The 143,156-nt window shown below is 44.6% G+C and overlaps 4 protein-coding genes and 1 pseudogene across 11 annotated transcripts; 3 read left to right on the top strand and 2 right to left on the bottom strand.

The window, feature by feature from the left end:
• The first annotated feature begins 9,895 nt into the window (after positions 1-9,895).
• PLA2G3 (phospholipase A2 group III) lies at positions 9,896-16,764 on the top strand. The gene is made up of 8 exons (XM_081287290.1): positions 9,896-9,994; positions 10,977-11,879; positions 12,787-12,919; positions 13,147-13,281; positions 13,579-13,868; positions 14,676-14,805; positions 14,900-15,016; positions 15,674-16,764. Exons 2-8 carry the CDS (start codon positions 11,366-11,368, stop codon positions 15,882-15,884), a joined length of 1,530 nt encoding a protein of 509 aa, XP_081143416.1. The 5' UTR covers positions 9,896-9,994; positions 10,977-11,365; the 3' UTR covers positions 15,885-16,764.
• Positions 16,765-16,941: 177 nt separating this feature from the next.
• Positions 16,942-26,892, bottom strand: INPP5J (inositol polyphosphate-5-phosphatase J). Its single transcript, XM_081288288.1, has 13 exons — positions 26,748-26,892; positions 23,887-24,035; positions 23,447-23,560; positions 23,228-23,336; positions 22,944-23,060; positions 22,443-22,618; positions 21,909-22,020; positions 21,641-21,750; positions 21,327-21,510; positions 18,323-18,460; positions 18,094-18,171; positions 17,893-17,997; positions 16,942-17,695 (listed from the first exon to the last, which is right to left on the bottom strand). Exons 1-13 carry the CDS (start codon positions 26,850-26,852, stop codon positions 17,189-17,191), a joined length of 2,004 nt encoding a protein of 667 aa, XP_081144414.1. The 5' UTR covers positions 26,853-26,892; the 3' UTR covers positions 16,942-17,188.
• An 8,689-nt stretch (positions 26,893-35,581) lies between these two features.
• Positions 35,582-38,175, top strand: SELENOM (selenoprotein M). Its single transcript, XM_081285827.1, has 5 exons — positions 35,582-35,877; positions 37,113-37,148; positions 37,296-37,330; positions 37,666-37,744; positions 37,823-38,175. Exons 1-5 carry the CDS (start codon positions 35,749-35,751, stop codon positions 37,979-37,981), a joined length of 438 nt encoding a protein of 145 aa, XP_081141953.1. The 5' UTR covers positions 35,582-35,748; the 3' UTR covers positions 37,982-38,175.
• Positions 38,176-38,342: 167 nt separating this feature from the next.
• On the bottom strand, positions 38,343-61,360 carry SMTN (smoothelin). Of its 7 annotated transcripts, none has more exons than XM_081285826.1 (21): positions 61,216-61,360; positions 59,341-59,471; positions 54,502-54,650; positions 54,053-54,146; positions 53,875-53,953; positions 53,683-53,780; positions 52,402-52,719; positions 52,248-52,320; positions 51,565-51,636; positions 50,969-51,484; positions 50,603-50,775; positions 47,333-47,485; positions 47,181-47,256; positions 45,822-45,986; positions 45,662-45,724; positions 45,378-45,450; positions 43,876-44,049; positions 43,542-43,659; positions 42,847-42,998; positions 41,851-41,919; positions 38,343-38,635 (listed from the first exon to the last, which is right to left on the bottom strand). In XM_081285826.1, exons 2-21 carry the CDS (start codon positions 59,389-59,391, stop codon positions 38,485-38,487), a joined length of 2,817 nt encoding a protein of 938 aa, XP_081141952.1. In that variant the 5' UTR covers positions 59,392-59,471; positions 61,216-61,360; the 3' UTR covers positions 38,343-38,484. The 7 variants fall into 7 exon arrangements, with proteins under 7 accessions (XP_081141952.1, XP_081141946.1, XP_081141951.1 ...); XM_081285821.1 differs by having other exon boundaries at positions 38,497-38,635; positions 41,755-41,919; XM_081285820.1 differs by lacking the exon at positions 41,851-41,919.
• A 368-nt stretch (positions 61,361-61,728) lies between these two features.
• On the top strand, positions 61,729-119,430 carry LOC308643399 (SUMO-conjugating enzyme UBC9-B-like; annotated as a pseudogene). Its single transcript has 2 exons — positions 61,729-61,774; positions 118,580-119,430. The product of its transcript is annotated as an SUMO-conjugating enzyme UBC9-B-like (transcript).
• The last annotated feature ends 23,726 nt before the right edge of the window (positions 119,431-143,156 follow it).

The following is a 143,156-nucleotide window of genomic DNA, read 5'->3' on the forward strand; positions in this document are numbered from 1 at the left end:
GTGGTCAGGGGGACAGATTTAGTCAGAGGAAGCAGCAGGACAGGTTTGTTTTTTGGAAGATCAGGCTTACTGCCTCTTGGGGAATCCCTTTTTAAGAGAGAAACAGAAAGCCAGAGGATCAAAGGGCTTGTTCAGCATCATAACAAATCACAGGTTAGAGCTGGGACAAGGAAGACACAAGCAACCAGAAAGGAGCAGCCAGCTTTGTTCAGTAGTTTCTTAAGGAAATGCTGATATTGGATGTCCACCAGGTGGCAGAAGAGGCTGTACCCAAATCCATGGCCTCCTGCACTTTTTCACAAATTTCTTCCGTGTTCTGGGCCAAGCTCTCTTGTCCTGACCCCAGAGCAGCAAGTAGAACTTTTGGATGTCAGGAGTCTCAGAAACTGACCCCAGCTCCCAGTCTTCTGTCCTTGATCTGGGCAAATTCACAGATACAACTGCTTAAGAACTTGAGTCCTTGGCTATAGAAATGGTAGAGTTATTATTTAGTCAACAGGAGCCAAAATTTGTAGTCAAAACTCCCTCTGAACCTCTCTCTGTTTTGTTTTAAATATTTATTTTTAAGTTGTATTTGGACACAATACTTTTATTTTATTTATGTACTTTTATATATATGTGTGTGTGTGTGTGTGTGTGTGTGTGTGTGTGTGTGTGTGTGTGTTATACATGGACACAATATCTTTATTTTGTTTATTTATTTTATGTGGTGCTGAGGATCAAACCCAGGGTCTCACACATGAGAGGCGAGCGCTCTACTGCTGAGCCACAACCCCAGCCCTATTTATTGCTTTTATGTGGTTCTGAGGATGGAACCCAGGGCCTTGAATGTGCTAGGTGAATGCTCCACCGCAGAGCCACTACCCCCAGCCCTCTTTCTGTTTTCATTTCCAGTGTCATATTGAACCCCAAGCCTAGAGCATCCTAGGAAAATATCCTATCATTGAGCTTTCTCCCCAGTCTCCCCCTGAGATTTGTGATAATACTTTTCTGTTCCCCACTCTCCCACCTCTTTCATTCTGTTGGAGGAGTTAGTCTCTCAGAGCCTCTCAAAGGCCCCAGGCAGAGGACAGCCCAACAGGGAAGGAGGGGATATCACCTCAGGTCTCTGAGTTACATCAATACAAAACAGTCCAGATTTAAGCCTTAGCAAGGGATTCTGTGTAGAATGAAAAGGATGGATAAGTAGTAGAGCTTTGGGCAAATTTGTTCTCCCTGTGCCTCCACTAGGAAGTAGGGGTGAAAAGTCCCTGCCCTCAATATCTCCCCCTACTGGGTAGGGTTGCCAGATGTAGCAAATAAAAACAAAGGACACCCAGTTTGGTTAAAGTTCAAAGAATATTTTTTTAAAATGCAATGTTTGGTGCATACACTTACATTGAAATTATTGATTTTTTGTGATTCAAATTTTTTTTTTTTTTGTGGTGCTGGAGATTAGAACCCAGAGCCTTGTGTATACGAGGCAAGGACTCTACCAACTGAGCTATATCCCCAGCCCTGTGATTCAAATTTAACTAAGCATCTCTATGTCATCTGGTACTCCTACTACTAAGGTATGGTGGCACTGTAAATGTCAAGTGCCACCTAAACAAAAGGGGTTTGAGTCTTGTACTCAGCATCATTTTGTCCCATATCCCAAGGCCCTTTGTGGCTTCATTGCCCAGATAGACAGAGCTCTCAGGGTTCACACTGCCTCCATGTTCCCTACTGGGTTTCCCTATAGCTCCTGCTTTACTCTGAGGTTTTTCCCTCCAGTGAGCTCCTTTCCTCATCTTTGACCCTCACCATACTCTTGAGAAGTAATAAAGTTTATGGTTTGGATCCTAAATGTTTTCCAAAGGCTCATATGCTAGAGCCTTGGTTGCTAGTCTATGGACTACTGTGAGGTGGTGGAAATGTTTTAAGAGATAGGAAGGAATGAAGTTTGGGGCATGCCCTTGAAGGGGATATTGGGACCCTGGCCCCATCCTCTCTTTTTGCTTTCTGCTTGCTGCCATGAGATAAACAGACCTCTTCCTCCATGTGCTCCTACCATACATAATGTATTGTGCTGCTGCAAGTCCAAAGTAATGGGACAAAATGACTATGGACTGAAACCTCTGAAACTATGGGCCAAAATAAATATTTTCTCCTTTTAAGTTGTTTATCTTGGGTATTTTGTTACAGCAATGGAAAGGTGACTAGTGTAAAAAGGTAGGCATGACCAGCCTAATTAGTAGAACACATCATGGGGATCCAGCAAAAGTAAGTCACTTAGCCAAGGCTGCCCAATGAAGTGGGCATTAAACCCAGCATATGAGTAAGGATCTCCTGGGCTTCTTAGGGCCCCATTACAGCTTGGAATCATCTGGGGAAATGAAAGGAGCCCACATTCTGCAGCCTGGGGAACTAGACAACAAGTCAGTCACACTGTTGTCTGCCTGGCTGCTGCCCTAAATTCCCCAACTGAAATGAAATTCCTATTTGTTAAAAGCTACTGTATGTCAGTCATTGAAGAACCTTATTTACGCTCACATTAATCCTCATGACATGGGTTCTATAATTTCCATTTTACCAATAAAGCCCCAAAAGGCAAGAGGATGTGCCCAAGATTATAAAGTAAGGGAAAAGACATCTGTCCCGGGCTTATTTCTTTCTATCATACTGCTCTACCTACACCCTAGATGTTGAATATACTTGGAGTTTCTAGGTCAAAAATCTACAGTAACAACTTGGTTTATTCCTTTTCAAACTTGACAATGTGTATTTCATTTTGTTATATTGTTTATTGTCATTATAACGTCTAGGATTTTCAGTAGAATTAATTGTAGCAGCTATGAAATCTTCCTATTTTAGTGGAATGTTTCTGTGTTAGTCATCAATTGCTGTATGAAAAAAAAATTCCAAAATTTTGTGCCTTAAAACAACAAATATGGAGCGGGGGACATAGCTTAATAGTGGAGGGCTTCCTGGCATATATGAAGCCCTAAGTTCATTCCCCAGCCAACACACACACACACACACACTATCTTATACACTTTCTGAAGGTTAAGAACCAAAGAGTAGCTTAGTTGAATGGTCTTGGCTCAAGGTTCATAGATTACAGCAATTATATCAGTAATGTTTCTTCAAAGAAATTATACATATGGCCAGTGTGCACATGAAAAGATGCTCAACATCATTAACCATCAGGGAAATACAAGTAAAAACCACAATGAAATACCACTTCACAATAGGATGATTATAAAGACAGACAATAACTATTATTGGCAAGGATATGGAGAAATCAGAACTCTTATACACTGATGGTAAGGACATGAAATGGTGCAGCCACTTTGGAAATAGTTCTGGCAGTTCCTAAGAATGTTAAATAGAGAGTGACCATATGACTCAGCAATTTCATTTCTAGGTATAAAAACAAATAAAATATATCCATACAAAAACTTGTGCATGATGGGCTGGAGTTGTGGCTCAGTGGTAGAGTGCTTGCCTAACACATGTGAGGCACTGGGTTGGATCCTCAGCACCACATAAAAATAAGTAAATAAAAAACTTGTGCATGAATATCCAGAATAGCATTATTTATGATAGCCAAAAAGTAGAAACAACCCAAATGTCTATCAGGTAGTTAGACAAAATTTGATGTTCATACAATAGAATATTATCTATTCATAAAAAAGAACAAAGTATTGTTACATGCTACAACATGCACAAACCTCAAAAACATTGTGCAAAATAAAGGAAGCCAATCACAAAAGATCATATATTGTATGCTTCTATATGTATTCTTATACCACATAATGATTAACAATGAACTACCTATACAGTGGTGGTCCCATTCTCTCTGCTTCCTGATCACCATGTCCTGAACTGCTTTCCTCCACCCTAGATGTTCTGCCATGATATTCTGCCTTATACCTTGGGCCCAGAGCTATGGAGTCAACAGGCATGGACTGAACCTCTGAAACTGTGAGCCAAAATAAACTTTTCCTGCTATGTGATGTTCTTATTGGGTATTTTTGTCACAGAGACAAAAAAGGTGACTAGAATAGCAACTCAGTGAAATGATCTCAAAATAAAAAAAGAAGGTTGGGGTGTAGTTCAGTTTGGGGTGCCCCTGTGTTCAATCCCTAATACTGAAGAAAAAGAAAAAGAAAATGAAAGAAAAACAGTAGAGAAAATCCGAGACAAAAGGCTAGTTTCATTTAAAAGGTTCACAAAACAATCAGTTTCTAACAGGAAAGGGGAAAAAAAGACATGCATTAACAATTCCAGGTATGAGAGAATAGACAACACTATGAATACTACCAAACTTAAAAGAAAATAAGATATTAGTACAATAAATGTTTTGCTTATATTCAACAACTACCTTAAATGAAAAAATTCCCTAAAAGATAAAAATTACTAAAGCCCATTCAAGAAAAAGAACTTTACTAAAATAGTTCTGTATTTACCAAAGAAATTGAATTTAGTTAATCATCTTCCAACAAGAAAACTCCAGACCCAGATCGTGTCACTGATGATTTCTACCATTTAAGGATGAAATGATACCAATTATATGCACTCTTTTACAGAAAATAAAATTGGTGTCAACACTTTCTAACTTGTTTTTTGAGGATAGTGTTACTTTAATACAAAAACCTGGCCTGGGGGTATAGCTCACTGGTAAAGCACTTTCCTGATATGCTGGAAGCCCTGGGTTCCATACCCAGCACTACAGAAAAATTGTGTGTGTGTGTGTGTGTGTGTGTGTGTAAGTAACAAGAAAATGAAAGATGTCTGAGTATGTATATATATATTCTTCAAATAGGGCTGAAGGTGTAGCTCAGTGGTAGAGTGCTTGTCTGATATGTGTGAGACTCTGGATTTGATTCCAGCACTGAAAAAAAAAAGTTGACAATGGTGGTCTCATAAGATTATTAATGGAGCTGGAAAATTCCTATCACCTACTGATGCCATACTCATCATAATGTTGTAGCACAATGCATTACTCACATGTTTGTGGTGATGCTGGTGTTAAGAAACCTCTTGCACTGCTAATCACATAAAGTACAGCACATACAATTATGTCGAGTACATGATACTTGATAATGATAATAAATGACTATGTTTCTGGTTTATATATTTACTATACTTTTTGCCATTATTTTAGAATGTATCCCTTTTAATTATATATTTAAAAAATTACTGTAAAACAGTATGCCATGTTACATTGGCAGCCAGCCCATACATTTCATGCTTAACCCTTCTCTTGATTGTATTGAAAACCCACGTTAAATGATTGACTGATACCATTTAGGTTTGTGTAAGTACACGCTGATGTTTGCACAACAATGAAATCATCTAATGACACATATATCAGAAGGTATACCACGTGTTAAGTAGTGTGTGACTATATATGAAATGTATGGAATAGGTAACTCTATAGAGACATAAAATAGATTCATGGTTACTAGGGGCTACAGGGATTTAGAATGACTGTTACTAGATTTCTTTGGGGGACAATGAAAATATTCTGGAATTAGTGGTGATAGTCACACAACTATAGATGTTATATACTTTAAATGGATGAATTGCATGGTACTTGAATTACAGCTCTAAAAATCTTGCACATGTGCACAAAAAGTCAAATGGTACTGTATTCATCTGAAAGCTTGTCTGAGGTTTAATGCTGTGCTTCCAAGTAGCTCACTCACAATGTCATTGACAGGAAAACTTAGTTCTTCCCTCATGACATTGGCCCCTTCATAGTGCTGCTTGAGTAACATGGTCCAGCTTCCCCAGGATGAGGAGTGATCCAAGAGATGGAGGAAGAAGAAAATCACAATGCCGTTTAGGATTTAGTCTCAGATATAACGTCACTTCTACCACATTTTATTTATCTATTTTTTTTTAATATTAGGAATCAAACCCAGGAGTTTGAGCTCTGAGCTACATCCTCAGCCTCTTTTCATTTTTATTTTTGAAACAGGGTCTTGATAAGTTGCTAGGGCTAGCCTTGAACCTGTGATCGTCCTGTCTTAGTCTTCCAAATTGCTGGGGTCATAGTGTGTGCCACCACATTTTATTTGTTAGAAGCAAGTCACTAAGTATAGCTCATACTCAATGGAGGGGTTTTAGGCTCCTCCAATTGAAGGGAGGAGTATCAAAGAATTTGTGCACATATTTTTAAACCACCACAGCTTCTAATGAGGTAGAATGGTTTCTGTAATCTCTCTGACCTTCCTCTCCCTTCTGTTTTAGTTTAAAAAGCTGTTGAACTGAATATAATGCGTTTCTTTCCATCTACTGAGATGTTCAGTTGGGCCTCATTCTTTATTCCCTCAGACCTAGGACTGGGCTTAGTTGGGATCAGGAGTTTGGGGAACTAAATCCTACCTGGGAATCTTACAGGCATGATCCTGTACCCACAGATTCCTATTCCATAACCTGGGATCCTCTGGAGGAAGGTTGATTTTTCAGCTTCCACTGTTTATCTCACTGAGTTTCCCCTCCTGGTCTGTAGTGGTGACTGCCCCAGTCAAATGGATGTCTAAAGTCCTGGATGTAGCAGCCATCAGCTTTAAGAGAGCAGTTGGCTGGCAGCACATTCAGGATCTGCAGCAGCATTGGAGCAGAGACCACTGTCTTCTTGGGAAGCCTCCAGTCAAAGACAGGCACAACTGGGTCACTAGGTCCTGGCTGTTTCTACCCAGCTGGGACTCCTCTATTGGAAATTTCTGCACCAGAGCTCCTCTGTTGGCTGGCCAAGACTCTCAGAGCCCAGTGAAATGTGAGACCCTTCTTACCCAACCTCCTTCTGTCCTCTCTCTTCCCATAGATGTCAGAGCTGAAACATGGTCTCCCTGCACAGTCTTGCTTCCTCTCCTTTTATCTCTCACAGGCATTTCCTCCAATAAATCTCTTATACTTCTAACTCTGTCTTGGCAGTGGCTTCCTGGAAGACCGAATTGACAGTGGGCCCTATCCCCTCTCTGGCGCTGCCAGACCCCATTCTCCCAAGAGATGTTTCCCCTCCTCCCTGCTCTTGGGCATGCTGTGTTCCCCCTCCTTGCCTTTCTCATGTTCATGCTCTCTCCAGGGTCTCCCCCTGTGCCTGGCACATAGTAAACTCAGTAACTATTTGTTTTTGAATGAATACTGCATGCTCTGGAGCTAGGCACTGTCTGCCCCATTATCCCTGCACAGAGAGCACAGAGAACCTTCCGGGTAAGACTGGGAGTGCCAGCTCCAAAGGCCAGAGGGAGGACACACTTCAGGCCTGTGGGGAGCAAGGCCCCTGAAGTTGAGACCTTAGGCATGGGGGCCTGCGGGAGATGGGGGAGGGGGGAGGGGACCGAGCATTTCCTAGGCCCTGGGAGGTCTTCCTGCATGCTGGGGGAAGTCAGACCTGGATTCTCTCTTGATTTGCTGGGCGACTGACTTCAGCAAGTCACCCCTCTTCTTAGGTCTCTATTCTCAATTCAGGGTGAGAAGCCCCACCCTACCTGTCTCCCTAGGGAGGGGCAGGGGTTGTGAGACGAGGTCGAATCAGGAAAAATGTAAATGGAAGGGTGGAGCATACTCAAGGCTCTCTGTCCAGTACCTGGGGCCATGGTGTAGAGGGGGAGGGTGGAGAAAAAAGGAGGAAGAGAAAAAAATAAGGAGAAAGGGTAAAGTGGAAACACAAAAGGAGAGAGGAAGAGAAATACAAACACACACACACACACACACACACACACACACACACACACACAAGATGGGGAGGGAGGAGAGAAAGAGAGGAATAAAAAATAAACGGGGGGGGGGATGGAAAAAGCGAAGTAAAGAGGGAAAAAGAGCAGGAGAGAACCCAAAGACAGCGAAACAGGCAGGAAAACTAAGAGAAAGAGAAAAAGGGAGTGCTCACGGGTTTATAAGAGAGAGAGGGGGAGGGAGAGAGAGAGAGAGAAATTAAGAAAGAAATGGGAAGACATGCATGGTGGTGAACACCTGTAATCTCAGCTACTCAGGAGGCTGAGGCTGGAGGATCTCAAGTTTGAGGTTAGCTTGGCCAAGTTTCAAAAGACTGGGAGTGGGGTGGATGTATGGGGATGTAACTCTGTGGTAAAATGCTTGCCTAGGAGGTGTGAAGCCCTGAGTTTGAACCCTGACAATACAAAACAGCAGGGAAATAGAGGAAAAGAGAAAGTGGGGGAGAAGCACAGAGAGGTACCCTTAGAGATGGAAGAACTGGAAAAATAAGAAAGAAATATGAAAGGAGGGAGGGAAAGAAGGAGGAAGAGAGAGAGAGAGAGAGAGAGAGAGAGAGAGAGAGAAAGCAGTTGGTAGTGGAAAACTAAAGAGAGGTAGAGGAAATAAAAAGAAAGAAATGGAGCCAGGCATGGTGGCGCACATCTATGACTCCAGCAACTCAGAGGCTGAGGCAGGAGGATCATTAAGTTCAAGGCCAGCCTCAGCAATTTAGTGGGACTCAAAAGAAAAAAATAAAAAAGCCTGGGGGTGTAATTCAGTGGTAGAACACCCCTTGGTTTATTCCCTAGTTAACCCTTACTCCCACCCACCCACAGGAAATGAAGAGGGAAATGGAAAAGGCGGAGAGGTAGAATCAGAAACAGAAAGATGGGGAAAGGAAGGGATGGAGGAGACAGAATTATGAAAATCTCAGCCAGATACAGAAAGAGAACAAGAGTTGGAGGAGGATGAGAGAGAAGACAAAAGATGACAAAGAGTGATAGGGATTGGTGGAGAGAGGGAGGAAGGAGAGAACACCTCCCATGTTCCATTCTCTCACTCCCCATTGGCACCTGCCATGGAGCCAGCCCAACCCAGATGCATGGGAACTCAGGGGAAAGCTTAGCCCCCTTTCTGTTGAGCAAATCCTGTCCCACTGGTTTGACCTTCCCATCCTGTGAGAGGGCACCCTGGGTGGGAGGCAAGGCACCAAGCCTGTCCTGTAGGCTGACATGGCCACCAAGGTGGAGTATGAACCCAGTGAATCCCTCCTTCCTGGAGGCCTAAGCAGGTTCCAGCCTGCCTCTCTTTGGGGCCCAGATAGAGACTTCAAAGGTCAATTCCATTGTACCTCTTACTGCACAGAGGAGAAAACTGAGGCCCAGACAGGGACAGGGACAAGCCTGAAGTTCCATAGCCAAGTAGTGGCTTCACCATTAGTTGCACAGTTCCCATCTAAACAGAGCTGGTAGACATCACAGACGCTGTGGCCTGAAAACCTTGAGACTTGGTTTATTCTGGGTAAACCACTTCCTGAGGCTTTAGTGATAGTGTTTTAAATGTCAGGCATGGTGCTAAGAGTCTTACCAACATCCTGTGAGGTGACTACTATGATTACATTCATCATACAGAAGAGGAAACTTAGAGAAGTCAACTTCTAAGCCCATGGTCACACTGTGCTAATACCTCCCATCCTCTCTGAGTGATGAGCAGGGAAGGGGTCTATAATGTGGAAAAGCAAGTATAGGTGGGTGGCAGGTCCTATGATAGGAGAAAATACCAGAATGATGTTATTTTTTTTCAAGTGTCAAATTCTTCTTAGAGGGATTCAACTTGGTTCAGTTCTGTCTCTGCCCTTGTAAGTCCTTGCTCTCTTTCCCATCCTGCCACTTGCTCTACTCTACATCTCCTTTCCCAAACCTCTGGAAAGAAAGAGTTTGGCTCCTTGCTGGGCATGGTAGCACATGCCTGTAATCCTAACAGCTCAGGAGGCTGAGGTAGGAGGAATGAAGGTTCAAAGCTAGCCTCTGCAACTTGCAAGGCCCTAAGTAACCTAGCAAGACCCGGTCTCAAAAAAATTAAAAGGGCTGGGGTTGTGGCTCAGTGGTTAAGTGACCTTCAGTTCAATCCCTGGTGGTGGTGGTGGTGGTGGTGGTGGTGGTGGAAGAGGAGGAAGAGGAGGAGGAGGAGGAGGAGGAGGAGGAGGAGGAGAAAGAGCTTGGCTGCTTGGCTCTTGGACTCTTCCCATCCATCTCCCTTCTCTTCATTGTCTCTAGCTATGACCTTTGGACCACAAACCGAGGTTGGTTCTGAAGCATAGAGATGGGCTTTTCTACCCTACAACCTCTTTCCCCTTTAGCTGCACACTGAGTTCTCCAGCTCTGCCTGGCTCTGCCTTGCTGGGGCTGGTCTATGTGGAGAGACTTAGACGGAGATTGACCAGATGTTGGGGAAGCAGTAAGCTGACAGGCAAATGGACAGACAGACAAGTCACTGTCCTGGCTATCCTTCATTCCCAGTCAATCCCCGTAAAAGCTTCACTCCTAATCTCTAACCTCTCTTTAGCTATGGCCTGATTGTTACCTAAGGTTTCCCCACCTGTACAGAGCCTCAGTTTTTTCATCTGTACTATGGATATAAACACTCACCTTCACCAGATGGTTGGAAACTGAATGATATGACAACCTGGGGACACAGGACCAAGTGCTAGGTATCGCCCATCCCTTGAAGAGACCCCTGTCTCTTGGAGCACCATATGATGCCTGCTGAGTCTCTCAGGTAGCTATAGCTCAGGGATAGAGGTGGCACAGACCTAGCCCCCTGGGCCACTCTGTTCCTCTGGGGATCATAATTCCTTCGAATCCAGTGTGTTGGCCATGCTCTATGCTGTTTTCAAGGCCTGTTCCAGCTATGTCTCTCTCATTCATCAGACCAGGAGAATTGCTGCTAGGCCAGGTCTGTGCTTGGAGTCCTAGAAAGTGGGGAACCCTGTAGCACTGTCCCCTTGTTATGTCAAGAGTCTTTTAACAATCAGAATTAGGGAGTGAGCATCAGGGCCTGTGCCTGGGAATAGTCACTTCCTTTCCCAGAAGACTAGGGAACTCCCAGGGTGGTAGCCCCAGAATCCTCAGCCCTGCCCTCACGTCTTTTACCCAGCTCTGGCTGAGGTCCATGGCCTATTGCCAATCTGATGGCAGTGGGTGTGTCAGCCACCACTGGAATAGGGATACAAGGATAGGTTTTAGAGGTCTCCTCCAAGCCCCTTAACTTTCTTCCTTCCCCAGGGAACAACAGAATGTGCCCCCCCACCCCCCACCACATTCCCTCAACACCCCGCCTTGGCCCAGGGCTTTGGTTCCCACAGTCCTCATCCAGGCGGGGCTGGCAGCAGGTGACTGGATGGCGCTGAGAAGGGCAGGGTGAGTGGAGGCGTGGGCCCCACAAGTGCACTCCTCAGCCAATCAGCAGCCTGCCCAGCCGGTGGATTCGGTTACAAGCCCAAGATCACCCCATACTCCAGCCTCCTTTCTCCTCCTCCTGCTGCTCCATTCATTGGCCCTGCCTCACAGGGCCTGCTGGACATAGCTTCCGCTGCCCCCCACCCCCACCCCCGCTTAGCTGCTGCCTCGTGGGCCGCCGGGGGCTTTGTCTGACCAGGCTGGGCTAGGGCAGAATGGGGGTTCTGGCAGTGCTGCTAGGGGTGCTTGGCTTTCTGGGGTTGACTCCAGGGGGCTCCCATGCCCTCCACTGGGATAGCACTTCTTGCCACTTGGCCAGATCCATCCCTGGCAGCCCTTTTGGGTCCTTGAGCTTCCTGGGCAAGGATACCCAGGGACTGGCACTGTTCCACGCCCGCTGGGATGCACACAGAAGGCTGCAGGTATGTAGCAGGCTGGATGAACCAGAGCTCACGGCAACCTTCGGTACTCTCTGTGTTCATGAGATCACCCAGGGCTTCTTCATTCACACCCCCGGACCTGAGCTTCAGAGAACACTGGCCATGCTTCAGAGTCAGTGGGAAACCTGCCGAGGACCTGAGGAAGGTCCAGCAAGGGCCAGGGAGAAGAGAATGGCAGGGCAGAGTGAAGCACCTGGCAGAGGGCATCTGCGAAAAAAGAGAGGCTGGACCATGCCTGGCACACTGTGGTGTGGAGTTGGAGACTCTGCTGGGAACTCCTCGGAGTTGGGTGAGCCCCAGGGGTGTGAGCTGGGTATCTGATGGGGGAGGCACAGGCTTCAGCACTGGATCTCACTTTCCCAGTCTGAGTGTCCTTTGAGGAGTGACTTAACCATTCTGAGTCTCAATTTCCTTATCTATAAAGTGGGGGTGACCATGAGTCTTATCATGGGACGCTTAAGTGATATAATAGATGCAGAAGGTCTTATTCAAACCTGGGAGTCCTCATTAATCACCATCTGAGGGAGGGAATAGACTGGGGAGGATTCACGTTCTGCTGAGCCAAAAAACCTGTACCCATAAGTCTAGGTTCGAATCTCAAATAAGCACATTCATACTTAGCAAGTCACTTCCCCATTGAACCCCAGTTTCCTCACCTGTAAAACGAAGGTGTGAGTTTGGGCGTGGGATGTGCTGGGCACTCAGGGTGTGTTCAGTAAAGGGAGCTACTGCTTGGACTGTGATGGGTTACTATCTGTGTGGAGGGTTAGGGGATGATTTGGCACCTGAGTCTGGTAGGTCAGCAGTACCTCATTTTGCCAGTAAGAAAGGCTGTACTCTATCTGTATACCACTCCATTACACACACATTCCTAACTTCAGAGTTTTATTTGGAGCATGAGCTTGGGAACCCTAGGGGAAGACTCCAATTCCCCTAAGGAAGATCTTTCCATATGCTCATGGGTGGGCTGTCTGGCACTGGGATTTGCCCAAAAAGGGCTGCAGACTGGCTGTTCTCTTGAAACTTTGAAACAGAGGCTCTCATAGAGGGAGAATGACTGGCTTGAGTTTTATGTCAGGGTTTTATGTCAGGGCTGGAGTGAGAACCAGAACTCTGTCCTCTTGATATCAGGTGAGCATAGCTGGTGGGTGTTACCCAGGACCCTGATGAGCTGGTGTTCTTTCCCCTCCATGCAGGGATCTTCCAGGGCCCTGATCTCTGCTGCCGGGAACATGACCGCTGCCCACAGAACATCTCGCCCTTGCAGTATAACTATGGCATCCGAAACTTCAGATTCCATACCATCTCCCACTGTGACTGTGATACCAGGTTGGCAGAGGGTCTAAGGCTCAGGGACAGGGCAGAGTAATTCTTAGGATTCCAGAGAATCCTAAAGATCAGCCAGCATGGACCTCATAGTGCTGATGGAAAAACAGAACTGAGAGAGGGAAGGAACTTTTGAACCACAAACTTTTGGCTGATAGTGGCAGGGTGGGTTGCTGGAAGAGCCAGGAGCTCTCTCTACTACGAGGATCTGAATGCTGACTCTGGGGCAGGTTCCAGCAATGCCTGAGGAACCAGCATGACTCCATCTCGGACATTGTGGGTGTAGCCTTCTTCAACGTACTGGAGATCCCCTGCTTTGTGCTGAAGGAGAAGGAGGCGTGTGTGGCGTGGTACTGGTGGGGAGGGTATGTGGCTGCACCCCTTGAGTCCTTTCCCAATCAGCAGGGAAACCTGGGTTTCAAGTCTGGTGAGGGAGGGCTGTCTATCCTTCAGGGAATGATTTCTTGTCAGGCTTGTCCTTTCCTTAGGGCAGGGTTCAGGCACCTTCTTCAGTGCCTCCCACAACCCAGTAAGATGGGGAAGGGGACTGGCAGATATATTTGGTCTCTTGGGGACAACTCCAGGGGTTTCTAGAAGCACCCTGGGGACTTCTGGAGGCAGGGAATCTTGGTCATCAATTGCCACCAACTGCCATCTTCCAGGTGTAGAATGTATGGCTCGGTGCTCCTCGCCCATCTCCAGCCCACTACCTACTACAATGCCTCCTGGAGATCCCCCATCACCTCCCTGACTCCAAGTCCCCAAAGCCTAGCCCCCACCAAATTGCAACAAAAGCAGCACCCTCAGAAGAGGCAGCCACAGCTAAAAAACTCCAGGTACCCCAGTCTGGCCAACACCACAGTCTTCCAGGCCACATCCTCCAGGACTGATGTAGCCCCCACAGCTGAGACATGGGCTCCCCATCCAGTTCTCCAGCACCTAAAACCTCAGGGTAAGCTCAGAATCTAGCCTTAGGAGTTCCTGATATGAGGGGGGTGTCCTCTGTGTGCATTTTGGTGGGTGAAGTATATGTTGTTTATTTTCCTGCTCCAAGTGCTCATAGGGTATCCCAACCTTTACCATCAAATCACACCGAAGTAAGGGATTTTCATAATATGCAAATTTTATCTCATCACTTCACATCTACTGAGCTCTTCTCCTGTGATGTCATGGCTACTTTTTATCACAGTTGACAAAAGTCCCAATGACCAGTGGTCCTGAGGCCCTATAAACCCCATCCCCCAGTCAAAATTCCAGTTTAACAAATTTAATTTGGCTCCTCAAATGCAGTCTTCAAAGACTGGAGATGTAGTTCAGTGGTAGAGCATTTGCCTACAGTGTGCAAGGCCCTACGTTTGACCTCCATCACTGCAAAAATAGAATAAAACCATGCAGCCTGCTCTTTTTCCTCTGAGCTTTTGCTCATACTGTTCCTTCTTTCTGAAGTACTCTCCTCCCTCTTCCTCTCTCAGCCTCAGCTTAGCAGTCTCTTCCTCCAGGAAGCCTTTCCTGTCCTCCCTCAGCAGCAGTCTGGGTTTCCCCATGGGACACTTTGTATATGTGTGTGTGTGTGTGTGTGTGTGTGTATGTGTAGGGGCACATCCCACATGGGCAACACTCTAAGAGCATGAAGGGCAGGAGACAGAGACTGTGTTTGTGTGACTGAGCATATATTCTAGTATTTCTCCTGAATGGTGGCAAACATTGGTGAGGCCACTCTGGTATACTAGGCAACCCTCATGACCATATATCCCCCCAGGTGCCCACAGGGCCTGCCGTAGCTTCCGCCGCCTGGACCAGTGTGAGCACCAAATTAAGCCCCAGGAAACCAAGTTCCAGCTGCTCAACAGTGCCCGTGGGCCCCTCTTCCACTGCAACTGCACACAACGGTGAGGCCTGCAGGGCTCCCTGGTGGTGGGCTGTTTGGAAGGGGCACCTTGCTGGTGAGGTTCAAACCTAGCCTGAGCCTAACTCTGCCCCCAGTCTGGCACGCTTCCTGAGGCTCCATAGCCCACCTGCAGGTGCCAACATGCTCTGGGAGTTGCTGGGCACCACCTGCTTCAAACTGGTCCCTTCACTGGACTGTGCTGAGGACAAAGGGTAAGTGATGGCAAAGCCAGGAAATATGTTGTTGTTTTTTTTTTTTCCCCAAGGGATGGGTTACCTATACCCCAATTGTGTGCCTGGGCCAAGCGGGTGGGGAAAGGGTCAGGAGGTTTCTCAGTTTCTTTGTCATCTGTCCCCTATCCCCTATTGCCTCAGATCCAGTTTTGCAGTTGGCCTGTTGGGGTTGCATCTTGGCTCTGTCATGTAATTCTTGTATGTCCTTGACAAGTTGATTCACCTTTCCAAGCCTCCATTTCCTTATCTGTAAAGTGGTTATACAAGCCAAGGAAACGTCTTGTGTGATATACCAAGACTTGCCTGAAACACAGTAAAATGCTTAATGTTCATTCCTAATCCACAATCTCATTTGGATTCTGATTCTCAAAGCCAGCCCCTTATTATTCCCACTTTACAGATGAAGAGGAAACTGAGGCCTGCACTGGCTCAGGTTCCCATAGCCAGGTAGTAACAGAACCCAGGCCTCTGGGGACCAGATCAGGTTTATTCTGCCTACCTTCTAGGTATAACTGTGCCCTTTCTGCCTTGTTGTGACCTTAGCTTTGCTCCTGATCCTCTCTGGGCATTGATCCCATTGTCTGCAGAGTAGGCTGGAATTCTGCTAGTGCTGACCATCTGGTTCTCTTCCAACAGCTGTTCCAAAGACCCAAGGGCCATCAAGGTGTCAGCACGGCACTTGCGGCGACTTCAGAAGATACAATTCCAACTCAGGGATAAAGACACAGAGGAAGGGCAGGCATGGCCATTGGAGCCCGCAGGGACTCCTGTGTCATTCTACAACCAGTGCCTGCAGCTAACCCAGGCAACCTGGAGACTTAATGGGCAGCAGAAATTCTGGAGCTAGTGACCTCAGTTCCAGTTCTCTTGAGCATCAGCTTGGACCTTATCCCTAGCTTGACCAAGCACTGGGAATCTTGGCCTCTTCTCCGTGGGTTAGACTGCAGCATGGCAGAAGCTCTTATGGAAAGCCGGGAGGCTAGAAGTGGGGGACCTTAAGGCTCAAATACCAGAGCATGTCTCCTGCAGTGCTGGGTGACCTTAAGCTGGTGACAAAAACCCTCTGTGAAGTTTTGTGAACATGGTATTCAGGAGGCTCACTCTAATGCCCTGGGCTTAGGGTCTTATACAGGAAACTTCACATTTGAATGGAAATGGGGAGAGTAACTTATTGCAGCAGCCCCAGGAGGTCCCAGAAGGAGGTACATGCGTATTCATGTTGCAAAATTAATACATGTCTCAATAACCTGCCTAGGAAAGCCCTAGCACCTTGTCATGAAGCCCAGGGCAGCTGGTAGGAAACTAGGAATGTACCTGCATCTGAATCCAGGGTGGGGGCACTGGAGAGGGCTTCCAAACTCCTCTCTTTCTAGGGGGCTCCTTCTTTTAATAGCTGATACAACCTTCCTAGCCTAGGCCTGGACCATTCTTTCTGCCCTAAACCTAATTCAAATCTGTTCTGTGCACTGGGGCAAAGGACCTCCCTCCCCTGTTCTAAGCCTTGACTTCCTCCTCTGAAAAGGGTGTGTGTGTATACCAGAGCTACCTCATAGTCTTTTGGGGATCAAGTGAACTAATATATACATACTTATAGCACTTAGCACCTAGTAAATATTCCTTCTCTAACACAGCCAAACTGCTTTGGTGTAAAATCCTGAGAAACTGATGTAACCTCTTGGAGACCTCAATTTGCTCTCCCATGCCTGAGTCTAAGAATGGCACTGAACCCATTTGGTTGTGGTACAGATTAAAGGAGATGGCATGAATCCCATATATAGTACCTGGTAAATGTCAATTCTGTCATTCTCTTACCTCTTTTTCTCTGCTTCTGACTAACTACCCCCATCCCCAGACTGCTAAGAAGTTAGGAAACAGCCAGGAGTGAAGCTGGAGAATTTAATTCCTAATGGATGTACTCCAAGATTAGGATTTCTGCCAGTGCTCCCCCACCAATCCAGATGGGGGTCCAGGCGGGGCTTTGCTGATTATCACAGTTAAAGTGCCAGGACTGAGTTTGGGGGGACCCTAGTTGGCCACCCCTGGCCAGGACAGAGTGGTAGGTACAGATACAGCTGGAGCAGCAGCAGAAGAGAGGCAGGCAGGTCTGTGGAAGATTGAGGCAGAGTGGTGGCCCATCTGCCCACCCCATCCTCATGGCCCTAGGCCCCCTTCCTCTAGTCCTTGACGTCCCTGGGGACTGGGAGATAGGCTGTCAGGGTCAGAGGTCTCCCGATCAGGTCCCCAGGAGCCACCACCACCAGGATCTACAGCCTCCAGACGCAAAGCTGGCAGCAGGCCCAGGCTTCGAGGCACAGCTGGTTGAAAGGCCCAGGGGCCAGGAAGCCCAGAAGGCCCCTCCTCACTACTTCCCCAGCTGCCACTACTATTGCTCTTATCAGGGGCCACCCAGGGCAGCCGGCGGCTCTGGGGTGATGGGCTACGGCTGGTACCACGGCGTTCACGGGATGAAGGCCGAAGGGCAAGACCAGGGAAACGGGCCAGGCCTGGACTGCGGCTACGGTGTCTCTTGGACTTGCCAGGACTGGGGCTGCGGGACTTGGGTGCAAGCAGCTCCAGAGTGCTGTCATCCTCACCCTCTGAGCTGGTGCCCGAGGTGTCTGTGCTGCTGCTGGCTGACTCCGAGGTAGGCAGCGAGATCTGAGGGGAATGCTGGTTACTGAAGCACCCCACTCCCCAACCTGGCCACAGAGGCCTCTTGAAACCACTCCAATCCTCCCATTGGCAGACCTAGGGAATTGGGCTACTGGTCTGAGGTCTCGGGGTAGAATGTGGAGGCTTTGGCATTTGAACAGGGCCTTTTGGCATTCCATGACCCTGCAGTCTGGCCTACTTACCTGGAAGGGTTCAGTGACACCAATGAGGATGCTGTGGTTGTGGCTATAATAGCCCAGGATGAAGTCTCCGTGGCCTTTTGGCAGCGATTCTTCACTGAATGTCACCTGGTGGGCCCAGGGGTATAAGCCCAAATTGGGATTAAGGAGGCTACCTCAAGATGAGTCTTGAGGTCTCCCTACATTCCCTTTCCTTCTAAGTACCTGGTAGATATTCCCATCCACGTCTTCATGTTTGGCCCAGACATAAGCCACATAGTCCTTGCAGTGGCGGAAACCCACCTGGGACAAGAAGAATGAGGACTGTGACCTCTAATACCGCATCCCAGTAGTCTCTGGGAATAACACCAAACACTGGACACAGCAGTGACCCTCAGCTGTTCCTCCAGGGCACTTCCTCCCCTAATACACCAACCATCCTTGCCCTTCTCACCCTGTACAAGCCGATCCAGTCCCAAGAGCTGCGGGCGAACACTGTTTCCATGTGATACTTTACTACAGCTTGCTCCGGCCGCACCCACTCATCTGCTACCTCCAGACGCACCAGTGGTAGGTCGTCCCTGAAGGCAAACTGTCCAGGCAAGGCAGGGTTAGGGGGCAATCTCAGGGGAAACCCTCTAGCATTCCACACACCCGGGGTTCTTGGGTTGGAGTCAGCACAAATCAGCTGAGACAAAGGAATATGAGGCCATCTCATAGACTGGGAAACTGAGGTACAACAGGTCTAGGATAAACATCAAGCTTTCTGCTTTCTAGCCCAGGATTCCTTCTACCCATTGCCTCCTCGGGGAGTGAGTGGAACACAGATTTGAGGCCAGTAGACTCTCGCAGTTTGATCCTGGTTCTGCGTTGCACTTTATGCAGTGAACAAGCTCTTCAGCCTCTATGAATGCCAGGGCCCCTGTCTATAAACTAGAGGCTCTTATTTAACACTTGGGGGTGGTTCTACAAACTTTACAGTATAAAAGTAAGTAAGTAATAAGAATTTGCCTACATGTTAGCAAGGGGGACAGGCAAAATACTATGATATATTTGGTATTCTGGGATAAGCTGAATACTCCTGAGCTGGCAAGAACAGCACACTAACAACTGCCTTGTCATCAGTCCACAAAGACAAATTATAATCATGAGTATCCTTCCCCCAGGATCAACCGTACTGATGGAGATTAGGGGAGTCACCTAAATGGGTGGGACTGCAGGGGTGGCAGATAACCAGGGTACTGGCTCTACTGGTGTCCCTAGGAGAAGTGCTCAGGTGGTGCCAGCTTCAGGCCTTTGTCTGCTCCCCTGTTGATCTGGTTTCAGGTTTCCTTCCCTCAGTTTCTAAGCCAAGTTATTCCAGAAGAAACTGGCACATTCCCTTCCTGTCCCTGGGTTTCTAACAGATAGTCTGGTGGAAATGGCCTCCATCTCCTCCCAAGGTCAAAACCCCTGCTAAGCCCTATTCTGATGGCATTGCTTTGGATAATACTTAAGGTTCTCTGAGCCTCAGTTTCTCTCATCAGTAAAACAGGGAGAAGAAATTGGACATTTAAAAGGACGACACACGTAAAGTGCCCTACACAGGGCCTGACACATTGTAGGTACTCAACAGGTAACATTTTTTGAGGGAGATAGTCTTAGAAAGAGCAGGAAGGACAGGGTAAAAGGAGCAATTTTATGTGTGTGTGTATGTGTGTGTGTGTGTGTGTGTGTGTGTGTGTTTTGCTAGGAATAAAACCCAGGACCTTGTACATGCAAAGCAAGCATTCTACCAGTCAGGTTCCTGACTGAGGGTTAAACCTCAAGTCCAAGTCCTTTACCATAGGTCATGGGAGGGGGAGGCCAGGCATGGGCACATTTCCACTTCCTGGAGACATTGGCCCTTGTCCCACTTACTGACGACAGGACAAAGTTACCAGGAAAAACATTTTCTGACCTGCAGGATTTCTTCTTATCAGATTGACAGAACTCAGTGTAGAGTTTCAGGGTTGGAAAAACTGGATCTAGCCTGCTCCACTTCTGCCAATGAGCCTTTCTTTGTATAACTTGGGGTCCATTAGGAACCTCAGATTCTCCCACAGAAAAAAAGGGAGTTTTACTACATGATTTTTTAGATCTGGTTCTGACATTCTAGAATTCTTCCCTCCCTCCCCATCTTTTGTTTGTTTATTTTGTTTTGCAGTTTTGAAGACTGAACCTAGGGGCTCTCTATGACTGAGCTACATCTCCAGTCCCTACCTCATTTTTAAAAATTCTGACAGAGTCTCACTAAATTTCTGAGACTGATTTTAAACTTGATGTTTACCTCAAACCTGCCTCAGTCTCCCAAGTAGATTACAGATATATGCCATCATGCCCAGCTGGATTTTCACTTTAACAACCAGGAACCTCAACTCTAAAAACAATATAGTCATCCCTCAGTATTTGTAAGAAATTGGTTCCAGATGCCTGGTGGATACCAATATCCAAGAATGTTTAAATCCCTTATATAAAATGGTATAGTAATGTGCATATAACCTTGCACATGCTCCTATATATTTTAAATCATCCCTGATTACTTATAATACCTACCAATGCAAATGTTGTGTAAATAAAGTCTATACATGTTCAGTACAGATGAAATTTTTAAAATCTTTGTGTGTGTGTGTGTGTGTGTGTGTGTGTGAGAGAGAGAGAGAGAGAGAGAGAAAGAGAGAAAGAGAGACTAGGGATTGAACCTGGGACTTCACAGATGCTAGGCAAGCACTTGACCACTGAGATATTCCCCTTCCCCTTCCCCTAGTCTAAGTTGCCTAGGCTAGCCTCAAACTTGTGATCCTCCCGCCTCAGTACCCCAAGTAACTGGGATAACAGGAATGTACCACTGTGCTGACAGGACACAATTTTTTTTTCTGAATATTTTTAATTTGCAGTTGGTTGAATCTGTGGATGTGAACCCATGATACAGAAGATGGTACTAAACTCTAGTAACTATTTTGAGTTTGGCTCTTTATTTTTTATATCTCTATTCCCCTTCTCCATTACTACCTTACTGTCATAAGGCCGGGCATACAATCAGATGGTAAGTAATAAATAATGAATGGTATATGGGGGTTTTGAGTAACATTTTGATTTTGCTGATCTTATTATACATGTGAATTTTAACATGTTACCCTAAACCTTTCTTGGAAGAAGGGAATCAGTCCAAGTTTAGTAGGAAAGGCATGTACTCTCCAATCAACTGACTTGGGTTCAAATCCTAACTCTTCTTACTTAGCTGTGTAACCCTGGACAAATGATGCTATCCTATCTCTGAGTCTCAGCCTCCTTGTCTGAAAATAGAGATTATAACCCATTCCCATTCTGTTAGAATAAATAGATGCTACTAAAGGCAGATGCAAGGGGTTACAGGTGGGCAATGGGAAGCTGAGCTGGGCCAGAGGATGTCATGAGGGGAAGATGAGGTCCAAACTCACCTGCAGGACAAACTGGGCAGCTACAGGCTTGTGGTCACTGACTGTGTATTCCATGTGGCTGCGGTAGCTGTGCTGGGTCACTTGAAGCCGGTGGCTCTCCCTTCCTGAAGGACTGGGACCTCCACCTGGAGCTTTGACCTTCCACAGGATACGATCTGTCCAGGCTGGTTTCCGCTTCTTAGCACTGCAGTGGGCAGAGATAGCCTGAGTTACAGGGGGCTGTGCCTTAACCTCCAGCCTTGCCTCCTGCCCCTCTTCCCACAGTCTTCCACAGGAGACCTCAGCCCACATCTTCATCCCATTTCAGAGCTTACCTGGTATCATATTTGTTGGTACCCACATCAAACTTGAAGGTGGGAGCGAAGTTAAGGGGCCCCTCCTGGAAGCCCTTCAAGATGGGCCAGGTGTTCTTGGCCATGTTGAGCTGTGGAGGTCCAGAAGGGCAGAACTGGACAACAGCTTGGAACCTTCCAGCACCCGGGAGTAGGGATGAGGGCAAGGACCATAACCTAAGGTACAGGTGTGTCCCAGGAATATGCTCTGTGTACTTGGGGGTTTGGAGTGGGGGCTAGGATTCCCCACCTGATCCTTCTCCCAAAGCTGATGGAGCTGGTCACTGTCAATGGCAAACTTGACAAAGTGCAGGTCGAAGCTCTCAATGCGGAAGTTCAGGTCCCCAAACCAGAATACAAGGCTGTTTGAGGGTGGGGGTTCAGTGGGTCAATGGGGTGGAAGGATCCAATCCAGATCCTTCTGGACCCCCATCCAACCCAACAGCACTGGAGCCTCTAAAGATGCCAGTGGGTGAGTGGGTGGCACCAGAGCCTTCAGACATCAAGGAGCAAAAGGAAGTAGAGGGGTGAGTCTGGAGGAAATTAGGTTCCAACCTTCAGTCCCTCGAGGCCCTCGAGGCCCTCAGCAAAGCTACACCCTTAAAGCTCAGCCCCCTCGATCAAATTGCTGTCTTTGTATTCCCACAAGTACTTTGGATGGTCACTCACCCCAATAGGCCTCTCTCCACAAGCATCACCCAGAGGGTGCTCCACACACTGTCACTAGCCTTCACACCTCCACCCACACCTTGCCGCCTTGAAGTGGCAGCCACTTGGCTCATACTCGTGATCCAGGATGCCGTGGGCACCAGGTCCCTGGAATTGCTGGAGGCTAAGGATGGTTTGAAAGTTATCCTTCCGCTGCTCGGCCTTGTCCATGTGTGCTGGCAAGTGGCAATTCAGGAAGCAGAGCATGTGCCCGAAGGCTGCCAGTCGTATGCTCACTCCACCTTTGTTACCCTAGGGAGGCCGGGTTGGGCAGGTCATGGGCGGAGCCTAGGCGAGGAAGTGAGTCGCTGGGAGGGCATAGGAGAGGATGAGGGTGGATGAGGATTGAACAAGGGTGGGTCCTAGGAAAAGACGCAGAACTTTGGGACAGGGTGGGTAAAGAATAGGGGCGGGGTCTAGAGAAATGGGGTGTGATGTTGTTGGTGCTTGGGGAGAGGCAGGCGGCTGGATAAGGGGGTGCAGCGTAAGGAGGAAACCTTGCAGATGCATGGGGGCCAGGGGACTAATTAAGGGCCACCTTTGGGGCTATTCCCTCCTGGACCTCTCCCATGCTCACCCAGTAGCCACCCAGGCCAGTGCGAGTGCAATCGGTCTGCACATCCCTCAGGAAGGGCAGGTGATAGTACTTGGCGAACAGCAGAAGGATAACGCCTTGCATCCTCACAGTACTCACCTGCAGGGAGAAGCCGGAGGCAGACACTGCTTTTGAGGATTAAGACACAATACCTTGTCCCTATCTTGCCCACGGGACTACATAGGCCCAGCAGTTCCCACAAGAGTCAGAAAAAAAGATGGGGCCAGGAATCCAGAAGCTCTTCCAAAGGGTGAGGGAGGTATTACCAGCACAAAGTTGAAGGGCCCCAGGGCATCCATGAAGAGCTCGCTCCACTGGTCAGTGAAGAGAGCGTCCTTGAGTCTCTTGTTGATCATGGAATTCACTTCCTGCAACCTGGGGAGGTACCAGGGTGGGGGCAGCCATGGATTGGAAACCCCTATCATAGTTGAGGGCCTATGAGGCCTGAGGGGCTGAGAAAGGGGTATATGAACTTTGCCCCTCACCCTATGGCGATCATGTCTGCACCGTCACTGTCATTGCCACCGCCCAGGTGGAGGAGGGATGTGACATCGTCTGGGGGCATAGCGGTGCCCACATTCCACGTGACCACAGTGATCCTGGGGGTAGGGGTATGGAGAGGTTACTTCTGGGCACCACTTACCCACCTTCCCCTGCCCTCCCACAGGGCTGTCTCTGGAGAGGCAGATGTGGGTAAAATCCTTTAGAAGAACCCACACTGGACCCAGAATCCCTCCTACCAGATTCTCCCTGGTGATATACACTGAGGTCGGAGCAAGTCCCTTAGGAAAGGATGATGTCTTTTAAGTGTCCCAAAGTGGGCCCAGCACCCCTCCTAGGGACAAATCCTCAGGGAGGCACTCTGAGTCAGAGTAAACCATCACCCTGGAAGAATGGCTAGTCTCCAAGCTCAAGGTCCACTCACCGGAATCCAGGGTCGCTCTTGCATGTAGGCTGAGCTGACCAAGAGGAGGAGGATGAGGAGGATGACGTGGATGTAGATGAGATGGTGACTGGGGCTGGAGCTTCTTGGGTCTGAAGATTAGGGCTTGGGCACCTGCCAGGTCCTGCACCCTGGGTGACAAGCCCTGCACTAGAAGTGCCAGGTCCTGTACCCTGGGTGCTAGACCTGGGGAGGGCCACCTCAGGGGCTGGGGTGACACAGGAAGAGCAGTTGGGAGATCGGCTGGGGGAACGGCTGGGAGACCGAGGTGGCTTGGGCAAAGGTGGGGGCACAGTCTGACCTGAGGAACTCCCTGGCCGGAAGGTAGGGGACAAAAGTCCAGGGGAGTGAGTGCCAGGCTCTGGAGGGCCCTGGCTCACATCCAAAGGCAGGGTCTTGGGTGGCCGTGGATCCTCAGGGCTGTTGCGGGGGGCCTCAGGCCGGGCTCGGAAGGAGGAAGAAAACCGGGGATCTTGGGAGGTTTGGATGAAGGATGTGGAGCCTGTCGGACCAGATGCCTGAGCTGGAGGCTGGAGATGCCCTTCAGAAGTGGGGAGAGGTCTGGGGGCTGGGGCGTCCCTCTGTCTAGCTGGTGTCCATCCTACAGAAGCTGGAGCTGAGGCCATGGCTGTTGGAGCCAGGGTCTGCTCCTGAGAGGGTGACAGAATTGGACTGAGCACTGGGGAAGGACTGGAGTGGGGCTGGAGGGGCTGCTCCTGAGAAGCCAGGGCCAGGCTTAAGCCTGAGGCTGCTAGTGCTGGCTTGGGTCCCACAGAGGTGGGTGATAACTGCTTCTGGTCCCTGGAAATTGGAGGCAGAGTAGATGGGGGAGGCCTTGGCACTGCTGAGGCAGACATCACCAGTTGCCCCAGGGATGCTGGAGCCAGGACTGAGCGTGAGGTGGCTGGGGGAGGCTTTGGTCCAGCTGAGGCAGACACCACCAGCTGGCCCACAGATGTTGGAGCCAGACTAGAGCTGCGGTGGGAAGGAACTCTTTTCTGTCCTCCAGGAGTAGACATTGGAGCCATGATGGGTCGGGGAGATGCCAAAGCCAGCCTCGGCCCCTCTGAGGAAGGTGACATAGCTGTGTGTGGCCCCACAGGTGCTAGAGCCAACTTTGGTTCCATGGGTACTGGGGCTGCATTCTTCTTTGCTGGGAGCTGAAAATTTGAGTCCACTTTGTAGAGGATCTCTTTTTGGTACCAAGAATTAAACCCGGGGGGAGGGGCACCTAACCACTGAGACACATCCCCAGTCCTTTTTTATTTTTAATTTTGAGACAGGGTCTTGCTAAGTTACTTAGAGCCTCCCTAAGTTTCTGAGGCTGGCTTTGAACTCTTGATCCTTCTGCCTCAGCCTCCGAAGCTTCTGGGATCACAGGCGTGCGTCACTGTGACTGGCTTCAGCTTCTCTGAGCAAAAAGCTCTCTCCCCATCTTTGAAGTCTAAAACCTGTTTCACATATGGGGAAACTGAGACCTGAATTGAATAAAGCAGAGTGAGCCTAAATCTGAGGGTTCTCCTGTTCTTTCTGGCTGGAACCCACTCTGTGCCTACCCTGAACAGTTTCCCTGGGGAAACTCATTGTAGTCTCTTCAACTCCCTGGCCAAGGGCAAATGACCTGACATTCCAGGTTCACCCACACTGGGTCCAGCCTGTTAAGTACTTCTCCTTTTCTCCATGGTGGCCAGAAACCCTCAGATCCTGTGTCGTCATAGTCTGTCACCTCCCGGCCCCGTTCCCCCAACAAAACATCCCCAACTCCTTGGTCAGATTCCTCCCTGTGTCATCCATTATCAAAGCTCCTCACAGGGGCAAAAACTGAGGACTGAGACTAGCCATGTACATTCCTGGCCCAGCTCTGTGTGAATTTAGGCAAGTACCTTTGTGCTCAGAGCCTTGGTTTCCCTGTCTATAAAGCAAAGGGACTGGGTGAAGGGTCCTGGACCACACCAGATTCTGAGGAGTCTTGGTCTCATATTCCCTACATGTTGTGGAATTAAACTATCCTCACCAAGTGTGATTGTACCATTCTGAGGAAGTTGATCCTGATGTCACACCTCTCCATGTCCAGGTCGTACCTTCCTACCCTCTTCACCCTCTCCCCCACCTGTGAGGGCAGACCACCAGGTATCCCCTTTATGTCTGGCAGGTAGGGGACAATAGTAGGGTGCTGCAGGGATCCACTCTCCCTTTCCCATCCATCCTCTGTTTATGATGTCCCGTCCCCAGAAGACAGGATAAAGTGTCCTTTGTCAGGGAGGACAGAAGAAGGTCTACAGTCACCCCAGGGTGGCCCCATCCCTGCTTCTAGAGACGCAGTTCTGTCTATGTCCTATGTCCTTCTCGGTTCAGAGAATCTGAAACTGTGCCTCCACCTCCCTTCCCAAACTCAAGCTCTTTGAGGCTGCGTTTTGGGCATCCTTCTTGGCTCCAAGTGTCCCACTGTGTACCCCCCCACACCGCCTCCAGCACTAACAACTTAGACATCCCAGATGTCACAGTTTTAGTCTTCAGAGACAAGCCTCCTCATTTTGCAATAGCTCAGAGAAGACAAGCAACTTGCCCAAGGTCACACAGCAAAGCTAGAGAATAATTGGGTCCCCTGACACCCAGTCTAGGGCTCTTTGGGGGATTCCTGGAAATGGCTAACTCCATCTCTCTCTCTCTCTCTGGGCATTCTGTCACTGACCCTCAGCCTCCAGGGTGACCTCTTTGCTCAGCTCATGCTTGGTGGGCACAGGAGAGTGCCAGTCCCTTATCCAGGGGTGCCAGGGTGCCTGCAGTGTGGGGGGCGTGAGACCAGGGATCAGGAATGGGGGGCTAGGTTTTGGGGGTCTTACCTTGGAGGGTGTCCCAGTTTGAGAAACCCCATGTGGCCCAGATAAGGGGCCCAATCGAGTCCCAGTCCCTGGTCTCCCGCTACCACTGTTGCTCTGGCCCTCCATGTCTGCAGCCCCCAGCAGCCCGGGCTCCCTCAGGCTCTGGCTCCAGCTCCTCCGCTCCCGGGAACCAGTGATGTCATCAGTCGTTTCAACCTGCTGAGAATTTAAAGGCACAGGCACCCACTTTCCTGCGTAGAGGTGGCCCTCACAAGGAGGCTGCCCCCTGGGAAAACTTCAAGTTGGCTGCTGAAGCTGAAAAGACCATGGGGGTCAGAGAATGCCCATCACCTAGCCCAGGTCCCAACTGGAACCCAGGAGTAGGCATTCTGTTTACCCCCACCCTCCTGACAATAGGCCTGGCCAGACCTTCTCCAGGGAGGGGCATTGACACACCTGCAGGTGAGACAGGGACAGGTGGTTCAGAGGTCAACAACCTCTCCAAGGCCTCAGAGACACCTGAGTCCCTGCCCTACTCTTGTAAACTTCCTACCTCCCTGTTAGCCCAGGCCTTGCCTTGGCCCCCACCCTTGCCCCATTTTCAGGCCTTGGTACCTGCCCCCCTCCACCCTCCCTCCTGCCTGGCTCCATTCTTTCCCATTCCAGAGCTAGACACTCAGGCTCCAGCCACTGGAGTCCTTTCCCATCTCAACCTCAGCACCAGCCCCTCCTCTTCTGCAAACACTTCGCTGCCTGCAGCAGGCCCCACATCCAGGCCTGTCCTAGCCCAGCTTCTCAGCTTTCCCTTCTCCAGTACTCACTGGGTGTGGTTTGGGAGGGAACTTCCTCAAGGTCACCTGGTAAACTAGGAGGGTCTCCTGAGTTTCAGTGAGGATACTCAGTAACCATGGGGGTAGGTAGGGGATGGGTACTGGGGTGGAGAAAGGTCCAGGAGTGGGGGATTGGACTTGGCACCAGGGTCAAACAGGCCTCAGAACTCCAATGGCTAAGACCTTGCACAGGGCCTGGTCGCAAACAGGCCTAGGGGAATGATTGCTGAATGAATGAACAAATGAATGAATGAATTAGAAGAGTGAATAAGTGATGAGGATCAGATTTGGCCAGGGATGACTGTGGTCTATGATTCTGTCTCTTCTTCACACTCTCTTCTATTTGCTTAGCAGTCCCTGAAATACCAGTTTCTTCAGAACTGCTGGATTGCTTGGGGAGAACTGAGCCCACCCAATTCAGGCTTAAAATGTTCAGAGTTCTGTCCCCAGAGCTTCCAGTTGGTTGACAGTCACATCTGTATTTTCATGGGCCTCTGAGGTCCCCTATGTGAAGGTCATGGGGATGCCTCATTCTCCTTTACTCTCCCACCTCCACTTGGCCGCCTCTGGATCTATTCTATATTTCCAGCCCATATCTTTATGAGGCTGGAATTTGAAAAGACAAAGACAGACCATATTAAGGTACTGTAATAGAAAGGTTTTTGGACAGTGATGGCAGAGATAACAGTGCTAATGGTGGAGGTAACTGTGATGATGGGTATGATGATGTACATAACTAACAATGGAAGTGAGGAATTGACAGTGATGGTGGTAAACGAAGAGAAAGTGATAGTGATGGCAAAGGCAAGGTGATGATGATTGGGATAAAGGTGATTGTAGAGATAGTGCAGGTGTTGAGAACAGCAGTGGTGGAGGTGATAACAAAGGTACAGATTATGGTGCTGGTAATGGAATGAAGAGAAAGTGTCATTGGGGATAAACAGAGGACAAATGGGGGGCAAAAGAGATGATGGGGTGGTACTATGATGATGGGAGAGGTGGTGGTGGGGTTGGAGTTGAGGTAAGGTGGCAATGAGGGAGGATGTGAGAGTGGACATGGAGGTGATTATTAGAAAGGGAAGAAAAATTTGAATTCACCTTGCCCAGTCCTCTGACTCCTATTAAACAAGTGGAAAACTGAGGCCCCCAAGAGTACCAGCTTCTGATGCAATTCTGGAGGGGATGGGAGGAAGATACAGGCCTCTGGGACCACTCCTAGGGTTAGGACAGGGTACCAATGCCAGTTGGAAGCTACGCAAATGTCATGCAAATGACTGCACAGAGAGCTCCTCTGTGCCAGGAGGACAACCCAGGATTTCTCATTATCTCCCCTCCCTGAGCTCGGAGCTGGCAGGGGACTTTATTTCTGCCCCTGTTACTGATTTACCTGGTGAGGTCACTGAGATTCTTGACTTGTGTAAGGGAGGTAAAAAAAACACTAGATGCCTCCATAGTTTGCTGTGAAGATAAAACAAAATAATAGATACAAAGTGTTTAGCATAGAGCCTGGCATAAGCAAGCTCTCAGTAAAGGCTCTGTAGTTATCATCATCATTATCATCATTTCTTCATCATCATCATCATCATCATTATCATCATCATCACCATCATTATCTACTCCAGCCCACCCATTTGGTAGATGCTGAAACTGAGGCCTGGAATGGTTGTATTCCTAGGAGGAAGGGGAAAGGAACAGGAAGGGGGTGGTGGAGGGTGGACCCCAGCTGAGAAGGGAGCAAGTAAGAGCTATATTTGAACTCCTGGTATGATGACTCAGGAGGTTGATAACAGGCTCTGGGGCTCAGGGCGGCAGGCCGGGGGCAGCTGCCAGGGAGAACCGCCCCCCTGGAGACGGCTGTCTCTTGAGGCTCCTCCTGGCTCCCTCCTTTCCTTCATTCTGCAGGGAGGAGTGGTGTACCAAGGCAGAAGGTACAGCTTGGCCAGCCCCTTTCTGGAAACTCTTAGTGCTTCCCTTTAGGCTGTTTGAGTGATAGGAAGGGAAGACGGGTGGTTGACAGTTATCCCATTTACTCTCCACAATTACCCTGAAAGATTGGTCATAAGACCCATATTTGACAGAAGAAAAAACTGAGACCCCCACAGAGAATGGAGCACTAGAGAGGGAGAGGATAATTCTGCTTTGTGGAAGAGATGACTATTGAACCCTTGCTTGGAAGGAAAGTACACGAGGCCAAATTGAAGAGGATAAATGCCCTGGGAAGCAGAAAGAATGGCAGGTGCAAAGAGATGGGGTGTAGAAGGTTCTGGCTGTGAGAGGAAACAAAATTTGGACATGTGCCCTTCCAGCCTTTTGGCTCAGACTAAACACACCATGAGCAGGGGAAAGAAAGAAATAAAAATTCCTTTTTCCTCCTCTTTGTTCTCCTTTTACTCCTTCCGTGGGTATTTGAGGATGGCAATGGTACAGAAGGGTTTGTTCTTCCTTCTCTGGTCACCCTGACCCAGGCCCATCCTGAAGGAGGTTCCACTATGGCCACTATGTGGGAAATGTCTAGAAAGACATAGAGGATGAAACAAGGTATTGTGGAAAGGTGACAGAGGTAAGCATTAGGGAGAAAGAGGTGAACAGGGAACAAAGGAGCATTTCTTTTCCCAAGACTTCAAATTTCCTTGCTGGTAACAAGTGCCATATGTTATATGTTATATCACTGCCCCTTTGTTTCTACTCTCTGGGGAAGGTCGTCCTCACCCCCCCCCCCCCCCCCCCGCCATTCTGCCACTCAGGAAATGGGCTTGAGAAGGAGTGACTTTCCCAAGGTCACACAGCTGGGGCTGAGCTCAGGCATCCCTCCTCCCTCTCCTTGGCTCCCCCTCCTCCCAGGCAGCCTGGCACCCGCTGTCAGCTGCTCTGAAGTGAGTGGCTATTTTTATTCTGGTGCGAGGGGATCTTGAGCAGCAGAGCCATGTAGGTTAGAAGGCTCTAGGACACCCGTCCTTAGCAAGCAAGGGAAAGCTTACTGCAGGGACTAGATTGTACTAAGCTTATCTGGGGGCTCTCAATTCTTGCAGACTGACTGCCCTGCTCCCATGTTTCCAGAAGCATCTCTATTGGGGTTCGGAACAGAACATAGAGTCACAGTAAACTCTGGTTATGACCCTGATACCACATCCAACTTGAGCCCTAATCTTGATGTTGACTGAGCCCTGATCTCATGTCAAGACTGAGCCTTTACTCCATCTCTAGACTAAGTTATGACCATTGCCTTAGAATAAGCCCTGACTCTAGTCACATACTGAGCCCTGATCCAAGCTCAGCAAAAGGCCAATCCCAATTTGAGACCTTGATTCTGGACCTAGACTGAGCCCTGATCCTAACCTAAGACTGAACCCTAATCCTAACCTAAGACTGAGCCCTAATCACAGACTGATCACTAACCCTAGTCCAAAGTAAACCTTGTTTTTGACTGAATCCTGACTCTGGTGGAAGCTTAAACCCTGATCTTGTTCACTTCACAAACTGAGCCCCAAATTTAATCATTGACTGAACCCTGATCTCAGACTAAATTCTGACCCTGGGTGGTGCAAACTTTGGATTCCTTGGTTATACACTGAGTCTTGACCTCTGGCTATGTCCTGAATTTGGTAAGAGTTTGAGCTCTGAACTTAATCACGGAGTTTTGTGAAGTCTGAGCCTAATCATTCCAACCCAGACTCAATTCTAAACCTGCCCCTTTCAAGGTGCAGGAGACTCACCCCAAGGTGCTCTGCCATTGAATTATATCCTCATGCCTTTTTATTTTTATTTTGAGATGAGGTCTTGCTAAGTTGCCAAGGCTGGCCTGGAACTTGATATTCCCCTGCCTCAGTCTCTGGAATCTCTGGGATTGCAGGTCTATGCTACCAAAACCTTAAACCTGTTCTTAATCTAAGTGTTCACTTGACACTATTTGAACCTGACCCCATCACAGCCTAAACTCTAGTCCTAGCCCTATTTTGGCCTAGATTGCATGCTTCCACATAAGGGGCATTAATTATGAACAGAGATCTTTCCTGGGAGATTTTAGGCCTCCTGTACTGCTGATTGCCAGAATGTTCCTGGTACTATTGTGGCCACTGTCTCCACTGCTGGTTCCACTGGCTGGCTGGTCAAACCTCAGCAGCCCAAACTATGGCCCCTTCAGGCCACAGAGTCCAGGTTAATGCAATGAGAGTGGTTTGGTGGCATTTGTCCAATGAACAACAAGGGCCCATGGGGGCACTGGGATTTGGCTCTGTCAGCAAAAAAACCACAGGCTCTGTGGGGCCTCTGGCTTCAGTCACTCTGGGGCCCTTGCTGGGGTAGTTTGGGGTTGAAGTAGAAGCAGAGTAGAGGGAACTAGTGGGATATGTTCCATTGTTTTGGAAGAGTTTACCATTTGTGTTTAAGTAGTACACACTTACTATAGAAAATATAGGAAAAAGCATAAAAGAGAAAAAATTTCACCTATAATTTTATCCACCAAGAGATGATCATTTTCACTTTTTGAATTGTTTCCATCTAGATTTTGTCTAGGCATATGTATTCATACATACATTTATAAAATTCGTTGGTGGCTATGTTGTCATCACAACATTCATTGCAGTTTGTCTTCGTAACAGGAACCAGAATATGATTCACTTTAAGAAGGGGTCTTGGGGACTGGGGATTTAGCTCAGTTGGTAGAGTGCTTTCCTCGCATGCACAAGGCCTCTGGGTTCAATTCCCAGCACCACATACACACACACAAAAATTGACAAATCTTACTGTATGTTAATTGTACCTAAATAAAATTGGCACAAAAATTGTTTTAAAAAAAGCAGGGGGTCTTGGGTAGAATGCTTGCCTCACATGCTCAAAACCTTGGGTTCAATTTCTAGCACCACACAAAAAAAAAAGGCGGGGGGGGGGTGTCTCAGGGTTGGAGTTGTAACTCAATGGTAGAGTGTTTGCCTAGCACATGTGAGGCAATGGGTTCAATCTTTGGCACCATAAAATAAATAAATAAATAAATAAAGTTATTATGTCCATCTACAATTAAAAATATTTTTAAGAGAATAGGTTTCAATTGGTTAAGCTGAGTTTTAAAAATCATTGAGCCTTTATTGTTTAAGCCAGTTTAAGTTACAAAGAGCATCACAACTTGCAACTGATATTACTATATTGCAGTTTCGAAGCTTTTTTGCTTTTGTTACTTAATACCATAACTATGAACATTCTCCATGTCATTCAACATTATGATACATCATTTTAAACAACTGCATGGTTTTCCATTGTGTGGAACTACTATCATTTACTAAATTCATCCTCTGCTGTCACAAACTTACAGTATATTTGATAAACAACCTTGACCTAACAATTGGTCCCTTCTCTGATGATTACTTTGGGGCAAATTCTGAGCAGTGGAATTATAGGGTCAAACAACTGTTTGTAGGGTGTTGACATACTGAATCAAATTGCCCTTCAGGAAGTTTGGATGAATTCATACTTCCATGGCCGTGAATAGTGTTAGAGATAGTCAACTCCAATCATATTCTCAATGTACTCATGCATTTATAGAAAACAGATATTAAAAAACATCTCCAAGGCAATTATTTTTATATCTTCAAAATCAAGTCAGTGAAGGGGAAGTTGCAGGGTGCAAGCAAAGGGCTCAATGCAGGTGTGACTTATCCAGAGGCACAGTAGGTTCAGTGTCTAGGGCCCACAATATTTTCATGGGTCTGTGAAAATGTTTTATTTTTTTTTTCTTTCTTTCTTCCTTTTGTTTATTTTGGCACTGGATATTGAACCCAGGGGCTCTTAATCACTAAGCAACATCCCCAGCCCTTTTAAAAAATATATTTTACTTAGAGACAGGGTCTCACTAAGTTGCTTAAGGCCTCACTAAGTTGTTGAGGCTGGCTTTGAACCTGTGATCCTCCTGCCTCAGCCTCCCAGCTGGGATTACAGGAGTGGGCCACTGTTTTAATTTCTTTTAAAATGGAAAAAAAACCACATAACAACAACAACAATAAAATGAATCTAGCCTGGATTTTATCATCTTTTTTATCAAGGCAGTTGTAAAATCCAATTTTTAATATGTATTTTTAATCACTTATTTTTATTATTGTATTTGGGATTGAACCCAGGAGCACTTTATCACTGAGTTATATCCCCAGTCCTGTTTATTTTTTATTTTGAGACAAGGTCTTGCTAAGTTGCTTAGAGCCTCATTAATTGCTGAGACTGGCCTCGAACTTGAAATTATCCTGCCTTAGCCTCTGGGATTAAAGGCATGTGCCATCATGCCTGGCTATTTACTCATTTTTGAGACAGATTTGCTAAATTGCTGAGGGTCTCACTAAGTTGTTGAGGTTGGTCTGGCAACTTGGAATCCTTCTGCTTCAGCCTTCCCAAATGTGCACCACTGCTCCTGCAGTAAGTAATATGTATCTTTTTTTAAATGGAGGAAGAAGCCCAAGAAGTCAAAATTCCTACAATTCATGCAGCTTTGGCTCAGGGTTGAGAAGGATTCTCTAGATTCAGTGGAAAGAGCACAGTGATCCCTCAGTATCTGCAGGGGTTTGATTCTAGACCTCCTCCATAATGAAATATGAGGATATTCAAGTCCCTTATATAAAGTTGGTGTAGCCTTTGCATAAAACCTGTGCACAACCTCCTATGTACTTTATTTGTGCAGAACTGGAGAGTAAACTCAGGGCCTTGCTCATGGTAGACAAGCACATTACTACTGATAGCACTGGGGCTCTATATCCCTAGTTCTGTTTATTTAGACAGGGTCTTCCTAAATTGTTCAGGCTGGCCTTAAAGTTGAGATTGAGTGAGTGAGCCGGCCCCCAGCTCCAGCACCACAAACTGCAATCTACCTGAGGGATTACAGGCATGCACCATGCCTGGCTCCATAAATTATCTGTAGATCACTTACAATGCCTAATACAATGTAAACAGTATGTTTAGTTGTTAATACCATATTGGTTGAAATAACAATGCCTAATACAATGTAAACAGTATGTTTAGTAGTTAATACCATATTGGTTGAAATAGCAATAAAAAAAAGTCTGTATGTGTTCAGTACAGATGCGATTTTTACTTCCAAATATTTTTTTGAAAAATTTTAGTTGTAGATGGACACAGTACACTTATTATACTTGTTTATTTAAAAATTTTTTGTAGTTGTAGATGGACATCATGCCTTTATTGTATTTGTTTATTTTTATGTGGTGCTAAGAATTGAACCCAGTGCCTCACAAGTGCTAGGCAAGCTATCTGCCACTGAGCTACAGCTACATTCCTATTTTATTCATTTTTATGTGGTGCTGAGGATGGAACCCAGTGCCTGACAGTGTCAGTTGAACACTCTACCACTGAGCCACACCACCAGCCCCTCCAAATATTTTTCAACTTGAGGTTGGTTTAATCCACAGTGTGACAAAGGGCTGACTATACTTGCTGTGTTTGCTGAAGGCATGAAGAGGGGAAATGGTACTTTGATCTAGTTATCTTTGGTCTGGTAAGCTGAGCACAGAGATGTTTTGGGTTCAAATCCCAGATCCACAACTTAATCTATTTCACCTTTTTAAGTCTGTTTCCTAAACAGCAAAATAGAGTTTAGGGGGCCTGGTAAAGATGAGGTAAGAAATGAACTGATAATGAAAGCCAGCACTGCCCAGATCCTGTTTTAAAGCTTATTAGAACTATTAATCTATTAATCCTTTTATTATCCCAGCCCCCACGAAGTATTAATATTCTCTTAATATAAAATATGCTCTGGGCAATTGAACATTGATAGAAATTTCGTACAAAGATATTAAATGCACAAATAAGGATTCCCCAGGTTTCAATGTCCCTATATTAAACTCAAGGATCTGACCCAGAAACCCGTGTCTGTCCACGTCCCGTCTGCACCCTCTACTGGCGTGAGGTGGCGCTGTCTGGCCGCAGCATGCAGGAGCGTCCACGCTCTCATTTGACAAAAGAAGCGTCGACATTCTCGTGATTCGGGAAGTGAAGGTTCGGGTGTCAGAGAAGAGTCAAGACAGAGCCAGGAGCTAGTGGGAGGCATCCACGCGAGCCAGGGGTGGAGACCTAGAGCTGGGGGCGTGGTCTCGGGCGGGGCGGGGCCTCTGTTGGAGACCCTGCCAGCTTGCGGGCCCAGACGTGGCGCAGTGAACGGGTGGTTGGCCTCCAGCCTGCAGATCATCAGCTGGGTACCGATGAGCTTCCTGCTGCTGCCGCCGCCAGTGTTGCTGCTTCTTGCGGCGCTTGTGGCCCCAGCCACCACCGCCACCACCTACCGGCCGGATTGGAACCGTCTGCGCGGCCTGGCCCGGGCCCGGGTAGAGGTGAGTGAGCCGGCCCCCAACCCCAGCACCACAACCCGCAAGCCCTACAGGCCCCACAACCTTGAGATTAGTGTTCGCTCTGGCTCCAGGAACACCCCGACCCCCGACCGCCCTCCTTTCCTCCCCAAAAGCGCCAGGACAATCCCTCCCCCTCCCCAGCCCCCGGATGCTTACCTTGCAGCCTGGCATCCCAAACCCTTGCCTTTCTCTCTTTCTGGCCCGACAGCAGGTCCCTGGACAAACAGGCCCAGTGTCTGACTTTTTGCTAGTCTAGGACTCTCCCCAAACCTGCTTCTGGGAGCCCAACTTCCCATCCCCCTTATCACTCCACTTATTCCTGGAATTCCTCCCCCCATCCCAGTTCTAGGGCTTGGCGCTCCAGAGAATCTCTCTTCCTTCTTCTGGGGAGGAATGACTTTCTGGGCACCTCCCTTTACTCTGCAGAAGCCAGGGAAGGGGGCTGGAAACTCCGTTATCAATACTTACTATGCAGCAGTCCCCTTCAACCTCCCCGACCAGGAAATTCCACAGCAAAGTCTGTCTTACAATGTGATTTGAACCATCTCTGCTTCTCTCAGAACCTTAGTTTCCTGTCTGACAAAAGTGGGTAGGATGAAGGAGGCTGGAATGGGCGGTCCTGGGGTCTGAACTCCTGCTGAGATGGCCTTTCCTCAGGGAATGCGTAGAGGGATGCTCCCATCCTACCTTAGGGAATCTGACAGATGGTCTGTGGAGCTGGGCCACAGGTGGCTAGCAGGGCCCCACTCTGCATGGGTGGGGCAGGGACCAGATGGCAGGTGCCTCTAATGGGGGCCCCCAGGGCAGTTCTGAGATGTTTCCTTCTGGTCTGCTTCTTTATTGAGATTTCAGGGGCAAAAGGTCAGACCCAGGTCTCTACTTCCTGAGAAGGGCAAGGCTATCATGTCTGTCTCTAGGGCATTGGGAATTAATGATCAATAGGTTCATTCAAGAGCCCCAGGGCTGGCAAACCCCCTATGGGTGTCTGGCCCTGCACCTATTTCATTAGTTTCTCTAGGCTTGAGTTTCTCTCACCATAGAGTTCCTCCTTCTGCCCACAAGGGACCTTCATTCACCTCCTTCATTCCTTGGGAATTGCTCTTCTAGGGATAACTCAACAGTTCAACCCAATTCAAGGATGAAGATGTAATGGTCTTGGGGGTGAGATTAGGGTAAAATGAGGCACTTCTGACCTATCCCATTTTGTCCCCCTCCAGACCTGTGGAGGATGACAGCTGAACCGCCTAAAGGAGGTGAGTTTGAAAGAAGGGGATCTCTGGTTCTGTATCCCTCGAGCCTCTTGGGGAATGGCCAACTTGATTAAAAAAAAAAAAAAAAAAAGATTGGGAACAGAGGGAAGGGAAGGGGACATGTTCTCTGATGCTCTGGTTCCTCCCCAGGTGAAGGCATTCGTCACTCAGGACATTCCATTCTAGTATCCTTTTATTCTGGAGAAGGGGACATGAGGAGGGCACCTGGGAGAATCTCCTTTTATTGAATTTCACAGTTAAGAGATGGTAAATAGTTTTCGTTGGACAACAGAATTGATTGGTATTGACTGCCCAGAGGATTCTAAAGTGGTCTTCAAATTGGGTAGGCAAGAAAGAAACTGGAGATAAAGGCCCTTTATTTCTTTGAACCCTAATTTCCTTGCGTATAAGTGGGGATCCCATTTGGGCACAGAATAAGCATTCAGCAAAGGCGGTATTGCTGGCTCCAGGAGCCCCAGCTCCCTCTGTCCACCACTACTCCCCTTAACACTCCTTTCAGCCACAACCTGGTGATGAAACACCTCCCTGGGGCCGACCCCGAGTTGGTGCTGCTGGGCCGTCGCTATGAGGAACTAGAGGTGAAAACTTGGGAGGCGGGTGGGGGCGGAGCGAGAGTCGGAGTTCGACATGCTGACCTCACCCCTTCTTGGCCTCAGCGCATCCCACTCAGTGAAATGACCCGCAAGGAAATCAACGAGCTGGTGCTGGAACTCGGCTTTTATCGCAAGGCTGCGCCGGATGCGCAGGTGCCTCAGGAGTACCTGTGGGCGCCGGCTAAACCCCCCGGGGAAGCTTCTGACCGCGCCGACCTGTAGGTCCGGAGGTGCGGCGGGGCTGGAGCCACCCTGCCAGAGTCCCGGAGACCGAATGAAGCGCTCAGCATCCCGGGAGCGCCTCCCTTGCTGAGGGCCGACACCTCGTCTCCGAGCCAGCAGAAGTGGGGTGGGGGAGGTTCTTCCTAGCCCCCTTTTCTTCCCTCCTCAGCTCCACTAAATTTCTTCCACCTTAACCGAGGCTCTTCTCCTTCTTTGCTACAGGCAGATGGTATGATAGGTCGGAATGGGTGTTCCAAATACCACTGGGAGACCTCGCATTCCCAACGCTTGGCTGCGGGAATTGGGCCCTTCCAGGGATAATTCGCAGCTCGGCCCCCTCCCCCAAGAGAGGCAGTCAGGATCGTTGAAAACTAATAATTTATCAAAACGCGTGTGTGTGCGCGGAGGAGGGTGTCGCGACAGACAAGGCAGCGGTGGGCGGGAGCACAGGGAGGAGACAGTGCCAGGAGGGTGGGGGCGGCAACCTGCTGCGGGCGGTGCAGCTAAACATTCTTGCCACGCAGGCGCAGCTCATGGCGCCGCAGGTGGTTGTAGAGCGACTGCACGTAGGTGAAGACGCACTTGGGGTCTGGCTTCTTGCCCATGATCATCATGTCCTCCACCTCCACCAAGGGCACGCAGTCCACCAGCATCCTGCAGGGAGCGGGTACCGGGATTCTTGTCAGCACCAGCCCACATTTTGTGATGCCCCTCTACCCGAGGTCTTTTCATTGCTGCAGCCTATTGGTCCTTCATAAACTCTACTGTTCATCGATTGGGGAAAAAGCCTTCCTGGAGCGCAAGAAGCCCTGGTCCCACCAGCCCAATCCCAGAGATAACACTACCCATATTACACTAGGCAGGTAGAGGAGATTGAGGGGTGGGGATGGGGACAGAGCCTGCCCCACCCCAAACAGGTTGTGGGTCTCTTTTACCAGCCCTTCAGAACTGGGGAGTTACTGACTCCAGACCTTTAAGTCTCCTGCTCACCCTCACTAACACACTCGAGTGGGTAAAAGCCTCTGAGCTGGGCCATTGCACACAGAGGGGTGTCATCGTTGACAAATCATTTCATGGCTAGGATTTTTGGGCCCTGATAATTTTCTGTCAGCTTCCTGATCTGGTACTTACTGTCAAGCAGCCTAAGGATTCTCTTATCCATGCTCCAGGGATAACCCTGCTGCTGGAAAGGGAGGCCAAGAAGTGTGTGTGTATGTACATGCATGTGCACTTGTGTGTGGTGTGTGTCGGTGGGAGTTCTTCCTCCTCCTGCCTCAGTAGTGGAGATTGAGCCCAGGGATGCTTTATCACTGAACTACCATCCCAGGCCTTTATTTATTCATTTATTTTAAATTTTGCTAAGTTGCCCAGGATGGCCTGAAACTACAATCCTTCTGCCTTAGCCTCCCAAGTTGCTGGGATTATAGGCGTGCACCATCACACCCAGCGAGTGTGTGTGTGGGGGGTCTTGCACCCTAATCATCTGCCTTTGGTAGAGAAGGGGGCACAAATGAGGGTTCCAACCAATACCAATGGACTATCTACAACATGCTCAGAGTTGAGCTGGACCATCCTTCAGAGTGCAAGTTGCACTTTACAGATAGGGAAACTGAGTCACAGACCAGAGGAGTTGTTTGCTTAGGGGTCAGGGCTGCCCCTTATTTGTTGCAAGCCTCACAGTAGATGTAGGGCTGGACCTGACAGTTTAGGCACCTAAGTAAAGCCCTATTTTCCCTATTGCAGGAGCCCTTTCTGTGCTCTGGGGTGAATAGGTTGTGACTACAATGCAACTGACAACTCCAGAGCTGTAAAGCTGGAGTCTCTGGCTCTATTTCCCCCTCTCTCCCAAAGCAAGGCCTTTCCTGCCTTATTTCCTCCCATCTGCCATGTATGGCACATAGTAAGCACTTGGTCAACGTTGCTGAATAAGTTTGCTTTGGCAGGGAAGACATGGGAAGGATTGATCCTGTTTCCAAGACACAAGACAGCCCAAGACCACCTCCCGTCTTGTACCTTTGCAGACACACTCAGGCCAATTCTCAGCTCACCTGAGACTCTTTCAAGGAAGAAGCCCGGGAGGCAGAAAACCTGTTTCAGTCCAGATTATACCCTAAATCATCTGTGGATACTAGATAAGGCCTTGACCTGTTCTGTGACTCTGTTTTCTCCTCTTTATGACAGTACAGCCTTTCCCTACCTCATTTCAGATCTTGAAAACACTTAAAGATGAGTGAAAGGTTCCTGGCTCTGCTGCTGATGTGCCATGTGCCCTTAGGGTCATCCCTGTCCCACATGGGGCTTGTTTCCCCAGCTGCACCATGGAACAGAAGCAGTCTCTTCTCTGAAGCTTCTTCCAGCTGGGCTATCTTCCCGGGGATCCTGGCCTCCCTCCCCCAACCTGGAGCCCCCTCCCGCCCCTGGTGCCTTCCCTGGAGACCTTATAAAGCCATTGTTTACACTGGGGTGCACGGCTTAGGGCTCAGGCTGCCCCAGTGACAGGCCAAACACCAGACAACTGGGGCAACAGCATAGCTGAGTCACACTTTCCAACTGGATCAGGCTGCAGTAGGCCCCTCTCCTTCCAGGCTGGCCTGCTGGGCAGCAGTTCCCAAGTCCATATATGACCTGGAGACAGCATCAAGCCCATCTTCCTCTTACCTGCACCTGAGTATGTATGTGCATATGTGGGCTGCCCTCCACAATGACTGCAAACCCGAAAGGGCCTCTCTGAGTGTACCCTATTGGCTTTCTCCCTGACTCATTACTTCAGGCAATCCCCTTGCTCTCTCTGGACCTCTGGTTTTACTTCTGTCTACAAAATGGAGAGGAAAACAGTGGTGGGACACAGAAAAGAGCCACTAAATGGGGAATCTGGAGCCCCACTTTCTGACCTCAGCTCGGATTTAAACCCTCACCCCTGGAAACACTTAAAGCCTACCTCTTCCAGCTCTGAGCTCCTATATATAATGAGGCAGTTAATTAGAATCTGAATTCTCTACTGTGGCCCTGAAATAAAATGACAAGAGAGGATATGCCATAGCTAGCTTGGGGAATCCAGGACATTCAGCCAGAAACACCTTCTTGTAATTGGCCCTATTCCCAAACTTCACACCTTGGAGTACTCCACCAACTCTTCAGGATCCACACTGACCCTCCTGCTTCCTTGCAGATCAGGAAGCCTGTACCCTGTACTTTTTATACTGGTCTCAGCATTTAGTCCATCTCAGGCCTCATTTGAGGATTGTTCTAGAATACTGACTTGCCTACAACTATCCTTCCTCAGTTCAGAAATCTTTTAGGACTCTTCTTGTCCTCAGGAAGAAGTTCAAATTCCTGCCTGTGGCCCTTTCCTCCATCCTTACATTCAGACTCAAGCTCCCTTCCTTCTGGGGTGTGCCATCCTCTCCATCTCTCTCACCCCACCCCCTCTGCCAGAAACTTTCTCCCTTCTTTAGCCTGAAATTGTTGTACAAATCCAAGCTTATTTTGTACTTTGGTCAGATAGTCATTCTGGACCTGCAGCCTGGATCAGGAGCCTCCCTTGGGTTTTCCCCATCATAATTCCACTCACCTGGGTCATTGCTGACTATGAACAATGGTTTCACCTGCTAGGCCCTGAACTATCAAAGATAGGATCCTGTCTGCACCCTCTGCCTTTTATAAGGGCCCTCCAACATTCCCCAATGCCCCATCCACCTCCCGGGCCCCACTCTGAGCCCCGATGAGCAGATTCCAGTTGAAACAGGACAGGTGGGAGAGGCGGCGTTTCTCACCGTGGGGCCCCAAGCAGGGGTTAGGACTTTTTGGTTTTTACCAGCCCCTTCTGGACCAGACAGCGGTAGAACTCCTGGATGTACGTGTACACGCACTTCCAGTCAGGCTCTCGAAGCCGCACCATGTCCTCTGTATCCAGAAGCTGCGGGCAGTCCGCATGGGTCCTGGGGAGGGTAGGGGGCCGGGAAGGGGCAGGGGGCAAGGGCCCAGTTGGGGAAGAGGGGGAAGAGGCCAAGAAGAGAGAAGGGAGAACAGAGACACACACACATACACACACACATAGAGACATGAGTTCAGTTTCATTCTTGGTGCTGCAGTCTGCCAGCCCCCCGCATGCCCCCTCCCAATTGTGGACGTGCCGCTCACTACCCATCACTAATGGTGTGCAATGCAGACAGGGGTGGGGGGGCAAAACCAGTCACAGGTGCAGAGAACTCTTGGGGCAAGCGGGAACGCAGGGTGGGGGGGGCAATGGCTTGGCGCCATGGTCAGAGAGGAGGGCTGTGCCCCAGGGAGTGGGGGTGAGGGAGGCGTGAGAGGAGGTGGAGGGAGGAGGAGGAAGAAATCTGGTGGGAACCAGAAAGAGAAGGGAAGAGACGGAAAGATGGAGGAGGGTGCTGAGAGTGAAGTGAGCAGAAGGGGCAACGATTCCAAAGTGGAGGGCTTGCTGATGTCCTATATAAGTCTTTGGCAGCACCTATATAGGCTGCACGGGCACGGTGCCCGGGCCAGGAGCCTCCTTTTGGAATCTCCAGCCAGGACCCCGTGGGAGCAGGAAGCTCTGGTGATAGTGGGAAGAGAGGAGGACAGAGAAAGGGAGAAAGGAAGGAGAAGGGGTAGAAGGAGGAGGGAGGGAATATGGACAAGGCCACCTGGAGGGCTTTGGCCTGGGCTGGTAGGTGGACCTGTAGCTCCTTCCTTCCGACGGGCACCTGGCACACTCAGGAGCAGGTGGGTAGGGGCAGAGGAGGAAGGGGACTTTCTGGGGAAGGGGATCTCAGCCACAGACCCACAGTGTGGCTGGCCAGCTCAAGAGGGTCTTGAGTCAGCTGAGCCCAGCTGACACCAGCAGGGCTGGGGCCCACACTTACTCAGCAGATGAGAAGGCCACCTCGAAGTTCTGGCGCCTGTTCTGTGGGCTAAGCTGCCCATAGTCGAAAGCCTCAGGGAAGAAGTTGTGCACTAGGGCACAGAAGGCCATTCCATCACTCCAGCTGGAGGAGAAGTTCTGAATGTCCACATGCTATGGGAGGTAGAAGGACTGGTCAGGACCCTGGGGGCAATTCCTCCATGCCCACTATCCTTTAGTGTTTTGGCACTCCAGACCTAGGCTCAATAGCTTGCTCAGGTCTGCACAACAGGTGAGTACTCAGAACACAAGCCTCTTCCAACTCAGTCTGTTTACTCCCATGTCTGTGATTTAGGGGGATGGAGCTATGGAGAGGCCCAGTGCCACCCAGCTAAGGCAGTGGTCATGCCTCCATCACTCCTTTCCTCACTTGGAGAAATTTACCCAACACCCTCCACAGTGCAACAGGGTGAAGGCTTCAAGAGTTGGGTTGGGCCCTGAGCCATGCCCACCCAGCAAGGGGCTCTCATTAGGCCCTGCTACTTAATCCTTATTCTGGGATCTAGGACATGTCATGTGTCCTCTCTCTCAGATTCAGTTTTCTCATTGCAGAAGGCTTTCCATATTCACTGCTAGAAGCTGTGGAAACTCAGAGGAGAGTGAGTTTTCTAAAGAAGGAGGTGATAAGCTGGGGTCTGAGGAGGCTGCTGGGCTCACCTCATAGCCACGGGTCTTGGCTCGGCACCAGTCTAGCAACATCTGCTTGATGCTGTTGGCATTGGGGACACCAAAGCTGGTGGAGCGTTGCACAGCTGCACGAGGTCCACCAGGGCTGCTGTGGGAGCCATGTTGGAGCAAGGTCACAAGGGTATAGGTCACCACCTTGGTGGACCCACCTAACAGACCCCCAGGCCCTGTCTTCTATGATGTTCAGACCCTTCCCATCACAGTTCATTCCTGTTCTACCTGCCCCCTGGACCCACCCATCCCCCCCAACATGTGGTCACCAAGCCCAACTTCCACTTCCCAACCCTGGCCCTCTGCTGCTCACCTCGTGGCACCTTCTTTCTCCAACTTCTCAATCATGGCCTTGCGTGCTTGGGAAGCTGATGTCTTGGGCAGACTCTGTGCTTTCATCAGCTCTTTCTTCTTTTCTGCCTGTCGTTTCTCCAGTGCGGCCAGGCTGCCAGGCCGAGGGCTGGCCTGATCCTCACGGTCAAAGATGCTGGAGGGTTGAATGGGGTGGCAAATTATGGAGCTGGAAGAGGGCCACATTGAGCCTCTGCCACTGCTTGCTGAGGAATGGATCTTATTATGTACCAGGATCTCCCATACTGCCGTTATCTCTACTACCTGCAATTCCAACCAGTGAGGGAGCAGCATTCTTTTTTTTTTAATATAATTTTTTACTGTTGTTTATTTATGTATTTTTTTTATGTGGTGATGGGAATTGAACTCAGGGCCTCATGCATAGTAGGCAGGTGCTTTACCACTGAGCTATCTCCCCAGCCCAGAAGCAGCATTCTTTTTTTTTTTTTTTTTTTTTTGGTGATGCTGGAGATTGAACCCAGGGCCTTGTGCATGCAAGGCAAGCACTCTACCAACTGAGCTCTTCAAATGCCCATTTTACAGAGTAAACGGTGGCTCAAAAATAGGAAGATGGGAGCCAGGGTCTTTTGATCAGACTTGGCTCCCAGGAATTACCTGAGAAGATTCATTATTTTATCAAGTTATAGGCCCATTCAGAATCTGGGCATTATCAAGTAATAAAAATTATCAGCATAATAATAATAATGCCAAAAATAATAGCTCATGTCCCTTGAGCCTTTTCTGTGTGCTACTTTATTTATTCATTCATTCATTCATTCATTCAGTGCTGGGGATAGAACTGAGGGTCTTCTTTATGCTAGACAAGTATTCTGTTTTTAGATTACATACTCAGCCTCCCTATGTACCATTTTAAGTTTAACTAAGGGAGAAAGGGACACATGCTATTACCAATTAAGATGAAGAAACTGAGGACCTTGGCAGCACTTTGCCTAAGATTTCAGAGGAAATTCAGAGCTGGAACTTGAATGCAGAGAGACAGAGATGCAGGTTTGATTCAGAGTCCCTGGACTGGATTCTAATCCACTCCCAGTTTTGCCAACTCTGACCTCTTCTGTAACATGGGAGTTTACCCACCCACTCACAGAACTAAGGTATAAAGGTGCTCTGTGACCTGGGAGGTAGTTTGTAGACAATGGGAAGTGGCAGTGCCAGGAGGCAGCTCAGCATGATAGGCAGGCTTCTCTGAGGGTTCAATGTTATTGCTGCCACTCAGAGGTGTTGGACTCTAAGCAAACCTCTAGTGTCACAGAACATCTATCTTCCCACCATGGTGTGGCTGAGAATTAAGTGAGACCACAATGCAAGTCTAACTCCCACTTTGTCCCTTCTTGGCTATACACCTGTCACCTCACAGCATCTCAGTCTACCCATTTGCAGAATGGGTATGAAGTGAGGTACCCTGTGGTACTGATTCCTCTGTGGTAAGGGACACACCAAGCTCACCTGCCCATTTTCTTGGATGAAGAGGAGGAAGAGGAGAAAGTTTTGGTTTGCACTGTGGTACTACCACTGCCATCTGCAAAAAATGAAGAATACAGTGAGATGAGAGGCTCCGGGTGGAATATCAAGAGACAGGAAGATGGTGATAACCACAGGTAGAAAAGAGAAAGTGAGAGCACAGTTGAAGACGGACAGTGCTTGAGGAAGAGCCTGAGGCGGCGAGGAGACGAGGAGACGAGGAGACAGGAGGCAAGTGGCAGGCACAGAGCCACGTTAGGCAGCCTTACTCTCCGAGCGCCTCACAAAGCTTGACTCCACTGTGGTGGTGCGGGCTGTCCGTGTGCCATCATCTGGAGAGGTAGATGAGAGGAAGGGTATTAGAGGCACAGGAATTCAGTGGGAGGATTTATTCCCACCCTGAGCCCCAAGTCCCACTCGGTCCCTTACTGGAGTGGACTAGCCGCTCAGTCTTGGTAACAGTGCTGACAGTTGAACCATCGGCTGCACGTTGACTGTGCCTTGTGGTGGTCTCTGTGGCTGTGTTGCTTCGGGCCTCCCCTGGTCGGGCCCGTGCCTCCTGCAGCCGCCGTTCCCGCTCCTTTTCCCTCTGGTCTGGGTTGGGGATGCCCCATGCATACCCAGAAAGGCCACCCAGTGCCCACATGGCACATGTGCACAGGCACACAGGGCACACAAAATGGAGTGGAGGGCAGCTTGTTAGAAACAATAATGACACAGTCTAAGTCTATAGGGGCCTCTCTAGGAGTAGCTGGGGTGGGAGGGCAGCTGTAACTTGGCAGGGAGTGGGGTATGAATTGGGGAGAGTGGACTCAGGCAGAAACTAGGGAATACAGAATAACTGATCTCAAAAGCATATTTTGGATCCAAGAAAGAAGTTTCTATAGGAATGCACAGCTGAGTCAGAAGGGAGCATCTAGATTAGAGAGGGAGTAGCTGACTAAACAGTCTGACTGGGCCATCAATTTGTTGTAGGTGGGGAAAAGAGCAGCTGAAGGAAGGATTATCTAGGTCCAGGGAGAGAGTGATTGGAGGCATTTGAGAAGCAATATGATCCAGGGAAAAAGTAACTGGGAAGGAGCTATTGAAGGTGGTTAACTGGGCCTAAAAAAGAACTAGATAAGTGGGGATAGAGGCTGGGTGGCCGTCAGTAGGCCCTGGAGGAAGCAGCTAGATTTAGAAAAGGAGTAATTGAAACTATCTGGAGAAGTAAGGAATCTAGAATCTGAGGTAAAGAATAGCTGTGTTCAGTGAGGAGTAACAGGGAGAGAAAGTAGATTTGTTCAGGAAAGGGGAAGCTGGATGGAGGCAGAGACTAAGGTGGCTGTCACTGGACCTCTGGGAGAGAGAAACAGCTCAGGGAAAGAGTATCTGGATTCAGGGAAATAGTTTTTTTTTATTTTTTTTGGCAGTGCTGGGGATTGAACCCAGGGCCTTGTGCATGCAAGGCAAGCACTCTACCAACTGAGCTATATTCCCAGCCCCTCAGGGAAATATTGACTGTACTTAGAGAAACAACTGGATCCAAGGAAAGTATGGCTGAGGGAGGGAGTTACTGGGTCTAGGAAGGAGAAGGGATGCTGATTGGAATGGCCAGGGGAAAAAAGCAGCTAGGGAAGGGATCAGTCAAATCCAGGGGAAGAAAGCAAGGGAACAGCTGGGTCTAGAAAAGGCGAAGCTGGGTAGGGTAGTTATATAAGCTTGAGCATCCATAAATGGACCCCAGAGTGAGGGAAGCAGCTGGGGAATGGAGTAGCTGGATCTAGGGTAGGAAACCTGACTCTCTACCTCTCTTCCTTTGTCGGAGCTCCCGGAGTGCAGCCCTGATGAGCTTCCGTTCCTCAAAATCTGTGGCCTGATCCAGCTGCAAATAAAGGTGTCATTGTCTACTGGCACGTTCCCACCTACTACCAACCCCTAACCCACCAGATCTATTATACCATCTTGTCAAGGACTCCTTCATCCTCAATGGCCATCAGATCCTCGGCACTCAGAGGACTCCGCCCTTCTGGTGCTTTGTCTACCCGAGTCTGCTCAGCACCATTGGCTGTTTCCACTGCGGCAGAAGGGGGCTCCGCTGGTTCTGGCTCCATCTTTGGGGTGGGGGAAAGCATGGCCTTTAAGTAAGGATGAAACTCACAATGTCCACAGTGGTCAGAGGGCCATATCCTGGGGTTGCTGGCACAGCCTTGGAAATAACCAGTAGTCTGCCAGTCTGCCTGCTCCAGGATGGCCATGGTGGTGTCAGACTCATTGAAGAGAAACTAATAGTTTTGGTGTATGCTTTCCCACATATCCATAATCATATTAAACCCAAGTGGTAGTGGCATAATAATGATTTCTATTCAATAACAAGCATTTGTATAAACACTAGGGATTTTATTGTCCCTATTCAGCAGAAGGGAAAACTGAGGCTCAGGGCAGCTGAATGATTTATAGTCCTTCTATAAATGTGATGCAACCTGGGATCTGAGATAAAGATAGTATAACTTCTGAACTTGAGTTCCTTTTGCTGTTTTATTTCCAGCCCTTTCCCAGGACAGTTCTTTTGCATCCTGTAGCTCCTGAGACCTGGGACACTGGGTCAGTACCCAGGCGGCACACATCCCATCTTCCTTTGCCAAGGGGGTTGGATCAGGGCCTGCAGGCTCCTAACAAGGTATCTGACTGGGGCTGCTCTAAGCCAAGACCTCACTGAAGTTCTCATCTGAATCCCTCTTCCCAATATCCCACCCTTGCTAGAAACCATCCTTTAAGGGCCTCCAGCCCTGACCTAACTCCCACTCTTCCCAAGACATCTCCTTATTATTGAAGTCAAGGCCCCAGCCCAACTAATACAGTTTCTCCCTATCTGGCAGGGCCTCTCTATCTGCCATAATGGTAAGGAGAGCTGAGGTGGCAGCTGTTTCAGGGAGGCTCAGCCTGGCTGGAGTGTGGGGGGTTGGGGTGGGGCTGGGCCATGGCCATGCCAGGGGATGCCAGGGCAGCTGCGGAGAGCATATGCCTCAGGGTGAATCTGGTGCCCTCTTGTCCTGATCTTGGAGCACTATTATCCTGGTCTCCTGTATAGATAGGTAAACTGAGGCTCAGAGGAGGTGATAGCACACCTAAGGTCACTTAGCAGAGGCAGGACCTATCTCAAAACCACCCACTCCCACCAGCTGAGAGGGACTTACAAGACTGCTGCTGTGGGTGGGGCCGGCAGAGGAGCAGCGGCGGGTGCTGAAGGCAGGCGGGTGGGCCACTGGGGTCCCGGCATCCTCAGCTGCCTGGAAGAGGGCCTCGGGGTCGGCAGCAGCCAGGAGCAGTTCACTGGGCTCCAGCTCAGGCTCAAGATCCGGCACAAGTGGGACCCCCAGCCGAAGGCTCAACACTTCCACCTGCCTGCTCAAGGCATCCAACCGCCGGCTCAGTGCCGCTGTCTCAGCCCGCAACTCTTCAGCCGTCTGGGCCACAGGCTCCATGGCGGCTACAGCTGCCTCAGCTGCCTGGGTCACTGCCGCCCGGCCTGCCTCAGCCACCGCCTGCAGCTCCTCCAAAACCTGGCCCAACCGTTCCTCGAGGGCTGCAGACATCTCAGGCCCAGGCCCTGGTACCCCCGGCATAGTGCGGGATAAAACTCTAAGGGGTGTAATGGTGGGACAGTAGCAGGGACTGCTGCCTATGGCTGGCAGAATCAGAGTCTTTGCTGCTGAGGGCGAAGGCAAGGGCAGCAGGCCTGCCCCTCCCCTGCCGGCCTCCCAGCTCACCACCAGCCAGCTGGAGCTGCAGCCCAAATAGAAACCTATTCTGGGCTCCTCTGTAGTGGGGACAATGGGGGAGGGGTGGCCTGTCCAAGTAGGCTGACCGCCAGGCCTGGCCCTGGCTCGGCACAGATCACAGACCACAAGCACAGCAAGGCTGCATGTGTTCTGAAGGATTAATGAGACCAGGATCCCATGCCTCACAGATGAGGAAACTGAGGCAGGGAGCAGGGAATAGGGCTATTCGAACCACCATATACTTTAACTGTAAGGATCTATTTGCTAGACTCTAGAGCCAATATGCCTTTGCCCTCATGCGATTCCATTTTAGAAATCCTTGGACAGATGGGGAAAATGGAGGCACAAGAAGACTGGACTTTGAGCAACCTGCTATAACAACTGTAAAAAGTATTACAGCCCTGAGATAAAAGGACCCTAGCCTGCCCATGGTGCTCAGATCCAATCACAAATTTTAAGCAAGTGCATTACAGATATGCTATCTGTTCCCCTATACGGGGAAACTGAGGTCAGTTGGCAGTGCAAGATCCAACTCTCACTGTAGCATCTTCTATCCACTCAAGGGTCTCAGCTACAACCACTCCCTCCTGACATCCCACCCCAATTTCTTAGCAGACAGCACTGGTCTTGATGTTGGACAAAGATGAATTATTGTCTTGACTCTTTCCCTGTCATTTCTGAGAAGACACAGAGCTGGCTATAGCCATCTCACCTCAACCAAAGCCCCATCCAGTTTCTGGTTAGGCATACAGGGTATTACCTGGGCAGCTGGGTGGCCTGCTGAGGATCCCTTCCCCAAATGAGCTCCTAGCCAGTTGATCCCAGGCTTAGGAATGAATAATGGAAGGATGCAGTGTATTCAGTTCCCGTGGCACCTGCTAGGCTGCTGCCTCGCCGACTGGTGCCCACTCCCCCTCCTGTCTGTCCCCCATCAATGCTTCTGCCCAACCCCCACAGGGAGGTTGACGCAGATGCTAATCACTAATCTCTAATCTTCTAATGGGTCAGGCTGATCTTGGATCAGCTCATGAGCAGCTCTACACCTCAGGATTGATGTCTAGTGTTGGGTGGGAACAGGGTCACTGGGCTGCCACAGAAAGGGGGGCAAAGACCTAACATCCTCTCTGAGCCTCAGTTTTCCTATCTGTTCATTAGGAATGAAATCAACAAATTCTGGACTAAAGACCAGAGTTCGGCAACTAGGAAGCTTAAGATCAGTACTAAATGAGCTTCTGGTATGCCTGGTGGCTGATACACTAGAATTTGGTCTTAGCTTGGTCACCAACTGGCTAATGAATCTGCTGTAACAACTGTAACAACTTTCCTTCTCTGAGCCTCAGTTTCTAGGTATGTATACAGGGGAAGGAGAGAAAACCTGCAATCCCTATGACCTTAAGCAGTTTGACATGATGGATGGATGGTGAGCTGGTGGGATGAAGAAGAGCTCACCTTAATGCTGCAGCCTCCTCGGCTACCAGGGGAAGCGTGGCTGAAGGTGGTGACATGAGTAACACTGCCCAAGCGCGACAGGGTCCCAGGGCTGCTGACATGGGTGATGGTGCTCTTAGCCCCACTGCTGGTGCTGAGGAGCGTGGAGGGCGCACGCAGCCCCAGTGTCAGTTCTGGGTAGGGAGAAGGGCTGCTGTCAGGAACTGGTGGGATGATGGTTGTGCCAACCAAGATTGGTGGCGCTCTTGTTCCCAGTGCACCCTTTGGAGATACCCTGAGCCTTGGCCACAGCACCTGTCCTCTGTGCAGAGCTGGGTAACTTCAGGCACTCACCCCCAGTAGTGGGGAGATGGTGGGGAGGCCTACCTGCCCTCTGGTTGCCTGTGGGCAGCAGCACCCGGCCCGTGGAGGCCTGGCCACGGCCATCCTTGATCTCGATGGTGAATGTAGTCTTCATACTGCTCCCTGGCTCAGCAATACCGACGGCCACGGGCAGCTGGGTACTGGGTTCCTCTGAACAGGCCACAGGCCCCCCTGCTCTGTTTTCAAGGGACCTGGCAGCCAAGCTCCGCCCCCTTGGGCCCTCCTCTTGGGGGCAGCTCCGAAGCTGGGCCAGGGGCTGGGCTGTTCCTCTTTGCTTGAACTGGGAGGAGGTGTCACTGGGGCCCTGAGAGGAGGAGCTGTTAGAGGAGGCAGCAGGGGTGGTGCTGATGAAGGAGGGGCCCAGTAGCTTTGTGGGAGTCTGGGAACCTAAAGCTGCCCGGGGTGGGCCATCCTGGAGCCTGGCAGCTGTAGGAGAATTGGATGTGAGCTTGCGAACGCGGTCCCTCACAGAGCCAGCCCGCTGGAATGGAGAAGGTCCGCTGGCAAGGGGAGTGGACTCTAGAAAGGACAGGAGGGCTGTTAGTGGCTAAGTGGGACAGGGACTTCCCAGATCCTGGGGTGCTGAGAATAGGTAGTACCTTGGTTCTGGGCTGGCTGGTGGGGGCTCAGCACAGATACAGAGCGTTGGCAGGGTCGGGGGCTAGCCAGATCTGGCAGGTTCAGGAGTAGGTGGCAGCCATGCCCGGGAAGAGAAAGAAGAGTGAATTGGAGGGGATCCATTTCTTATATTCCCCTCCTCTACATCTCCCTAGCCTCTCAACCCCTTTGTGTACTCCAAACTTCCCCACCCCCTCCTGTATCATCCAGTGCTAAGGCCTTCCTACTCAGCCACATCTCTCCCATAGACAGTCACTTCCCTTGCCTCCTACCCTGACCCCAGGGTGACTTGGGACACATCTGGGGGCCAGGGCTAAACCTGAGCTGGAGGAATGGTGTCTAGATCCTCCCTACTGATGGGGATAAGGGACAGCCCCCCTGGCCAGCACTGCCCATGGCTCTGGCTGGGAGATGGGCGCACTCCCTTATTGGGAAAAAGAATGTGCCTGAGGCCCGTTGCCTTTCAAGGCTGCAGGGAGGCCTCTGGCCATGGGTGGCAGGGGTGGGCCTGGCCAGGGGCGGGGACACCTCAGGGGCAGTCAGGGATTGCCTAAACCTGAGGAGGCTGCAGCTATCCAGGCATCAGTGCATTCTACAGTCAGGGAAAGGGAGTCTGGGGCAGGGAAAGGCAGATGCCTGTAGCTATCCCTGATGGAACCCTCACCTGCTCTTTTTGTATTGGAAGGACCTCTGGTGGGGCTCTGGGTGGCAGGAGGCTTTGTGGGCCCAGGCAGGAGCTGCAAGAAGACATGATATAAGTAGGGCTGATTCCAGATGGATCTCATTTGCTTGGCATCCCATTCCTGTTCCAGACTCACCTTGGTGACCACCTGCCCCTCAGTGCTGAGGGTGGCTGGCGACTCGGGGGAATCAGATCTAGGGGTTCCCGAAGAGCTAGGAGGTGGCTCAGGGCTGCCTGGAGCCTCGGCAGCAGGGCATTGGGTTCCAGCAGGCTCCAGTGAAGGCTCAGGAGAAGCAGTGGTAGGTGAACTGGGTGAGGCTGATGAGCTAGGTGTGCCCCCAGGTGGGGCTCTCAGCAGGAGTGTCACTGTGGTTATATCCTGGCTGGTCCCCTCGGGAGTTGGAGTTGGCTCTGGGACCTCTGTCTGCTGCTCCTGTTCTTTGACTTCTGATACCTGTGGGGGACCCATAGGATTCAACCAAGACTTTCCTACCTTGAGTGCTATCCCTACCCATGGAGGGCAAGACTGGCAGGTGCCCAAGGCAAGGGCATAAAAGTAGAGGAGCTGAGCATGGCTTCCTGTGGACACCTGCACAAGAATGGGGCTATCTCTGATCCTTACTTTCTAGTCTCTTGGCATTGCCTAGCCAAAGGTGGTTCAGAGAGGACCAGATCCTAATGTTAGTGGTTGGAAATGGCAGAAGACCTGTTGGGGATTCCTGGCCCTAATAGATCCCTGGAGCAAAGGCCCTTGACCCTCACTCAGCCTATTTAATCAGTGAATAGGTAGAGAAACCTGCCCGGACCGGTGACCCAGCGGCCTCTGCTGGTCATTTAGGGAATCTACACGGCCTGACTTTACCAGCACTCCTGGAGAACAGATAGCTCTGACTCTGAACAGTATTCCAACAGTTTGCTGGGATCTGACACGCAGGCCCTGGGTGAATCAAGGTAAGGATGCAGGCTGTCTGGAGGGTAAGGGGCAGCCTGGGATGGGTTTAAGGAGGGGAGGTAACATCACCAGGGTCAGGTTTGCATTTCTGTGAGATCCCTCTGGCTGCTAGGTGCAGGCTGGATGGCAGGAATGGGGTTAGAAAGTAGGAGTGAAGGTAGGAGAGGTACCTATGTATCAATAAAAATGATAATGGGGAAGGGGCAGAAACTTGGGAGCAGTGTAGACAGGTTGGCTTTGAGAGGAAGGCCTGGATAGAAACAAAGTCTGGTGTAGAGGACACATGGCCGGAATTTGCCTGAGAGAATCGGCAGAGGCCTCAGAGCTCCAGTGTCTGCAAACACAGCCTGGGGTCCTCCCTTAACAGTCAAATACCAGTGTAGCAGACAAACAAGAGCTCTGTAATGTTGGCATCTGTGGGCACAAGACACTGAGCCCCCCTTCTACCATGGCCGTGCGCCTTACCTTATGCTGTTCCAGCCTGTATGCTGCCCGCCCCTTGCTGTCTTCTCCGGAGCCACTGTTGGAATGCCTGCTGTACAACCTCCCAGCCACAGTGGCGGCTGGAAGGGCAGAGGCAAGTGTCAGGCGAGTGGCTGGGAGGTGCTGTAGGCAGCACACAGCAGGGCAGCGGTGGAGCCAGGAAAGGGCACATACCCTCAATCTCCTGAGCCCGTACACGGCGGATGGCAGCTCGGATCAGCTTGCGTTCCTCGTACTCACCAGCACCTCGCAGCTGAGAATGAGAGGCAGGTCATGGGTTTTAGGCTGGAGAGTCAAGGTGCTTCACCTGCCCTGTCCCAGTCCTGTCCCCATCCCCTGCCCTGGGCCATACCAGTGTGGTCAACTCCTCCACATCATTCATAGACTCCAGCCGCCCTGCCAGTCGTGTGAGGGCAGCCTGCTGTTCAGCTTCCCGCTGCTGAGAGCTGCAAAGATATTATGACTGTAGCTATCATTGCCAAGGCCAGGTCATGGAGGATGTGGGCTAAAGGGAGGGTCAGGACAGGGTACCCAGAACCTTGACAGTGGGATATGTAGCTGCCTATGCAGACTCTCTGGCTATACAGTGATACACAAATGCCCCTGGATATGGGAACTAATACCACACACTCAGACATGCTGTCCACACCAGTGTGGCTAGGACATCACCATAAATATATAGTCCACGATGACAGACATACCTGTATTCACACCTTCCTATACACAAGTTGAGCCCTGGTGCATTCTTCCCTTCCCACATGCATTTCCAATGTAACCCCCACCCCGAACCCTGCCACTCACTGCAGCCAGTTCTCCTTGTTGTCCTGCCGCTCTGCACGGAAGCGTTTAGATGCCAGAGCCTCCTCTTCACGTTCCAGCTCCTGCCGCTGCAGCTCCCGGATGGCTGAGCGGATCCTTCGCCTCTCTGCCAGATCTGCTGTGACCTCTAGCTGCAAGGGTAGGTGTGGGTGAGGGTCATTTTGGCAATTAGGGATGGAAGGCTGGCACCAACTGCCCACGGCTCTGCCTATGGCACAATGAATGGCCTGTCTCTACTCTATCTGTTCCAAGCCATTCACGTGCCTGACCACCCACCCAGGGCAGAGGTCTCAGGGGGAGCCCCAGCTCACAGCACCAAGGATCCTGGGCAGCCTGCTGTGCATTGTGGTTCACAGAGCACCCACTGTAAATGAGCTGCCCACCTGTGTCAGGTGCCAAGCAGCCAAGCACCCCTCCCTGTTATTTGACTTCTGAGAGCCTTTCATCAAAACCCCAAGACTAGGGAGCAGCTGCAGAAGAGCAGTCATTCCTGTGAGTCATTAACACAGTCCCTAGAGGGAAGGGTGATTTGGGTAGCTGGAGAACCCCTGTGAGCAAGGGAGACTCCCACAGTTCAGTCCCAGAGCAACATAGCCTTGCTGATTGACAGATCTCGGAGAAACAGGGGTACGTGCTCAGGAATCCTAGCTACCTGTCTGACTGGGGGCTATTTTTCCCCCTCATTGTCCTAGTCCTACATTCCATTGAAGGAGCCAGAACCCAGAGAGGGAAGGCAAGCTCCACAGAGAGATAAGGCAACTGGCCCTAGGGGTTACCCAGAATCCTAGAGAGGGTGTCTATGGAAGACAGGTGCTCCCACCAGTTTTTCAGCCCTATAGCTCTTGACCAGGTCCAGAAAAGGACATCTTCTCTGGACTGAGCTAGCTAATTCTTGTGGTTCCCCTGCACCACCTGATAGAGGCCCCATTCCAGGGATCATGTGTAGTTCAAGGGAGGAGGCTGGCCCCAGGAGGAAAGTTGCAAAAAGAAGGCAAAAGGCTTCAGTATGGGGTCTGATAGCCAGATAGGAGCAAGCAAAGGCAGGTGATTCTTTTTTTTTTTTTTTTAAGAGAGAGAGAGAGAGAGAATTTTTAATATTTTTTTTTTTTTTTTTTTTTTTTTTTAGTTTTCGGCAGACACAACATCTTTGTTTGTATGTGGTGCTCAGGATCGAACCTGGGCCGCACGCATGCCAGGCGAGCGGCACTACGGCTTGAGCCACATCCCCAGCCCGCAGGTGATTCTTTTATCCCTATCCCCCAAACCAATTAGGGGATAGAGCCAAGGAAGCCTCTTTCCTTCTCCTTTTTAGCCTCCCCCTTTATCATTTCTTTCTGCTCAGTAGGGGAGCAGGGTGGCTGGGGTGTGGTTGAGCTGGAGATAGATAGGTTTTAGCAGGGAGTGTGGGCTGGCCCAACTCAGCCATGAGCCAATTCATCCTAGACTAAATAATGGGGAGAGCCTTGGGGGATAGAGCCCTCCAGGTTCCACATTCATGAGGAGGTATGGGAGGGTCTAAGCCTCAGTCTAGTCTTGGAGGGGTGGTGAGGGGCACACCCCTTAACCTCTCTGTAGTTTTGTTTCCTTATTTTCTGGATAAAACAATGGCCCTCACCTCAGGGCAGAGGATAGGGATGGAGCAGTGATTCAGTTCTCCCCTGCATGTGCAATAAGCAGATGCAGTAATTATCACCCCCCCCCTTTGTTCTAGCCAATTAGGAGGGAGAGAGAAGAGAGGGTAAATGTGAGAGATAGGACATGTGTATTGACAATCTGTGTGTCAGACATGGTAATAAGCCCTCACTGTCCTCACCTCACAAATATCCTAGATACATTGTTATTCCCATCTGACAAAAGAGGAAACAGGTTGAGAGAGAAGTGATTTGCTTACCGGAGTCAGAATTTGAACCCAGGTCTCTCTGATTCCAGGGCCTGCCCCAGACTGTGACAACTGTGATGTTAGGGTCTGTGGGTCATGTTGGGGAATCTGCAGGACCCTGGAACTGTATTTTGGGGATCCCTTTAACTTGGAGACCCCTTTAGAGATTCGTAAGCCTGAGGGGCCTATTATAGCAAAGGGAGGGAGAATTAGAATAATGGGGGACCTTCGTGATTAGTAGGTTCAGCTCCTGCTACTCAGAAGATAAACAGTCCAAAGTGACTAGCCCTTTGTCTTCTGGGTCCCCATTTCCAATGAGCTGGGCTCTAGAGATGGGATGTTTGTCCCCCAAAAGACTGATGTGGTAACTTGGACACTTCTGCAAGCCCTGGGTGCCTCAGCGTCCCCATCCAGAAACTGGAAACTTCTCTCTAATTCCCCCAAGTGGGTGGGGTAGGGCTGAGGGATGGAACTCATTCCACTGGTCACTCCCTGGCATGACCCTTCCCTTTGGGCCTGTGGGCAAAGGTTGGCCCAGTGTCCACAGTGTCTCTGTTGTATGGCTTGTGTTCCCCACCCTCTCGGGCTCAACCGCTGTGTGTGGAGGGGGCTGAGGGAAGGAGGGAAGGAAGTACAAAGAGCCATTGTCCACCAGGGGTAAGGGGAAGGAGATGGGGCGGGTTTCCGAAACTGCCCAGTGAAATTCTCCAGGGAGGAAAGAGGGTGCTTCCTCCTCTGCAAGGAGGGGCGGGGGGGTGTGCTCCCGGTACTTTCTGCTTTCCTTGCTGGGGTCGTCTGTCAGGCCCAGCGTCTCTCTGTTCCTCATTCTCCCCACCTGCAAAACCCAGGAGATTCTCCAGGTATTTGCTTAATCCCAAGGCCCCAGTTGCCCACCCGGGACCCGCTAGCAGTGGAGCGACGTCTCGCCAGGGGGCGCTGTATGTCCAGAAGCTCCAGAAGCGCCTTTGCGCGTAGGGCCCGCCCCCGCGTCTCCTAACCGCGTCGCGCTAGGCGCCTAGGGGGGAACCAGACAGGAAGCCCCTCGCCGCCGCCGGCTTTAATGTCACCTTCTACAGAGAGGAAATAGAGGTTCACAGAAACTAAGCTGCTTCCTCAGGTCACCCAGCAAGGGTATTAAGAGTGCGAACCCAGGACCGAGGCGGAGGGCGTCCGGCATGTGGCCGAGGGGCACGCAGGACACATGTCCTCAGACGCCCCCATTCCGTGCAGCCCACCGCCAGGTCCTCAGGAATGTGCGAGAGCCGAGGCCGGAAGCAGCTGCCCGGGTCCCCGAGTTGGTTGGGATTCAAGGCGGACGGAGCTAGCCCGACTTTCCCTTATAAGGCCCGGCCCCGCAGGGAGGAGCCCGGCTCGGGACGCCCCGGTTCCTGCCACGAGGCCGGCGAGGGCCGGGCCCTGCCGGAGCACGGGGCGGGACTCTCCCGCAGCCGGTTGCAGAAATGGCGGGCGCCCGGGCGGTGGAGGAACTGGTCTCAGGGTGGGAAAGACCTTTGGCAGCAACACGGTTCTGAGACAAGGGGCGGGGTTTCGTTTGTCCTCTCCCAGGGAGGGTACTGAGTGACCTCCATCACTGCTTCCAGTGCCCAAACCTCACATGAAAGTGGGAGCTGGCGGCTTGAAAACCCTGAGCCTCAATGCAGACCCCTAGAGATGGGGATTCGCGGGAACCAGGCCTGGCTTTCCTCTGTTTGCAGCGCTCTGACTCCGCTACTCCCATTAAGACTCTGACTTCCTGAGGAGAGGAGAGCTGACCAGTAGCCACCTTTAAAAACCAAATCCCTGCCCTTCCAGGCTGCTCATAGTAGTGGCGACTGGTGGCAGCAGACGCTCAGAGAGAGTCTAAGACACTGGTCTGAGGACTCACAGGCATAGTGCCTTGGGGAGGTCGCAGCAGTTGTACTGCGTGCTGGGTAGCTGGCCTAGCTGGGTCCTTCCATCTTCTGCCTTCAGGGTACTCCCTGAAGTACGGGGGTGGAGTGGGTCATTTGTCTTCTCCTAGGAAAAGTAAATCTTTAATTTTCTCCTCTGGACAAGGGTCAGAGACTAGGGGGTGGGACTGCTCTCTGGTGGCCATATCACTTCCTTGCTATGTCCCCCCACAGCCTTTCTGTACATAGGGGTAGGAAGAAACTGGGAAAGGGGATGGTGGGGACCCATTCTGCCTCCATCCCAAGATCTGGGCCCACACCTCATTTCACCCCTATGCCAATCCAAGGACCTAGATTTGTGGTCATATACACTTCCTCTGCCCCCCCCCCCCATTATACAGGTAAAGAAATTGAAACACTGAAAAATGACGGACCAGAAGTCAGACAGAACTCATAGGGGTCCACAAAACTTGTTTCTGTCTCATTTATTCTTCCAGCCTTGACTCTCCCAGGATTCTTTGTCCCCCATAAACCTCTTTGGGGTTTGGATCTTGGTACGGCTTCTAACTGCATGCTTTTGGGCAGGTGACTTCACCTCTCTGAGTGTGCTGGCTCTTGGAATTACTGTGACTATTCTGTGAGATGATATATTGAGCACCTAGCCTGCCTCACACTATGCCTTGACATTATTAATCATTGCTGCTACTTTTGTTATACAGCTTTCAGGGGTAGGCACTGTCCAGGCTGTTGCTTAGCAGAGGCAGATCCAGCCTGCCCACACCTGTGACTGCACATGGGCAAGTCCTCAGTAGTTACTGTTTAAACAGGTGGTGGCAAAGGGGGGGGGGGTGCTGGGAGGGACCAGGTTTTAACACCTGGCACAGATAGCACATGCCACAGGGGCCTTTGCATCAGCCACATGGAACCAGCTTGGCCTTGTTCCCTTGACCCCTCCCCCCCATCTCTTCTTGTTAGTTGAGAGGTAGCTTTGACTGATCCTGCTTCTCTAGCCTAGTGTGCCTACCCCACAGTGGGGGTCATGGGGCCACTTACCAGTTTCCGGAGGGCTCCTTCATCCAGCCCAGCTAAGGCCTCGTCTGCCATCTCACTGGCTCTTGGCTCTGTCTGTCACCTCCTGGTGAGCTCCCCAGTGCCTATGGCACTTGACACCCGCTCAGAGAATTCTGCAGAGGACAGACATGAGTTAGGCCTCTTGGGGCTGCTAGAAAACCATAGGCACTTAAGCCCTGTGCCTCGGTTTCCCTCTAACCTGTGACCATCCATTGCTGTCCTATTCTTGCTATCCCATCCTGTGTTGTGCCTTCTGGCTGGGAGTTGCCCTCTACCCTAGTGTGGTTTTCTGGAAAACCCACCAAACCAAGAATAGGCATCCCTGTCCCAGCCCTGCCAGCTCGTCTGCCAGTGGCGCAGGCTGGGTCCTCATCCCATTTAAGTCTTAAACAGGGAGGGCAGGGACTTGGATTGAGAAGCCTGAGTCCAGCAAGGCCCACCCAAACTGGATGCACCACCAGGGGGTGCACACCAGTCTCCACAGTTTCCTGCCCCACCCTCCCATCCCCACAGCCTGCCCAACCTCCACCCACTGCACAAACTCAGCTTCTGGCTGTGGGTTGGGTCTTGATGCCACCATCATTCTCAATCCCCCAAGTACAGGAGCTACGAAACTGTGTCTTCCAACTCTTGAGAGTCAGCCCTTAGGGCACACAATTCTCCACTCCTCTCATCCCCCTGATGCCAACTGTCCTGACCTTCTGAAGCCAAGGATCCAGGCACCCAGCTCCTTCTGGCAGTCACACACTTAAACAATTCATTTTCCAGCTGAGAGTGCCTTCAGAAGCTGATTCACCCAAACTCTGGACTTCAGGCAAACTGAGAGGATCAGAGAGGGCCAGGGATTTGTTCCAGGGAAAAGGAAGAACCCAAAGATTCAAAGGACAGGAAAGGATACAATAAAAATCTTTGTCACTTACACTTCTGAAGCACCCTTCCAAAGTGCCCCCAGGAGCCCAAGGCACTCCCTCTTGCCCCATCACTACCCATCAAAATGGACCCCTAAATCATGATCCAGGGTCCTAGCCCAATTCTCCTTCATCTTGTAGCCCTAATGTCTGTCTTTCTGGAAATCAGGAGCCCATGGCCTAGCACACCTGGGTGCTTAGTTAATATATGGTGACTGAAAGAGTCCCATGATTTCCACCCCCTCCTCCACTTGTTGATTCATTCCTCAACCATCCCCTTCCCCTCTCCAGAACAGTCACTTAGCTGGTCACCCCATCTGGTGAATGTGTCTCAGGAAGTCCTAAGTGGGGTTTGTCACGCCTGCTTGCTCAGGTCACTGCTTGCTTTTCCCATCCTTGTTCAGACAGGTGTCAACTTTGCAACCCTTGCCTGTGAGGGTCCTTGCCTCTTCTCTACCTACTTTGTCTGAGATACCCTCCCACCCCAAGAGGATCACACAGTGGTCACCAGCCTTAGGTTCCATGAACATTCGGTTTCCTCCTGTTTTTTCTTTTCTGGGGCAGGGGGTCCCTACTGTCTTATTTAGGACACCCAGGTGTCTGTGAGAAGTCTTTTCCTTCTTAGAAATTCCTGCTGCTACCCCTCATTAGTCCCACGGATTCTTATCACACAGTCTGGGGACCCTGGAGACTGAGGGGCCTCAAGTTTGTAGGCGCTTCCTCAAGGTATCTCCCCATCCCCCATAGACTATAGTTCCTGGGGGTCGAGGACCTCTTGGAGGTATGAGGGCGTCTTCCTCCACGGCTCAAAACCTTCTCCTTTACTTGGAGCTCGCGTGATTGGGTGGGTTCCCACATATGGAGTTCCAGAGCCCCAGTCCAGATATCCGGGTTCTACCCTCTAGACCCGTCGGGGGTCCTGGAGCCGCCCCGAGGCCCGCCCACCTACCTTTCAGTCCAGACCGTCTGTGTGGGGCGGCCTCGGGTTAGCTCGCTCCAGACTCAACAGATGGATTATAGACCGTCCGGCGGGAGGCGCCGCAACCCGGGATGCCAGACTCGCCCGGCAACCGTCCTCTGGATTCTGCTGGAGTGGTCCGTCCAGCCGCGCCAGCAGGCTCGCTGGCTCCTCCCCACCCTAACGCAGCAGCCAATTCTCTGTCGGGTCCCGCCCATCCTTGTGCCCCATTGGGGAAATTCAATTTGACAGCCACGCCCTAAAGTCCCGCCCATCGCGGGCCAGTGGTGTTGGGTACTGCAGTCTTGGAGCTAGTGGCCGGTCGGGTGGGCGTCTCTAAGTTAGGTGTAAAGCTCTATGCCAAAGTCGAGAAGGGTGCCACAAGCCGGGGTAAGTGGCCTGGAATCATACAAATCTCAGAGCCGTCAGTGCACCTCTTCTCCGCCCTCCTCTTTGTTCGTGAGATCACGTCCCCTCCCTCGACTCCACCTACTCCTCGCGTCGATGCTCAAGCTCTGCCGCCGCCTCCAGGCCGCTTTTGGGACACCTGGTATGGGCCACCTCAGAGCAGGGATTGAGTGACCAGCAGCACCTTGACCCCGTGTTGGACTGCCTGGGACCATCTCAGATGGAGCAAGATCAATCACACAGCATGTCTTCCCCCGCGCACATACCTTTGCTCAGATACCCTCAACTAGCGTGCTTCTCCCAAGCCCTTATAGGATCTGCCTCTTGGAGCGCCAGAGTCCTAAACAGGGAATATGGACTCTAGACTCTCGTTCAACAAATGGAGGAAATTAAGGCTCAGAGAGAGCCAACATTTCCAAGAGCAAACAAAAAGTCAGCCAGACTCATTCTATTCCACATGCTGGTGTCCCTGGAACCTGCTACCCCAACTATTCTCCTTGGGGACCAAAAAGGGTGGAGACTGGGAACATGGAGTCTGAATTACTTGCCATTAAATAAAAAGTATAAAAATATAACTCATTTGTTCTGTACTTGTCATGCACCAGGTACATAATCCCTGCAACAACCAAATGATACCAGAATCATTGTCCCATTATACAGATGAAGACAACCCATAGGTAGTGGAGCTGTGATTCATACTTAATACCTTCTGAGTCTAACACGTTCTGAGTCTAGTGCTTCTAAGCAGTAGAACGTAGGATTGTGGGAAGTTGGAAGTTGGTTCCAGTTGCCCCAGAAGAACCTGGATTCAGATGCTATGCTACAGCAACTCCCCTCCCCCGCCACACACACACACACATATTTAAGGAGAGATCTAGTATACACTTTCTTTTCCATGTTTTTTCATTTCATCCCCCAAACCCTGTGAAATAGTTTTACACATTGGAAAATCAAGGCACAGAGAAGAAAGCCATCTTCCAATCACCCTGGAGCAGGAGTAAATAGAGAACAATTTGGCAGATAAAGTTTGAGGTCCTCAGGTGTCTCTACTTGGCCTAGGATCCATGTTATTTCCTGAAGGAGTGTGTATGTCCTCCAAAGCCAACTCTGTTGTACCTCATGCACCACTTTGGACCACTCCTTCTTGCAGAGCACACCTAGATTCTTAGGGCTTGCTTGAGGTGTGGCTTTTGGCTCCAGTGAACTGCATGCTTGGTCTAGCTATGTTCCTCCACAGGCTGGGAGGAATTATACAGATGAGGCCCATATGCATTGACTTAAGTCTTGCACTCACAATTATTTTACCCTGTGGTACAGTAAGGATGTGAGGGTTCCAATCAGTCTCTGCTGTCAAACTCTCAGAGAATACCTACCTGTCTGCCTCTTTCTCTTCCTACTTGCAGAGGGTGGTGCTGGTGCAGAGGGCAACTGGTGGTGGGGGTGATCTAGAGATCAAAAGGTAGCCCAGCACTAGTATGGGGGAAGTTTATAGCCACAGACCAGGAAAGAGTAAACATCACATGAGGAGGGCCCTGATATTTGCTGAGCACCTGTTGCATGTCAGACAACTATTGCAAGTTAACCACTATGCAAGATAGATGTAGCTGGATTCTACAGAGGAGGAAATTAAAGCTCATGGAAGTGAAGGCACCTTGGGCTTGCATGATATGTGAATAGTGGAATTCTGCCCAATTCTGAAGCCCCTTCCCTCCACCTTGCAGCCTTGAGGATGGGGGAAATCCTGGAAGGCTTCTGAAAGAAGGTGGTTTGTGAACTGACCCTTGAATGTAAGAGGAAAGAAATTCACTTCACAGAGAAAAGGTAATAGGCACGGAAGAGCATTTTTGGCAATGCAAGTAGAGGCCAAGAGGCTTGCAAATAGGAAAAGAAGGATCATTCTCCTCTGAGTGAAACAGGAGATGGAAGTGGCCCTCTATCTGCCCATCTTTAAAAAGAAGGGGTTGGACCAGTCTGCTCTAAGCTCTCCTAGAGCAAAGGGCTATAACAGGAAAGATCCAGATTCTTCCAGGTCCAACCCTGGACTGGCAGAGTAGGGAGTGGCAAAAGCAGATGTGGGGCCAAGGGTAATATTTTGCTCCAGTGCCCAAGTCTGAGAATGAATATTTTACCAAACTGGTGGTGTTGAATCCCTGAGTCACCCTGGCTTCCCCTCCCCCTAGTCAGGGTCCTGCAGAGAAAATCCAGCCCTGGGGTTAAGAGGCAAAAAACAGGGGCTGGGGATGTAGCTCAGTGGTAGAGCACTGGCCTAGCATGTTCAAGGCCCTGGTTCAAACCCCAGTACCAGAAAAAAAAAAAAAAGGCAAAAATGGTTATGGGTCTTAGTCCTATTTCTACCCCATGGAAGGCCTTGGTCCTCTCAGTTTCAATTTTCTCATCTATTCAATGAGTTGTGCTCTGAGCTCCCTAAGCTCCCTATACCTAGCCTGGACAACATAAGATTCCAAGGCTTTCAGAGGGAACACCATCTTGGCTAAAGTGGATAAAAGCCAGATGAGACCAGGAAGCTACTAGGCAACAGAGGGTTGGAGGAGTGTGAGAAGGGATGGAGTTGGGCCTGCAGTTGGAGTCTTCAAGAGAGAGAGATGGTATCTGGTTTCTAGAAGTTATGGATAACAAAGCCCTTACTTGCTTTGGTATGTGGAAAGGACAGAGGAAAAGCAGCCTGGAAGAGGAGAACAATATAAGCAAAGGAAGGGAAGTAGGACCATGAGAACTGTGTAAAGGAACAGTCAGGCAAGTGAAGCTGGAACATGAGGTCCCTAGAGGAGAACTGCTTCTTGCTGGGGTTGGTTTGATCCAAGGACTGTGATCCTCCTCCTCCTGAGTGGAACTGGAGGCTCCCAAGGTCACGCCAACAGCCCTAGGGGTACAAATGAGGACCTGTTTCTCAAACCAGTTCGGCAAGGCCATCATCTCTATGATGTCATCCAGCTGTGTGTTCTCTGAGCAATAGTGCCAGACAAACTTCCGGCCTTGGAGGAGGAGAAGGAGGCCCCTGAAATGCCCACTAGGCAGCAATGAACTCTAGGAGAACAGCCTCATAGACAAACAGGAGAATGTTGGATGGGCCAGCCTGGACCTTTTGTTCTTGGCGCCTGGAGAGGGAGTTTAGGTTCAAGGTGGGGGCACTGTGTAATCATCTCAAGTGGGTTCAACCCTGGTTTCTAATCACTTTTATAATACATGTGTAGCATTTTTATCACTATGACCCTGTGAATCCTGTGAGTTCTTATAATTATAAAAGGCTCAGTGAAGCTCAGCCATACCGCACCTCACACACAATTCTAACCCACACTCTTGTTCTTAATACACCATCTGACATTTAGAAGTTTGCCCATTTGAGGTCTTGTCAGATGGGTGTGTGTGTGTGTGTGTGTGTGTTGAGTACTGGGGATCGAACTAAGGGGCACTCTACCACTGAGCTACATTCCCAGTCCTTTTTATTCTTTTTTTAAATTCTTTTTTTTTTTTTTAGATGTTGATGGACCTTTATTTATTTATTTATTTATATGTGGTCCTGAGAATCGAACCCAGTGCTTCACACATGCTAGGCAAGTGCTTTGCCACTGAACCACAGCCCCAACCCCCTTTCTATTCTTTTTTATTTGGGGATAGAATCTTGCTAAATTGCTGAGGCTAGCCTCGAACTTGCAATCCTCTGTTTCAGCCTCCCATGTCTCTGGGAGTACAGTCATGTGCTGCTACTACTATAAGTGGCATCAGATTTTTAAACCGACACTTTTCATTATTTGTGAATACAGCAGCTGAGTGTTAGCATCACACAGTCCTGAATGTTAACCTCATGGACCATCTATCTAGACAGGTACCCTGTGTCTCAGAGAGGGCAAGGGACAAACTTTAGGTCACAGAGCAAATTAAGGGTAGAGCCACTCTGCACTTCAAATCCCCAGCTTTCCAAATCCCTTATTTCTTTCTCAGGGCCTGGAACACCCAAATGTAAAATAGCAATAGTAACTGGTATATATTGAGCAGCAACTATGTGCCATACAATCATTTAAACATCACCACAGCCTGAGTAGATGCTAAAATTATGTCAATTTTACAGATAAAGAAACTGAGATTCAGGGCTGGGGCTGTAGTTCAGTGGAAGCGTGCTTGCCTAGCACATGTGAGGTACTGGTTCAATCCTTAGCACCACATAAAAATAAGCAAATAAGGGGCTGGGGTGGTGGCTCAGTGATGGAGCATGCATCTTGCACGTGTGGGGCACTGGATTCAATCCTCAGCACCACATAAATAAATAAATAAAGGTATTGTGTCCCTCTACAACTAAAAAAGAAAATTAGAAAAAATAAAATAAAGGCATGATGTCCATCTAAAACTACAAAATAAAAATTGAAAAAAAGAAAGAAAGAAAAAGAAACTGAGAGGGAGGTCACTTGTTTGAGTTGACAGCATGTTGTTGGTAGGGCTGGGATTGGAACCCAGCTTTGTGGGCCCTTCTCCTTTAGCAGATCTGATAAATCTCAACAGAGGCAGGAAAGCCTTTCTTTGCAGACTCCAGAGGTGAGCAGTATCTGGTTCAGAGCTTCCATGCAGGCCTGGCTTCTCTGGGGTGGTTAGAAAAGTGCTGAGGCTGCAGAAGGGCTCTGAACCTTCCCAGAGGAGGCAGCCACAGTAGGAGGGACTGCTCAGCACCAACTTCAGAGCCAAGTGTAAACGTGGCTGCAGGACCAGCTGCAGCAAGGGAGGGCAGGCAGACGGGGTGGGGCCCAAACCCAAACCCAGCCTTCCAGTCACTTTCCCAGCCATTCAACAGCCAGGCCTGGCCCTGCACGCCCTTTTCACTCCCCCATCTGGATTTGAGATGAGGACACTGGGCCTAATAGCTAAATAGCAGTGGAGGAGTGCCTGGAGTCACAGCCACTGGGGGACTGGGGACCCCATAATCTCATGCAGGCTTCAGAACTTAAAAAATAAAAGCCAGTTCTTATGAAGTTCATATTATGTGCCAGGAACTGTGTTAAAGCTTAGTGGACAGTAACTCACTCATTCCTCATGATCATTTCAATGGAATAAGACTATTATGAGCCCTTTTGTTGAACAGAAAAAACCTAAGCACATGAAGTTAAGCAAATTGCCCCTGATGACAATATGAATTTGGCAGCCTGCAATTGCTGAGCATGTACAATATCCCTTCTGGGCACTGTGCTAAGCATTTTTCATTGATTCTCCACAGTGTTATGAAGCAGTTTCTAATTTATTAAGATGAGGAAAAAATAAGGCTCAGAGAGAAAAGTGACTTGCCCTAGGTCAGACGGTTGTAGTGGACACAGTCAGGACTCCAACCCAGGATTTTCTAGCCAAGAGAACTTGAGAACTCAGTTTCTAGAATCAGACAAGCCTGAATATGGTGGTGACATCATTGTTTTTTAGCTATATGATGTTTGTAAGTCACTGCTGAGCCTCTATTTCCTCCTCTGTAAGATGGGGTTTTAGTTGTGATGATATTAACATCACCGCCAGCCATTAAACCAGCCTTGGGTATGACAGATAATTTATTTTGCTGCACTGGGAATGGAATCCTTGGCCTTGCATGTGCTAGGCAAGTGCTCTACCAGTGAGGTACAGTCCCAGCCCCACGAGGTACTTGATTGATTGACTGATTGCAGAATCCAGGAGCACTTTACCATGGAGCTACATTCCTAGGCCTTTTTTTTTTTTTTAAACAAAAAAAGTAGCCAGTGGGTACTTTAGGTGGTGCATTTACATTGTACATTCCTTCATTCAGTTCTACAACAGCCCCAATATGGTGACTCCTGTCTTCTTGTGCCTATTTTTTAAAGGAGAAGTATGCGGCTCAAAGGGGAAGAAGGCTTGCCCAGAAGTAACAGCAAGTGAATCAGGCTGGCATGGTGCCACATACCTGTAATCCCAGCTATTGAGAGGCTGAGGCAGGATTATCACAAATTTGGGAGTAGCTGGGGCATCTTAGTGAGACCCAATTTCAAAATAAAGGACTGGGGTGTAATTCAATGGTAGAGCACTTACCTATGATGTGTGAGATCCTGGGTTCAATTTCCAGCAAAACAGCTCTAATCTGGTGTTGAGCCCAGTGCTGAGATTCTAGAGGCTGAACTGTTGCCTGTTATTTCCTTATACTTTGTACCCCAATACTGAGGCACAGAGGGGGAGTGGGATATGCCTGGATCACACAGTGAAATAGGTCTCTGGGGTCATCAAATTTTCTTTTCTTTTTTTTAATATTTATTTTTTTATTGTACTTGGACATAATACTTTTATTTTATTTATTTTTATGTGGTGCTGAGGATTGAACCCAGGGCCCTGCACATGCTAGACACTAGACAATTGCTCTACTGCTGAGCCACAACCCCAGCCCTGGGGTCATCTAATTTTCAAAGACCAGGAAGGGAAAGCTTGCCTGCCAGCCTCAGGTCACTATAGTCTCAGCTTCTTAGGGCTTGAGCTCAAGCATTCCCCAGTCCCAACTTTGTGAAAAGATGCCCTATTATTCCAAAGCCTAGGTCAAGATCCTGATATTTTAGGTCCCTTTTTCTGGAAGCCTGGGTACTAAATTCCAGTTCAATTGGCAGAGGTGGGAACCTCCTAACCAAAGAAGACCAGTCTGTGAAGTCACTAGGGATGCCTGGGGCATAGCAAGAGCTTCAGGTTTTGCTTAAACCCTGATTCATGAAGTCACTGGGTACTTTACCTCCCTGAGCTTCAGTTTCCTGGACTTTCAAATGAAGGTACTGATACCGCCTAGAGTATATATATATGTATGTATGTATATATATATATATATATATATATATATATATATATATATATATATAGAGAGAGAGAGAGAGAGAGAGAGAATATATATACACCAACTTTGCTATATATATTTTGGTATATATTGACTGACTTCAGCTTGCCCCCCTGTTTGCAATGTTCTTTTGAAACTCTTCCATTCAGGAATATGTTATCTTATCTGTTGGGCTCAGCCATGTGACTTGTTTTGGCCAATAGAATGTAGTAGACACTGCTAGTTCTGAGACTGGGCCTTACTATGTCTCATAGCTTCTGATCTTTCTCTTGGACCCTCCCAGCTATAATGTGAACAAGGCTGGCTATCCTGCTTGGGTATTATTTTTTATCTCAAAATAAAAATAAAAAGGGCTAGGGGTGGAGATGTAAGAGATTACTGGAACAGAGCAAATTGACTTAGCTGAGGCTACCCTGTCAGTCATCAGTTGATCCAATAGCCAAACACAGATGAATGAGTACATCCAACTGAGACCAGAAGAACTTTTAGCTGAGCTCAGCCAAAAGTGCCAATCCATGAAATCATAAACCAAATAGATGGTTGCTGTTTTAAGGCACCAAGTTTTGGGGTGCAGCATTGTTATGGCAATTGATAACTGATATATACTTTTTTCCCCTTTGTAGACTATTCTTTTTTATTTTAATTTGTTCCTTTTTGATATATATGACAGTAGAGTATATTTTGACATATTATACATACATGGAGTGTAATTATGCTAATTAGTGTCTTATTCTTGGGGTTGTACATAATGTGGAGTTTTCTGATACACACTTTAATTTAGTGTTAGTACTAATTGCTGTAATGAACCATAAGTCTTAGTAGCTGAATCAGACTTTATTTCTCACTCATACAAAGTCTTATGTAGGTTGAGGGGTTCTCCCAGACAGCTCTCTTCCAAGCAATGACTCCTCCAGATCCTCCCTAGAATCCATTCCTGAAACCTCTGCATGTGAAAAGTCTGAAAATCAAATGAGGCACATCTACTTTTAACTGCCTTGGCCCAGGGGTGGCATGTGTAATTTCGTTGGCCAGAAGGCAGTCACCTGCCCTCTGCCTGTGTGCCTAGGCAAAACAAACAGGTTGGAGAATACAAAGCACTGCTTTTGCCACATTCCTCTCCTCCTTAGGTGGTGATGAGGGATCAGGCAGAAAATTAACTTCTAAAAAGAATCAACTCCAGGCCATCAAGTTAGAGGCCAGCCTAAGCAATTTAGTGATTTCCCCATCTCAAAATAAAAATAAAAAGGGCTAGGGATGGAGATATAACTTAGTGATAGAGCTCTACTGGGTTCATTCCCCAGTAACAATGAGAGAGAGAGAGAGAGAGAGAGAGAGAGAGAGAGAGAGAGAGACTCTTTTATGCACCCAAGTTAGATCCCCAGCACCCTGAGAGGAGTGGAGATAGAGCACTACTGCACTACTGGGTTCATTTCCCAGTAACAATGAAAGAGAGAGAGAGAGAGAGAGAGAGAGAGAGAGAGAGAGAGAGAGAGAGAACTCTCACACACCCAAGTTAGAGAGAGAGAAAAACTCTCTCACACACCCAAGTTAGATCCCCAGCACCCTGAGGGGAGTGGGGATCAACTCCAGCATCTACCAGTGGTTTAAATGAGGGGCAATTTATAGGTGAAGAATCCAAGGCTCAGAAAAGTTGAGGGATTTTCCCAAAATCAGTCAAGGCAGTAGTTATGTTGTGGTAGTAAAGGGCGCAAACATCTGGAAGTAGACAGATTAGGGTGTAAATCCCAACTCCCTGCTGTGTGACAATTGACTAATTTCTTGGGCCTCAGTTTCCTCATTGGTAAAATGGGGAGAGGAATAGTTTCAACCTCATTAAGTTGGGGGTGATCATTCAGGGAGTTTGTCTGTGTCCAGAACTTAGTTCAAATCCTAATACCCTTACAAGGGCTTGCTTAACAACAGTGAGTCACCTGGAAGAAGTTGATGTTATTTTTGATCTTATCTTCCCACAGTACATAAATTTGGCCAGGAGTCTTTATTATGTTTGGGGTAAAACCTGTCCCTTCCCCCTACCTCTTGTGGTGTGGTTTTATTTTCTTGGTTAAGAGAAGGAAATATTTCACCCAGTTGTATTTTTGTCACTTAACAAACATTTATAAGCACAAAACTTCTAAACACCTATACCTGTGTTGCTGAAAGATGTCTGAAATACCTTCATTATTGCTTCCTTTAGGCTAACTCTTAGGTCCATAAAATGTGTCCCCTTCTCAACCCACCTCTAGGATTGTTCCTTCTCTGGGAAGAGGGCAGAGCAAAAGGGTCTCAATATAATCAGTTCCAGCTGGGGAAAGGCCAGGGTTAGCGCAGACTGTGCTGGATGTGCGGTCTGAAAATCCTGAAAAAAATTTCCACCCAACCTTAAGGGGACGTTCGAGGTGGCTGAGAGATGGCTTGGCCTCCACTCTCTCCTACTTAACTTTCCCATTGCAGCCAGAGGTCCATAAGGATCTCATGATACCTAGCAAGCCTGATGGAGCTCACAGTCTAGAAGGGAAGATATATTCAGTAAATAGACTCCCACATAAAGTTTTTAGAGATTATGGTGAGGTCTCTGCAGAAGGAATTACATGGCACCATGCCAGCATGTACTGGAGGCCTATTTAGATGCTGCTGCTGCTGCTGCTGATGATGATGATGGTGTGATTTGTGGTGCTGAGGATTGAACCCAGGGCCTCATGCATGCAAGGGAAATACTCTATTACTAAGGTCTATCCTCAGTCCTATTATTATTATTATTTTAAAGTAATTTTGTCTAGTTATTTTTAAATTTTAAATTTTTATCATTATTATTTGGTTGAATCAGGGCTTTTCACATACTAGACAAGTATCCTACCACTGAGTACACCACATGCCCTAATTTATTTTTTAAGTTTTGTTTTGAATAGGTAAACAGGAAATTTGTTAAAGAATTGAGTTGGTCTTGGAGTACGGGTGGGGGTGTTCCAGGCAAGGGGAGCAGGCTCTGTAAATGTCCTGAGCCAAGAACAACCTTCAAGAAGTGATTGAGAACTAATGTGTCTACAATTTAAAGGGTGAGGGAGCCATGGGGTTTGAATGAGAAAGAAAGGGAGCAGGGGGCAGATGAAAGAGTCTGGGGACAGGTCTATAATTTGAGGGGTCTGATACAAAATGAAAACATGGGGTCCCTTATTCAAATTTATTTAGAATTTCCAAACGGTGGTTGCAGAGCACTAAAAAAGTGTGAGACCCTGTGCCTCATGTTGAAATTGGTCCTGGCTGTAGACCATAATAAGAAGGGAGGACTTTGCTGTGGGGGCTTCAGGGAGCCAGGGTCAATAAGATCTAATTTGCATAAACCTTAGTTGTTCTCCTCTCTACACCAAACCTGGATGGTGTGTGACTCTGCTCAGGTGGCTTATTTCATTTTCCTTTTCAGCATGTTACTATCCTGCTCAAGAACCTTCAGTGGCTCCCACTTCCTATCAGATTGAACCAACCTCCCTAACCAGACACTCAAGTCTCCTCATAATCTTCCTTCATTGGTTTGGTTAACTTAATGTCAACATAGGCTATAAACTGAATCCCAGAGAAATAATGAGCCAATCCAAGGTTTTATGGCAATTACAGGAAGGCAGGTCAGCACTGGAATCTGGCCCACCCAGCCCTGGAGGAGGGTGAAGTTTCATGGTGTGCTTTGTACATCCTCGCTTGTCACTGAGCCATGCATACAATAATGCTCAATATATGCCTGTGGTAGTGTGATATTACTAGGACACAAGTGGGGGTGGGGTTGTGTGTGTGACAGTTAGCATCCAACCTGACTCCTCCTGTCCCTCACCAATACCTCTAGGCATTCACCATGCTCCACTGCACCCAAGCCTGTGGACCAGGTCTTGCCATATACATGTTGTATTTGGCCTGTACAGCTTTTAAAGCTTTTTAAATTTGTTGTTAGCATTTAAAAATCAGGAAATCTCACATAGCAATCTGCATTTTTGTTTCTCTGCAAAGTCTTGAGCCTGGATCTGGATTCCTCCAGGGCATCAGTTGCTTCTAATCTACTCTCCCCAGGGCATTTCACCCTGCTCCCCAGGGGCGTGGTAGAATTTGGGACCTTGAAATAAAAGTGCCCTAGTTACTACCAAGGACCAATCAAAATTCTGAAAACTGACCAGTCAGATGAACAATTCTTCCTTTTGAGGGCAGGGCAAGGAGAAGCAAATCCCTCCAGCAACTCTGCCAACAGGGAGTGAGAGGGTTGTTTTACCCCAAGTTTTACAACCAGCTCCAGCCTGATAGGTCACTCCTGAAATCTGTAAGGCTTAATAGAGGCAATGGATATTCCACAGTTGGCCATGATTTTTTCTCCCACCTGGTATTTGCCTTTGTAGTTTTCTTTGCCTAAACTCTTCATTCTCCTCATCTTTGCTCTTTGACTCAACCCAACTCAAAAATCACCTCCTTAGAAAGACCTTCCCAAGGGCTGGGGATGTGGCTCAAGTGGTAGCGTGCTCGCCTAGCATGCGTGCGGCCTGGGTTCGATCCTCAGCACCACATACAAACAAAGATGTTGTGTCCGCCGATAACTAAAAAATAAATATTAAAAAATTCTCTCTCTCACTATCTCTTTAAAAAAAAAAAAAAAAAGAAAGACCTTCCCAAGAGCACCTGTCTGAAACTCTTGAAAATTACTCTGTACTGTATTATACATATCTCAATGCCCATCATAGCATTTATTACCTCAAACGACTTATATGTTGTCATTTGTTTCCTGCTAAGACTATGAACTTCATAAAGCTAAAGCTAGTGATGGAATCCAGCTTGCTTAAGAGCCCCCAGGGCCTAGAACAGGTTCTGGCTTCAAAAGCACTCACCACACATTTGTGGAACAAATGAACCATTGGATCCACAAAAGACCTTTCCCTGGAGGATGCCCGTCAACTGGTGTGGGTGGGAGCCCAGTAAAAGGCCAGCCAATTTGCAATTAGGGAGCAATTAGTCACTAGCTAATTGATGCAAAAGACAGGGTGAGGGATTGTGGGGGAGGTCAGGAAGCCTCTGGTCTTTCTCTGGGAAATATTCAGAGGCCAAAGAAGAATCCTTGGGATAACCTTTGAAAACCTCTTCTGCTCAAGGCCAGTTTAGTGGCCCATGACTGTTAACCCAGCAACTTGGGAGACTGAGTTAGGAGGATCACAAGTTCAAAGGCCAGCCTGGGCAAATTAGTGAGACCTTGTCTCAAAATAAAAAGAACTATGATGTAGCTCAGTGGCAGAGGGCTTCCCTAGCACCTGTCAGGCTGTTGGTTTGATCTCCAGTATTGGAAAAGAACAAACAACAACAAAACCCTCTTCTGTATTACTGAAGGAGATTTAAATGATCGGTAGCCCCTACGGTACTTAGCAAGGTGAAGGGGCCTGTGTCTGTAATCCCAGTTACTTCTAGCTATTTGAGAGCCTGAGGCAGGAGAACCACAAGTTCCAGGCCAGCCTGGGCAAATTTATGTGAGTTTATCTAAAAATAAAAAGAGCTGGGGATGTAGCTCAATGGTAGAGTGCCGGGGCTGGGGATGTGGCTCAAGCGGTAGCGCGCTCGCCTCGCATGCGTGCGGCCTGGGTTCGATCCTCAGCACCACATACCAACAAAGATGTTGTGTCCCCCAAGAACTAAAAAATAAATATTAAAAAAAAATCTCTTCTCTCTCTCTCTCTCTCTCCCTCCCTCCCTCTCTCTCATTCTCTCTTTAAAAAAACAAACAAACAAACAAATGGTAGAGTGCCTCTGGGTTCAATCCTCAGTACCCAACCCCAGCCACAAAAAGACTTGGTTCTTTTAAGAAGCAGGTGGGTCTAACCAGGCTGGGGAGGGTGGTGCTGGAGAATCAGAACTGAAGTGAAGGGGTAGGACTGAGGAGGAGTCACTCTTTCCTATTTCGAAAAATACTTGCTAGCCTCAGTAACTTAGTAAGACCCAGTTTCAAAAGAAAAAAGAAAAAAAGACTGATTAGCTCAGTGGTGGAGTGCCCCTGGATTTAATCTCCAGTACTCCCCTACCCTGCCAAACAAATCCCAAACCAAAAAGACTTCTGAAGTATTAAGAAAGATTCTTGCTGGGTGCGGTGGCACACACCGGTAATTCCGAAAGTGGCTTTGGAGGCTGAGGTAGAAGGATCTCAAGTTGAAAGCCAGCTTGAGCAATTTAGTGAGGCTCTAAGCAATTTAGCAAGACTCTGTCTCAAAATAAAATGTAAAACGGGTTGGGGATGTGGCTCAGTGGTTGAGTGCCCCTGGGTTCAATCCCCATTACCCCCACCCAAAAAAAATTCTTTTGGGCTGGGGGTGTAGCTCAGTGGCAGAGCATTTACCTTGTGTGCACAAGGCTCTGGGTTCATCTCCAGCATCACAGGCACTAAAAAGACAAACAAAACAAAAACCTTTTGTTTGTAAATACCAAAACCTTCTTGGGTTAGCTTATGCAAAAAAAGGAGAGTTTATTGGAAGGCCATCATCAGAAGTGGTATCAAGATTATAAAAATTTCAAGATTAAAAAGGAGGCCCCTTGGGCTGGGGATGTGGCTCAAGCGGTAGCGCGCTCGCCTGGCGTGCGTGCGGCCCGGGTTCGATCCTCAGCACCACATACCAACAAAGATGTTGTGTCCGCCGAGAACTAAAAAATAAATAAATAAATAAATTCTCTCTCTCTCTCTCTCTCTCTCTCTCTCTCTCGCTCTCTCTCTCTCTCCCCCCCTTTCCTCTCTCTTTAAAAAAAAAAAAAAAAAAAAAAAAGGAGGCCCCTTAAGCTGGGCATGGTGGTCCAGGCCTATAATCCCAGTGGCTTCAGAGGCTGAGACGGAAGGACTGCAAGTTCAAAGCCAACCTCAGCAATGGTGAAGTGCTAAGCAACTCAGTGAGACCCTGTCTCTAAATAAAATACAAAATAGGGCTGGGAATGTGGTTCAGTGGTTGAATGCCCCTGAGTTCAATCCCTGGTGCCCCATCCCCCAAAAAAGGGGGCCCCCTCAATCTCTTTGTTTTAGTTCACTCAAAATTGATTTCTGGGAATTGGAGGTGTGGTTCAGTAGTACAAAGCATGTACAATGTTGTAGGTTCAATCTCCAGTACCATCTCTCTGCCCCACAAAAATGAAGTTTATTTTCTGGTTTCCAGATCTCCCTCTAATCAACCTGTTGGTTAGAGCTTAGCATCTCCGGCCTTACTCTATTTTTACTGAATCAGAATCTGCACAGTAGTCCTCCCTTATTTGTGGTTTCATTTTTTGTGGTTTCAGTGACCCACAGTTAACCACTGTCCAAAAATATTGCATAAAAACTCCAAAAATAAACACTTCATAAGTTTAAATTGTGCACCATTCCAAGTAGCTGTCCTGTTTCTCTGTTCTGTCTAGAATGAGTACATCATCTGTTCAGAGTGTCCACACTGTATAGAATACTTGCCCGTTAATTGCCTTGGTTTTCAGATCAGTGGTCATGGTGTCACAGTGCTTATGTTTAAGTAACTCTTGTTTTTCCTAATAATGGCCCCAAAGTGCAAAAAGTAGTATTGCTTGTAATTTCATTACAGTACCTTGCCACAATGGTTCTATTTTATTTTTTAAGATTTAATTTTTTTTTTTTTTTTTTTTAGTTATAGATGGACACAATATCTTTATTTATTTATATATGGTGCTGAGGATTGAACCCAGGGCCTCATGCATGCTAGGCAAGTGCTTTACCACTGAGCCACAACCCCAGCCCGATATTTATTTTTTAGTTGTAGTTGAACATAATACCTTTATTTATTTATTTATTTTTCTGGGGTGCTGAGAATGAAACCCAGGGTCTTGCACGTGCTAGGCTCTACCTCTGAGCCACAACCCCAATCTCTCTATTTTATTATTAGTTATTCTTGTTACTCTCTTCCTGTTCTCATTTCATAAATTGAACTTTACCATAGATATGTATGTATAGGAAAAATCATAGAAAGTATAGAATTGGTTACTCTCTGTGGTTTGAGACATCCATGAGGACTTTGGAATGTATTCTCCACAGAAAAGAGCCCGCAGCTCCCCCTCTCCACTTTCTTTTTCATTAAAAAACTTTAAGTTGCTGAGGCTGTCCTCAAACTTAGGCTCCTTCTACCTCAGCCTCCTGAGCTGTTGGGATTACAGGTGTGTGCCACCACTCCTACCAAGGGGAATATTATATTTTAAAAAGATTCTTAGGGGATTTATATGTGCATTATAGTTTGGATTAGTGACCAGAGAAACAACTGGGTGATAGGGGTTCGGGGTTGTCTCTTAAATCCAAAGTTTATTAGGCCAGAGGATCAGTTTCCCTAGGGCTCACCAGAGGAGGGAAATAAAATCAGCAAATAGAACTAGGCGTGGTGGCTCACATCTGTAATCCCAGCAGCTAGGGAGGCTGAGACAGGAGGATCATGAGTTCAAAGCCAGCCTCAGTCAGGCTGGGGATATAGCTCAGTTGGTAAAGTGCTTGCCCCCTATGCAAAAGACCCTGGGTTCAATCCCCAGCACCACAAAAACAACCAAACAAAAACCCAGACTGTCTCTAAATAAAATACAAAAAAGGGCTGGGGGGTGGCTCAGTGGTTGAGTGCCCGAGTTCAATCCCTAGTATACCCCCCCCTCAAGAAAAATCAGCAAATAGTCTTTAAAAAAAATTTTTTTGTAGTATAGATGGACATAATGCCTTTATTTTATTTGTTTATTTTTATGTGATGCTGAGGAACCAATCCAGTGCCTCATGCATGCTAAACAAGCGCTCTACCACTGAGCCACAGCTCCAGCCCAGCAAATAGTCTTAAGCTACTATCACTAATTATTGGTCAGGTGCTAACTGAACAGGAGTCCAGCACTACAGGTGCTTCCTCCTATAGGAGATAGGCCTGGGAAACCCAGACCTGTGACTTGCCAAGGGGGAAACTGTCCTAGGACAAGGGAGAATCTCCTGTATGCTACTGGGTCTCTATTTAAGGGTCTGTACTTTGAGGGGTTCCTCTGAAGGAGAGAGTGGCCTGGCTGGGCTAATGTGAGGGATAGGGACCTTTAACATGCTTGCTGAGCTCTAGGTAAACAGGAATTAAGAATCTGCCCTTTGGCTATAGCATGGGAGTAGCTGGTATTTACTGGCCCTGTAGGAATTTCAAAGTTGCTTCTTTCACCCTTTATCATATTTGATCATCATGACAATCTTGGATAAAGGGCCAAAAAAAGGCAACCTAGTGTGCAAGGCTCCTGCCTCTAAAAAGGATTGAATTCAACCCCAGGAATGCCTGTTACAGTTGAGTTGAGTGAGAGCTGTTACTTGCATTTCTCTCTGTTCTTTTAAATCTAGTCTCAAATTAAAAAATGCTGTTGGCTTTGGAGGCTGGATCTGGGGTGAGTTCATCCTTTCATGTTATAAAGTTAATTTCAAGTGTGTCCATGTTAGATCTCTCAGCAAGACAAAAGTATCCATTTGGGCTTCTTCAATACTCTATGGAGTTCAAGCGCTTCATTTTTAGGGCCAAAGTATTGTTGGAGGAAGTCAATTCCTACTTCTCCCACTTATTTCCATCAGAGGAAAAAGAATTTCCTGTCTACCACCCACAGGTTCCAGGCATCAATTAACACCTGAGGCAACCCCCCAAATTGCAGACAGAGCCTCCAGGAGGAAATTGGCAGGCCTCTCCTTGTGTCTACAGGGCTCTCCTTGTGTCTCCAAAATTTATTAAATGACATCACAAGTAAGTGTTGGCAAGTAGGATGAGAGTCATGCCAATGACAGAGAAAAGCTTGGGGGCATGGACAGAGGAAGGATGGGAACAGAGGCTGCAAACAGGAGGAGGTGAGGCCAGAAGTGAGTGCCTCAGAAGGAGAAAAAACAAACAAACAACCTCAGTTAGGATTACTGAACAGTTTAATGAGCACAATTCCCCTCAGCAGCTCTGAGTAGTAACATATAATTATGCCCATTTTTACAGATAAGGATATTAAGGCCCAGCAAGGTCATGGAGCTACACATAACACATAACTGAACTATGAATCTTAGACCAGTGCTCTTTTTTTGTTGGCATACTCCTGGGCATAAACACAGGGTATGGCACACAGAGGATGAACAGATGACATTCGTTGAAAAGTAGATGGTGTACATTTGATAGCACTTAAAATTTTAAAATTTGTTTTAATTAGCTATACATGATAGTAAAATGCATTTTGATATATCATATATAATGGAGCATAATTTTTCATTCTTCTAGTTATACATGATGAAGAATCCCACCATTCGTATAGTTATATATGTACATAGGGTGATAATGTCTGATTCATTTTACTATCCTCCTTTATACTCCTTCCCCTCCCATTTGGTAGTACTTTTAAAAAGAACTGTAAATGATGAGAAATTTATACTTTTGCATGGCCTTATATATCTCCCCAGAAGATACTAATTATAAAGGGGCACTTTATGAAAGAAAAACCCAGCAGACACCTCCTTAACCTCATGATCAATGTTAATAGCCAGTAAGAAATCATATCAACAGAATGTAGCTCTTAATCTGATGCACTAATAAGGGCATAACATTACTTCTATGATATTCTTGCCAAAAATGCACTTCATTCTACTCATGAGAAAAAAAAATCAGACATTCAAACTGAGAAACAGTCTATACAATGAGAAGTATCTTTCAGAGTCAAGGTCATAAAAGGAGAGGAGGAAGTGTTACAGAATGGAGGAGATTAAGAAGACATAACAACTAAATGCAATATGGGATTCTGGATAAAATGAAAAGGAAAACTGGCAGAATTCAAATAAGGTCTGTGGGTTAGTTAATAATATTGCACCAGTGTTAATTTCCTGTTCTGATCATTTTACTAAGGCTAGGCAGGATGTTAACATATGGGAAAGTTAGGTAAAGGTGTAACAAATGAAGGGTTTGGAAGAACTCTAAATTATTTTTACAACTTTTCTGTAAGTTTAAAATTATTTCAGAATAAATGCTTTTATATAAAGAAATTATAAGTGTCTGAGGTGTCAGGTACACCAATCACCCTTATCTGATCATTTCACATGTATTGAAGTGCCACACTGTCTTCCACAAATACAAATTGTTGTCCATTAAAATATATACATTCAGATAATAAATAGAATGTTTTTAAAAGCTATAAAATGGGCCTGGGGGTGTAGCTCAGTGTAGACTACTTGCCAAGCATGTGTAAGGCCTCAAGTTTGATCATCAGCACCATAACAAGATCAACAAACTATAAAATACATTTAATGTTTTTTTTTTTGTTTGTTTGTTTTTTGTTTTGTTTTGTTTTGGTACCAGGGATTGAACTCAGTGGCACTCGACCACTGAGTAATACTTTGTATTTTATTTTGAGATGGGGTCTCACTGAGTTGCTTAGCACCTCCCATTGCTGAGGCTGGCTTTGAACTGGCAATCCTTTTGTGCTCCTGTCTCAGCCTTCTGTGTTGCTGGGATTACAGGTTTTTTGTTTGTTTGTTTTTGGTACATGGAGTTGAACCCAGGGCCGCTTAACCACTAAGACAAGGTCTTGCTAAATTGCTCAGGACCTTGCTAAATTGCTGAGGCTGGCTTTGAACCGGTGATCTGCTGATCTGCGCCCAGCATTTAATGTGTATTCTATGTCAATTTAAAGGACAATACAAATCTTGACAAAGTAAGGCATTAGTATATAGCTCCTTCAGATATCTCCTCCCCTACCAGTACTCATCTTTCTCTTCTAAATTGAGACAGCATTTAAAATCTTTGTATGTCCCAAAATATTCTCAGATTCCGGAACCAGCTCAAATGCCAACTCTTCTAAGAAGCTCTAATTGATTTCTACAGCTAGAAGCTATTTCTTTTTCCCTTGAATACTCATCACACTTTTGTCTATTAGGGCATTTTTCCTCTCCACAGGGAAAATCTATGGTATTTTTACATACCTCTCCTCTTTTCCCTGTTCTGACTTCAAACTTTAAGTTCTCACAAGACCTGCCATGTTGTTACAGGCCACGTAGTTAATTGGTCCAGAGGTAAACACGTGACCCAGTTGGACCAATCAGACGCCTTCCCTGTCTCCCCTCCCCCGCCCTCTTTCATTCTGGATCGGAGAAGTTACTTTGTTGGTCAGTCTCTGGGAGCTCAAGCCATGAAGTATGAAAGGTGGAGCGTGTTGGACACCATGTTCTCTGTCACAGGGAGAAACCCTGTTCTCTGGTAGTGTGATCAAAGAATAACAGAGAAGCAGAGAGAGAGAGAAAGAATGGGTCGTAAAGAGAGAGAAAAAAGAGACCTGATTCCATCTGTTCTTGAAGCTTTCCATCCGCACTGGGAATGGTTAATTGGTGACCTCTTTGCCCATCACAGAATAGAATAAATCTTCTAAATAAAACTCCCTTCCAATAAATCTTTTTTTTTAAAATTAAGGTAGCCATACAGTTTTATGTGGCTCTCAACCCCGAAACAATGAATATACCTACTCTGAGTTATTTACATAGATATTTATCTCTCACTCATCAGAGGGTTGCCAGAAGTTTCTTAGATAACTGTTCTCCTTGCCCTGAGGCTAGTGAGAAAACCAGGAAATTACTTACACAGGTAGGTTTTTAATTTGCCAAATTCTGAGATTAGCCCTTGCTATTAAATTTTATGAGATGGTGGTAACAGTAGAAAGTAGTAATTTATTTTTCCTTTTCTTTAATGTTCTTGGACATATAGCAAAATGTTGTCAACTGTGTACCCCACTTTAGGAGGAAACTTTCCTGGGACATGAAATTCCAGAGTTTAGGAGGTGTTGCCCAGGCAATGATTCCTCTGGGGCTGGGACCTTGCCCAGCGCTCATGGCAATGCCTGGTAAGGGCGGGAGCTCTCTTCAAAATGAGTGAGATGAGCTAATGGGTTTGGAGAGCTGTTCTGGTCTCCTGCCTGTCATGCGAAGATGATCCAATTTGAATTTGTTACAGCTTGTTCATTCACCTGATTCATTTATGATTTTCAAAGGAGGCCTAATTTCTTTATTTATTTGCAAAATACCCTACTAGTTCTGCCTGACCAATCCACTGACTGACCCACTGGCCTACTACCTACCTTTCTTTTTCTCTTTCTTTTTTTTTTTTAAATATTTACATTTTAGTTTTAGGAGGACACAGTATCTTTATTTTATTTTTATGTGGTGCTGAGAATCGAACCCAGTGCCTCATGCATGCTAGGCAAATGCACTACCACTTGAGCCACATCCCCAGGCCCCTCTTTTTCTCTCTTTTGTCTTTCTTTTCTTTCTTCTTCCTTCTTCCCTTCCTCCTTCCCCTCTTTCCTTCCCTTTTTTTTTTGGTGCTGGGGATCAAACCCAGGATCTTATACATGCTAGGCAAACTCTCTACCACTGACCTACACCCCCAGACCTCTACCTGATGCTTGCTTTCAAGTGGGTCTCAATTTTTTTCTTTTATCCTAATCATCTATCTAGGGGTAAAAGGAGAAGTAAAATGTCTCCTCTTAGTGTGTGGAGGGTGAGCTCATTGTGGTGAGGAACGAAAGCCAGATAGCACTACAGTCCACCTTTGGTTTCTCCTTTTGTTGATGGTTAAGGTCTTAGGTTGTTTGCTTCACTTCTTTGAGCCTCAGTTTCTCTACCTGTGAAATGGGAATGGTATTTAGCTTATGTTTTGCATAGGACTATTGCATAGAACTTGAATAAGGCTTTAGCAGCAATTTGGAAATTGGAATCATTGAGAACAGATGCCAAATGTTTTACAAAAACTGCTGGGGATATTTGCGGGGGCTGATTAAATTACAGAAATGAGAGTGTAGGGAAGTGTAAAGAAGCTATAAGCCCTTCTTAGCTTTTCCTGGTTCTTTTCCTTACTTGCATGAGGGCTCACCTCTCTGTACCTCAAGTTCCTCATCTGGAAATTCAGGTTCCATGATCAGGAAGTATCTTTGGATACCTCACACTGGGCACTGAAGGATACATAAGGGTTGGTGAGAGAGAGAGAGAGAGAGAGAGAGAGAGAGAGAGAGAGAGAGAGACTGACTGTCTACTGTCTAGCTGGAGAGGACTGCATGAGCAAAGACTTGGAGCTTAAAAATTACTGTGGCATAGATGAATGACATGTTTTATTTCATGCAGGCAATGACAATCTTTTTTATTGTGATAAGAATTACACAAGACAATGTCAGGAAAGTGTTTTAGCACAGTTTGGCACATAATAAAAGTCTATAATGGTGCCTTGTCTTTACCACTAATATTTTATTTTACAGATAAAGAAAACGAAGCTTCTAAGAGATGTTGCTCTGGTCCAAAGTTAGTAGAGCTGTCAGCAATTGAACAGGATTTGAACCCATATCTTGACTCTAGAGGCCAGGCTCTGAACCACTGTGTTCCAGTTACCCCACTGTGAGTCCTCTATTCTTGACCATAGCTGCCTGCCTGACTCAGCAACTGTGGGTGGCCTTGCTCTTGTGTGTGGGCAGTGAGCGAGTAAGAGGCTTCCTAGTTCTTTGAAAACCAAATATGGCCAGACCTGGCCCACAGAGGCCAGACCCCCAGGCTGGGCCTGCTCCTTCCTGCCATGGGCCATGGGGCCCTAATTCCTACTTAACCTTCTGGCTCTGCTCCAAAGGATCCTGGGAGAAGCTCCATTCAGATCCCCCACCTCAGGATCTTGTTGAGCAAGTTACTAAAAGAAAACATGAGACCAGTGTCTCTTATCCATGCTGCAATAATGCCTAAATCCAAGCCTTTGAGTATACAGTCCCATCCACCCGAGTCTTTTTTTGTGTCTCTAACTAAAACCCTTCAGTGCCTCATGTGAGACATCACGTAGAGTTACTTGTTTGCCCCTTGAAACATGTGAGGACACACAGAAATGCCATCTGTGAGGACTGGGCCCACACCAGATAACACATCTGCTGGCACCTTGATCTTGAACTTCCCAGCCTCCAGAACTGTGAGGAATACGTTTCAGTTCACTATAAATGATTCTGTCTAAGATATTTTGCAATGGCAGCAGGAATGGACTAAGACAATGGACTGAGACTTGTCCTTACTAGAATCCTGATGGGGATATTATCATTATCACCCCATTTCATAGCTGGAAAGTCTCACTGTCAGAGAGGGGAAGTCCAAAGGACTATAGCTAGAGATAGTGGATTGGAGACTTGAAGCCAAGTTCTTCACCTCTAGGCAGTACTTCCCAACTTCCAATAGAAGGAGGAACCATGCTGAGCATCAGGCCCTGGGTGACAGGGACAACTTCTCCTTCAGTATATGACTTCCAAGTCATACCCTTAACCCAGATTCTTTCCAGTTGTGAGGTGGCTGCCCCTCACTCCTCTTCCTTTCTCCAGCTACTCTGTGACCAGATATGGTCTGACACTTGCCAGGGTAACTGGGAGACAATTCATTCTTTCCCCTGTCTCCCATTTGACCAAGTCTTTCCCAACTCAGAGTCTACAAAGTCCTTTTTAAGGGTACTAGTGGTCTTGTGGGGGTGACAGGGTGGGGGAGATCTCCCTAGATCCCTAGATGGTAGAATTGAGGTCTCAGCACTGCCCAAGTCACGTGCCACAACAGCAGGTAGCCCAGAATTTCTGGACGTAGAATTTCTGGCTTCAAGGAACTAAGCCTGGACTTGGCTGCTAGATCTTTCTAGCAGTATAAAGTGCATAGAGTCTGACAAATCCAAACTCTGCTAATAATCAACTGTGAAACAAGGAGTCACATCACCCCTCTTAACCTCAGTCTTCGCCTCTGAAAAATGGGGATGGTGCCAGTACCTGTTTGAAACAAGTTGGGAAGATGAAATTAAACAATATTTGTGAAGCACTTCATGTGGTTCCTGGAACACAATGGCTCTGACAATTAAGGGATTATTGTACTAAGTATCTTAAAAAGAACATCAGAGCTGGAGGATTGTCCATGCAAAGGGTAATATTATTTAACATTTCTTTATTGTTCTTATGTGCCAGGCACACTCATTTGGACAATATTCCTATAACTTAGTGCCATTTTATAGGTATGGTAACTAAGGCTCAAAGAAGGAAATTGATGTGATCTAGCTCCCTCCTCAATCCAAAAGAAGAGTCATGGCTTGAACCCAAGTTTGTGTTCATGACCTCAACTCTATTGTGCTATGCTAGAGTCTCAATTCCCATCATTCTGAGGCCCAGTGTAGGAGGGAGTTACTTGGGGCCCCACAGTAGTCTGGGGTAGGCCAGACCATGCTGGTGAGGTCTTTGCTTTCCTGGCAGCTCCTCGTGGGTCTGGATAATTCTTCAGCCTTAAGGCAGGGTCTGATAGACACATTCATGGTCTTCAGAGAGGTCTGAGGGGCCTGGGGGGGGGGTCTGGTTTTCAGCCCCAGCTCAACTGGAAGATTCAATCTTCCTCAGGCACCTTCAGTCCCCACTCTACCCTGTGGCTATCCCCTCCCCACTCCCAGCTTTAAGGCATGGGGTCCCCTTTTATATATCAGCTGAACCTTCTGCCAAAGAAAACTCATCAGTGCCCACAAACCAGCCAGCGGCTGCCCTGGAATGTTGGAGGGGGGTCACCAAGCTGTTTGTGAGAAGCCAGCAGAGATTTGTTTAGTGAAATGTGAGCAGCTACCTTTTTGGGGGAAGTCAGAACTCCATCTGTGGGAAAAGATCCAGAGGAGACTAGCTTAGAGGCTCAGGCCTCAGTTTCCCACCACAGCCTTTATGGGGTCTGAATAACTTCAGCTATAGATTCGACAACTCTCAAGTTGGGTACTTGCACTGTGCCAGGCACTGAGACAGCTGCTAGTGACATAAAGACAGAGCTAAGGCCTGTCCTTGGGGGGCTGACATTTTAAAGAAAAGCAGCTGTTTAAGAAGTTCCCTCACAAGCTAGAGTCAGGGGCTTCAGGCCCACCACCCCTGATCAACATTTTGGGGGCTGGATGGGTTTTAGAATTCAGGAATGGTCTTGGATTTTTGAAGGTGATCCTGTGAGGTCTGGGTCCACCCATCTCCAATCAAAGGATTTCTGGAGCTAGAAGTGTGTGTGTGTGTTTTGTTTATTTATTATTATTATTTTTATATGGACTCTAGATGTTTTTGGATGTTGCCCAGGCTGATCTTGAACTTTTGAGCTCAAAAGATCCTCCTGCTTCAGCCTCCGGAGTAGCTGGGACTATATAGGCATGCACCACTGTGTCTGGCTTAAAAGTGTGAATATTCCTGTCAATGGGATACATAAAGACTCACAGTCTTAATTCATTCAAATCAAGGAAAGCAGTATGGAGATTCCTTGGAAAAACTTGAAATGGAACAACCTTTTGACCCAGCTATCCCACTCCTTGGTCTATACTCAAAGGATTTAAAAAACAGCATACTACAGGGACACAGCTACATCAATGTTTATTGCAGCACAATTCCCAAATGAATTTTCTCTGAATGTGCAGAAAAGGCTTTGGTTGGGTTTTCTGACCCATGGAGGTACAGATAAAAGATGAAAGACTTGTTTCTTCCCCCGTTGTACAGATGAGAAAACTGAGACTCAGGGTTAGGGAGACATATCCCCAGGGTCCTAGAGCAAGCAAAAGATGTGAGTGGGTGGGAATGTAGATGTTGGTGACTCCACATTTGGGGCTTGTCATCACTAGGGACTATGCTTGGGAGAGAGGCAGGAACTGAGCAGAGGAGGCTTCTTGGCTAAACCCAGGGGTCCACTAGCCAGAAGGCCCACCAGTCAGTTCTGCCAGGAAGGAGTTAAGCAGGAGCTGGGCGGCAGCCAGCCCTCTGCACCATGGCTCTTCACAGGGCCTGCCTGTCTGGGGCCTGTTTACCAGCTGCGCTTGCATCATTGGCTCCAACATGCAGTGCAAACACACTCACATTCTTGGGTCATGAGAAACACACAATTGTGGTGACATCATGCCCAGCCAGGAGACTCTTGCCAGCCTCTCTCCTGCCCTAAGTCAAAGCTGTTTAATTAGTGCCTTTAACTGGAACTCTGACTTCTTACAAAAACCACTGGAGAAACTTACCCGGTGGGGGTTTGTGTGTGTGTGTGAGTGTGTGTGTGTGTGTTAAGGGATAAAAATAGCCATCTGGGACTCCTTTTGGGGTATTTGTAAGTATTAATGCACCACTGTTTACATTAAATCTATGTCACACTGGACATCTTCTTCTGAATTTGGCTTGAAGATTGGATGAGAGAAATCACCCCTGTCTTTTTGTTCCCTCTGGTTTTTCCTTTTGGGAGGAAGACACGTAGGCCAAGTAAAAGGGCCCTTGGAGACAATTAGACCAAGCTTTTGTTAGCAGAGGAGAAGGAGGCCCAGAGAGGGGAGGGCCATGCCTGAGGTCACACAGCAAGAATCCAAGTTCCATTTTTATATATCTATCAGATGAATTTTGTAGCAGGACACTCAGCTCCCACTTCAGCTTTGTGAGTTATTTTTCAGGGTGTTTGGGAAGAGAGGTGCTTCTGGTTGTGTTTGTTTTTGTTTTGCAGTGCCAGTGATTGAACTCAGGTCCTCATGTACTAAGCATGTACTCTATCACTGAGTTACAAACCCATCCCCTCATGGCTGTGTTTCGGGATGAAGATGGACATGATGGTAGTAGTGATGCTGCTGGTGTTGGATGTGGCATTGGGGTGGCAGCAATGAAAAGTAAATGGGATCTCAGGAGACCTTAACCTCCCCACCCACTTTCATTTTTCTGACCCAAGACTTGCCTCAGGCTTCAAGATAGCTATTCCTCCTGAGTCACCCAGACCTCCTGAAAACGTCCTACCCCCCATCTCTGTCTCTGTCTCTCTGTCTCTCTCTGTCTCTCTGTCTCTCTCTGTCTCTCTCGCTCTCTCTCTCTCTCTCTCTCTCTCTCTCTCTCTCTCTCTCTCTATATATATATATATATATATATATATATATATATATATAACCAAGTTAAATTTAACCTCAGATAAATAATAAATCATGTTTTCCTATAGAGTATGCACCATGGAATATAGACACACATTTATCTGGCAATCCAGATCTGCCCCTTTATCATCTTCATCATGGGATACTTTTGGCCACATCCCCATCAGAATTTCTTCCTTCTTCTTTTGGATCCCCAGCCCTTTTTATTTTTGAGACAGGGACTCACTAAGTTGCTTAGGTCATTGCTAAGTTGCTAAGGCTGGCTTCCAATTTGTGATCCTCCTACCTTAGCCTCCCCTGAGTTCCTGGGATCACAGGCATGCACCACTGAACCTGGCCCTTCCTTCTTCTTTCTTGTTAACTGAACTCTGATTTTTATCTGGGGTGGCAGGGTGTCCCAGGTGATGAATCATGATAGGTCTAAGCAGGTCACTATAATCCTGTTCTCCTTTGCTTTCCTAGACTTCCTGTCATCAGGGAGGATCTGGTGGTTTTAAAATATGTCTATGCAAGGTCTTTGACATCTCTCCTTTCAAAAGGTGGAAACTCATTTTCTCCCTTGGATGTAGGTTGACTTAGTGACTCATTCCTAAAGTGACTTCTAAGGGTGGATCATAAAAACCATTGTTACTTCTGCCTTGCATTCTTAAATTACTCTCACAGGGGGAAGCTGGCAGCCATGCTGTAAGGATGCTCAACAGCCCTTTAGAGAGGTCCACATGGGGAGGAACTAAGTTATACCACCAATAACTTGCTTTAACTTGCCAGATGTGTGAGTGGGCCACTGTGGACATGGCTCCAGCCCCAGTTAAGCTTTTGTATGACTTTTATATTCTAACTTCAGCATGTAACAGAGTTATGCTTGTATTATCTATCTGTCTATTATCTATCTATCTATTTTTTTTTTTCAGTATTGGGAACCCAGGGCCTCCTATACGCTAGGCAAGCAGTCTACCACTAAGCTGCATCCCCAGCCCAATAATACTTTTAGTTTTTTATATTTTATGATGTTTTGACATCTTTTGGGGGGGCCTTACTGGCTGAGGAGAGATTGTCTTTGTCAGAGCTAGTTAATTCCTAGAGACAGTAAAGCAACTTGCCAGTGAACCTGCCTTTCATATACAAACCAACCAATTCTCAGCTCACACTTCCAACCTCTTTTATATAACTCTTAACAATACTCTGCTTTATAACGACTCAGGCCAAGATACCAGACAACTAGGGACAGCCTCTTTGCCCCAAAACCCGCTGAAATTATTCAAACTAACCAATCTTAAGCTATTTACCCTTTCCTGCCTTGCCTTTCCCATGGAAACCCCAGTAAGTGCTGCGGCCTGGATTCAGGAAGTAGCTCAATGGTAGAGAGCCTGGCTAACATGCATAAAGCCCTGGGCTGAACACTCAGTGTGGAGGAGGGGTGTGTGTGTAAAAAAAGTGCTGTGGCCTATGCCTTCTGTTTGCTCCTTCTATACCCTGACTGACGCTGGTGTGTTCCCCTTTGGTCTTGCATGGCATGCTATATCTCTTGTTTCTAGGGAACTGTGAATACTATCAAACTTTTCTTTGAAAGACATTAACCTCCCTATATTGTCACTTAGTCACCATTATCAACTTACAGATCTTGAGCCAGAAACCATTCTTGGATATCTGACCTACAAAAAGCTGGAGAGTTAGTAAGTGTTTACTGTTGTTCTAAGCAATTACGTTTTGGGTAACTTGTTGCACAATAATGGATAATTAATACAGGTGATCATGTGTCTTAAGTCTGGCCAATGAAGCATTGGGAGACTATACAGGGATGCTTCTAGGAAGCTTTCCTGATGAAAGAATTAGAAGGGAGGGGAAGCTCAGTGATACCACCCTCCTTGAACAAGGATGATGTTTACAGATGTGACTATCGTCTTGGAATCATGAAGCACTGAAATAAAAGGAAAGGAGGAAAAGAATAGAAAGAACTTGTATCTCACATATCATTGAGTTGGTGGACCAACTTTGTGACCAACTGCTACCAGATCCGTAGATAAGCAAACATACATATATAGTTTAATACACTGTTTTTTTTTGTTTTTTTTTTTTTTTTGTATTGGGAATTAAACCCAGGGGTGCTTAACCATTGAGCCACAAATCCAGCTCTTTTTTGTTTTTATAGTTCATTTTGAGGCAGGATCTCACTAAGTTGCTTAGGCCTCACTAAGTTGCTGAGGCTAGCTTTGAACTCATGATCCTCCCACTTCAGCCTCCTAAGCCACTGGGATTACAGGTGTGTGTGTCACATGCCCAGCTAATCCTCTGTATTTAGAAATTTGTAGTCTAAAGCATTCTTTTTTTAATATTTATTTTTTGTAGTTGTACACAATAACTTTATTTTATTTATTTATTTATTTTTATATGGTGCTGAGGATCAAACCCAGGGCCTTGCACGTGCGAGGCGAGTGCTCTACCGCTGAGCCATAACCCCAGCCCCTCTAAAGCATTCTTAACTGATGCAACCGGCACGTATGGTATCATCACATTTAAGGGAGTAATTTATCCATTGACTTGACTTATCTAGAATCTGAAAAGACAACTGAGCAGTAAAACCAGAGACACGATGTTCATACCAGAGTCCAGGCACCTTACACTCTAATAAGCTTTCCTGGCCTTTATTCATTAACTTTCTACTTTTATTTGAGACATCATTTTAACAAGCTGATCTATGGTGTCTTCCCAGGACTCAGCAGCTAGTAATCAATCATCTGCTATGTACAAAGAAAGCACTGTGGGACGCCCATTGGCCACCTGGTATCCATAGATGTGTTTTAAGTAGGAAAGCAACGTGATCCAGAACTGGCTAGGTAACTTGGACTATGAGGTAAAGATTGGAACGAGCTTCAAAAGAGGAAAACAAGAAAAGAGGGTGTCAATTTATTAAGAAAATATATATTTAAAAATATTTTTCCATGGAAAATTCCATCTACAGGACAAACTACTTTAACTCTTTTTAGTAATAGCAAATGTTGATTTCTAAAATACTCAGAACACTCGTCTGTCTTGATTTCTTGAATCCCTTAAAAGTTTTCAAAAGAAAAATATTGTGCCAGGCCTGGAACTGAGTTCTGAGGAGATACAGAATGTAGCAATATGAAAATACCCCCAAACATAGTTATCCCACCTGGATATCTCATAGATGGGAACCTAAAAGGGACAGCCTAGAGTGACACTGAGTGGGGACTGGAACCCAGAACTCTGAACTTTCCCTTTTCCCAGGCAGCAAGGAAGGCGACATGGATTTCCTCAAATTACTCAAACATTTCCTTTCATGAGGAGGTGATTCTTGACCTAGTGCTGCTGTGAGCTCTCCCCGGGTCAGGAAACTCTGCCTGCCCTGGATTTCCTGTTTGTGGGAATGAAACAGGATGAGCAGATAAATCCTCCATGGCTTTTTTTCAAGTTCATGAAGTTTCTCCCTGATAAGTCTGCAGCAGCTCTGGCCAAGATGACCAACCATTGACATTATTTGCGTTTCTAAACAGTCCTCAAAAAAACTGAGTACTCATGAAGTGCAAGGCTGGATATGGTAGGGGAAAAGAGTGTAGGTCACTGTTCCTATCCCTGTTTTATGGGCCAAGCCAGGAAGTGCCACACATCCCTTCTGTTCACATTTCTTTGGCTCAAATAGTCACTGTCCCCGGAGAGCTGCCTTGATTTTGGTGCTCCCCGAAGCAGACTTCAAGACAACTATTTAAGTATAAGGCATCTATCTGGGAAGTGACCCTAGGGAATCCCTGTAGGGGAGTGGGAAGGTGAGATGGGGAAAGTAAGGCAGCTGGGTAAGGAATCATTATCAAGCCAGTTACTTTGGAGGGTAGTTGAGCTCAAACTCTTTAGAGATCTGTTGAAGACAATATAGAACATGCCCCAGTCATCCCAAACAAGAAGCAAGGGAGCTGGGGTATCCACCAATTTCTTATCTTTCACCAATTGAGGGCTGCTTCTAGAACTCTCAGCACTTAGTAACTTAGTAGTCAGGCAGTTATCTGCATCTGCAATAAACAGATTTTGGTGGTAGAGGTCAGGGGGATATAGGCAATGTATGCTACAGGCTCTAACCACTGATTAGTTTTACATTCACAGGAAAAGGTGGACCCAGGCCCAGTAGACATGCTTCCTCCTCCCAGGGTGGGGATGCAGAAGTTGTATGTAATGCAGAGTAAGGTTTTGCCTGTCCAGGCCTCTATTACCCCATTTTTTCTTATGTTGCCAGAGTTGGTTGGTATGCCCGAATACCACAGCCTTCCCTTCAACACTCAAATAGACCACATTTTTTTCAGCCTCTCTTGAAGTAAGGAGGGGTCATATGACTGATTTAGGCCGAGCAGAAGGGATATGTGGCACTGCCTGGCTTGGTCCATAAAAACAGACCACTCATCATCATCCTTTCTCTGTCTTTCCATGGTGACTCTGGAAGTCACTTCTTTAGTGGTGGAACATCTTCAATGGTACTTTGGAAGGAAACAATATCACATAAATTACTACAAAAATCACTACTGCTAGTTGGGGTTGATGGTAAGAAGGAAAGCATTAGGATGCTTTGGGTACTTTTCTTTGTGATCCAGGCAGAGAATGGCATCAGCAAAGGACCTGAGGCTGGAAGAAGGATCCCAAGGCAAGCTAGTGTGATTGGAGGTGAGTGAGGGAGAGTGACATCCTGAGCTTAGAAACTCAGCAGAATTTGGGTTTGTGTGTGAACTGGATAGATGTGGAGTTCAGTGGTCTCCATGCCTGGAACCTTCTGCCTTTGGGGTCAGAGCTCCCACTGTGGTCTGTGGTGGGGGTGGGGATTTTCTAATTCCTGATCACTGCCAGATTCACTTCATTCTCAGGTCATGTGGTCCAGATTTGGCAAGTTTTGAAATCTGTGGTTCAGAAATTCTGCAATCTGGGTGCCTTTAGTCCTAGAGAGATGGCTCTCCAGTATCAGTGCAATACACTGTTCTTGTGGGCTAGCCTGGGAATCTTGCTCCACTGTTTTAATTTTTAAGTAACTAACTTAGTAATGAACTGTTGGGCAGAGCTGCTTGCCTGACCTCTAGGGCAGCCTCTCACTTGCCCTACTCTCCTCCCCCATAGTGGTATCCTCTGGGGAAATGTGCCTGACCCAGCTGCATCCGTGGGAAGGCCTGGCCCCCACACCTCGGCCTCCCAGCCCCACCAAGGCCACAGGAAATGACCCTCTAGCAGCCAGGAGCTGTGATCCAGAAGACAATGACAGAAAGATGGAAGGCCTTTTGTCCCAGCTAACTTGTCCTCTTGGGTGAATGCCAACTGCTGGAAATGCAAAACTGAAGATTCAGTGGGAAAAACATTAAAAAAAAAAACAAATAAACAATCCTATGGGTATGAGCCAACTTCTGAGGCTCTGAGGGGTTTTTGTTTTCTTTGTGTGTGTGCATGCAAGTGCATGTGTATATATGTTTAAAATATAAATAAGACTCAGAGCAATCAAAGAATGTAAGGATCACAAGACCTACCCACACATCAGGCCCCATGTGGTATCTTTCTTCTTATGGTTGGGCTGTACCTCTTCAGCCATTGTGTTTTTTTGTTTTTTGTTTTTTGTTTTTCCTGGTACCAGGGATTGAACTCAGGGGCACTTGACCACAGAGCCACACCCCCAGCCCTATTTTGTATTTTTTATTTAGAGACAGGGTCTCACTGAGTTGCTTAGCTCCTTGCCTTTGCTGAGGCTGGCTTTGAATTCACGATCCTCCTGCTTCACCCTCCCAAGCCACTGGGATTACCAGCATGTGCCACCACATCCAGCTTGTTCTTCAGCCATTGTTAATCCAGTCATTTGGCTTTGGTCCACTGCCCCCTCTACCTCTCACTGACATCTCCAGTCACCACCCAGAAGCCAGAGATCTTCTCAAACCTAAATCAGGACACCTCTCCCGGGGCTCTTACAGGTCAGCTCTGTCTCATTTTTCAGGTCTCAACTCAAATGGCACCTCCACCAAAGGGCTTCCCTGACCTTTTACATGGAACAGTAACTTTCAATCTCTTTCTCCAATAGCACCCATAGCCCTTACCACATCTGGAATGATCTGGTTTGTTTCCACATCTTGGCCCATAATAGGTACTCAATAAATGTTTGTTGACTTATTTTTCAGTGGTTGTTCTACTCAGATCAAATGTAACTCAGAAAATCCAGATTTCATTGTATTTCAACAAACATTATTGGCTACAAACAGTGCCAGGGCTGGAGATCAATTAGTCAGGATTCATTCATTCATTCATTTACTCACTCACTCACTTGCTTGCTCATTTATTAGGATATTGGAACCCAGAGGAAGTGGAAATTCAATATGGGGATACAGAGACCCCATAAGTTTCATGATGGAGATGGATGGTGCATTTTCCCCTTGAAACTAGGGTTTGAAGGTATGAATGTGAATTTCTTTGGAAATGAAAGGAAACCTTAGAGTACGGAATTTAATTTATTTATTCCCACTTATGACCCCTATGGGTGGCAGGGATCTGGTCTTTTCTGGAACCACAGGGAGGACATGCCTTGTGCTTGCCAAAGGATTGGACTGATGGGTATGAAGGGCTGACAGGGATAATGAAGTTGCTTAAGAGGTTTCTGTGGAGGTCTTAAATGCTGTGCTAAACCATCTGGGCTTTCCTCTCTAGACAACAGAGTCTAGTAAAAATAATGATTTGGAGAGCCTTGTTTCAAGTGCCTGGATGTTGTGGACTTCTGAACTTCAGACTACTTTAGGATGCTTTTGGAAAATACAATTGCCTGGGCCATATCATTAGAACTGGATTCTCTGAATTCAGAGTTGGAGCCTGGTCTTCTTCATTTTCACGCATTTCCTACTCCTTCTCTTCATTTGCTAGATCTGGTGACCTTTGAGGCTCAGAGAGGTGAAGGCTTTTGCCCAAGGTCTGCAGGTGGCAAAGGGCATTAAAATCCAGTTGGTCTGTCCCTCTGTATTTCCCTGCTTCACTGCAGCTTCCCCCTGGACTAGCTGCTCCCGCTAGTTCTATTTTCCCCTGGATGCAGAAATCTGGGCCGTGGCTGTTCTCCCTTCCCCTCCCCACCCCCAGCCTCAAAGGTCAGGTACGTCCCAGCCTCCCTCAGTCATGTCCATTTATGGCTCTGTTGTTCCAAAATGTGGCCAAATTTATAAACTCCCCTTTCCCGGAGACAAGAAACAATTTGTGCAGAGCGCAATGCGGGGGCAGAGCTGGGAGCTTCATCGGAGGCCTGGACTTCAGCCCGGGCCCCGGGCCCAATGAACTCCTACATTGGGCAGGATCCAACGCCTCTTTGGGGCTCAGTTTCCCCACCTGCAGAGCAAAGGAACTGGATAAGATCATTTCTTAAGTCCTTCCTTATTCTGGAAACAGTTTATTACTTCAAAATGACAACGTTCTTGGGCTGGGATTGTGGCTCAGAGGCACAGTGCTCGCCTAGTATGCCTGAGGTACTGGGTTCGATCCTCAGCACCACATAAATATAAAATAAAGACATTGTTTCCACCTGTAACAACAACAAAAAAAGTCAATGCTCTAAAACTATGGGTCCAAGCATCCCAAAAGATAGTGCCAGGGGATGGACTGTAGTCTCTAGGCCCTCTCCTTTGCATAATTTATTTTATTTTTCTCTTTTTGAATTTATTTTTATTTTATATTTTATGTTGTGTAGTGCTGGGAATCAAACCTAGGGCCTTGTACATGCTAGTTAAGCACTGTACTACTGAGCTACACCCCCAGCCCTAATTTATATCTATCTCTCTATCTATCTATTAGCTGTAGATGGACACAATACTTTTATTTTATTTGTTTTTATTTTTATGTGGTGCCAGGGATCGAACCCAGTGCCTCATGCATGCTAGGCAAGCACTGTACGAGCCACAACCCTGGCCCCCCTAATTTTTTTTAATTAAATGATTTGGGGACCCTTGTTTTAAGTGCCTGGATATTATGGACTTCTGAACTTCAGACTACCTAAGGATGATTTTGGAAAATACAACTGCCTGGGCCATAACATTAGAAGAGCTGGATTTTCTGAATTCAGAGTTGAGTTCTCTGAATTCACTTCTTCTCTTCATTTGCTAGATCTGGTGACCTTTGAGACTCAGAGGAATTAATTTTCACTGTAAAACAAAAGTCTCCCTCCTTAGCCACTCACTCCTACTCCCCACCTCAAAAGTTATCAGTTGTAAAAAGTGAGGTAGATCTTTCAAAACATGTTTCTTTATATATATTGGTATGTGTGTGAATGTTCCATATGGAGGGTTTTAACTTAATTTTTTTTTACATAGATGGAAATTACTGATTTTTTTTAATCTTACTTATTCACTCAATGTCGTCTTTTTTTCCATATTAACCTCATTAAAAAAAAAAAAAAAAAACAAACAGACTTTTGGGGTGGGGGGTCTCTCTCAATTGTAGAACACTTGCCTAGCATATGCGAAGCCCTGCATTCCATTCCCAGAACCACAAAAACAAAAGTGAAAACAAAAAAACCACTTTGAGCCAGGCATGGTGGCTCATGCCTGTAATCCCGGTAACTCAGGAGGCTGAGATGGTAAAGTCTCATTTCCAGGCCAGCCTCAGCCATTTAGTGAGACCCTGGCTCAAAATAAAAAAAAAATAAAAAGGATTTGGGATGTAGCTCAGCGTTAAAGTACCCCTAGGATGCCCTCTCTCACCACTTCTGTTCAACATAGTCCTCGAAACACTGGCCAGAGCAATTAGACAGACTAAAGAAATTAAAGGCATAAAAATAGGAAAAGAAGAACTTAAATTATCACTATTTGCAGATGATATGATTCTATACCTAACAGACCCAAAAGGGTCTACAAAGAAACTATTAGAGTTAATAAATGAATTCAGCAAAGTGGCAGGATATAAAATCAACACGCATAAATCAAATGCATTCCTGTATATCAGCGACAAATCCTCTGAAACGGAAATGAGGACAACTACTCCATTCACAATATCCCCCCAAAAAATAAAATACCTGGGAATCAACCTAACAAAAGAGGTGAAAGACCTATACAAGGAAAACTACAGAACCCTAAAAAGAGACATAGAAGAAGACCTCAGAAGATGGAAAAATATACCCTGTTCATGGATAGGCAGAACTAACATCATCAAAATGGCGATATTACCAAAAGTTCTCTATAAGTTCAATGCTATCCCAATCAGAATCCCAACAGCATTTCTTGTAGAAATAGATAAAACAATCAGGAAATTCATATGGAATAATAAAAGACCCAGAATAGCAAAAACAATGCTAAGCAGGAAGTGTGAATCAGGTGGTATAGCGATACCAGACTTCAAACTATACTACAGAGCAATAGTCGCAAAAACAGCATGGTACTGGTACCAAAACAGGCGAGTGGACCAATGGTACAGAATAGAAGACACAGTAACCAATCCACAAAACTACAACTATCTTATATTTGATAAAGGGGCTAAAAGCATGCAATGGAGGAAGGATAGCATCTTCAACAAATGGTGCTGGGAAAACTGGAAATCCATTTGCATCAAAATGAAACTGAATCCCTTTCTCTCGCCATGCACAAAAGTTAACTCAAAATGGATTAAGGAGCTCGATATTAAATCAGAGACACGGCGTCTGATAGAAGAGAAAGTCGGCTATGATCTACATACTGTGGGGTCAGGCTCCAAATTCCTCAATAGGACACCCATAGCGCAAGAGTTAACAACCAGAATCAACAAATGGGACTTACTCAAACTAAAAAGTTTTTTCTCAACAAAAGAAACAATAAGAGAGATAAACAGGGAGCCTACATCCTGGGAACAAATCTTTACCCCACACACTTCAGATAGAGCCCTAATATCCAGAGTATACAAAGAACTCAAAAAATTAGATAATAAGATAACAAATAACCCAATCAACAAATGGGCCAAGGACCTGAACAGACACTTCTCAGAGGAGGACATACAATCAATCAACAAGTACATGAAAAAATGCTCACCATCGCTAGCAGTCAGAGAAATGCAAATCAAAACCACCCTAAGATACCATCTCACTCCAGTAAGATTGGCAGCCATTAAGAAGTCCAACAACAACAAGTGCTGGCGAGGATGCGGGGAAATGGGTACACTTGTTCATTGTTGGTGGGACTGCAAAATGGTGCAGCCAATTTGGAAAGCAGTGTGGAGATTTCTTGGAAAGCTGGGAATGGAACCACCATTTGACCCAGCTATTCCCCTTCTCGGTCTATTCCCTAAAGACCTAACAAGAGCATGCTACAGGGATACTGCTACATCGATGTTCATAGCAGCACAATTCACGATAGCAAGATTGTGGAACCAACCTAGAAGCCCTTCAATAGATGAATGGATTAAAAAAATGTGGCATCTATACACAATGGAGTATTACTCTGCATTAAGAAATGACAAAATCATAGAATTTGGAGGGAAATGGATGGCATTAGAGCAGATTATGCTAAGTGAAGCTAGCCAATCCTTAAAAAACAAATGCCAAATGTCTTCTTTGATATAAGGGGAGTAACCAAGGACAGGGTAGAGAGGAAGAGCTGGAGTAGAAGATTAACATTAAACAGGGATGATAGGCGGGAGGGAAAGGGAGAGTTAAGGGAAATTGCATGGAATTGGAAGGTGAGCCTCAGGGTTATACACAATTACATATAAGAGGAAAGGAGGAGTAGGATAAAAATTATATAAGTGGAAGAAACGATTTTTAGTAGAGGGGGTGGAGAGAGAGAAGGGGAGGGGAGGGGAGGGGAGGGGGGATAGTGGAGAATGGGATAGACAGCAGAATACATCAGTCACTAGAAAGGCAATTTATAAATCAATGGAAATGTAACTGATGTGACACAGCAATCTGTATACGGGGTAAAAATGGGAGTTCATAACCCACTTGAATCAATCTGTGAAATATGGTATATTAAGAACTATGTAATGTTTTGAACAACCAACAATAAATTATTATAAAAAAAAAAATAAATAAAGTACCCCTAGGTTCAATCCCCAGTGCCAAACAAAACAAAACAACAAAAAAGTTTCACTTTGATTTGAGATATAATTTAGGTATTATAAAATCCATCCACTGTGAATGTATAGTGCAATGATTTTTAGCAAATTAATAAAGTTGTGCAACCATGATGACAATCCAGTTTTAGAACATTTAGAATTTTTCTATCTCCCTGCCCACAAAAGCCAGTTTTTTAGTCAATCCCCACTTTCATCCCCAGCTCTTGGTAACAACTGATCTACTTTTCTGTTTTTGGACTTGCTTTTCCTAGGCATCTTATGTTAGTGCAATCAAACAATATGTGATCTTTTACATGGCTTCTCTTATTCATACCTATTTGATTCTCATCTAGGTTGTAGAGTGTATCGGTAGTTCATTCTTTTTGTTTTCTTTTCTTTCTGTGCTATCTTGCCCAGACTTGCTCAAACTCTTGGCCTAAACCATTTTCCCACCTTAACCCTCCAACTGTGCCCAAATCAGCAGTTTATTTCTTTATTCCTAACTAATATTCCATTGTTTAGATACATCATATTTTGCTTATTCATTTATCATTTCATGGATGTTGGATGTCTCCAGTTTGGGGCTATTGTATATAATATTGGTATAAACATTCACCTACATGTCTTTATGTGAACATACATTCTCATTTCTTTCGTAGATACCTCAATCCAAACCTGGACAAGAAGGATAAAAGTTAATTCTGGGGAAAAGTCCCCAGGATGCACAGTCACAGGATGGCTGAGCTGGCCAGGCAAGAGAAAGAAGAGGCTGGGTTAGGGATTAGAATTCCTTCTTCCAATCTTCTCCTTTGCAGGCCTATCAGTGTAATGAACTGTTGGTCCCTGGTGGTATGTAAATAGAGGTTGGCCATCCGTTTTTTTGGGGGTTGGGGGTGGGCTCTAAAGGAGCTCTCAGTCTAATGGAAGACTGGATAAATAATTTCTAAGGGAGAGAGTTAAAGAAGGTGGACTTTACTGGCTTAAACCCCAGCTGTGCCATTTCCTAGCTCCGTGACCCTAAGCAAGTGAATTCAGCACTCCATAGCTTCAGTTCTCTCAGGTATTAAATGGAGGATATGATATCACCTCCCATTGTTTCTAAGAGAGGTCAGTGATGTCATGTGGGTGAGGCCTCAATTGTTGGGTCTATGATTGTGACTCTTAGTCCTGGGGTAATGGGCTTTACTGACTGACCAGGGACCCCAGGAGCTGGGCGTGACTAGACAGTGGCATGTGCCCCGGAGCCTCCATGGAAGGAATGACCTTAACAACTCTCACAGCCTGTGAATCACTATTGGGAGCTGATGAAACCCTTAAGAAATGGGACCTAATGAGACATCTTCAGGTCATTGGGGGCACTCTCTTGAAGAGGATTGTGGGACTCTAGTCCCTTCTTCATCTTCTGTTTTGTTTCCAGACAATGAGCTGAGCAATTTTTTCCCTGGGGACATTGGCTTTTGGCCATGATATGGCACTATATGCCCAAAGCAATGGGGCCAATCAATCAGAGACTGGAAAACTATGAGCCATAATAATTTTTTTCTCTTTATAAATTTTTGTGGCTGCATTGTAGAGAGCAGAGCTCTCCTTTTTTTCTAATCCTTCACTAGCCCTTTAAGGTAGGTACCATAGAAAAAGATGCTCAGAGAGGTGGGATAACTTGCCCAAGTTTGCACGGCTTGTGAAAGGTTGAGACAGGATTCAGGCCTATTGATTATCAAGTTCAAGCTTGCACTTCTTTGCTCTGGGGAACCAGCTCATACCTGCTAGCCCTTCCTTTAAGCCTTGAACCACTAGAGGGAGAGTACAGAATTCCCATGGACTGAGGCTGTGCACTTCCCTTTGCTGCATTTCTACTGTTTTTTCTTCCACTTTGGGGGTCAAACCAGGATTTTTTCTTGGCTGTGGATCCTGTCTGTTTCAGCTCAATCAGACGTGGGGAAAGGCATAATTTGCCAGCAGCCCCCCTCCTGTACCCTGGACTTGGGCTCTGGCTGGTCTCACTGTTCTTTGTCCCCTTCCAGCCTGCTCCCCAGGGACTGTCCACCTTGGGGTCCTCCTAGACCCCCTCTCTGAGCTACCATCAAGTGACTCCAAATGGCAGCATTTTTCTAAGTGACTTTTTTTTCTAAGCAATGAGCATGAGATTACACATCTGGGCCAGTGGTTACTGACGTCCTGAGTCACCCAGCTGGTTCCTATGAGTGAATGAGTCTTTCAGTTAAACTGTTGGTTTTTTTAAAGGGTCCATGCCTTAGTTTTTCCAAACATGTACAAGTCTAAAGCAGAGGGGGAAAATGTGCTTCAAAGAAAAAGTTTTCTTCAGAGGAGCAAAAATTTTCCAGGGAAGAAAATATTTGAATCATATGATATAATTGAGTGGTTTTTTAAAGAAATATTTTTTTCTGTGAATAAATCCTTTTGCAGAGGCTACTTAAGTTGAAGGTCAATGTACAAAACAGTAAAAGTGGAGACTGTGTGATAGAAGGAGGTGGGGGGGAGTCGTGCAGTGACGCAGCTTCTCTTCTATTCTCTCACCAGTTACTTCTCTATGAACCACCACCACGGGGTGTGGAACCCAGTTTGAGAACCCCTGAAAGTTGAAACCCTGGGCCTGAGCCTAAGGGCCACCATCTTTTACTAATGAATGACTTCAGGAAAGTTAGCAGACTTCTCTGGGCCTCATTTTTTCTATCTGGAAAATGGCATGATAGGACTAAATACAGTTGTCCTTCAGTGTCTATGGAGGATTGGTTCCAAGTCTTGACCCCTAATACATGGATACCAAAATCTATAGATGCTCAAGTCCCTTACATAACATGGTGCATTTATATATAACCTACCCACATTTTCCTGTGTACTTGAAATAATCTCTAGATTAGATATCTAATTCAATGTAAATAGTTGTTATACTGTATTGCTTAGAAAATAATGACAAAAAAGTCTGTGCATGTTCAGTATGGATACAATTCCTCCCCCAATATTTTCCATCAGAGGTTGGCTATGTCCTCCAATACAGAATCGAGAGATAGGGGCTGGGGATGTGGCTCAAGAGGCAGCGCGCTCGCCTCGAATGCGTGCGGCCCGGGTTCGATTCTCAGCACCACATACCAACAAAGATGTTGTGTCCGCCGAGAACTAAAAAATAAATATTAAGAAAAAAAATTCTCTCTCTCTCTTTCTCTCTCTCCCTCTCACTCTCTCTTTAAAAAAAAAAAAAAAAAAAGAATCGAGAGATATGAAGGACTACATTTCCTGAACTTGTTCTGAGCTCTAAGATTCTTTTCTGTTTTTTTTTTTTTTTTTTTTTTGGTACTGGGGATCTAACTTAGTGGTGCTTTACCACTAAGTTACATTCACAGCCCTTTTTATTTTTTTATTTTGAGACAAGGTCTAAGTTGCTGAGACTGGCCTTGAACTTGGACTCCCTGCCTCAGACTCTGTCACTGGGAATTATAGCTGTGTGCCATCATGCCTGGCTCTAATATTCTTTATTGCTAGAGAAAATTCAGTTTACAGTAGGGAGCTATTTGAAATATATGCTTTTTTCAAAAAAGGAACAGAGTTCCCTTCTTTGAAGCAATCTATTAATAAACAACTGCTTAAAGTATTTTCCAAACAGAGGTGCTGTGCGCCTCCTAGCATGAATGGATAGAAAACAACCAACAGCTTCATTTACTTTGTTACTAGCAAGTAGGATAAAGATTTCCCCTGCTACCTCATCTGTGTGATTAATTTGCCAGTAATCCTTCCGTCATGAAAAGTTCTAAGTAATGAATTGTCAAACTGAACATTAATATAAATAGTTACTGAATGGTAATGTAGACAGTTAAAAAAAAAAAAGCCAACATACATATATAGCTAGCATGACTGCTTGTCTTGCTTTGCATAGACTGAGAGATTTCCTAGGATGCAAGATTTTGAGTGCTAAAGCCAGGAAAGTTCCAGGAAAACTAGGATAAATTGTTCACCCTATATATAGCAATTACTATGTGCCTGTCTCAGTTCCAAGCATTTTTCACATACTAACTCTTTCAGTCTGCATCAGAATCCTATGATGTCAGAACTATTATTATCTTCATTTTACAGATCCTTAGGGGGATCTGAGGCTCAGAGAGGTTAAGTGGTTTTCCAAGGTTACACAGCTGGTCAGAGGAGCTGGGGTGAAAAGTTACAAAGAGTTGACTCTGGAGCTGGGTTGGTAACAGCTCTATCACATTGTTTTGATCCTAAATTGTACCTGGTGAGCCATGGCTAGTCTGAGCCATGGCTAGTCTGTGATCAAGGCCAGATGTGCACTCAGGAGACCTAGGATTGACTCTCTGTGATATGGAGTGGCCCTGGGCTTCTCTGAATCCTAACTTCTAGCTTGATTGAAATGAGGAGGATGGTCTGGAATATTTTCCAGTGTTTTTTTTTTTTTTTTTTTTTTTAAAGCAGGAGAACTTGTCAGACAATTTTACTGGGACCTCAATATGTAAAACAGACCCTAGTCAAAAACGTTTACATCTTCATTATTTAGTTGGAAATTCTTCCTGGCTGAAAACTTTTCAAAACTCTGCCCTATAACCTGAGGCTTCCAGAAGTAGAGTGTGAAAACTTGTGGTATAATTGCTCTCTCAGGACCTTTCAGGCTTTAAAATTAAATCAACATTTAATTCTAACATTTTATTCGTTCATGCCACAAAAATGTTTGCGTTTGAGCAGTATATAATTTGCCAGGCGACAGGCTAGACCAACGTTGCCATTTCCCTATTGTTATGTGTGGCTGGATAATTCTTTATAGCATCCTGTGCTTTTTAGGATGTTTAGCATAACACATCAACCCTGGTTAGGATCTGCTGACTTGACTAAAAACGATCTCCCATCTTACGTTCCCTGGAAAAAAAACAGAAAGCAAATACATTGAAAAAGAGAAATAAATGATCAGAAAATAATACCAGTAAGATAAAAATAAAGTTGGGTGATGATACAGGTATTGTCTCCTCCTTTTCAAGGTGAGTGAGTAGCAAAGGCTAATAAGCTAGATGAACTTGGTTTGCTTGAGGAAAAAAATGAAGGCTAGTATGATAGAAACACCAAGGTAAAATTTAAAAAAAATATTTTTGTAATTGTAGATGGACACAATACCTTTATTTTATTTGTTTATTGTATGTGGTGCCAGGAATCGAGTCCAGTGCCTCATGTGCTCTACCACTGAGCCATAGCCCTGGCCCCTCAAGGTAAAATTTTTAAAAAATGTGCTGAGTTCTAGGTTAGGTGCTAATAATACAAATATGAGTTAGTCAGTTTACCGGTGAGCCCATAGAGGCTGAGGCAATTAATTCTATCTGGGGCCAGTCAAAAAGTCTTCATGTTGGAGGTGATGTTAGAATTTACCTTGAAATGATGAACAAGAATCGTCATAAGGAGAAAAAAGAGTAGTGGCAATTGCCTTACACTACCCTAGGTAACTGATTCCCTCTATGTAAGTTGTCAGGTTGCTGACTCCTGGATCTTGTCCCCAGTGATGCTGGGGCCCAAGAATCTGTGTTGAACCAACATGCAATGATTCTGATGTCGGTAGGAAGACCTTACTTTGAGAAAAGTGCTTAATGGCTTTTAAAACATTTGTCTACTGCAGTATGGATGTCTTTGATCTGGGGATAGAAGATAAAAGCAGAAGGACTCAGACTCTGCTTCTGTATTTCTCCATTTACCTTCCTCTTTACCTGGGGAAAAGCAGACTTGAAGGGACTCCCTTAACGTTACATAGTTCAAAGGAGGTCCATCTGGACAATGAATTTAGGTTTTAGAGACTCCCAATCCAGGGCTCTTCCCCTCCCTCTCTTGCTATACTTGGGGTATTTTTCCCTGGAGAAGAGCCCTGCACAGGCCATCCACAGAGCCAGCATCCACTAATTTGAAAATCAGCTCTGATTCATACCAGAGGGAGTCACATGGAGCCTATCAGGCCAGTTGCCAAGAGGGATATGGAGGAGAATATACACAGGGCGCCACACATAAGGCCATGAATACACATAAGGCCATGCATACACAAGCTCCCCAATTTGTTTTCTTTCCAAGGTGACACACATGGAGATGAAGAGAAAAAATCCCACAAAAATGTGCAGAACACAGGAAATATGTTGGCAACCGTTGGAGGTGTGGACAGAGGCTTTTGCCAAAAGGGCTGGTATGAGTCAGATGAGAGAGGACCTTGCTGGGAGTGTGACAAGAAGCCTTCCTTCTCTGAAATTCAGCCCCTTTCCTTTCTCCAGCATGTGTTTCTGTGCTGGGACACCACTAAGCTGGAGCTGGAGCTATAGAAGTGGGTAAGCAGGTAATTGTGTAAACTTATACGCACCTAAGTGTGTAATTGTGTCAATATATATCAGTGGTAATTGTATAATTGTGTAAGGGAGTGAGCAGGTAAAGGGTAAGCATGTAATAGGATAAACAGATAAGCATTATGTATATAATTATGCTAACATGTGAGAGTATAAGCATATAACATGTATACATGTAAGAAGGTAACATGTAAGCAGGGAAACATGTACATTGAATGTATAAGCATGTAAGTGGGTATGCATACCATTTAGTCACTGGATCAGGTACAATTATATACACTGAGAGTCTGTAAATAGGTAAGCTTATAAACAGAAAATCACACTAGGTGATAAGCAAGAAAGCAGGTAAGTATGCAAGCATGTGAGCATTTGGCTTGCTGTTCAAGGTGAGACATGTAGCTCCCACATGCTACACTCATGTAAACTTAGCCTTCTTTCAAAATTTTAACCCAATCATCATTTTGCTCTGCAATGTAGCAACAACATCTAAAAGCCAAAATGGCTTTTGATCATTTTGGAGTTCAATGATACTCATCACACTGTCAGGCGGGGCATACAAAGCTTCAGTGTGTCAGTGTACTATAGGACCTGTTCCTCAAAGTGCCTTGGGTATTTTTGTATGGAGATAAAATACTTTTTCTAACCAATCAACCATTCCATGTACCTTGGAGGAAAAGTTACAACTAGTTCTCCAGATTCATGATTTCATTATGGCCATTATTTCTTAAAGTGAGTTTAAACTGGTAATATGTGTATTTGAGATTTTTAAAAAGTTGACCCTACTCCATAACTGGAACCCTAGTGGGAAGCCTGATTTACTGACAGCAATGGCAGCAGTGAATCCCTGGATCATTGCAGCAATCATTCAGTGCATCAGTGATGGTTCCAGTGGCAATGGGAACACATTTCTATGTTTCCTTGTTCTCCACTCAGTAGCATAGGGAGACCAAGCCCAGTGGCTTCTACCTGTCTTACCCCTACCAGAAAGTCTTCAGCTGTTGTCACAGAATAGCACCTCTTTCCCCAAACATGCTGCCAACAGGGATTGAGGAGGAGCTTCAGCATTACCAGAATGTAACAGATCAGAATAGCCTGGCAAAGGGGCTGGGGTTGTGGTTCAGTGGTAGAGCACTTGCCTCGCATGTGCGAGGCATTGGGTTCAATCCTCAGCCCACATATCAATAAATAAAAATAAAGATTTTGTGTCCAAAACTAAAAAACATTTTAAAAATAATAGCATGGCAAAGGCTCAGAAAATAAGCAGTCATATAAACCAAAGTCCACAATAGTAGGCCAGAACCTATAACTAAACAGAGTGACTGCTAAAATACAAGAAACCATACTTCAGGAATGAAAGGGAAAATAAAGTCATTTTCAGATGAATGAACACAGAGAATTTGTTGCTAGAAGGCCTGTCACTGAGGAATAATTAAAAGAAATTCTCTAATCAGAAAGGAAATAATAGCAGAAGGAGGATGGAACCTTTAGAAAGAAAAGTTGATCAATAGAATGGATAAAAATTGAAGTAAACTCTCTTTTGCTTCATTGATATTTTAATCATGTAATCAAAAGTTACCATACCACTTGATGTGATAATAATGTATGTAGAGAAAATACTTAAAATAATTATATTTAAAAAGTGAGAGGAACTTGGTGTGGTGTGACATGCCTATAATCCCCAGGACTGAGGCAGGAGGATTTCAAGTTCAAAGTTAGCCTCAGCAATTTAGTGATACCCTGTCTTAAAAAAAAATGGTGGGGGAGCTGGATGTTGTTCAGTGGTTAAGCACCCCTGGGTTCAACCCTTAGGTCCAATTCCTGGTACCAAAAACAAAACAAAAAGCAACAAAACAAAACTGGGAGGACAAAGGGACCTAAATAGAAAGTATGGGTTTTATACTTCATTGAAAGTGGTAAAATATTGACACCAGTAGACTGTGATGAATTCTATAATTACACAATTATATCCAGAACAAACACTAAGCAAACTATGTAATATGCTAAAATCATCAACAGATCAAGTTGGAACTCTAAAAAAATGTTTAAGTAACCCACACAAAGGCAAGTGAAAAGAAACAGAGGAAAAAACAAAAACCAAACCAAACCAAAAATAATAACAAAAACATAAAAAAATAAACACATAACAAAGTGTCAGATTTAAGCCCAAACACATCAACATTTACTTTAAATGTAAGTGGTATAAATATACCAATTAAAAGGCAGAGACTGGCTGAGTGGCCTAAAAAAATATTATTCAGATGTATTGTAGGTACAGGCAGTTCATTTCAGACATAATGATGCAGGTAGGTTAGAAGTAAAATTGTAGAAAAAGATATGTTAACACTTATTTGTGTGTGTGTATTATTGAAGATTAAACCCATGGCCTTGCACATGCTGGGTGAATTGTATACTACTGATCTATAATCTGAACCCTTTAAAAAAACTTTTATTTTGAAACAGGGCCTTATTAAATTACTGGGACTGGCCTTAATTGTGACCCTCCTGTCTCAACCTCCTCAGTAGCTGGGATTACAGGTATGCACCAACGAGTCTGGCAAAACATTTGATTTTTCAAAAAGCAGAAATGATTATATTAATGGTTGCTGAAGTCTGGCTGGGCACAAATCACTGAGCCGCCACAAAGCACTTGTATGTTCAAACAGGAAACTTTATTGCCCGAACTCCACTGGCACTCCACGCACACTCTCTGGAAACTCTCTCAGCTCTCCCCGGCTCCGCGCCTACCCCACTCGGACCCGCGAGAACTCAACGTGTCAACGTGAACTCCAAAGTAGCCAAAGTAGCGGGCACCTGAGGCAGCAAGAACCACCCTATTCCCAGAGCTGCCCTATTGAGCCACCCTATTGCCGGACAGCAGGGGTCCATATATAACTGAATATACAGCTTAACATAACCATCATCATCTCAATGGCTCACCTCTCAACCACTCCCTTCTGGCAGAATGCCAGACTTGGCTGTGGCCCTCAACAAATGGTGGAAAAGTTGATTTCAGAGCAAAGAAAATTACTAGGGACAAAGAAGGACATTACATAATGATAAAAGGGTCAGTCCAAGGCTAGTGGTGTGGCTCAGTGGTAGAGCACTTGCCTGGCATGTGTGAGGCACTGGGTTCTATCCTCAACACCACATAAAATAATAGTAAAAAATCCCAAAGGTATCATGTCCATCTACAACTAAAACAAAACAAAACAAAACAAAACAAAACAAAACAAAAAAGGGTCAGTCCATGAAGAAGATATAGTTGTTCTAAATGTATGTACCCAGCATCATGACTTAAAAACACATAAGCAAGGGGCTGGGGATGTGGCTCGAGCGGTAACACGCTCGCCTGGCATGCGTGCGGCCCAGGTTCAATCCTCAGGTCCACATACAAACAAAGATGTTGTGTCTGCCGAAAAACTAAAAAATAAATAAAAAAAAAAACACATAAGCAAAACTGATAGAACTTGTAAGAGTAAAAGAAATTGAAGTTAAAGTGTAAAAGACCGGGCATTGTAGTTTCTAAGCTGCAAGGCCTGAGTTAAAAAGTGAAGAACCAGGTATTGTTAAGTTCCTCTGCTACACCCAGAACCTGAAATTCCTGAGGCAGTAAAGACAACGCCCTACTGGCCATTTAGTTGATTAATAGCCTAGGGCCCTGTGCAGCTTGTCATGTAGGCATACAGGGCCCGAACCAATCAGTTAGGAGTGACCAATCACCCCCCCCACCTGTTCCCACCAATGAATGTACTAATCAAGTTTAAGAATTGTTGTTTGATTTTCCCGAGCCTCATGATGATTTGTCCTGATGTATGTAAAGCCTCCGCCCTCCCCAAAAAGTGTACTTAAGCACTGCTTAACTTCTGCTCTGGGCTCTGGGCTGCTCTCCCTTCTTGAGTGAGCACGGAGCCCCAGTGCGCTGGAATGGATCCCCAATAAATCCCCTTCTGCAATTGCATGAGTCAGTCTTTTGGTGGTCTCTTCCTCCGACGCTTCGCTGGACCCTTACAAACTGAATGGAGACATGGAAAAACTGACAATTATAATTAGAACTTTAACATCTAATTTTAGCAATTGATAAAACTACTAGGCAGAAAATCAGCAGATATAGAAGAATTGAACAATACCATTAATCAAAAGAATCTAATGAATATTATTTGTAAAACGCTTCATCTAAAACCAAAATATATATTCTTTTCAAATGCCAAAGGAAAATTTACCTAGGAATATAAATATTCATTCTGACTATATTGGGATCAAACTAGAAATCAGTAACTGAAAGATAACAATAAGACCTCCAAATACTTGGAAACTAAACAACACACTTTTTAATAATCTATAGGTTAATGAAAAAATATCAAAGGAAAACTTTAAAAATACATAACTAGTGAAACTGGGCCTAGTGGCACTTGTCTGTAATCCCAGCTGTTTGGGAGGGTGAGGCAGGAGGATTGCAAGTTTGAGGTCAGTCTTGGCAATTTAATGAGATTTTGTCTCTAAATAAAATGAAATAAAATAAAATAAAAGGGCTGGGGTTGTAGCTCAGTGGTAGAGCACCCTGCGTTTCATTCCCAAAACTGAAAAAAATTGCATGAAAATAAAAACAACACATATGAAAATTTGTGTTGTTTTGAAAATCAGCTAAAGTAGTTCTGTGGGGAAAATTTATAATATCAAGTGTTTACATTAGAAAAGAACAAAGATTTCAAATCAATAATCATTGTTCTTACTTTAAGACATTAGAAAAAGAAGAGAAAAATAAACTCAGGGCAAATGGAATGAAGAAAATAATAAAGAGAATAGAAGAAATTAGTGAAATTGAAAACAGATAAAAAAACCCAGTAGAAAACATTAATGAAACAAAAAACGACTTCTTTGGGAAAAAAATCAGTAAAATTGACAAACCTCTAACAATACTGACAAACAATAGAAATCACCCATATCAAGGTGAAATAGGGGATATTACAACAGATTAGGTGGCTATTAAAGGATAATCAGAAATACTAAAAATAATTTTACACTATTGCACTTAGAAGAAATGGACTAGTAAATTACCAAAACTTAGCCAAGATGATATACATAGCATTAATGATTCTATAACTACTGGAGAAATTGAATTTGTAATTTAAAAACTGAAAAAAGAAGAAAAAGAAAAAAAAAAAACAACCCCAAAAACAACAACAAAAAAAAAAAAAGTAAAATAAACCCTACCAAATTCCATGTCCTTAGTATATAAGAAAGTAAGAGAATTTACCTATCATTCAAAGAACAATGTCAATTTTATAGTCTTTCCCAGAATATAGGTGAGAAGGGAACACTTACTAACTCATTTTATGAGGTTAATATTATCTTGATTTCAAACACAAGGATAGTCATCCCCAAAACTTACAGACAAATATTTTTCATAAATTTGAATACAAAAATCCTCAACAAAATTTTACCATGCCAAATTCAACAAGTATAAAAAGAATAATATACCCATGAACAAGTGGATATTTTTCTAGGTATGTAAGTCTGCTCATAATTTGAAAATCAATTAATATAATATAAACCACATTTATATAAAAATGACACACTTAGGTACAAAATCTAGCAAAAATGTCTGATGAAAATTACAAAAATTTGAGGAAAGCAATAAGAATACATAGATAGAAATACTATAAAGAAGTATTTTTAAAAAACATTTATTTATTTTAGTTGCACATAATACCTTGGTTTTTATTTTTTAAGTGGTGCTGAAGATCGAACCCAGGGCCTTGCACGCTCTAGGAGAAAGCTCTACCACTGAGTCGCAACCCCAGCCCCCATAAAGAAATATTTTAAGAAGTACTTTAAGAAGACCTAAATACATGAAAGAAATAGTATATTCATGAACTGGAAGATTCAACATAGAAAAAGGGAAGAATCACTTCCCAATATTAAGGCTTATTATATTGCTATATAGGAACTGATATAGGGATACATACATGGATAAATAGAACAGAATAAAGAACTCAGAAATTGATCCAAATAAATAAGGCCTAATTAAAAAAATCTGTGTGTGTGTGTGTGTGTGTGTGGCACTGGGAATAGAACCCAGTGCTTTGTGCGTGGTAACCATGCATTGTACCACTGAGCCACACTCCAGCTCCTGCTCAATTAATTTTTGACAAAGGAGTTAAAGTAATTCCAAGGAAGAGAGATAATTTCAATAACTGGTCCTGGAATAGACAACAATAATAAAGAGCAAAAAGAAATGTAATCTAAATTTAACATTAATAAAAATTAGAAATTACCTCAGATTGGATTATGCACTTATGTGTAAAACAAAACTATAAAATCTCTAGAAAAAATTAGTAGAACATTTATGGGACTAGACAAGGAGTTCTTAGATTTGACCCCAAAAGCCTGATCCATGAAAAGAGAAACTGGTAAGTTAGACCTGACCAAAATTAGAAAATTCCGTTCTATGGATGACTGTTAAGAGAATGAAAAGAAATCATGGGTTGAGAGAAAATATTTGTAAAATACATATCTGACAAAGGAATAGTATCTAGAATATATAAAGAACTCTCAGAAAATATTAAACTCTCATTAAATATCAAACAATCTAATTAGAACATGGGTACAGACATTTCACTAAAAGAAGATACCTATAGAAGGAAAATAAGTATATGCAAATATGTTCAAACTCATTAGCTGTTCACTATTTGCTATAAAAGCAAATGAAACAATGAGATATGAGTACATATTATGAGAATGGTTAAAATAATAATGATAGCACTAAATGCTGACAAGGATAATGGAGAAAGTGAATCACTCATATTGTCAGTGGAAACATAAAATGGTATCCAGCGCCCTTGGAAAATTGTGGAGAGCCATTCTGACACGTGATTGGGTGACTCCCGTTAAGGGCCTGAGGCGCTCTGGCTGTGTCGGAGCTTTCCCGACCCTTTCCTGATGAGAGAGCCCATCCGTGTGGGGGTGTGCGTGACCACTGACCCCGGAGACCCAATCACTGACCCTGACCTTGGAGTGCAGCTCCCCCTCAACCTTCATTGGATGGAATTCTCCCCTGAATCTCTTGTTCCCCAAATAAAAGGCTACTCCCAGGCGTGTTCGCTCTCTCTCTCTCCTGCTAGCCCAGAGTAATCCTCGCTGCCCTGCTGGGCGGCTAGAGGCGGGAACCAGGGAGGTGAGCCGTCTCAGACCTAGCAATATAAATAAGGTAACTGGTTTGTGTGTTTTATTTTGATCTCTTCTAACTAACTTAATGCCTAGAACCTCATTAATGAAACCACTGCGCAGGCCGCGTGGTAGAGAAAATAGTTTGGTAATTTATTTTAAAACTGAAAATGGAGGGGCTGGAATTTTGGCTCAGTGGTTGAGCACTTGCCTAGCAGATGTGAGGCACTGGGATCGATCCTTGGCATCACAATAAAATAAATAAAGTAGAGATTGTTTCCATCTATAACTAAAAAAAAATGGGCTTATATGACCCAACAATTGCACTGTTAGACATACCTCAGAGAAATTAAAAGTTCAATTTTTACAGAAACAAATGTTCATAATGCTATGAACAATAGCAGCTTTATTCACAATAGCTCCAAACTGGAAACTCCCCAAATGTCTTTTAGTGGTATATTTATACCATGGAATACTACTTGGCAGTAAAAAGAAAACAAACTATTGATACATGGAATAATCTGGATGAACTTCGGGAAGGGTATTCTGAGTGAAAAAAGCCAACTTCAAAAGGACATATACTACGTGCATGATTATATGCATGATATATATGACCTTTGTAATTATAGAGTTGGAGAATAGATTAGTGGTTGACAGGGGTTAGGGTTGGGGGTAAGGTAGGTATTGCTACAAAGGGTAACATGAGAGTCTTATAATTACATGAAGCTATATACATGTGATAAAATTGTATACAGACACACACAAACACACACACACACACCACACTTGCATACACCAATGCATGTAAAACTAGAGAAATGAACTCTGTAAATGGCAGCAATTTCAATTTCCTGTTTTTGCTACTATACCACAGTAATTAAAGATGTTACTATTGGTGGAGGCTAAGTCAATAGTATATGGCAGAGCTAGGGTTGTAGCTCACTGGTATTATGTTTGCCTAGCATGCACATAGCTCTGGATTCTATCCCCAGAACTGAAGGAAAAAAAAAAGAATAATGCATGTACATGTACATTTCTTTGTATCTTTCCATGGATCTATAATTATTTTAAAATATTTTTTAAAAAACATGAGTTGATTTAAAGGAAAATATTATATAAACAATAAGAGATAAAGATATAGCAAAAATCACGAAGGTTGTAATTCATGAAAATGACTATCATTATACTGATGGAAAAGGTACAGAGCTTGGTGTCCTGGGTTTAAATCCTGTCTCCCATCAGTTATAACCTATGTGACCTTGGACCTCAGTTCTTCATTTTTGAAATGGAGCTACTCATGCCCACAGTGTGTGTGTGGGGTTGTGTGAGGCTCAGAGGTGAGTGGGTGTCCTGAAAGGGCAGGTGCATTCTGATGTAGACCTCCAGGAACCAGAATCATCTATCTGGTGGAACTGCCTGCTTTGCACACATTTAGGACAAGGTCCTAGATATGTTTGACTCTGGTAAAGTAGCTGATTGTGTCATATGAGGTGGATGGAAGGTATTTTAGGAGGCAAATACAGGGGCAGTCTGAGAAAGAAGCAGTGTCACTGTTCTGTCCTTGGACCTAGCATTTCCTTAGACAGGTCTGAATTAACGGAGAATGTCTGTCCCTAGTATGCCCTGGGCAGATAACTGGAAGAGTGCTGGCCTAGAATGCACAAGGCCCTGGGTTTGATTTCTACTCACCACCCTTTAAAAAAAGAGACAAAAGGAAAAAAAAGAAAGGATCCTCCATTCTAATTTTTCAGGACACGATGACCCCATGGGCTGGCCTTGCTTTCAAGTCATGGGAGGGAGAAAAAGGCAGCTGGAGTGGTGATGTGGATAGCAACCACTTCTTGACCATTGGTGAATGGCTCTGAATATGGAGAAGAATGCAAACCGCCTGCTCTAGTCAGAGTATCTTCTCCAGCTCTTGCCTGAGTAAGACTGAGAGCCAGGTCACAGGGCCCTGGAGGAAAGGTTTATTACTAAAATAAGCTGCCCTCTGTCTCTACAATGAGTTCACCAGGAGGAGCTGGGAGATAACATAGTGAAGTGGAATTGGCATCCTGGGTTTGGGCAGAGTGGTCACCATCCTTTCTTCTACATAATAGTAAGATTTGCACATGTTCACAGGTGCCAGGATGCTAACATGAATACATGAATGAAATGCCCTAAGTGCAAGGCCCTGGATTCGACCCTCAGCACCACATAAAAATAAATAAAATAAAGGCATTGTGTCCAATTGCAACTAAAAAATAAACTTAAAAAAAGGGGGGGGATGGGGTTGTGGCTCAGTGGTAGAGTGCTCACCTAGCATGCATGGAGCCCTGGGTTCGATCCTCAGCACCACATAAATGTAAAATAAAAGATCTTGTGTCCACCTAAAAAAACTAAAAAAATTAAAAATTTAAAAAAAGGAAATCAAACAGACTAGTGAATATAAGGAACAAAACCTACATAATCACCTCAATATATATACATGCTTCTCCATCTATGATGGGATTTTGTCCTGATAAGCCCATTATAAATTAAAATATTTTTAAGGTGAAAGCACATTTAATACACCTAACCTATTGAATATCATAGCTTAGCGGAGGCTACCCTAATGCGAGTGTACTTACTTTGTTGCACTATCAGAAAACTTACATTAGCCCTACTGTTAAGCAAAATATCTAGCACCAAACCATTTTATAATAAAGTGTTGACTATATCATGCAATTTATTTATTTATTTATCTATTTATTTATTAGCAGCTTTGGAGATTGAACCCAGGGGAGCTTTATCCCTGAGCCACATCCCCAGCCCTTTATATCTATCTATCTATCTATCTATCTATCTATCTATCTTAGTTGTAGATGGACACAATACCTTTATTTTATTTTTATGTCGTGCTGAGGATCAAACCCAGCACTTTCCACATGTGAGGTGAGCACTCTACCACTGAGCTACAACCCCAGCCCCCCAGCCCTTTTTATCCTGAAAAAGTACCTTGGTACTTGGGCCTCAGGCTCCTGAGTAGCAGGGATTATATGTATGTGCCATCACACTCATCTCTATTGCTGTTTTCTAAGATTCTATCCATAAACCTCTCTACTTTAACTCTACAAACTCTCCCCAAGCAATTTCAACCACTCCTGGGCTCTTCTACATGCTAACTGACGATACCAATCTCTGTCTGTAGTGCTCACATCTCTCCTGAGAGTCAGTGTATCCAACCATTTATTAAAAATTTCCACCTGGCTAATCTAAAAGCACCATAAATATCTGCTTTGGTTCTAATGTGTCCTTCCAAATACTGTATACTGAAAGTGGGAAAGAGAATAGTTGTATTATACTGTACAGTTTCTACTAAACACATATGATTTTCAGATCATCATAAAGTAAAAAAAAATCATAAATCATCCTTAGTTAAGGACTGTCCATACAGAAAAAGCTTCTGACAAAACCCAACACCCAGTTACGACAACAATTTGTAAAACAAACCTGGAATAGAAGGGAACTTCCTCAATTTGATAAAAGATCTAAGCTACAGCATACTTACGAAAGACTGCAGGGCTCTGGGGCCTGGCTCTCAGCATTGGCAAATTGCTAAGGTCAGGAATAAGGCAAGGCTATCCACTTTTGCCACATATAAGCAATATTGTACCGGAGGTTCAAGACAGTGCAACAAAACAAAAAACAAAAAGAAATTCCACCCATCTGGAAAGAAAGAAGCAAAAGTCTTTACCATGTATGAAGGAAATCCTAAAGAATCCCCTATTCACCATACACACAAACTATTCAAACTAACAAAGGAGTTCAGTAAGGTCACAGAATACAAGATCAACATGGAAGAGAAAAAAAAAACTAATTGTATTTTTCTACATTAGTGAAGAATACTAAAAAAAAGAAATTAGGAAAATAATTCCATTCATTGTAGCATCAAAAATAATAAAATTCTAGGGCTGGGGATGTGGCTCAAGCGGTAGCGCGCTCGCCTGGCATACGTGCGGCCCAGGTTCCATCCTCAGCACCACATACAAACAAAGATGTTGTGTCTGCCAAAAACTAAAAAATAAATATTAAAATTCTCTCTCTCTCTCTCTTTAAAAAAATAATAAAATACTTAGGAATGAATGTAAACAAAGGATTATAAAACTTGTACACTGAAAATGACAAAACATTGCTTAGAGAAATTTAAGATTATCTAAACAGATGGTGAGATATTTATGCTCATGGACTCCAACTCAAGATTGTAGTTTTCCCCCAATGATTGATAGATTCAATATAATCCCTATAAAAATTCCAACAGGATTTTTGTAGTTCTATCAGACAGATCCTAAGATTTACAAGAAAATTGAAGGAACCAAAGTAGTCAAAAGAATTTGGATGAAGGACAGTTGGGGGACTTATAACAGATTCAAATCTCACTATAAATCTTCTTCATGGTACTGGTGAAAGGCTAAACATAGATCAATGGGACAGAATTAGAAGTCCAGAAATAAACTCTTACATTTATGGTTAATTGATTTTTGACAAAGTGTTAAGGCAATTTGATAAATAAGGAAAAGAGTTTTGGCAGCAAATGGTTCTGGGAAAATTGGATATCAATATACAAAAAGACAAATTTATACCCTTTCCTCACACTATGCAGAAAAATGGATACAAAATGGATTACAGACATAAATTTAAGAACCACAGCTATAACATTTCTAGGAGAAAACTTTGTGATCTTGGATTAGGCAAAAGGTTCTTAGATGTGACATCAAAATGATTATCCAGAGCTGGGGTCGTGGATCAGTGGCAGAGTGCTTGCAGGGCATGTGTGGGGCACTGGGTTTGATTCTCAGCACCGCATATCAATAAATAAAATAAAGCCCATCAACAACTAAAAAATATTTTTAAAAATATTATCCATCATGCACAAGGCCCTGGGTTCAATCCCTAGCATCATAAACAAACAAACAAACAAACAACTATCCATCAAAGAAAAAAATGATAATTTGGACATAAGCAAAATGAAAAACTTTTGTTCTAAAAAAGACTTGTTTGTAAGAGGATGAAAAGACAAATTACAATGTGGAAGAAAATATATTCAAACAACATAAAAAGTTGGGGTCCATAATATATAAGTAATTCTCATAATTCAATAGTTAGAAGACAACCCAATTAAAAATATGCTAGAAACCAACAATATAGAATAAGAATTAAACAGCAGAACCAAGTGGTCTATATTCTGGAATGCAAGTTTTGTTTAGCATCCAAGAATTAATTTGTGTAAAATATCAATAGAATAAAGAGCAAAACTACATGATCATCTCAGTAGACAAAGAAAAAGCATTTGACAAGCTCTAACACCCTTTCATGATAAAAATACTCAACAAAGTAAGAGTACAGGGAACTTCATCAACCTGATAAAGGGTGTCTATGAAAGATACTGGTTGCTGAAAGACTGGATGATTTCCTGCAAGATCAGAAAAAAGACAAAATGTCTACCCTTTGACTTCTACTTAACATTATATTGGAGGTTTTATCCAGGAAAAGTTGGAAAGAAGAGAACTGAGTTGGAAAGGTGACATGACATGACATATACATAGGAATACTAAGAAATTCACACACACACACACATACACACACACACACACACACACACACACACACACCAACAATGGCACTAATAAACAAGTTTAGCAAGATATGAGATTGATATGCACAAATTGATTATATATTTATATGCTTTCAATGAAAAATTTCAAATGAAACTTAGAAAAATTGCATTTACAGTAACATCAAAAAAATGAAATATTTAGAAAGAAATTTACGATGGTGGATTAGAAGAAGGATGCATTTCCAGTTGCTTTATGGCTCAGAATTCAAACAGTGGGAATACTGATTCTCAGTGAGATGCTGGAAATCTATAGGAAAAGTACAAGTTCATATGGTAGAAACTCTGCTGCTGGACTTAACTTCTCCAAGAGACAGCTACTTGATCCACATACAAATTAACCACACTCAAACTTCAGCAATACTTAATAAGATGAAAGAAATAAAATCCCCAAACTAATTATTGAGCCCCAAGTAGGAACAGCTGTGTGTGTGTGTGTGGGGGGGGGGGGCTCAGACCTCACATATGGACATCCACTCTACAGCAAAAACAAAGAGAATTAACACAAAAGCTGTGGATACCACACCTATGGGGGGGGGCGTGTCTCAATCTAGATCATTTTAGGATACTATGGCAAGAGAAGCCTTTGCCCTAAAACAGCCCATAAGTAAAAATGGAAAAGAAATCCATCCTAACAAGTGCATAAAACTCAACACAAGAATACCAGAAATATGAAAAAACAAAGTAATATGACACTTCCTAGAGTTCATAATTTATCAGCAACTAACTCCACAGATATTTGAGTGGACGAAATATCAGATAAAGTATTCAAAAAATGTTTATAGAGTGCTCGCCCAGCACGTAAGAGGCACTGGGTTTGATCCTCAGCATCCTGTTAAAAAAAAATAAACAAAATAAATGTATTGTGTCCATCTACAACTAAAAAAGAAATTCTTAAAAAAAAAAAAAAAAGATCAATCAGGGTTAGAGTTGTGTCTCAGTGATGGAGTACTTGCCTCACACATATGAGGCACTGGGTTTGATCCTCAGCACCGCATAAAAATAAATAAATAAATAAGGTATTGGGTCTATCTACAATTAAAAATACTTTAAAAATGATCAGCAAATTCCAAGAGAACATAGAAAGGCAACTGAATGAATTAAGAAGGCCAGTACAAGCGGAGGGAAGTCCCGAGACAAAGGGAACGCCACCGCCTCTGCCGCCGGGCCGCACCCATCCAAGGGACTTTGAACACATCCGGGATCCGCCCTCAGCAGACTCGTCCAGGAGAGAAAAGTTTGGAGGAAGGACCATCCTTTTGGCTTTGTGGCTGTCCCAACTAAGAACCCAGATGGCACGATGAACCTGATGAACTGGGAATGTGCCATCCCAGGAAAGAAGGGGACTCCGTGGGAAGGAGGCTTGTTTAAGCTGCCGATGCTCTTCAAAGATGATTATCCATCCTCACCACCGAAATGTAAATTTGAGCCGCCTTTGTTTCACCCAAATGTGTACCCTTCTGGTACCATGTGTCCATCCTGGAGGAGGACAAGAACTGGAGGCCAGCCATCACGATCAAGCAGATCTTATTAGGAATACAGGAATTTCTAAATGAACCAAATATCCAAGACCGCGCTTAAGCAGAGGCCTACACGATTTACTGCCCAAACAGAGTGGAACATGAGAAAAGGGTTCGAGCCAAGAAGTTTACACCCTCATAGACAGCGACCCTGTGGCACCACAAAAGGAAGGGATTGGTTTGGCAAGAACTTGTTTACACCTTTTGCAAATCTCAAGTCGCTCGTGCAGTTACCAGTCGCCTGGAAGGGTTGGGCGGGCGTCATCTTCCATTTCCGCCACTGGCATACAGTTCTCAATTCGCTGAATTGCCCCAGTTTTTCATACAGGGTCTCTTCCTTCAGTCTTTTGTATTTTTGATTGTTATGTAAAACTTGCTTTTATTTTAATATTGATGTCAGTATTTCAACTGCTGTAAAATTATAAACTTTTATACTTGGGTAAGCCCTAGGAGCTAGTTCCTTTGCTCAGATGCAGGCATGCATCACCGTTCTGAGCTGTCCTGGCCTCCAGCCGGCTGTGTGTAAGTCCCTGTCCCTCCCTCCCACACCCTTCTCTCAGAACCTGGCTGTTGCTAATGGGCCTCCCATCCAAAGTCTGCAGTGTCTGGACCCGCACCTCTTCCTTTGTGTTTATATGGCATTTGTCTGTGTTGTTGTTTAGAGTAAATAAACTGTTTATATATATATTTTTAAAAAAGAAGGCCAGTACATAATATGAATGAGAAATTCAATGAGTAAATAGAGAAATTGAAAAAGAACCAAACAGGGCTGGGGACGTGGCTCAAGCGCTCGCCTGGCATGAGTGCGGCTCAGATTGGATCCTCAGCACCACATACAAAGATGTTGTGTCCGCCAAAAACTAAAAAATAAATATTAAAATTCTCTCTCTCTCTCTCTCTCTCAAAAAAAAAAAAAAAAAAAAGAACCAAACAGAAATCTTGGAAATGAAAGACACAATAAATCAAAATGTTCAGGTGAAAGTCTATCTAGAGTATATACCATACTGAAGACAGAATTTCAGAGTTGGATGATAAAGTGGCTGGTCTTGAACATTAAAACATTAAAGACAAGAAAATAAGTAAACATGACAAGAATATACAAGAACTCTGAGACATTAAGAGATCAAATTTAAGAATCATTGGAATTGGAGAGGGTTGTGAGATAAAGGCTAATGGCATGGATAACCTCTTCAGGAAAATAAAAACAGAAAAATTTCCACACATTGAAAATGAGATGGGCATTGAGATACAGAACCCCAAATAGACAAGATCAAGAAAGAACTTCTCCACAACACATTATCATTAAAATGCTTAACATACAGTATAATGATAGAATTTTAAAAGCCTCAATAAGAAAAAAACGGTCAGGTCACATTTAGAGGCAAGCCAATCAGAATTACTTCTGATTTCTCAGCACAAAATCTAAAATCCAGGAGGACTTGAAAGAAATTAACTGTCAGCCAAGATTGCTATATCCATCAAAGTTAACCTTTACAATTGGAGAAGAAATAAAAACCTTCCAAGATAAGTAGAAACTAAAATAATCCATGATGCTAAACTGGCATAAGAAAAATCTTAAATACTTCACACAGGAGGAATAAAAACAAAATAAAACAAAAACCAGAACTCACAAGTGGATAAATTTCATTTGAAAAATGAGAAACAGAACCAAATTAAACATTAGAAATAAGCCACAATAATGGTAATTAATAAACATCTCCCTATGATGAAGTTGAATGCAAATGACCTCAACTCTCCAATTAGAGCTAAATCTAACATTCATCAAAAAGAATGAAATACTTAGAAATAAATCTAACAAAAATGTATAAAGCATATTTTAAAAACTACAAAACATTGTTAGAAGATATGAAAAACCTGAATCTATGGGGGGGAACCCCTAATATCCATGGAATGGAAGACTTAATACTGCTAAATAAAAATCCTCTACAAATTCATCTACAGATTCAACACAGTCTTTATCACATTTATGGGCTGGCTTCTTTAAAAAAAACCAACAAACTGATTTAAAATTTCATGTACAATTAATTGCAAAGGACTCAGAATTATCTTGAAGAAGTTGGAAGATTCACATTTCCTGATGTTAAAATTTACTTCAAAGCAACAATAACCCAGAGAGTGTGGTCATGGTATAAAGAAGAATATACAGCTTAATGGTAGAGAATTGAGAGTCTGGAAATAAAAACCAACTTATTTTTCAACAAGGGTGCCAAGGACATTCAATGGAAAAACAATAGTTTGGGCCTCAATTGGCAATGGATCCTTAAATAAGATACCCAAAGCACAAAGAATGAAAGAAATAATAGATAAAATTGCACCTGATCAATTTAAAGGATTCAAAAAATATTGTCAAGAAATGATAACCCACAGAATGGGAGAAAATATTCTCAAATTATTTATCTGATAAGGGACTTGTACTAGAATATACAAATAACTTATATAATTCAATAATAAAAAGACAACTCAAATATTGGATAAAGGGGCTTAACCCATCTGTACCACAAAGGGGATGGAGGACATGATTCATGATTGTATATAGATGTCTAAGTCCATTTTGTGTTGCTATAACAGAATACCTGAGACTGGGTAAAAATTAACTGAAATTTGTTTCTCACTGTTCTAGAGGCTGGGAAATCCAATATCAAGGTGCCTCCAACTTGTGAGAGTTTTCTTGTTTCTTCAAAACATGGCAGAAGAATCCAGACCCAGTGGCACACACCTGTAATCACTTTGACTCTGGAGGCTGAGGCAGGAGGATTACAAATTTAAGGCCAGCCTTGGCAACTTAGTGAGACCCTGTCTCAAAATAAAACAGTTGTAAATTGCCCCTAGGTTCAATCCCCAGTTTAAAAAAAAGGCAGAAAGACAACGATAGAGAAGTGGAGAAAGAAGAGAGTGAGCTAACCAGCTAAAGTTAGTTAGTTTCTCCTTCCTTCCTCCCTCCCTCCCTCCCTCCCTTCCTTCCTTCCTTCCTTCCTTGAATCTACCTCTGGGATAAAGAATCCACTCCTGTGATAATGCCATTAATCCATTCTGGGACAGACCTCTGGGCCTAATCACCTCCTAAAGGTCTCATCTCTTATTACTGTTACAATGATAACTAAATTTCAACATGAATTTCAGAGATAATAAACATTTAAACTATAGAAATAAGTTACTATTGAAGTTGAGTAATGGAAAATGGGAGTTTATAATGGGTTGAATTTTGATCCCAAACAAATCTGTTCAAGTCCTAAACTCCAGTACCTGTGAATATGACTTTATTTGGAAATAGGATCTTTGCAGATATAATCATGTTAAGATAAAGTCATGTGAGATCAGAGTGGCCCTAAAAATAATGGGTGTCTTTATAAAGAAAGGGAGACTTGGAAACACACAGGAAGAAGGCAGCATGTGAAGATGGGAGGTAGAGATTGGGATTGTGCTGCTATAAGCCGAGGAATACCAACTGCTGGAACCACCAGAAATAAGCAAGAAGCAAAGAAGAATTCTTCCCAAGACCCTTCACAGGGAGCATGGTCCTGATGACATTTTGATTTTGAACTTTTCACCTCCAGAACCATGAAAGCTGTGTTACAACAGCCTTAAGAAACAAACACAAGGTTTGGCTTACTATTATTCCTACTTTGTTCATATTTGAATTTTTCAAAATAAAAAGTTTAAAAACAACAATACTGCCATCCAATCATTGGCTTCCTTGTTGGGGAGTAGTAGGGAGTGGCAGAGACTGTGGCTCATGCCCATAGAGGGCACACAATCTGTCCAAAGTAGGTATCTCAGCTCTGGTGATTGTGGCACTATGGAATATTGCACCCATGATGCCAGAGTTTCCAGTTTCTTAAAATAAACTTGAGAATCTGTATTTCCTGAATTGGAAATGTTTGTAACTAATTCGAAATCTTAAAAAATTTGTGTGGCTTTTCATAACAAGAACAGGGCAACATACACATTTGTGTTTGCACATACACATGTGTGTATTAATTCTTGAATCTCTCACAAAATGACATACTAAGTAAGATAATAAAAGAACGCTCCCCACCCCAGTAGAAACATAGCCTGTTTGGGTCAACTAAGACTTCTCTGATTGGCTGTGACCCTTCATTAACACTGGGAAAATGTTTTTTTTAAGTGCTTATTACATGTCAAGCTCTTTGAAGGTATTTTATAGGCTGCATTTCACTTAATCATCACAAGGTAAATATTCATCAGGAAATTTTTTACACATGAAGAAAATGAAGCAAGGAGTTCATATCTTTCTATTCCACCATAACCAATGAGCTGTTTCAACATGTCTGCATTGGTAAACCGAGTGAGCCCTAGAATTGAACAGCTCTGGATTCAAGTCATATTTCTCAAGTTAAATACTATAAACTGTGGGACAAACAAACTGTGTTGGGAGTCGGTGGGCTCCAAAGACTAACTTCCCCATCCCCCGAGAAGAGCCGTCAAATGGTGAGCCCTGCTGGCTCACTGTGATCTTTACCCACCAATCAGACTAGGCCTGCTGGCTCACATGATCCTTACCCACCAATCAGACTAGCCCTGCTGGCTCACATGATCCTTACCCACCAATCAGACTAGCCCTGCTGACTCACATGATCCTTACCCACCAATCAGAAAGCACCCCATGCCAACTGTCAAACCCCTCAACCATTAAACTGTCATAACTGTCAAACCACCCACCCTCTATAAATATGCAGAGCTGTTCCTCAATATAGGGTATTTTCTCCAGTGAGGAGCCTTGTTCATTCTTTCAATTTGGGTATATATATATATATTTTTTAATGACAGGCACCGGGTATAAACTGTGCCATTTTTTTTAATATTTATTTTTTTTAGTTCTCCGCGGACACAACATCTTTGTTGGTATGTGGTGCTGAGGATCGAACCCCGGCCGCACGCATGCCAGGCGAGCGCGCTACCGCTTGAGCCACATCCCCAGCCCCAATTTGGGTATATTTTTATTGGTATGTAAAAAAGAGATGATGCTGGGCATGGTGGCACATATCAAACGGCTGGTCTGAAAGATCACAGTTTGAGGCCAGTCTGAGTAACTTAGCAAGACTCTGTCTTAAAATAAAAATAAATAAATAAATTAAAAGTCTGGAGATGTAGGTTAGTGGGAGAATGCCCCTGGGTTCAATACTCAGAACAATAACAACAAATAAAAGGTTGGGGGTGGTGATGGGTAATATTCATGTTTAATTCATGGGGTGACTAAATGAGACAGTGTATGTCATGTGCTTAGCCTATTTCCGGTACATGCCACTGGGAACTAGTAGATGTAAGCTATCACTATTGTTATTTTTGAAATACTATTGCTAGACTCAGGAGTACATTTCTTTAATATTCTAGCACATTCAAAGTTTTTTTCTTTTTTTTAATATTTAATTTTTAGCTGTAGTCGGACACAATATCTTTATCTCACTTATTTATTTTTATGTGGTACTGAGGATCGAACCCAGGGCCTCACGTGTGTAAGACGAGCTCCCTACCGCTGAGCCACTGAGCCCTCAAACTTTCTAACTATAAAAATTCAACCAACACAAACTTTCTAGAACTCTTGTGAAGGAACCTTTGCCATGTATAACTATACATGTGATCTTTGAAAACCTATGTTGCTGAGCCCTTCTGGAGATTTCATAGTTGCCAACAAGATTTTTTTTTCTCTACTATGTTCTGGTACAGGAACTTTGTTCTCCTGACTCTTTAGAAATAGTTTTGTTCTCTTGAAACAAGACAGCAGGGGCTGGGGCTGGGGCTGGGGCTCAGTGGTAGAGCACTCCTCTTGCATGTGTAGAGCCCTGGGTTCGATCCTTAGTACCACATAAATAAAAATACAGGTTAAGGGGCTGGGGATGTGGCTCAAGTGGTAGCTTGCTGGCCTGGCATGCGTGAGGCACTGGGTTCGATCCTCAGCACCACATAAAAATAAATAAAGATATTGTGTCCACCTAAAACAAAAAAATAAATATTAAAAAAATAAAGGTTAAAAAATAAAAGGGACAAGTTTAAAAAAAAAAGTCAGCGATGATTCCTGGTCTCTTGATTATTTCTTCCTGTCTGCTCAGCATGTGAGAGCAAATGTCTATTGAGGTTTTTGTTTTTCTCCCAATTTAAGTCTGGAATTGGAGTTAATAAAAAAAAAAGATCCAGGGAAGAATCTGATGGGCTCAGCTGGAATATATTGTCCACTGTGGGTCAATCAGCTGTGGTCAGCAGTGATTCTTGGGTACCAACTTAAAATCAGAACATGGGATACCAGCAATTGACAGGATTATCCTGCCCATGTAGCCAGGCAAGAACTACTGGGATGTACCTGGTATTTGCTCTTGATGCCAGAGATGACAATTATTCTTTCAAGAAGGGGTAGCATCCACTGAGGATACATTATTGGGAGATATTGCTGATCATTTTGTTTGTTTGAATATGTACCAAATTTGCTAATGGTTATCTCTAGGGATTAGGACAGAAAGGAACCATCTTCACTTTCTGCATCTTTGTGCTATTTAAAATTTTTTTCCTGAAACACTTATTTTTAGAAGAGTTTTAGATTTATAGGGAAATCAAGAAGCTATATTGAGAGTTTCTATATGTTGTACAGTTCATTTTCCTATATTTAATATCTTACATTATTAGTGATCCATGATTACAATCAATGAACCAATATTGACACCTTGTTATTAACCAAAGTCCTTAATTTCTTGAGATTTTATTAGTTCACTGTGCCCTCTTTTCTGTTCCAGTTTTCCTCCAGGATATCACATTACATTTAGTTATCATTTTTGCTTAGGTTCCTCTTGGATGGTGAGAGTTCCTCATACTTTCCTTGTTTGTGTTGACGTTGGCAGTTTTGAGAAGTTCTGATTTAGTATTTTGTAGGATGCTCCACTCTTGGACGTTTTTCTTATGATAAGACTGAGCTATTGTGAGGAAGAGCACTAGATCTCCATTTTTATCACGTTGTATCAAGCATACTTACTATCAGTATGATTTTTTTTTCAGTATTAGTGATCAAACCTAGGGCTTCACACATGCTAGGCAAGTGCTCTGCCACCCTCAGCCTTTTTAAAAATTTTATTTTGATACAGGGTTTCACTGAGTTGTCTCTGTTGGCCTCCAACTTGCAATCCTGCGTTTGCCTTCCAAATAGCTGAGGTTATAGGCATGCACCGCCTTGCCTGGCTCAATATGATTTTTCACTGTTGGTATTGGCTTCGATCACCTGGTTGACGTAGTGTTTATCAGTTTTCTCAATCGTAAAATTACTCTTTTTTTTCCTAATAATAATCACTAATAATGTAAGATATTAAAATTACACTTAGAAAGGAAGCTCCTATGCACAGTCTATGCCCAATGAGAGGGAAATGATGCTGCCCCTTTTTGAGAGCAAAGTATCTACAAAAAGTTTTTGGACTTCTTTTGTGTGTTACTTTCCTAAAGCTATCATGGCAAATTGGCAAGTAATTTAAATGGGAATTTTTTAAAAATATAATTTTTAGATGTTGATGAACCTTTATTTAATTCATTTATTTATACGCGGGGCTGAGAATCAAAACCCAATGCATCACACATGCTAGGCAAGTGCTCTGCCACTGAGCCACAACCCCAGCCCTAAATGGCAATTTTTTTTTATCTCTGAGTTTTGGAGACAAGTCAAGGTGTCAGCAGGGCTGTGTTCCCTCTGTCTAGTTCTTTCTTGCCTCATCCTGCCTCCAGTGGCCCTAGTGTCTCTTGGCTTGTGGCAGCATAATTCTAACCTCTATCTCCTTCTTCAGTCACGTTCTTCTATTTTCTTCTGTGTCCTTTTCTTTCCTTATATTGACATCAATCATTAGATTAAGTGCCTACTCTAAATCCAGTATATCTTAAGACCCTTTAACCAATGGCATCCACAAAGGCTATTTCCAAATAAAGTCACATTCTGAGGTTCTGAATTTTTGGGGGGAGGTACTATTATCTCACTTTATTCCTCATGGGAAATTTTTCTCTTTTTCCCTCATTTATTAATATATAGTCATTTATTTGTATCATTCTGCCTAGTGGATTTTATTTTATATTTTTAATTATAATCTAATATTAACTTTTAATTTTTCCCCTCAAAGTATTTTTGCTCTGATCATTGGGAATTCTTTCAGTTGGCTCTTGTGACATTATCTTCAACATTTTTTAAGCACTTCCTTATTTTCTTGTACTACAAGATGCTCCAGTCTCATCTTGTGTATTTCCTATCCCAGTCCCTAGAATCAGCCATTTTTCCAAAGAGCTCTGATTATTTTCACTGGAGAGTGGCATTAAAAATCAAGATCTTATCATTTGGATTTCTCACAGCTACTTGTGTAGTATATCTTTAAGGCCCTCTCAGCTGACAGAAACCAAACCAAACCAAAATAACAAAAAAAGCATTTACCAACCCATGTATATATACATATCTTTAAATATTTCTACATGTTACTATATGCCTCTGTTAGGATAAACATAGTTCATATTGGTGTATCCAACTTTATTCCATTACCACATGGTTCAGTCTAACCTCATTTTGATAACTGTAAGCTTTTACTCCAATAGTGGGAAAGCTGGCTTACACTATTTGACATCCATTTATTTAATTGTTCCATTTCATTATACATGTTAGCAGTATCAACTTTGTTACCTGAATCCTCAGGAAACAACAACTAGTGTACAATGCTTATGTGCAGTTCCCTTTTACTTTTAGTCTACAGAGGCCATCCATTCTTAATTTTTTTTTTAGTTCAGCCGTTGTTGCTCTCTCTAATGCCTTTCAGTGGAATTGTTGTACACATTCAAACATTCATATAATCAAACTCTCTAAACACATCTGTACCCCTTCCTAGGTTCCTTTAATCTCCTAGATGATTTATATATATATATATATATATATATATATATATATATAAAGATTAATTCTTTGTGTTGTAGAGTTCTATAGGTTTTGAAAATGCAATAATAAAGCTTATCCACCATTGTGGTATCATATAAATAATTTTATTGCTCTAAAAATCCTCTATGCATCACTATTCATTCCTCACTCCGAATCTCTGACATTTATTATTTTATTCTCTATTGTTTTGTTTTTCAGACTGACATATAGATGGGATTACGCAATATATGTAACCTTTTCATACTCACTTCTTTTGCTTAGTAATAAGCATTTAAGTTTATTTTACACCTTCTCATGGCTTGACAGCTAATTTTAATGTTGTTGAATAATATTCTATTGTATGGATATACCACAGTATGTTTATTCATGCATCTATTTAGAGTCATTTTGGTTGCTTCCAGGTTTTGACAATTATAAATAAAGCTGCTATGAACATTTGCATGGGGGTTTTGTTGTGAGTTGCTGTGAATTTTGGGGGGCCGTGGAGTCTGGTTTTATGCACTGTTGATTTACACTACCAGCCTGTGTTTGAAAAACATCCTTCACAGGCTTGCAGTTTGGTAATGGTCATTCTGAGGCTCACAGAGAGATTATCCCTCTGGCTTGGAGACTCCTCCTCCATTTGCAGAGTGTAACTGCCCAACACACTGAAAACTGTTCCTGTTCTGGCCTTCCTTAGAGCATACCATTCATATCTCATCTTATGTCCCACAGCTCATTCTTCCTCTGCCTTGGACTTGGTGGGGTAAGCAAACTGAACTGCTTACCTCCTTTCTCAGACCTACAGTTAGTTCTTCATTCACTCCTCTGTTTGGGGTATGTGTCCCTCATCTCTCATACCCTTCTCCATACTCCCTCCCCATACCTCATCAGTTATCAAGTCTGTGGATTCACCCTAAGATCTCCACCTCTCCCGTTCCACTGCCATTGGTGTTCCTCAGAGGAAATCTTTCTCCCATCCTTAGAACCTGGTGGGAGAAAAATTAAGGTATTTCATGCCTCTGCATCATTGCGTAAGCTGTTCCTTTTGCTAAGGCATACGTTTCCTTTCACTAGCTACATGGGAAACTCATACTCATCTTTTGAAACTCTGCTTAGGCATCTATAAAGCTTTGCTTACTTCTATTTATTTATAGAATGTCACCTGGAAACTGGTATAAGTGCAGAATCAAGTTCCATACCAGTCCTACTAAATCAGGATCTGTATTTTAAAAGATCTCCAGGTGATTTGTGTGCGGTTAAAATTTGAGAAGTCTTCTGAATCACTCCTGACACTGAGTTTCTATTATGACATGAATTACATTGCTTTGCAGTTATCTATGTCTATCTTCTCCTTTAGACTATGAGTTTCTTGATGTCAGGGTCAGACAAGATGGCAGCAACTGAAATGAAGCCTAGATGTTTGTGTGACATCAAGGATTCTTCAGTCCTAAGTCTGAGGTCAATGACAAGGAGAAAAATTATATAAGGGAAACTCATTTCAAATAATATTTTGCTTTATCCTTACAAAGACATTGTTAAACAATACATATCCCCCTTTTCTCTTCTTAGAAAGAATTCCAGTAAGAATCAAATGGGACAATAAAAAAGGGTTTATGTTCAAGAATGTTTGTAATTAAAAAAAATTAAATTACATAAATGTCCAACTATAATAGAAGCAATTAAAATAGTTATATAGATATGTATTTATATGGAAAGATGATATAGTCACATAAAACATGAGTTTTTATAATCTTTTAAAACTACAAATTATGTAATAAATTTAAAAATGCAAACAATATAGAATTGTATATAGGAAAGCATTAAAAGCAATTGTCTCCCAGCATCTGTTTGATGGTTTCCATTCTCCTAGAATTTCTAACTTACATATAAAGAGTAAGTAATGTTTTATAAGTTTATGAATTCTAAAGACAGCTCATAATGAATTCTTTATTATTGTCAAGCTTACTTTAAAAATACATTTTGTAAAGTTTAGTATCTGTAGTATACACCTTTCTTACATGTATGTACTTTCCTCAGTAATTCAGCTAGTATTAATATGCATTTACAGGTCAAGTTGAACTATATATATCTACACATACACATAAATTTCTATCTCTTTGTCGATGTCTGTGTCTCTCTATTTTTCTTGGATACCTATCCCTTAGAGTTTAGGAAATTTAAATTGAGCTCTGTTTCTTTTTTAAAAATATTTTTTAGTGTTGATGGACCTTTATTTTATTCATTTATTTATATGTGGCACTGAGAATCGAACCCAGTGCCTCACACATGTGAGGCAAGCACTCTACCACTGAGCCACAACCCCAGCCCCTGAGCTCTGTTTCTTTCTATAAAAACTTGAATATATTTTTAAAGTTTCTTTCCATAAGTCTGCTATATCATCTTTAATAATTACAAAAATTTTTATGGGGGTATCATAATTGAAATATTTAATTCTCTTACAGATGGACATTGCAATCATTTACCATTTTTTGTTATGAACATTGTCACAAACATCTTTTACATATATACTTGGCTTTATTTTATGAAAATAACTTTTTATGTTTTAAAAATAATGCGCATTCATGGTTAAATATTTAAAGACAATTATAGAAATCATAACTATAGAAGAAAAATTAAAAATCACCTTTAATTTCATCACTATGAATTATCATTTAAGTTTTCCAAAATAAAATTAAATTTGATAGAAGAAAAAGAATAATGAGGTTGGGGTGGTAGCTCAGTGGTAGAGTGCTTGTCTAGTGTGTATAAGGCTCTGGGTTTGATCCTCAGCACCACATAAAAATAAATAAGTAAAATAAAGGTTTTGTGTCCATCTAAAGCTAAAATAAATATTTTGGAAAAAAAAAAGAAGAAGAAAAAACAATAGTAAAACTAGTCATCTACCCTGTCCCCACATTCTTCTACATTTAAAAAAAGATTGTGAAATAGTAAGAGAATTGGAACAATGTTTTTGGTCAACTTTTTTTTAAATTCATAGGCATATCTTCAAATTTTCATGCACTAAAACTTTATAACCTGCCAAATAAAAATCAGAAGACACCTATGATTGTCAAATCGATGGTACACACACATGAAAATACACACATATTTAAAAAATTTATTAACAAGGAACCAAATTCAAAACCTGAGTACACTCTGTCCAGGAGAAAGTAATAATAAAAAAAGGATGATACTTAATAAAAATGTCCAATAAAACTGACAAATTACTTGTAGGAGGAAAAAAGATCTCCTGTACCTATTATAAATCCAACAAATTAATCATGAATTCAAAATATTAATCTTATTCATCTCTCCTTTTTTTTGTCCAATAGGGATTGGATATTTCATACTTGCTTAAATAACAACAAAACTTTGCTAATTTGAATGTGCACTCTTAAGCACCTCTGAAAGGATAAAAGAAACTGAAGTTAAAATGTAAAGGACTAGGTATTGTAAAGTTTCTGAACTGCACACAGAACCTGAAATTCCTGAGGCAGTTTAAGACAATGCCCGGTACTGCCCACTTAGTTGTTTAATAACCTGGACCCAGTGCAGCTTGGCACGTAGGCATCTCAGGGCCCAAACCAATCAGTTTGAATGTACCCCCCTCCTTAGGACTGACCTATCACTCCCGCCCAAACTGTTCCTGCCAATGAATGTACTAATCATGTTTGAGAGTTGTTGTTCAATTTTCCCGCGCGCCTCATGATGATTTGCTCTGATGTATGCAAAGTCCCCGCCCTCCCCAAAAAGTGTACTTAAGCACTGCTTAACCCCTGCTTGGGGCTCTTGGCCGCTCTCCCTTCTTGAGTGAGCCTGGAGCCCCAGCGCGCTGGATTGGATCCTCAATAAACCCCCTTTTGCTATTGCATGAGTCAGTCTCTTGGTGGTCTCTTCCTCTGATGTTCGCCGGACCCTTACACCTCTACTAAATGACCTGAGGCCTGGTGAAATATTTTATAATCTGTTTTTGTTCCTAGTATCAGTGACACAGAACCTGAAGATGACTTAATTGTCTGCTTTATGATTCAATCAAAATCATATATTTAGGATAATAAGTCAGCCTCTTTCCTTATTTGGTACTTATGCTTTTTTTAGTATCTCTTAATTTTTGCTCAGAGAAATCTGTGAAACTTGTGTTTAAGTGACACAGCTCTTTTTGCCAAGGAGGCAATAAACTTACCTTTGCTTTATGCCACAGTCTGGCTGGGCAGAAATAACCGAGCCGCCACAAAGCACTTGTATGTTCAAACAGGAAACTTTATTGCCTGAACTCCACCAGCACTCCACGCACATTCCCCGGGAACTCTCTCCCACTCCACCGGGCTGCGGCTGCGAGTGCAGGCTGCGGCTGCGAGTGCGGGCTGCGGCTGCGAGTGCGTTCACTCTCGGAACCGTGAGAATTCAACAGGAACTCCAAAGTAGCGGGTGCCTGAGGCAGCAAGAGCTGCCCTATTACCGGATAGTAAAGGTCTAATATACAATTGAATACACAGCTTAACATAACCATCATCATCTCAATGGCTCGCTGGCATAATGCCACTCCCTTCTGGCATAATGCCATGCATCATCCCAATTCAGCTGTGGCCCTCAACAGCTTAGATTGCTATTTGTTGGTCTTTGTTCCTTACTAACAGTTGTCCCAAATCCTGTGCATTTTAGTTTGACCATGACTTTCTAGAATAGATTTTGCCCACCCAGAGTTTTTAACTGTACTCTCATTTCTTGTTAGTGGAAATTTTATCCTTGTTTCATCTTTAAGAACTTCCAGATTTCAACTTTACTCAATTTGTGCATCTATATTTTCTTCTTGAAGTATTTATCCCAGACACCTCTAATTTCCAAATCCAGTTTTGATAAATTGTATTTTGGGTCTGCAACATAGTTATCAAATTAGGATTTTTTCCAGTCCTCTCATGCTTTAGCACCAAGGTCTGTCTCTGGTTTCCCAGATGTTTTTCTAGGATTCCTTTATCAATTTGTTTAAGTACATCCTCAAGTAATTTTTTTTTTCAGAGAGGGTGCACGAGAGAGAAAATTAGAGCCCTAGCTTATCCTCAAATGTCTTCTTTTGTCCTCACATTTGACAGTATGACTGGATATGGAATTTCTGTTCAAAATAAATTTCTTTATATAAAAGTTTATGTAACAAGTAAAAATTTAATTATTTTAACAGCTGGCACCAGAGTTTATCTAAGGGGGGAACAACGTAAGAAAGAAGAAAATACTGAGATAAACCCTTATAGGCTGGAGAGCAGGAGTGTTTGGGTGACAACACTATAGGAGAGAGAGGAAATTAGCTATCATTGCTCATTCATTTCAGAGAATGGAACTCATACTGGTTCTGAGAAAGTAGAGGACTGGAAGGATAAAGAGAAGTCACCTAACATTTCATGTGAAATGGATTGTATTGTTGGGGTTGTGCTTTTGAAAAACATCTGTCCAAAAATTCTTTGATATTACTCCGTTCAAGAGATGGAGCTTAATAAAGTGTGGGCTAGACTTAATGATCCACTTCTAATGCATAGAATAAAGCACATGGTGCATAGCTTTAAGAAAAAAATCATACAAAGGTAACATGACTTCTTTATGGGACTATGCCTTTAAGAGAACTAGCATTTTCCCTTCTTTTTTGGAATGCTGCAATGTAGAAGTTGGTTTTTCCTTGGACTCCCATGATAAGAGGAAACCCACATTGGCCAGGTGAAAAAACATGCTCAACTTGCATCTAGCTATCCAACTGTTCCCAGTGCAGATGCCATAGAAGTGAAGGAGCCATCTTGGACATTCTCATCCCAGGAGATACTGGAGAAGACCTGAGGGTCTAGACATATGGCCTCAGTTGAACTGTCTCAGCCATCTTCAGCCATCCTAGGCATTCCAGTTGATTCTCAGATGGCTAAGCACAGTGATGAGCTGTCCATACTGTGCCCTGACTAATTCCTAACCAGAATCATATGTATATGCTATAGTTTGGATCTTGAATATTCCCCAAAGGCCCCTTGCTTGGTACTACTGGGAGGTGATGGAAACCTTTAAGATGTGGAGCCTAGTGGGATGTCTTAGGCCACTGGGGATACTAGGACTTCAGTCCCTTCTCTTTTGATTTGCAGCCATGAGTAAATGGCCTCTGCCACCAACCACATGCTCCTGCCATGATGTACTGTGCCACCACAGGGGCCAGTCAGCAATGGGGCCAATCAGTCATGGACTGAAACATACAAAACTGTGAGCCAAAATAAACTTCTCATTTTATGTTGATTTATCACAGATATTTGCTGTAGTAACAGAAAGCTGACTAATATAACACATAAAATAGTTTTTGTTTTGGGATGTTTTATTGTGCAGCAATAAACAAATGGAACAATGCAGTTTAAAAATGTTTAACTAGAGCATTCTTTTGAAAGTCTTTGTTGACATTATTCCTTCATTGAAAGAGTAACACTTGTGCATTGTGCCACCTATGCATTATGTCTCAAATAAAGCGTTGTTTAGGGTGAGAACATTGTCCTACTTTTTTTTCTTTTTGTAGCTTCAGTATGTAGCATATTGCTTGGCCTTCTAGAGGCTTGATGAAAATTTAATGAGTTAATACTTCTCACTTCCTTTCTTCCATCTCTTATATTACTGTCCTTCCATTCTTATTAAAAAGAAGGCTAAACCCTAGAATTCTGGAATGATGCTCTAGGAATTGAGCTCCCACTGCTCTAGAGGCCTGGGGAGGATAGTGCCTCATGGATGGGCTGGCCAGGGCTCAGGCAGAGGGCTGCTACCTTCACCTGATTCCAAGTTCCTGCAAATACCTTCCTTGATTGAAGGTGAGACTGTGACTTTATAAGAATGAACTCTGATTAATACTTTCAAGGTTAACAGCTTTAAGGCACTGTGTGGGCTTTGGGAATACAGCAGCTGAACTACAATGTTCTGAGGAATTTGGAGGGGGAGAAATCTCTGAATACCAATAGGTTATCTGGCCTTGGGCATGTCCTCCCCTCTCTGGCTCAGATTCTTCCTTGAGTCTCCTTAGCCAAAGCACAATTAGGAAAAACCTGAGGTAATCAAAGTGGGCTCTGGCAATGCCCCAATACACCAGAGACAAATGCACCCCTGTAATGTTTCAAATTCTTTAGAAAATGTGGGCGGACACTATGGAAAGAGAAAGTTACAAAACAGCACAGAGCGTTCCCTGTTTGAAATTTTATCCAGCCTCTCTCTGGAACCAAGTTGGGGAAGGCTGCTTGCCAATGTGTTATCTGTGGTTATCTGAGGGGGCAGGAAGAAATTATTCTGGGTAATTTTTATTTTATTTTTGGCATGCTTCCAAGCATTCTTCAATAAACATCTATTACTTTTCATAATCAAGAAATTAAAAAACATTTTTAAAAGCAGGCTGTTTGGCACACATCCTTTGTCATTTTTTGCTAAGCACATAAATTGCTTCTAAATAGAAGTAAAAAAGAGAGGAATCATCCATGCAGCCTTGTAGGTAGAGATTGTGGGAGTTATTTAATTTATTAGTTGTTTACTGCTGTATAACAAATCACCACAAATTTAAGTGGCTTAAAACAGCAAAATTTCTGTGGGTTGAGAGAACAGGCATGCTGTAGCCAAATCCTCAGTTAAGAAACTCAAGGGGCTGGGGTTGTGGCTCAATGGTAGAGCACTTGCCTAGCATGTGTGAGGCACTTGGTTCAAGTCTCAACACCACATATAAATAAATAAAATAAAGATCCATCAACAACTTAAAAAAAAAAGAAACTCAAGGTGTTGGGCCAGGCTGTCTTTATCTGGCGGTATGAATAATACTGTGGTTTGAATGTGTCCCCCCAAAGTTTATATATTATAAATTTAATCCCCAAAGCTATATGCTAATGGTATTTGAGGGTAGGGCCTTTGGAAGATAATTAGGATTAGATGAGGTAATGACCCCCATGATAGCATTAGTTGTTTTATATGAGGAAGAGAAATCTGAGATAGCAGATTTGCTGTACCTTGTCATATGATACCTTCTGCCATGTTATGATGCAGAAAGAAGGCTTTACAAGATGTCAAGCAGATGCTAGCTAGCACCTTACTTTTGACTCTCCAGCTTCTGAGACTATAAGAAATCAATTTTCTTAAAATTACCCAGTTTCAGGCATTTTATTGTAGCATCAGAAAATGGAAAGAAAAATGAGTAAGACTCCACTTCCATGTTCACTCTAGTTGTTGTCAGAATTCAGTTCCCTGTAGCTATAGGAGAGAGAGCCCCAACTTACTGCTGTTCTTTGGTTGAAAGCTACTCTCAGCTCCTGGAGGCCACCCAGTTTCTTTTCCACATGGGCTTTCCAAAAAGGCCACTTTCTGCCAAAACCACCAGGGAAAACCTCTATAACAAGTGTGCTAGCACAATGACGTCTTGTCTTATTGAGATATACTCATAGCGTGAAGTACCACTGCCTTTACAAGACACAAGTGGCTGAAACAAATTACAAGTCTCACTTACCTTGAAGTGAGATTACAAAGATTACAAGAATTACAAAGGTATTATTCATGTAATGGGCTGAATGTTTTGGTCATTCCAACAGTCATATTGAAGCTCTAATCCCTTGTATGACTGTTTTTGAAGATGTGGCCTCTAAGGAAGTAATTAAGGTTAAGTGAGGTCACAAGGGTGGGGCCCTGATCAAATAGGATAGCATCCTTGTAAGGATATATAACAGAGAATTCTCGTTTTCTCCATGTACATGTACTGAGGAAAGCTCATGTGAAGATACGTTGAGAAGACCTTCAGGAAGAAAACCCTCACCCAGAAACCAAAGTGACTGGTCACCCTGACCTCAAATGTCCAAGATCAAGAACTGTGAGAAATTAGTTTCTTGTTGTTTAAGCCATTCAGTCTGTGGTATTCTATTATAGTACCTGAGCTGAATTAAAATAGGTATGAAGGGGCTGGGGATGTGGCTCAAGCGGTAGCGCGCTTGCCTGGCATACGTGCTGCCCGGGTTCAATCCTCAGCACCACATACAAACAAAGATGTTGTGTCTGCCAAAAACTAAAAAAAATAGATGTTGAAAGTTCTCTCTCTCTCTCCGCACCCCCTCTCTCACTCTATCTTTAAAAAATAAAATAAAATAAAATAGGTATGAATACTAGGAGGAACAAATTATTGGAGAAGGGAAGGTGGAAACACCTCAGAGCCTATCTGCCACACCTAATATTATGAGGTGTCTGGAATTCCAGATACAAATTCCAGAAGTTTCTAGGCAACATGGAATATTTCAAAAATCAGATTCTCCAGAGATTTTCTGTAGGCCAGTGTGAGATCTGGAAAATTTTAAATAAGCTCAACTAAATTGATTCCAATGATGGTGGCAGGTGGACTGTTTGAAAAATATGGGATTAGATCAGTCAGCTTTGAATACTAATACTGTTACTTCATTGCTACAGGACCTTCAATCAGGGGCTCCACCTTCCAACCAGTTTCTTTTTCTATTGTAATAAGGCAAGTTATTAAAAGAAAATGTAACAACTGGGTGCAGTAGCATGTGCCTGTAATCCCAGCCACATGGGAAGCTGAGGCAGGAGGATTACAAATTTGAGGCCAGCCTCAGCAATTTAGCAAGACTCTGTCTCAAAATAAAAAGTAAAAAGGGCGGGGGATTGGTTGAGAATGTAGCTCAGTGCCCCTGAGTTCAATCCCTAGTGTGTACAACACACACACACACACACAAAAAAAAAAAAAAAAAAAAAGGAAAAGGGGAAGGGGAAGGGAGAGAAGGAGAATGAGAAGAAGAAAGGAAATACAATATTTGCTGTTAGTAGCTTCTGTCCCCAGCTCAGCCCCAGCAAAAGGAGGCCAATGTTGCTGTCTCATATTCCATCTCCATGTCCTTAGTATTTGTTTCAGGGACATGGGAAAGTTTCAAATAAGAAGGGAACAAGGTTTGGGGGATATTCAAATATGTAAGAATTTTGGATCTTTTTTTTTTTTTTTTTTTGAGAATTCTGGATCTTGCTTTCCCTTATGGCTGAAGAAAGTGAGTGTCCAGGTGTAGATCTGAGGCCAGTTGTGGGACTGAGGTCAGGATCAGCATCCCTGGGCAACAGAAGTAAAAGCAGTTCTGGTCATGGTGTCCAATAGCTAGTGGAGCAGCCTCTATGTGGTCATCCCCATAGGAAGTGCTTCAGTTTTCTGGCATCATAAAGTGTCATAGCTGGGGGGTTGGAGGATTGGCTTTGTGAAAGCAAGTTAACTGAGGGTAATGACCTATAGAGATAAAGGTAAAGGAAACTTCTTGTGCTAGGGCTACGGAATAAAATACACACTAAAAATGTAAAATGAGACAATGCTTAGAAATTGCAGAGCACAGTACCTGGCACATACTAAGGATGTGATAAATGGAAGTCATTGTTTTATTATCAAATTCTTCTAGTCTGAGCAGCTAAAAAATCTTTTTCTGATTTCATGGCTCTGTTGTACACAAGCTGAAAGAGGTCCATAGTTTAGAGGATGAAGCTTGGGTTAAGAGCCAGAGTAGGACTGGGGTTGTGGCTCAGTGGTAGAGCACTCGCCTAGCACATGGGAGGCCCTGGGTTCGATCCTCAGAACTACATAAAAATAAATAAATAAAATAAAGGTATTGTGTCCAACTACAACTAAAAAAACATCATTAAAAAAAAAAAGAGCCAGAATAGACCATTTATAAGTCAAAGGACCCAGGTTTTCCTCCAATGGAATGCTCTGAGTATTAACTGAGGTAATAATGGCAGAGAACCTAGCTTTGTTTCTCAGTTTCAAGAAAAGATTGTTATCATCACATATTGTAATTATGATGCTAAATGCTGGCCAAACTGAGAGACTGGTATCATGGGCATGTTTTAGATTGTTAAGTAAAGGGTATTTGAGCAAAATATAAAACCAGGCCTTATACAGGCATGTAACCTGTATAAGTTACTCAGGGCCTCATGCCCACAAGGGCCTCACATTTGATTTAATGTTTTGTTGTCACCATCTTTAAATTATTATTATTATTTTTTTTTGGAATAGTGGAGATTAAACCCAAGGAAGGGCGCTTAACCACTGAGTCACATCCCCAGCTCCCTTTTATATTTTATTTAGAGACAGGGTCTTGCTGAATTGTTGAGGCTGGCTTTGAACTCATGATCTTTCTGCCTGAGTGTCCCAAGCCACTGGGATTATAGGCTACCACACCTGGCCTTGAAATTCTTAATAATTTTTAAACAATGGACACTAGATTTTCATTTTTCACTGGTCCCCACAAATCATGTAAATGTTCTTTATACAACATCTTGATCCCAGATCTTAGCAATCTTAGCAAATTTCTAAATTTTGTATAGCCTTTTATCTTGTATGACTCTTAATAAATATTGAGTGGTTTTCCTTCTCATAAATTTTACCAGCCATGGGAAAAAGAAGGTGGACACTAAAGGATTAGAGAAAAAGGATGGAGTCAGGGCCAGGGGTAGTGTGTGAAGATCCCTTCTGATATGTAAAAGGTAGTAATTTCCTATAAGGCCCATGTAGGAATCACATGGAAGCCTGACTCAAGCTTTATAAGTGGGAGAAAAATGAAGAGATGAGAGGGGTAAGGAAGGAGGATAACAAGCAGGTTCTACCTGTCCTTGGTAGGCAGGTAAGGTTTTAAAGGGAAGCAGAGAAAATGAAGCAAGAATACCCAGTTTATTGGCTGGGGTTGTAGCTCAGCAGTAGAGCACTTGCCTAGCATGTGTGAGGCTTTGGGTTTGATCCTCAGCATCACATAAAAATAAATAAGTAAAGGTATCATGTCCATCTACAACTTAAAATATTAAAACAAACAAACAAAAAAAGATACCCAGTTCATGTAGGTTCACATAAGTGAGATCAGACTCTGAGAGGCTGTTGGGATAAAATGCTTTGGAACAGAGCTCTTTGCCTTTAAACATGGAACTGGAGGAGGTATCCAGACAGTCATAAACATGGCCTGAGTCCTTATTCCATTTTTGGGTGCTCCAGGCATGAGGAAACAGCAATCCATTTGGTGAGGAGCTAAGAACAACTTGGTATCAATTTGCTTTTTGCTGAAGCCAAGGATGCCTGCTATTCTAGACTTGAGGTTTTCTTAAGAAACCTCAAGTCTAGGTTTGTGTGTGTGTGTGTCACACACACATACAACTAAATATATGTATATGTGCTTATATATATTTAGTTGCATATGAACACAATGCTTTTACTTTATTTATTTTTATGTGGTGCTAAGAATTGAACCCACTGTGCCTCACACATGCTAGGCAAGTGCTTTGCCACTGAGCTACAACTCCAGCCCCTTCATATTCATTTTTAATCACTGTAAGTTTTCCCACACTGAGACATAATGGAACATCCCAAATTGGTTGGAAAGCTTGTTTTGGACAAGAAAGAATGGCCAAGACTGACTGTAGCCAGTTTCTCTGTAAGACCTGCAAGGAGATCTGTTCCTCTTCTACTGCATGCTGCCTTTCAAGACTCTGTTCTGGCTCTGGGGTGACTTCCTGGGCTGTTTCAGATCAGTGGTGGTGGCAGTGTGTGTGTGTGTGTGTGTGTGTGTGTGTGTGTGTGTGCATGTGAGTGCATGCACTCACATGTGAGCATGTTTCTGTGCTGCTCTGGACTCTGATTTTATGCTTGCTTTTTCATACACTTTCCAAAATTGTGGTTTAACTTAAATGATCACATTGGAAAATGAGTATTGTAAAATACACACAGAATACATTGCACTGTAATTGTGCTGGTCACAAGATAACCAGATATATTTTAAATGCTAATTCATAGTGCACTCAAGATGTGGGTTCTGAGGACAGAATGCAAATTGAATACTGTTTTGAAGACTACTGTCCTTGTCTTCTGAGCATATCAGTGAATATTTGTGATTGGAGTCAAGTGTAGGCCTGATGGTCCTCTAGTTCCCTCATTTCCATGGGAGTCCTCCTCTAAGTATGTTTTCTGAGTCCCGTACCACTTAAAACATCCCCTCAACTTGAATCTTTTCTCTGGCCAAACTGTCTTCTTCCTATCTCTGAATAGTCTCAGGCATCTTTTGAACTTGAGAAATCAGAAATTGCACAGAGGCCAAGCATTAAATTAGGCTGTCATGGTTTGGTTTTGAGGTGTCCCTCAAAAGCTCACATGTGAGACAATGCAAGGCTCAGAGAGGAAATATTGGGTTGTGACAGTCTTAACCCAATCAGTGAATTAATCCCCTCAAAGGGATTAACTGAGTGGTAACTGAAGTGGTAGGGTGTGGCTGGAAGAGGTGGGTATTGTGAGTATGGTTTGGGGTATACATTTGCAACTGGCAAGTGAAGACCTCTTTTACTCTGCTGCTGGATTGTCATGAGCTGGTTCCCTCTGCCACACTCTCTGCCAAGATGTCCTGCCTCACCTGGAGCCAGGAGGAATGGAGCCTGCTGTCTATGGATTGAGATCTATGAAACCATGAGCCCCTAAATAAATGTTTTCTCCTCTACAGCTGATCTGGTCAGATCTTTTAGTCACAGAAATGAAAAAGATGACTAAAACATAGGCAAATGTGACTCTGATGTTTCTGTTCCATTTCTCTTGTTTCAGAGGAATGGCATGGCTGAGCCCAGGATTCCCTAATGTCCTCAATGTTTGCTACTTGATGTGATTATTGATCTGGCTTTAGCCCATTTCCATGACCTAATGACTAGCTACTTTCCCTAAGACTCAGAGGCCTGCTACTTCAGGATGGTAATCTGGGATAAAGCTGTAAGGCCTTCTGGAATATTCTAATAGTTCAGAATTATAACTGAACAGGAAAACATCTTATATTTTCGTTGGTATAAAGGATCAGGGTTCTGTGACTGAACTAAACCTCTTTTTTTCTTTTTAAATAACAGGGAACAGTTGAGGGTTTGGCCCTTGATTTGATGCAGTAAGAGATTCATCCATCCAGAGTATGCACACATTCCCAGTACAGGATGCCTGCTCTGATACAGTTTAAGAAGGACATATTTCTATCAATGAGAATTGGACCTCCTTAATCCAGGCATTTTACTTTATAAAATAATTTTTAGTTGTAGATGGACACAATACCTTTATTTAATCTTTATATGTGCTGAGGATTGAACCTAGGGCATCACACATGCCAGGCGAGCGCTCTACCACTGAGACACAACCCCAGCCCATCTTACTTGTTTTGTTAACAGGTCAACTGGCATGAGTGGCATCCAAGGGCCTCAGCCCACAAGAGAAATGGACTGTGACATGTTTTCCTGTCACCAGCATTCCTGAGAGTGGAAGGGTAAGGAATTGATTTTTCTTATAAAAGAGATTAAATGTGATAGTTTGTGTATGTCATGATTAAAAAGACAACAAGGTTCAGAGAGGTTAAGTGGATTGCCAGGTCCTCAGCTTTGCTAATGCAGAAATTTGCTTGGTTCAGTCTATTGGAATCAACAGGTTCTAAGGTTTTGATCCAATACCTATTATGTGTCAGATGCTGATAAACTGAAACAAAGATGGTTGAGGTAAGACTTTCCATTACATGAAAACTCAAATGGAATATACAACAATTGGATCTAAATGTCTAGGGTTAGTTTAGCTTTAGATATGGCTGAAGCTAGAGGGCAAAAATATCCTTAGAAAACTCTTAGCTCCCTGAATAGGTTCCATTCCCACATGATCTTTCTCCTTGGGTTAGCAAGATTGTAGCCAGCAGTGCCAGGCTTATAACTTCACAGTTCAATATTCAGTAGATTAAAAACAGAAGAAAACAGCCTCCTCTACCCACAAGATTAACTCTATTTGTATAAAATTGTCTTGGCTTAGATTGTATCACTCATTTACTAATTACCCTGGTCAAGGGACTACATTGCTTTAGTTGGTCAGTAGGAATTATATGCTCACCTCTGGAGCCAGGTTGTTGAACATACAGCGTGAGAGGACAGGAAACTGATATGCCTTTATCAAAAGCAGAAGTAGATGCTGGACAGATAAAAGCAACAGATGGCCTTAACAATGGAACTCTGGGAGTATAGAGTGCCATCTAACTAATAAAGCATGGGGCTAATTTATTAATTTATGAGATATATACTTGGTTCATGACTCAACCAGTCATCTACCTAGGGCACAGCCCTCTTATCAGAGAGTCCAGCCAAGGGCAGACTGATTCAATAGACTAAAAATCAAAACAAATGGAATCAGATGTTCCTAAGAAATATTACTATTAAATTATCTGCAGTGAGGGAGAGAAACCTCAATACCAATAATGTGAAGAGGG

The sequence above is a fragment of the Spermophilus citellus genome, assembly GCF_964194105.1.
Source record: "Spermophilus citellus genome assembly, chromosome: 3".
NCBI classification, from domain to species: domain Eukaryota; kingdom Metazoa; phylum Chordata; class Mammalia; order Rodentia; family Sciuridae; genus Spermophilus; species Spermophilus citellus.

What these genes read in the sequence shown, in the direction of transcription:
- PLA2G3 (XM_081287290.1), top strand. Translation starts at nt 11,366, where the DNA reads ATGGGGGTTCTGGCAGTGCTGCTAGGGGTGCTTGGCTTTCTGGGGTTG. An exon ending in CACTGTGACTGTGATACCAG is followed by an intron (nt 12,920 to 13,146) that starts GTTGGCAGAGGG and finishes ACTCTGGGGCAG; the next exon opens with GTTCCAGCAATGCCTGAGGA. An exon ending in CACTGCAACTGCACACAACG is followed by an intron (nt 14,806 to 14,899) that starts GTGAGGCCTGCA and finishes CTCTGCCCCCAG; the next exon opens with TCTGGCACGCTTCCTGAGGC.
- INPP5J (XM_081288288.1), bottom strand. Translation starts at nt 26,852, where the DNA reads ATGGAGGGCCAGAGCAACAGTGGTAGCGGGAGACCAGGGACTGGGACT. An exon ending in AAGAGCGACCCTGGATTCCG is followed by an intron (nt 23,561 to 23,886) that starts GTGAGTGGACCT and finishes CCCTACCCCCAG; the next exon opens with GATCACTGTGGTCACGTGGA. An exon ending in GTGTCACTGAACCCTTCCAG is followed by an intron (nt 17,696 to 17,892) that starts GTAAGTAGGCCA and finishes CATTCCCCTCAG; the next exon opens with ATCTCGCTGCCTACCTCGGA.
- SMTN (XM_081285825.1), bottom strand. Translation starts at nt 59,391, where the DNA reads ATGGCAGACGAGGCCTTAGCTGGGCTGGATGAAGGAGCCCTCCGGAAA. An exon ending in TGGAGGAGTTGACCACACTG is followed by an intron (nt 53,954 to 54,052) that starts GTATGGCCCAGG and finishes TCTCATTCTCAG; the next exon opens with CTGCGAGGTGCTGGTGAGTA. An exon ending in GCTCCGACAAAGGAAGAGAG is followed by an intron (nt 45,987 to 47,180) that starts GTAGAGAGTCAG and finishes TCCCCAACCCAG; the next exon opens with ACCAGAGGGAAAAGGAGCGG.